Raw genomic sequence first — 128,982 nt, 5'->3', positions numbered from 1 at the left:
ATGCTGCTTGTCCATATGTAATGGCGGTTATTTAAATCATAGATATAATTTCAATACTTACAGCTGTTTTATGCAGATCAATGTGATGTGGTCCCAGTGTGCAGGAAAAGCCGGCATTCCCAGGGTCAGAAAGCAAAGGGACAGAGCACAAAAACAAAAAAGCAACAGAGAATCAATGTCAGGCCATCTGACAAACAACCCATTCTCTCTCCAGCATCAGTTTCCCAAGCTGAGAAGCCCGGGGCAAAATGATTCATGATCTGGGGTACTGTAACAACACAGACACTTGGCCAGTGTTGTACATATTCCACTCCACTTGCTCCTTTAATGTCAGTGGTACCATAAAGCAAGGTCCATTGACAGCTTTTTCTTTTCGCCCATGGCTAGGAGTGGATTTCTGTCTCTCACGCCGGAGCATCTCCTGCCTACTAACTACAGCCCACATGTCTTCTGTGTGACGCTCTGACTTAATATGCTGATTTGCCTACAGGATGTGCAGTTTTAATCTCTGCAGCATTTTACAACTTCGGTTTGTAAATCATTGCACTATGGATTTTGCAAAGACATTACCTTGCAAAGCATCTCCAATCATCTTTTATCAAAGCTGACTGTTTTAAATCAGAAAAGCTGAGAAGAAAATTTGAGGACTGTCATTTTAAAATGACATCTGTCTGTCGCCTTTCCGGTTATGTCTGTCAGCTCTGATAAAGGAAGTGGTGGCAGGTTGATGACTAAATTATAGTATGCTTGTACAAATTTTAAAAAGGTTTTCCTCCGCAGAACACAGTTTGTTGTTTCAGTCTGAGGGGAAACCAGATCCAGTTTTCTGCCTTAGAGGCAGAAGCCAATGAAGTTAAAGTCAAAACATGAACCTTAAGGTACTAGATCCACTGTAATCCAGATTAGATGGCAGCCGTAACCTCCTTATACCTAACCCTGATACATCTTCCTGGTTTGGCTTCCACTGCCTAACCTAGATGCTCCACTCATGGCAGTTTAATCAAATTATTGATCGCACACTAATGCAACCCCCATCACGGGCACACAGACGACACAAAGTGGTTGCTCGCCCCGTTTGAAGAAGCACTTTGTATAGGTCCTCATGTACAAATGTAATGCTTAGCTACTGGGACTGTATTCCGCATTATGTGGGACTATTAAACATGATCTCGTTTAAACAGAATATGAATACAAAGCTCTAACATTACATGTCGTTTCCCCCATAGGTTCAAACAAGTTAGCATTAAGGCGAGCTGTTTAATCCAACATACGACACTTACTTAGCTCGTTAGTCAAATTGCTAGTATTTGTAGACAAATTTTAACACAAAACACCGTCACCCTAAAAGGAGCGTTAACGTGGTTTACTATGTTCGCTTATAATACACATATAAACGTTTACTAGAATACTTTGCTGAAGAGCTAAAGACAGGAAATGACACTCCGGTTAGATCATGCAGCCTGCTATAGCGAGACCCAGGCTAACAACTAGCTAGGAAGCTAGCTAGCATGCTAGCACACCATCCAACTGTAGGCGGACGACTGGGCGTTGGTTGCTCAGACAACTGCAGAAGCTAAACAGCGGCAAAGCCAAATAGTACCACAAGCGAAACAAATCCAACACAAACGATCGCAGTTGGAGTTTATAACAAATGTTCCTGAATAAGTCGTGTCAGTATCCGACCGCAGCAGTCTCACCCATAACGTTGACGCTCCCTGCCGCCTCAAAAACCGATCATTCACAAGCCGACATTCCCCCTTCTCGCCGCTTTTGCTCGAGTTACGCACTTTGAGGCACGCAACGCCTCCCGCGCTCAGCGAACGTACGCTGAAAAACTGACGTAGAACGTACGTGAATCACAAAGGGAGGAACGCTCCAGCCTCGCGATAACTTGTGATTCCTTTCAGTGTCGCTGTGTTCTCGCGATAACTAACCGTTCTGGCAAGATTTTATTTATTTATTTATTTATTTTTTATGTGGAACAATTTTTTTCTTTTTGAAAGCTGAATTAATTACAGTTTCCACTCGGTCCCTTTGCTCCTGTGGTTTAATTAAATAAGAAGTGGGCGTGATTTTTTCCACGTAGCATTAGTTGATTAATTAAATTCCTGTCCATTTCCTCACATTTAATTTAATTATTAATGACAGTTCATTTACAATATGTGTGTGTTTGTGTTTGTGTGTCAAACGACATTTTAGTGTTTAAATACTCGACGACGGAAAGCGAATAGCGTCCGTTGCTTCCATAGCAACCACGACTCTCTAATACCGCTCACTCGGATTGGTTGAACGGGCAGTGAAGCTGAGCATTGTGCTTTCTTATTGGCTAATGTAGGGGCGTCTGCTGTGTCAAGAATAAAAACTAACCTATATAATCGACTGAGGATACTTAATGAAACTAAATTCGTATTTAGCCGTCCAAAACAACTATCTGCTGCCGGTTGGAGGAAGGGTAAGAGACGTTTTGACTTGTCTGTTTGAAAAACTGCCCTGACAAACAAGGTCAGCTCAGTTCAACTGCTTCCTTTAGCCAAACATAAATAAGTAAAGTCAAGCTAGCAGAAGCTAACTATGTTTCTTCTGGATTGTTGAGTGTCTGAGTTACTGTAAGCGAGCTAAAACTGTCACAATGTGCCTGAAATGTCTGAAGCTGAACCACAGGTCACTCATGGAAACAAAAGGGGGAAGCTGAAAATGTCCAACTCAGTTAGAAAAGTGAGACAAGGAGAAAAGTTGCCCCTGAGATCCAGAGGAAACCAGAGCAAGTAAGCTGGGTCATCTCCTCCTCGAGGTTATGTTCCCAAACTTCAAATGTGTTTTCCTGATGTGCCCAAAACAAATCATCTGATAAGACTTTTTTTTCTTCCTTCTTCTTCTAGGGCATCTCATGATCTCAGGAGGCTTCAGTCCCTGCTTGCCAAAAGCAGCCCCAGACAAGAGGTGAACAGCAACAAATGACGCCACTCTGGGGCTATGTGTCTAGACATTTTGATAACAAAGCGGCTCATGTTTCTTCATATCTGTGTACAGTATATGTTGTGGTATGAGACTCTCTGTGTTGCAGGCGGCAGCGGTGAGTCACAGTAAAGCACGTGGATCCAGCGGATCAGGCCTGCATCCTCCAAAAGACACCAACAGACACAGGAGTGAGAGCGACATCACCAGTGAAGTGTCTGAACTGGAAAAATTCAGGTTTCAATCAATTTTCTGTCACTCTTTTTTTTTTCTGAATCATAATCAGGTTTATTGCCAAGTAGGTTGTCACATATGAGGAATTTGCCTTGGTGGTTTGGTGCACAACAATCACCCACATAAAGAAAGAAAAAAGCAAGTGCAGCAAGACAAAACAGATCTATTGAAAATAAAAAAAAATCACAATAAAATGTTATCTGAAACTTAAATTAAGTTCATGTCCATGTCCAAATTTCTCCTATTCATTCACATGTAACAGAATAATTGCACCATGTATCCAAAAGTTCAATATTTACTCCATTACCTCCCATATTTCCTGCACTAACAATCATCTGGGCTTTCTTTGAGTGCATAAAAGTGTGTTTATTTTACTGGGACTCTGTTTTTTTAGGGAATTTTTGGGAAAATGATATCTGAGTTTTGTTACGGATACAAACAATCCATTTTTCACCTATATCTCACTTTAATAGGTATACATTTTAAATGTTTATTTTCTTTCAAGGAAGCCAAAAGTCTCAACTATACACAAATATAAAAATAATATAAACATATATAAAATATCACATCAGGTCAAATCAAATCTATTTATAAAGCACATTCAAAAACAACCAGGGTTGACCAAAGTGCTGTATAATTAAATAACAGATAAAATAGCATGACAAGCAGTATAGATAACATAAAAATAATATCGCATACATGGATAAATAAGAAGCGAAACACGTGTAAAATATAAATAGAGGAGTAAAAAGACAAACATGAGACTTTAACAACACTCTCATTCTTGTTTAAGAAAACAAATAAATTTTAACTTTAGCCTTAAAAGTGTTTGCAGAGGGGAACATGTGATTGAAAATGGTAGATTTTTCCGGAGCTTTAGGGCAGCCGCTGTGAATGCACAATCACCCTTTCCCCTTAGCTACAACTGAGGGCTGTAAAAAAGCTTTAAAAACAAATTATAAACCCTTATAAAACTCAGTCCTAAACTTGACCCCTTAGCCAATGCCGGGATGCTGTCTCTTTTCCTGGTAAGAGTTAGTTTTTTTAGCAGCCACAATCTGCACCAGCTGCAGGCGAGACATGGATGACAGGCTAATTCCCAAATAAAGAGCATTGCAGTAATCCAGCTGAAAGGGGCATCTTCAGGTCATTAAATAAGGGGAACAGTTTGAGTCTTAGTTGGAAGAAGAATCCTTTCACAGCCGTGTTAAATCATTGTCAAATTTTTAAGCTGGCTCGAGGATGACACCAGGTTTCTGGCCTGAATGTGAAGGTTAGGCTCCAGGGTCCCTAAGTGATCTACTATACTCCTGAATAGAGTGAAATTGGCAACATTTTGATTTATATCAAGAACTACGTGATCAGAGAACAGAGACAAACAAGACCAGGACTGATATTGGATGCTTCCCGTTCTTGACAGTTTTTGATAATCTGTGCTATAGACACATTTCTGCTCGATATTTAGCCATTTTCATATTCAGTATGTGACCAGAACATGGTAGTGGAGACAAGTGTGAGTGAGGAGAGTATTGATCTCCTACACCGATGATTCAACCTGTATTATATTGTACAAGTCAAGAGATAAATTAAGGAGTGTCGCACACTCAGTAGTACACAGAAGTTGATGTGTAAGATCAACTGTTTGAAGAATCAAATAAGACCAATTTGCACTTAATTATATATTTGTTAATGTTTCAGCATCACGTACAAAGACCAAAGATGTTTCAGCAGCCACCCGCTGCGTACACTGTTCTCTGACATCCTCACGTCTTTGGTCAAGAACCGACTCTGCAGGTAAAATACAGTATGCTTGAAATACATTCATATTTCTTCTCTTGTCTCACACAAGGCTGACATTACTAACAATATTTACTCCTTGTATAGTGAATGGATTGACCATGCACCACCTGAGAATGTCCATAGAGTTCTGATCTGCCTACGATTATTGATCAGAGATCCCCACCATCAGGTACAACGTGAAAAACCAACTATCATTTGTAACTTTTACTGTATGAATACTTCCACTGTATAAAAGCCTCTTTTAACTGCTTCCTTTTAGAAAATCCTCCATCAACTTCAAGGTGTCAGTTTACTTGCCGGGGTAAATGCTCTTTAAGATTTTCTCACATTCCTAAACAGGCTTTGTTCTGTGATTTATCCACATGTCACCCTCATCGCTGCTCTGTTTCTCTCTCAGTATCTGGAGTCTGTCACTGCCATGTACATATCTTGTGGCGAGCAGGCATTTGCGGTGCAGAAGCTGGTCACAATGACCTGTGAGTAAACTGACGACAATATCATGAAACTGATGATGTGAGCCTTGAGTACGATCTCATCAGCACTGTGTTTGCTGATTGCTCTGCAGACATGTTTCAGAAGCTGTCTGCCGTTGAGAATCAGAGGGTCTGGGTCACAGAGAGCGGCGCTCACAGGGTGAGTGAGAAGTTGCGATAAGGTTATCTGTGATTATGTGGTATTCAAATCATGTCTGAGCTGACCTTTATGCCATAACACTCACTCACTACATTTTAAATGGAGAATATTTTTGGTTTTCTCTGTTTAGTTTTTATATTCTATTTCAACTATTGTTTGATTTACCACTTGTTTTTGCCACTGACAGGCTCAGACTGTTATTCATAGTGTCTGACGTTGTGGAAAGGATCCTGACAGAGATAGACCTTTTTGTTTAAGCAGAAACAGCAGCTTGTTAAAGCCACCAGACTCCATTTGCAGAAACAGTAACATGAGTTGGTGATTACTGAAACAGTGGATAGACGAACCAAGACGGTTTTGCCAAGTTATATTTGTTTTTCTGTCAAGGTTGTGTTGTTTACAATAACAAAATTGCTGTTCTGCAAATGAGTCAGGTGGATTTGGCGTCTTGACTTTCCACCATTACCAATGTTAGTGAAATTACACAAGAAATAAAAAAATGTCATGCACAGATTGCTGTGCATTCATTGAGAACATTCCTGCTCCCAAGAGGATGAACCTTTTCCATGTGGACACATTATGAGCTTTTTTCATTCATGACCACTAATAGGCTGAAATGTGAAATTTATGTACAAGATATCTCATAATCTAACTGATAGATTACAATAAAATCTGTCCCACACATTGGATTCTACTGAGGATACACCTTTCACATATGAACAACCTCTCTTGTAGTGTCATCCACATGAAAAACTTACATTTTAAGCTCTACTGTAGCTGTTATGGTTGCTAGGAAAGCCAGATTGTCAGTTGTGTTGCTGGCATGGTTGATAATAAACCTTGCAGCTTCCAGGGTGCAAGTATTTGCAAACGATTACCCAGTCTTCAAATTTCTGACAATATTAGGTCACACTTTTCATGTAGCATGATGGTCTCTGCGCTCAGTTTATTATTAAAAATTCTTCATTATTTATTGAACTTTGAGGAAAAGATTCTGGTCTCTAATGAAATAAACTATTTATAGACCCTGGTGAAGCTCCTCTCCACCACAGATAGCAGCGTCCTGCTGGGAGCCCTGCTGGCGCTTACCACTTTGGCTGAGAGGTAAGCAAATACTTCATTTAGTGCGTTAAATACATTTAGGATTTCATCCGTTGCAAGATTTTTTTTCTCCTCTGCAGCCCAGAATGCAAGGAGGAGATTGGAGAGCTGCCAATAGTGGAGAACCTGCTCATAATACTGCAGGAATATGACCTCCTTTCAAAGAGGTTAGAAAACACTTCTTTGTTGATGAGTTAGTCACTCTCAGATAACATGTTGTGTCTAAGAGCACCATCATCCATTTAAATAAAAAACTAGACAATGGCATCCCATCTTATCTCATCTCTCATCATGATGTTTTATCTTATATAAGTACACAGACACACTGAGGATGTTAAAAAATGAATTATCAGCAAACACAATAAAAACATGGAAACAAGCAAGGCTGGACTGAACCTGATGTTTCCTTCAGACTGAGTGCGGAGCTGCTGAGGCTCCTGTCCCCGGTGTGGCAGGTGAGGGACCAGGTGAGGGAGCTTGAGGGTCTCCCGGTGCTGCTCAGCCTGCTGTACGGGCAGCACCTGAAGCTGCTGTGGAGCGTTGCCTGGGTGCTGGTCCAGCTCTGTGAGGACCCCGACACCAGGACGGAGATCAGGAGCTGGGGCGGGGTGCAGCAGCTTCTCCGACTGCTCAACAGGTTTGTGAGACAGAGGAAGTAAAGCTTTTTCAATGTTTAGATTAAATCATATAAATTCAGTTGTATTTTTCATGGACTGGACTGGACTTGTTTCAGTGTCTTGAAGACATTTCACCTCCTTTCAGTTCTGAAGAAGCCTCTTGGATGAGAGGTGAAACATCTTCAAGAAACTGTAACAAAAATGTTACAATATTATTTTAAGGCCATATCACTGTAGTCAAAGGTAAAACAGTCTGTTCACTGACTTATGTTTCAACCAAAACCTTTTACTTTTGTTAATGTTACCCACCTGTCCTTTTGTTTCCCTGAATATTCACTGTTTGAAGCTACAGCTGGTCCACATTGAAGTGATTTAAAGAGTCACAAAAAAGAAGGAAGAGCTTGACCCATATAAAAGTCAGCACATCTCTGCATCTGCAGCATCAATTTTGACTATCCCTCTTTTTCAAAATCTGTCTCATATCTCAGTCCTCCAACTTTATGGAAGTAAAACACTAAAATCGCTTAAGTATCTTAAATATTTGCGAAGTGAAAAGATTTATGCTGCCCCATACCGCAAAATTTACTATGATATATCAGCAGGATGTTGATTAGTAGGTGCTGAGCTTTCTGGCTTTTTTCATATTTGAAACAAAAGCTCCCCACTCAACCGAAACACAATCAGATTTAACTCCCAATATTTTAACACCCGAGTAACTAGCATCACAAAACATTCCAGTAATAAAGCTTCATTTTAAGGCCGAAAAGACTGATGGAAAAGTGTTGTTGTTTTTATTTATTAGTTTATTTGTCCGGGACAATGCAAGAAACATTCTAGGTTACAATAACAAGTGAAGATGTGTTGCATGTAGGATTTCTGGCTTTCTACTTTCACAAGATCAAAAGATTACAGTTAATTTGAGCACATAATAAACAATTTAAAAATGTACATTATTTAGTGTGGTGATGTACAAAATAACTCTTACAGTGACAGGCAGTATGTGTCCGACCGCTCGTCCATCGAGACGCTCTCCAGCGCCAACGCAGCCGGCCGTATACAGAGGGAGCACATCAGGGAGGAGCTGAGCCCACAGGAGGAGGTGGACAACACGATGGCCCTGCAGTCAGGTCAGGGACCAAACAAATTATCACACGCTGCATAAAATAATGTGTTTTCCACAGGGTTTCTTGAGAGTTAGAAATCATCCAATAAGGATTTTAATAATGTAAGATGGTGCTAAAGGCCAGTAAAGTTTTATTAGTGTTGTACACTGTACAGTAAATTCCACCCCCAGTAGAGTCTTATCAGTTAGTGAGAATGTAAACAGTTTATTCCTGTCATGAGAATTCAGACCACTGAATGTTCACTTACTGTCTCTATGATTTTGGAGGAAGTTGTGAATGTTCTGTTTGTATAATAAGACACCTCTGTCAAATAAAAAATAAAACATTTTTGTTAAAACTGCAGAGAAACTTTGAATGTAACAGTTTAACGGCATCACTGTTTCCAGTGTTTGTTCTGTCCGGGGTTTGAGGAGTGAGTTGTTAATGTTAACAGCTGTTCATTGGGACGTCTGAGACTACAAGATTGCAATATGAGCTCTCTCCTCTTTAATCTATTTTCCAGTATGCTGTACAGTGCTGACTGAGCTCAGTTTGGATGACACATCTGCTCACCACATTGTGCAGGTAAAGAAAAGTCTTTACTCACCGAGCAGGACAACTTTATATCAAATCGACTTTTTAAAATGCTTTAATTAGATGAATCTTTTCTTAGGAAAATGGGGTCTATATAATCACAAAGTTGATTTTACCAAAAAACTCTGGACCAACATCTTTACAGGTATATGATTTCATATCAGTATTAAATTACATTATAATGTAAATGAAGATGGCGTATCTACCAGAAAGTGACATTATTATTATAAATGTGTTTGTTTATTGGCAGTGCTATGCATTTCGGACCCTCCGGTTTCTCTTTAGCATGGAAAGAAACAGACATCTGTTTAAGAGGTGATGTTACAGCATATATACACACACACTTAAATATTTATTCCAGAAAGAAACATATGTAACTTCAACTTCATGTCATGCATAAACAGTTTCAGTTTGGCTACTGTTGGATCTGTTGTGGAAAATCTCTCTGAATGTTCTCCAGTGCTGTTATGTAATCTTTGATCTGTTTCAGACTCTTTCCCACGGACCTTTTTGAGTTGTTTATTGACGTTGGACATTATGTACGGGACCTCAGGGCCTATGAGGGACTGCAAACCAAAGTTTCACTCTACACTGTAAGAGAACAGCTTCTAAATGGATCCATCTGTTCATTCAGCTGGTTTTGGGCTGCGAAATTAAAATAAATATAAATAAATAAGATAAAATTGTCATGGAGAGTTATTTCCTGTGCAAATGGATGGAGTGTTGTGTTTTTTGTACTGCAGGAAGAAGAACTGGACAGTCTGAGAGAGAGCATCGAGGCTGTGGACCAGAACCGACCTCCCCTTAAAGTCATCAATGGTTACTCCATACTGGACCATCTGGGCACTGGGGCCTTTGGAAGCGTCTTTAAGGTAAAAACGTGACCACGTCTGCAGTCAGAAGCATTGGTTTGGATCAATTTTGCTTCTTTGTGATCTCATGCTTCAGGTGGTTCACATAAAGTGCAAGTGGTTACAACAAATATACTCAATGACAGGTGCGAAAGCAGAGCGGCCAGAACCTCCTGGCTCTGAAGGAGGTGAACCTCCACAACCCGGCATTTGGCAAAGACAAGAAGTCCAGAGACAGTAATGTGGAGAAAATCATCTCAGAGCTCTCGATCATCAAAGAACAGGCACAGAGTTTTAATTTTAATCATTGACAGTCAATTTATAATCTGTCTGATCCAGTGCAGCTGTTTTTTGCGTTGTTTATGTGTTGATTTGTTCTTTCTCTCTAGATGACACATCCAAACGTTGTGAAATATTACAAGACATTTTTGGAAGGTGAGGATAATTATTTACACTGGCCCCTTTAGCCCCTATGGAGAAATACAACACAAATTCAAAGCTGAATCACACTGTTCTTCTCAGGAGACAGGCTGTACATCGTGATGGAGCTGATCGAAGGAGTCCCGCTGGCTGAACATTTCAGCTCTCTGAAGGAGAAGCAGCAGCAGTTCACAGAGGACAGAATCTGGAATATTTTCATACAAGTAACAACTTAATCTTCATTACTTTTATATATTCATTGATGTTAAAACAATTCAAATGAACTCAGCTGGAACATGAAGACGTACTTGAACTCATCAGATGGGAATGTGGACCAAAAAGTGGGAAACCACTGCAGCAGAAGACTGTTTCCCAAAGGATCAGTGTGTTTTGGTCCATTTCTGTGCTCACTGCCAATAACTTAAAATATGAATGTAAATTATTTCCACATTTTGGCTCAGTGAAACATCTTAGTCTCCCAAGTTTAAATTAATTACTAATGTATACTGTATATCCTGTCCCTCAGATGTGTCTGGCGCTGCGGTACCTGCACAAGGAAAAGAGAATAGTCCACCGCGACCTCTCTCCAAACAACATCATGCTGGGTGAAAAGGACAAAGTCACAATCAGTGAGTTGTAGCTCACAGCTTTAGACACACCACATCATCTCCATCCACAATCACCCTCCCAGTCCAGTATTATTATGAAAGTTGAACCTGTGTCTGTCTTTCTCTTGAAGCTGACTTTGGCCTCGCTAAGCAGAAACAGGAGAGCAGCAAGCTGACGTCAGTGGTCGGCACCATCCTTTACTCCTGGTGAGGAGTTTTCATTAGGACTATTTATTTGTTGGAAAGTAGTTCTTTAACTTTAATTGTCATCCACTATATTGGGAGAAAGATATCCTAAAATCCAGGCAATGTTTGTGTGTGTGCACGTTAGTCCAGAGGTGGTGAAGAACGAGCCGTATGGAGAGAAAGCTGATGTCTGGGCTTTGGGCTGCATCCTCTACCAGATGGCCGCTTTACAGCCTCCTTTCTATAGCAGCAACATGCTGTCGCTGGCAAGCAAGGTTACATACAACAGACACCCTCCCACACACACACACATATTTTGGACTAAAAATAGTTTTCTCTCTGCCATCTGTTATTGTTCTTGTGTCTTATTCTGTTCTGGTAGATCGTCGAGGCCGTCTACGAGCCGATTGAAGAAGGAGCTTTCTCAGAGAGAGTCACAGACATGATCGGATGGTGAGACTTTTCTGTAAAATTGATTGATTTTCATTTTATATTGTTGCACCTGCAGAAGATGTTTCTAAAAATTACAGATGTTCTTCTAAAAACTAAACTTTGACTCGTCGAACAGTCTAAAAGTGGAAAAACACCCAGACAATCGTCAAAATTGAGCACAATTTCATCTATAACGTTAAACTCGTCTCCCAAATATATTGTGTATATTATAAGAGCCATTTGAAACTGTTAATCACTTTCTTCAATAACCAAATCGAATTTTAAATACTGCTGAAATGTGTGGCACTTTGCAACCTGCATTATTAACATTGCCAGTCCTGTAACAACTCTCTGAATAAAAGTTAACAAATAACATTTATTAAAAACTGTTTTCAACGGAACAAAAAATGTTAAGGAAAGACGTGACATGTCACTGCAAATTATGTCAATATTTAATTTAAATGTGCACAGAAAAAGTTGACTAATTGCAAACATCGCCAGTTTAAATAAAAGTCCATCAGTGATACATTTCAACCCATTTATAGTATTATTTTGTGTATTTACTGTTAAAGATTAAAAGTAATTTAATATAAAAGTCAGTCACTGCTCTCACATAAAGTATCTCTTCTGTTATGGGACGTCCTGTCAGGTGTTTGAGTCCAGATGCGGACCAGCGGCCCGACATTGTGGCCGTCAGCTCCAGGATCTCGGACATCATGATGAGGCTGATGGACGGCCTCTACACTTCCCACAGTGCACTGGAAAGAAGAGCAGAGAGGGACAGGAAACGAGCGCAGAAGTACTTCCTGGAAAGGCACAAATGCAGGAGGAACTGCTGTCACTCAGACCTGCCTCAGGTTAAAGGGATTTTGAGAATTGAAAGGACGTCCTTGAAGACTATTTAGATATTTGTTGTTGTCCAAAGAGGCAACTAAGAACTATTTTTATAACTTGATATCTTTAGTTCATGTCCTGCAGGGTTTTTAAAATACATTCTGCACTTTTTTTTTTTTTTAGGAAAAATCCTCATTAAATGCTGAAAGTCCGACTCCACGCTCCTCTGCAGCCTCCAGTTCAAACCACAGGGGGCAGAATATCAGTCAAGGTACAAATTTAACAGACAGGGAAAGATCTTAGATCAAAATGATTACATGTTGTAAGTCATTTTAAATGTTATTGTGTTTTTAGATGATGCCTCAGATGTTGACGTTGAACCTTGTGATACCAAAATCGACACCTCGGCCATTACAGGAAAACATTGCGGTTAGTCAGCAAGCTGTTTTTCCAAGATAAATAAGTTTTCCTGTCCACTGTCAACAAGGGGGGGAAGTCAGGGATTTGAACTGGCAGTCTTTCAAAGCCAGAAGTTACTGTTTTTCCCTTATTTTTCATGTTTTAAGGTTTAAAGTCCAGTGCCTGTGTTACACCTGACCAAATTACATCTGGGTAAGTGAAAACTCACATTATCATCAGTATTCCTGTGTAATGTAACACGCAGTTATTTTCAAAGGGAGGCAGATGTTTTCTAGATGCACAAACACCCAGACACAACTTGACAAAATCAATTTGTTCACATCTGACACAATTTATTAGCCTGCATTTTCATTTTGTCTTGTTTCCCAGTGGAGACCACGCTGCTGCAAAGATTAAATCAAGACCAGGTACCGTCTCAACCTGATGGAAATGCTTAACATTCATTGTTGACTCATAAAGAGTATATATAAAATGTATGTGTTTGGTTTTGCTGTCGCCTCAGGTTCAGCAGGGATCTGTGTCTCCCAGAAGAAGGTTCGGCAGATCGATGATCCCATTCAGAGGCTCCTTGTGCAGCTGCACAAGATTATTTACATCACTCAAGTACAGTAATACAACAACTTTTGTTCGATCTTCTCAAAGTTCAGTTTAATGCTGAATACATCTCATCTAATCCAAATGGAGTTATTCTGGTTTTACAATGTTGAATTTAAACTGGTCAATCATATGTAAGGAGGGTTTCAGAGGTACAGCACAGTGATAAATCTTTTTTTCACGTCCAGCTTCCACCAGCACCGCACCACAACATTAAACGACGGGTCGTTGAAAGATTTAAAAAGTCTCTGTTCCACTGTGGGAGCGATTCATACAACCTGAAGGTGGAGCTCAGCAAGGTTTGTACATTCTCAAGTGAAAGTTGAGCTTGTTTTGTTTGACCAACCGTCCAAAAAGCAGCAACTCCTCACAAGTGAGAATCTGGAACAAGGGGACATTTGGCACAAAGTTATTTTTCTTTTGATTTTGATCAATTAATGGGCCAATTGCTTTAGCTCCAAACCATACATCAATTAAGTAACGCGGTCACACATTTGGTCAAACTTTTTAGCATTATCTGATGTAATTAAAATCCATGTTTATATTAGAAGAAAAAAATGGTACTATTGTTTCAGCTAGGGAATAGAATCTTTTTTCTAATCTTTTTCCTTGTTTTAGTTATTCATGAGGAAACAAACTGTACAGTCCCACTTCTGTTATATTATTTTGAGATACTTCGTGAGAGATTTGCAGTTTCTTGTAAGTCAAATGAGAATCTGCTTCATGTTTCGCTGCAGCTCCTCCAGGCTTCTCCAGAGCTGATGGAGTCAGGTTCAACCAGCTCAGACTGGTTTCCACTGGTCCACCACTTCACAGGAGACCACAATGCTGCTGACAGTACAGGTAAGAGATACCATCACCGCAGCTTCACCTTATATGTCAAGTACAAAACACCAAACACAAAATACTGGAGGATTTTTGGCAGTTCTCCTCTTACACAAAATCAAAGAACATTTTTGATGTATTCTTGTGCATTTTCAGCATTTAGTGATATAGATCTAGGTTTTCATCAAGCTGATTTTGGCCTCATATGTTGCAAATTCACCGTTTCATGTTTAGACTTTAACGTCATGAATGTGCGTCTGATTCTCTGCTTCTAACAGGTGATGGGAACCTCAAAGATGGAGTCACCTATCAGCAGATGCAGGTCAGTTTCTCTGAGATCAATTGACTAGTTGATTTATCTGACATTTTTTTATTATTCGTTCTTTACGAGAAAAGTCACACGACGTCACACCGATTCGGTTTCTAGCTGAGAGTTAGATGACAAGATCAATACTGCTCTCAGAAATGAAAGTAGGGTTTTCTTACTCTCAGCAAGAAAGTGAATAATAGAATTTCCAAAAACATCAAATTATTCCTTTCAATCATTTCTTTAATATATACCAACTGTTGAAATTCTCCGGATATGTTTCAGGTAGGTGTCAGCTTTGTTTTTGTCCTGCTGGATCTCGTGTCTCATTTTTAATTTCCGTCTCAAGTCATATTGAACATCTGTCTGATACCAGTGAAGTGATTTCCTGTTCAAATGCTCCTTTTCAGGGGATCATAGAGGAGCTGCTGGAGGAGAGCAGCTACTATGAGGAAACACACAGCAGGTGATCCAGGACAATTCAAATTCAGTCGTTATTCATCATTGAATAGATGTTTTGTTATCGCAGAGATGAGGTTTTCACAGTTTTTATGGTAAAATTATGATGTGTTTTATTTATATGGCAGCTGTCAGTTTATTTGAGTTCTTATATCACTGTTTCTCCTGAATAAAGAGCTAAATTGAAAACAACTTACTGTGGTTATAATCTTCTATGTGTTTTGTGTTCATATTAAGGATCGCAGAGAAAAGAAATGGCCAAGACAACAAGTGACCGTCGTCCATGTTCATCTTCAGAAGCAGCTGGAAAAACAAACTTCTTCCAGTGTGGCGACGTTTGCATCAACCTGAGTTCACAAAAATACTGTATGTACACAAGAAATGTAACTATTTTAATTTAAATCCATCCTTTATACATAATTTATAATTATTTAAAACAACGGAAATGCTACATGAAAACATGCTTGTTTGTCTTTAAGCTATTGACGACTTAGCTGAGTTAATGTTGTCATATGGCTGCTGCAACATGTTTCCAAAGCTGACATCACCACAGTCAGGCTGCAACTAATGATTATTGTCATTACTGATTATTTTCCTAATCAATGGATTAATTGTTCTGTCCATAAAGTACCAGAAAACAGTAAAATATGCTCCTGACCGTCTTGTTCAACCAACAGTCCAAACTCCAAAGATATTAAATGTAATGTCACAAAGGAGGAAATCCATTTTTCTAAGACATTTTAGGACGTCATCTTGGGCTTTAGGAAACTCTGATCCAAATCTTTACCATTTTCTGACATTTTATAGACAAAACAACTGATCAAATAACGAGAAAATAATCGACAATGAAAATAATCGCTAGTTGGAGCTCTAAAATGCTTGTAATGAAGCTGATTTATGTTCATTTCTGTCGGTTTAGACCGTGAGAAACGCAGAAACAACTGACTTAACCTCAACTCTATCAAAGCTTTTTATCCTCTATCTGCTGGGTTCAGCTCGTGTGAAGCGCTCAGTTTTGTTATTTCAGGTTCGACTGAGTTTAGCACTTTAACTTCTCAGGATCAGACTCAGCAGTTTGACTGTTTTAACTCCTCACTGCGGGATGGTGTATCACAGCGTGTGTTTCAAATGGCTGCGGGCCAAATTTCCTCATTCGGTTGACTTTAAGGGCGCTGATAAGAAACCAGACCTTCACCTTGATTCAGCATCTCGTTTGAGTTATTTGACTGCAGCTTTGGTGGACAGTGAAAACTGACCACAGACCATTTCTTAAAATTTGTTCCACTCTCGCTGTACATAGACTATATGTTGACATGCACTTTGAAATTCTGCTTTAATTCTCAATTTAATTAACATCTTAAGTATCCTTTTGTAAGTAAATTCACTGTACATTTTCATTGTGGAGGGCAGCTGAAGGGACGCTTCGTATGCACTTTGATCCAGAAGGGATTAGACAGTATCACCTGTATAAGGAATGTATAAAGATGCAATATTTTACTGAATAAACCATATTTAATGCAGCTGTGATCATTTCTCATGTTTCGTATACATAAAATAAATATATTGTTTTGTTTTTCAGATTCTGGCAAAGTTAATTATTAAATATGTGACAGCCATTAACACAGCACTGTGTTCACCGCTGAACAGATAAAATCAGTGGGTGTTAACTTTGACCATTATCTGTGCTGCAGTGCAATTCCTTACATGAACCGCAGGGGGCAGTATGACCCTGCTTTTTGAGAGAAGACAAGCTGACCTCACACAACCTCTCAGCTCTTCAACATGAAACTGCGTCAGCTCAGAAATAAGACAACCGCACAACTTCAGTGGAAAGACTTTAATAGACCAACAAAAACATATGAAATGTCTATTCCAGGTTGATAATTTTGTAAAATATGTAAAATTGGAAGGTGTTGGCACATTTAGAGTAGGCACATGAGTTCTTACAGTACACCGGCTGCTCGTTTACTTACAGGAGATAACAACATCCTTCTGTTCAAACAGTGAGACATAACGCTGCTGTATGCAAAGCTTTTTGTTTTCTTAAACATTAGAACACATTTCCCTATAATCCTTTTCCTCCTGCTGCAAGTGCAGATACATTTTTAGTACTTTTTTTTCGTTATTAGTATTATTTCTACAGTACAGTGTATTATATTTCGGTAAAATTCATTTACGATAAGACGATATCAAACACTGATGCGTTTTTAAAAAAGTGGCTTATTTTGTTAAATGAAAAATGAAAGTTTTGTAGTTTGTTTTTACAAAACTCACCAAAGAAATGTATTAAAAAACAAAGTTTCTTTTCAGTATAAAAAGAAACTTTAACATTTTGAACATCCAGACCTACCAATAACTGTAAATATGCCATCTGGGTTTAAAACTTTTATAATATGTGTAAAAGAATAAAGTTGGATATTAGCTTCCATACAGTGTATATACTTTTTATATTTGATACTGCAAAACAATCGAGCAGATCTCCAGTGACATGGAGCGGATCGATACCACTCTCACGTCTGTCAGTTCAATATAAAGCTGGACCAAGCAGCCGGTTAGCTTAGCTTTACACAAAGACTGGAAACAGCTGGCTAGCGTGGTTCTGTCCAAAGCTAACAAAATTACAGACCATTGTAATCCCAACATTTTGGGACCCACAGAGCTGCGCACTGGACTTCTAATTACAGTTTGGCCACTATGTCAAATTGGCGTCACAGCCTGGAGCTGCTCATGGAGCGCTTGCTGCAAACACAACAGCAGTGCTGGTGTGAAAAAAAAGGTGGGGAGTGCCGGCTCAGGCCTGTGAGAACTGACCAGTCAGAGCAGACTGGGTCTTAAAGAGACAGGCACTAAAAAAAGCATTCAGATGGGGGGTGAATAGAGGCGCTGCAGCACTTGACAGTATGAGAAAATCAGTTTTTTTAACATTAAAGCATGTTAACATTTTCTAGTAGACATCCAAAATAAAAATATGAACCTGAAAATGAAAATATGGGACCTTTTTAACTGAACACCTCTTGATCCTACACCTGTGTGAACAACTGAGTATTTGTTTTGGGTGTTTATCATCTTCAGTCTTTCTGCTAAGCTAAACCAATCAGCTGCTGGCTCCGGCTTTATATTAACCATTAACCATGTTGAACTACTGATTTAAACTACATCAATATATGTGACACTACACAAATAAGACCATAATTATGTACTTATATGTTGACTTGTTTTCCGTATTTGCTTCCTGTACAAACTCAGCTATTTATGTTTGTGAACTTGTTAATGTAAAGTTAGGAACATTCATCTTTATAAGTAAAAACATTTATATTTCCCTTTTGTACAGATAAATCTGCTTATTTCTCCAAATGTGTTCAGTTAGTCTGCAGCTTTTCTTTTTACACGTGAAAATCAATAACTTGCGCGTACAAACAGACTTTGAGACGTGAAAAAAAAATCACATAGTACATGAAAGAAGTTTTAAAAATCCAGAAGTTTAAGTCGATATGTTTTCTATCTTTACTATGCTAATGCTACAAGCGTTGTTATTTAATGAGGTAAAAATTAATCCATGTGATATCTCATGCAAATATAAATACAGTAGAGACCTGACACAGAAAGGTTGTGGTTATGAGGCAGCTGCCAGGATTAAAACATTACTGCATCATTCTCTTTGTTCCCCTTCGAAGCAGAAATTAGCTCTTTCATCGGTGAGTCTGTACTGACAGTTCTCCAACCACAAACTGAGGTAAGACACTAGAAACCCTCTGTACTGCACCTGTAATATACAGTGTTAGTGATTTCTCTGCGAGGGAAGACGGGAGCCATTGTTCTTTGATCGTCTTCGGAGTCAAAGGAGTTCATGTGCTGTGAGGAGATGGTGTGTGTGTGGGTGTGTGTGTGCCTGTGTTTTGCTTCTCTGTACTCTCCTCCGAGTCTTTCTTCTGGTGCTTCTCCAGGTTCTCCAGATCCTCCAGCATCTCCTCGATCAGAGGGGGCATGCAGCCTGGGATCTCCATCTTCAGGGTCACCACCCTCTCAGCTCCTGTGGACATGGAAAATAGAAAATCGTGTTACATGCTGATTTTTCTTTCAAAATCTTGCTTCAATTGTTTTCCTGTACAAACAGGATTAATTCAAGTTTCCTTCACTTATCAAAAGATTCTGTCAGGACTATTATCAAAATAATATGTGACAAATAAGGAACTTTACAGAGATTGATCTACCAGCAGGACAGTGTTTTCTGACCTTTGGCACTGATGCTACGCAGGTCAGTGATCTTCATGAGGGCCTTGGGGAACATGAGGGGCATGCTGGGCCGCCGCTTGCGGGAGTAAATCTTCAGCGCCTCCAGCAGCGGCTCCTGCAGCACCTCCACCTTTGACGGCTCCTCCAGGTCCTGACGGTCTGTTCAGACAGACAGAAGAGACATCTAATTTCAACATTTCGGACATTAACGTTATCCTTTCCAGAAGTGAGTATTTATTTAATCTATGTGCTTCCAAACAATGAAAATAACATCGACGTTCACTTGCTGGTTTACGTAACACCTGTTCTCAGGTTGTATTTTCACCTCCAGAGACGAGACAGATGGCGCTGAGGAGGCCGCTCTCTGTGTCATCCATCTGCAGCGGCAGCAGCTGGCCAGCAAATGTGAAAACCTGATCTGTCAGAGGTCCAAATCCAGCATTGTGGATCTGAGTGCGGGTCAGTGTAAGCCCATCGGAAAAGGTCATAGTGTCTTGGTCTGGAGTGTAGCGAGCGCAAATCCTCAGGATCTGTATAGAAGGAGAACAGAGCGAGGAAGAGGAGGACACAAGAAATAAATGTGAAGTGGATTCCCATGAAATCATGGCACATACTATTATGATATTGATACTGATATTCAATAATCAATTTACCCTCCTGGCTTGGCTTTATATGTTTTTTACTCATCGTCTGTTATTGGATTAATGTTGGTTACTGTGCATTGTCCCTGATGAATATCATTAATACACAAATACAAATAAAGAAAGCATGCATGGCCCACTGGACTGTTTTTCTTACAGTGTAACATATTCTGGGTTTACAGTGTTGCCAGAGTGACAAACATGCACCAAATGAGGAGGGCTTGGCAAACACAAGTCCCTGAACGCCTCATCAGGGAGAAATGTGTAGAAATGTAACACAGCAGAGCTTTTGATGCTACGTGACACTCCTCCAGTGCTATCAGAGAACGTCAGAGTGAAGGATCAGGCCCTGACGGTGACGATGACAGACACACTTGGCTGTGAATGACAGTGGAGACGGAGGGTGGATGAAGGAGAATAAAACATGCGACACACTCTGCCTGAGGGCGGCTGTCTATCTGCCAGCCAGCATGTCAGTGTGTCGTTGGCATGAGTGTGAGCTGCCAGCATGAGTCAAGATCCACAGAAGGTGTGAAGGAGCAGTGTGTGTGTGTACATAATTCAGGTTATTCAGCTTGAAAAGTCTTGTGTGGGTGCAGGTAACACAAAACTTTTAACAGCTCACAAACTTAGTTTTTTTTTTGCATTTTTTATGAAGCAGAGAGTTGTTTTTGGAAACGCGCAGACGTACCAGAATGTCGAGGCAGGCAGTTTTGAGCAGAGTGATCTGGTCAGCGATGGTCAGGCCGGTGAAACCAGGCACTCGCTTGGCGAACTCCACCACCTTGATGATGCACTTGGTGGCGAGCTCGCTGAACTTGTCCCACAGCCCGAGGTCCAGCTGGATCCTGTGGTCTGAGCTGGAGTTCTGGGTGGATGGAAAAGATGAAGAATATCTGTCAGATGTTTTTTTAAAGAGGTGTCACAGGGAACATAAAGGATTGAGAAAGCTACAAGGTGTTTAAATCCATCAACACATAATTTAACTTTGACACAGGGGACTTTCAGCTGCATTCTTTGATTTTTTTGTCCATTAGGGGGCAGCACAACAAGCTGTAAACACAACACTGACATATTGTCACCTTGAAAAGTTGATATGGTAAACATGTGAGCACAATAGCCTCCTTACTCATACAACAGAGGTGGAGCAACATTAGCATTCATTTGGAGTCGCGTCCCTGGAGCCCTGAAGAATATGAATGTAAATTTAGCTGTAGTTTGTCTCCATCAACTCCTGCATGATATCTGCATAACTGAATCTGTACATCTGCCACTTGACTACATAACAATGATAATGGAGCTTTGGCTTTTTGTCAAGCTCAATTTTAAGCACAGTGGATCAAAATGTACAAATGTATTTGCTAAGTTTTCTTCTGTGCGGTGCCATTTATTCTATGTGTTTATTTGTGTAGTATTATGATAACACATTTGAGGCATTTAATTCGGACAGGTTCAGACGTTTCCTGATACCAATCAAACCACGAAGCATGGAACAACACATGAGTCAGTCTGTTTGTTAGCGTTTCCTGATTGTAATCATACATCAGAACATTGGTCACATTCTGTTGACTTATCAAACCACTACAATGTGACCTGAAGGACATTGACCGTACTTTACAGCAGTTGGACGTGTTTCATCGGGGAAGTCTTTTGTTTATTCTAATTAAGGCATGCGCAGTTGTTCCTATTTGTGACGTACGCGAGCCACAATTTGCATGAAGAACACGATGTACTTCTGTGAGTACTTCCTGTTATGTTTTATCTTCTGCTGGCAGCCACGGTGACTGTATCTACTAAAATATATTCTGTCCTTCAGCTCTTATCCATAAAACGCATGTCTGAATGAAATGAATCACCGGACTGGGAGGACAGCTTTGATCTTCTCCTCTCTACAGATTATTTTTTCTCTTTCGAGGAACATTATTTTAACAGTCAGGTCTCATGTTGTGACTCACTGTGGTGTATTTTCCCAGCTGGCAGAGAGCGGGGAAGGTCTCTCTGTGAGCCCTGCAGATCTTCTCCACTACCAAGCCGAGCTCCGCCGTCAGTTCATACGTCTCCATGATGGTCATCTTCACCGCTTCCTTCTTCCCCTTCCTCCGGGTTCTGTCATTTCTCACAGCTGTGGAAAAGGATGACACAGTTTAGTACACGCTCTAGCAGCCTGGAAGATTTCAATCATGCAGCATTTCCGTAACAATGACCAAAAGTACAAAAGTGTGTGGACAGTATGTGAACAGGGGCTTCCACATACTGTAATTTTGGCCATGTAGTGCAGTTTTGGTTTGATTACTGATAAAGACCAGTCACTCAGACAACTGCCTCCTTTCCAATCCAGTGGAGATAAATGGATTTTCAATAGCGTTACGTCAAGCGTCTAAAATTGACCTCTGAAAACTCAAAAGGCCTTTCAGTGGACTACTTTCCCTGGATGAAAGTAATTTCTATTGAAGACAGCTGGCAGTAAGCTGTGTGGATCATCTGGTTACTCCAGGGAGCACGTGAAGCAGGCTAACACAGCCCAACCAGGTTAGCCTTTCATAATCACTTCAGTAACGGTGTCAACATGTTTCACAGCGGCCTACTGACTGGGCTCAGGCAGCTATGCACATGTCAGAGGAGCCCAGGATTACGCAACACCTCTGTCTCTGCCTTCTTCCTCCTCCTCCTCCTCCTCCTCCTCCTCCTCCTCCTCTCCCTTGATGCCCTACATCCAGTCGTCATTGTGTAAACAATCGGGAGTGAGATCATATTACTCACTAGCCGGAGCGGTCTGCGCGCAGTTACATAGCATCCATCTGTCTGCTACATGTGATGGATTTATGTAATATGTGTGTCTGAGAGTGAAGTAGCAACAATGAGAACATGTGGATGGGTGGATCCTTCACTGCCGCCCTATCGCTGCCCTCGGCTTCCTGCACGTAACACGCACACTATTATCTAGGTCACTGCACTTCTGGGTAACACACACAGTTTGACTTTGTTTCTGTTGTACGGTTGAGGCGCTAGAGCGCTGCTGAAAACTCCTCAATGAGTCACTCCAAAAATAAATATTTAAAGGGGCTCTTAAAAGGAATGTTTTGTAGATAGTTTCAGTTTCATTTCCTGAGGTTGTTCTGCTGCCATGCTGCTAAACCAAATGCTCAAAGCATTTCAAAAATGACATTTAAACAACTAAACAGCAGCACGTCAGAGCTGTAGTATTTAGTAATGTATGTAGTTACTACAGAAATGCAGTAACCGTGAATAGTGCCAACACTTTTCATTAGCAAATGCTGAAAATACTTAAATCTGTCCACAGTAAACAGGATGCTTTGGGAGTCTGGAAATCTTCTTTGTGGGTATTTCCACATGGCAATGTTTAACTGACATCTGAAAGCTGGAGTGGCTGCTGAGTGGAGAATGACAGTATGACCAAAATCCCATATCCTGAAAAAGGTCATTTTATATCCTGATAATGTTATATATCACAAGCACATTTTTTTTACTACAAGGAATAAATAGTTATATAAAGTTACCACAGGGAAAGGCCTTTTTCTTATTATCTCAAGCCAAGAAGACAATGTTATCACCTGTGTCCATCTGTTGGCTGGTTTGTCAGCAGGATTACACAAAAACTACTGAAGAGATTTCCACAAAACTTGGATGGAGGATGGGTCTGAGCCCAGATTAGACCACATTAACTACTGGTGTTGATCCGGATAAAGGGACAAACCCAGGTTTCTTTAACATTGTGAAATAGGGCATTTTTCTACAATTTCTCAGGGTAAAAAACATGGTGAGCTTAAATTATTTTTAAATGTAGAGTGACACAGGGCTATTAAGTTGGATATTGGATTAGGCTTGATTGAATTAAAGGGGACTGTTGGGCCCTGGCGTAGGTATCTGCAGTACTGAGTGCCATTCTAGTTTAATTTTGAATTATATTCTCGACAAGTAAAAGGTCTGATTATCTTTCAGACCTTTTATTTAGGACCACTGTGCAAATTCTCAATTACGCATGTAACAAAACATATAAATGTAAATGTATAAAATATGAAAAGGTGAATAGAAAACATTTCTTCCATCTCCTTCTCAATATTACTGTGTTATGTGTTATGTTCACTCTCCTCTATGTTTGTTTGTGTTGCATTCGTGCAAATTTCCTGCCTGCGTTCATATCGTGTAGAAGAAAGCAAAGCATCGTCCAAACAGCAAATAATACTGTAGTAAAGAGTGACGCTATCTGAAACGATGGACACTCTTTTATCGCCACACGATACATTTTCATATCACACAGCCCTTCTGTGTACAAGACATTCGCCCTATTTCAAGAAGCCCAAATAGTGTTATTTCTGCAGCTTTAAGAATTTAAGCTGTCTATCCCTTAAAGACATTAAACACTTGGGATGATTCCAGAGTCTTCACTCTAAAAGTGGAAGCTAGTTAGCATAGCTTAGCTAAATCTTTTCCAACTAGATGTTGTTTTTCATTACTTTCGAAATTGGCAAAACATGCCTACATGAGGCAAAAAATACATAGAAAATTCTATTTGCTATTTTTGCTATTACACAGCCTTTGTAGAAAGCTGGATTGACTGAAATAGCCGTGTATCTGTTGTTAAATTACCTCCACTATTAGGACATTAAAGCTGTGTGTAAAGATCATTACTATTCAGGTGTGTAAAGTCTAAATCTGCCTTTCTTGCTCTGAGCTTTTATGAATCACTTATGTAACATGTAGCTGGTTCTGCAAAAGGCAAAAGATAAACCTGAGCTGATTGTTCACATTTATGACACAAAACGTCCCGTCACCTCTGACATCTATGACTCACTATCTACCATCTGCCCTGTGCTCGAATGTGTCATAAATAATTCTAATTCACATTTTGTAAGAGAAGAGAAAAAATCCTTTTGTGGAGAGAAATGTGTAATTTTAGGATCTTACAAAACGCTGCTTCAGAGCCAAAATATTTTCAGCGTGAGAGGGATGTTTTATGCAAGGAGTCCTCACGAGGCCTCCTGCTGAATCAGAGTGGATCAGACACTTACACTCCTTGGACATTCCCACAGCGAAGCACCTCTGGAGCCGACAGTACTGACAGCGGTTCCTGGTGATCTTGTTGATGATGCAGTTTCTGTCTCTGTGGCAGGTATACACCATGTTTTTCTGCACGCTGCGGCGGAAGAAGCCCTGCAGAGGCAGCAACAGAGTAAAGACAAGATATTAATAATTTAAGTTACCGGAGTATGAAAATAATCCTGCCTCAAGGATCAATCTGGAAGGTATATGTACACATTGACTTGGAGAGTTCACAGTGATATTATTGTTTCGTCTGTGCAAACACAGCAATCAATAACTGAATAATGTGTGCGCAATAAAACACCCTGTATAAATGTATAAAATATATTTACTTCATTCATTAAGATAAATTCAATGTAAATTAAATGTTGAGAAATTTTACTACAAAAGTGAAAAACTTGACCTGCTGGTGGCGCTAGAGGAGCCCAATACTTTTTCCTCACTCAGGCCAAAACTTTAATGTCACAGTGGGCCATGGGCCAAAAACAGACACCTATTGTGTTGCATAGTTATGATCCACAGTTCCCTTCATTGACAGACTTCCTGTGCAAAGGGTCACTCTGCCTGCTGTGCTCAGATTATAAATAATAATCAATAATTAGGGATTCTATATAATTCAAGGGCATTTTTACCTCACACAAAATAAAACGGTAAATCAAACTGCATGGCAGGACCGAGTTTGGCCCGCAATACCCCATTTTGGGCAACCCTACACTAGAGGAATAATCACCAAAGTGACAGGGTGCGTCTTGTGGGAACCATGATTGTCTGTAGATGATATTGTGTCAGTCCATCAAATACATTATGACTTACTAAGACTTGAAATTAGTCACAGAAAGGAAACTGTAAAAACATAAAAATACAAATCAGACACTGAATGTGTTAATGTTGTCTGGGAGGATGTCACTGTTATGTCGCTGTAATATTGACAGAACACTGTGTTGTTTAACACATGTAGTTTATCAGGACAAAGTTCAGGACCTGTAGTGATGTTGGTGTTTTCCAAGTAAACACCGATCAATAACTGATAAATGTACCAAAACATCCTGTAAAAGTGTGTTTATTTACCTAATTCTTTTAATTTTCTTGTGAGTTTTGGAGTCGATTCAAAGGTTTCATCACAAAAAAGCATGACACACATTTATACAATGACCACTGAGAGAATACCGCTTTGTGGCATCCACTTGGCGCTTAAGTGTTTTTTTGAGTGAGGAGCACGCTGTAAAGCGAACCACAGGCCTGACATTTTACCTTGCAGCCCTCGCAGGCGCTGACGCCGTAATGGTAGCCTGAGGACTTGTCTTGACACACAAAACAGGGCTTGTAAGTGCGAGGAGGGGGCGGCGGGGAGGACGGGCTGGCGAACAGGTCATCTGAGCCGGAGCTGGAGCTGGAGCTCTGGCTTCCAACTGCTGCAAACACACAAGGAGGGAGAAGGGAGAACATAACATACTGTCAGTGATACATCTAAACTAAGCACATGATTTCATGATAGCAGCATGATAGAATGATTGGAAACAGAATATCTTTGGGTTTTGGACTGTAGGTTTGATCAGACAGGAGGAAAATAGTCAAATATTCAACTTTGCTTCATCGTCCAGCAAAGGGTACAGTCAAAATTCCTGATCTCAGTAAACTAAACTAATGGAAAAAAATTGGAGGAGGTCACCGGCGAGCAAAGCCGAGCTAATTGGATTATCACGACACTGCAGCATTGTTGTCTGAGACCACAACAAATCTGGAACTTGCTGCAACCCAAGTGATTCAGATGGGTACCACAGTGGAGCAGTGTCAACTGTAAAACCTCGCCTGACTGCCTGCTCAAGAGACACTGCAGTTTTAAAACAACACACAGGAAAATATTAAGACTACACTGAAAGCTAAGACACTCTCTGACCACTGACAGATGGACACTGTATTTACATGAGTAAAGTGAGTTTGAATTTCTTCAAAAATATATTCCTCCTTTTAGTAGCAAATGCAAGGCAAACAATAAAAAATCATAGATATAACTGATCATAATAAGAATAAATGTTATCAGCTGAGCAATTGTTAATCCAAAGCATGTGAGGTCAAAAGTAGGGCTGATTTTTAGGATTAACTTAATTGTTTATTCAATACAGTGTCAAAACAATTTGGATCTGCATCAAAATGTACTCACTCATAGATACCAGCCCCCTAAATATACCTGCTTTTTTCATGATGCATTATTCCTTGAGAAATTAACAAAAACGTTGAAAAACGCCCAATCTCACGATGTTAAAAACAGTAAAAAAAAAAATCCTGTATCTGTAACTTTATCAGGATCTGCACCAAAAGTTTTACTGGGTCTATTCTGGTCTGAGACACATCCTGCTGACAAACCAACCAACCAACAAAGGGAGAAAAACCCCTTGCAGCTCTAGTCAAAAGCATCAATAAATGGTCCATGGCATCATGGATTACAGCTGCTAGGAGCTGTAAGCGTGGCTTTAGTGTTCCCCCTAAAAAGCAAGCTTTGTGCCCAGAGCACACATGGTGTTGTAGCCTCTATGAAATCAAATATTTATAGTAAGATGTTTTGAGTAAAGGGATGTAAAAAGTTGTTTCAATTGAGATGAAATCTAGCTGTGTGCATCCTCAGGGAGGCAGAGACTCTTCTGAATGCTCAGGCAGTTCAGTTTCATAAAGCTGCTATAGGATTTCAGGATTGGAGCGTACTTTACTCTTCTGGTTGGACTTTCCTGTAAATCTACAACGATCTTATCAGCCTTTATCAGACTCTGAGGGACAAAGAAACGAATTCCTCCCCACCCTAATGCATATATATATATAAGGACACATGCGGTTATGTATCTGAATGTGCCCTTCAGGAACTAGGAAACCAAAACTATGGAGTGAAACCCAAAGAGTCTCAGAAACAGGACAGTGCACGCTCCATCCAGAGAGAGCTGTACTCAGTCTTTTATTTCCATTTACATCACAGACTGGCCCTAATGTATACAGCTGCACCTATTGTAGCACAGCATTACCCTCCATTTTCCCAGTTCAGTGTTGAATCATTTCACTCCATCATTCACAACAGTCCACCCTCCCACTTCAGACCCACTTTTGAGAGGAGAATTGCTCCTGTCTGTGGGGCTCGCTCAGGCCTCCCTGCCGGCTCTCTGATCACCTCCACCGCTCCGACGCCGACAGAAAAACGAAGAAAGACATTTTGAAAAGGGGACAAAACGAGAAAAATTGCTCATCTACATCCCCTTGAACCCGTGGCCTCCGGTTGAACCTGGAATCAGTGGGTCAAACGAGGACGCCCCCCCATCAGCCCGAGCGCTCCCCCAACACAAAACAATGCAGGAGCATGCCACAAGCCCAGCTGACTGATGAGAGGGAGCGAGAGGGGGGGAGAAGGACAGAAAGTGTGTGTGGTGGGGCGGTGTAAGTGATTTGGTCGGGGGAAAGAGGTCCCCCCCAGCCCAATTTAGCTGGTGTTACTTGATGTATGGAACAATGCATTGAGTTGAACTTAAATCAAATTAAAAATGTTAAGGGTTTAAAATATTTTGTAGGGCCGCAACAAACAATTATTTTCTGGATTCATCAATTAGTATAAAATGTTGATCAGTGTCTCCCAAAGTCCAAGACGACAACATCAAATGTCTCGTTTTGTCCACAACCCAAAGATATTCAGTTTACGGTCATAGAGGAGGAAATAAACCAGAAAATATTCACATTTAAGAAGCTGGAATCAGAGAAATTAGACCTTTTTTTGTCCTTAACAATAAAAAAAATACTCAAAAGTGATAAATCGATTATTAAACTATTTCACAATGAATCTCTTACTGGATTAATCATTGTAGTGCTAATATTTACGAGCAGGAAAGATAAGGAAGTAACTTAAAAAGGCATCAGTGGATTACAGGAAGGAGGAACCTGCATGATGTGGTAAATGATGAGTAAAATACTAAAAATGTCAATTTGTGTATAAACTTATTAATAGATGTTACATACTGCTAAATGCTATTCTTGGTCATACTGACATTTAAAAAGAGGAACTGGAATCTTCCTGGTGAATTACCTCATTTCACGTCTAGCTATATACAGCATCCATAAATCATACCTCAGTGTATGTGTTTAAAATGTTCTATCCTTTCTTTTTTTTTTTAAATAATTGCTTGTTGTATATATTTGTAAATAGGTTAGTTCAGGCACTAGGTAGGGACATAGTGAACTAAGATTTTCATTGCACTGATACACTGTTTATCTCTGCATATGACAATAAAACCTTTGTATCCTCGAATCAAAAGTGAAAGCATTTTCTGTTGCAGCCAGAGCAACTTACAATTAATTAACTGCTGACTGTTTTCTCAATGAATAGATGCTTTGTTTATTCTATTAAATGTCAAAAAGTAGTGAAAAGCGCGTCAAAATGACCCACAGCCCAAAGGTACGTCTTTCAAATTGCTTGCTTTGTCTGAGGGACTGTCCAAAAACCCCCCAAACATTTATTTACTGTTATATTATGACCAAAAAAAGCATCAAACACTCAGATTTGAAAGGCAAATTTTTGGCAATTGAGCTTGAAAAATTACTGAAACTGTTTATTGATTTTCAAAACACTGTTGATTCATTTTCTTTCAACCGACCAATCAATTAAATTAACAAATTGTTGCAGTTCCAGGTTATTTCTTAATTTATCTTATGTCAGTTTTTACATGTATATAAAAGTGTTAAAGACTTTCAGTTCAGTTTATTTATACAGATCTTCTTCCCTGGAAGGTTTTGTGTTTTGAAGTCTGAGATGTAAAAGCAGCATCAGTCTGTGGTGCAATGTATCACAGAACGCTTACTTAAATACTGTATTTAAATATAATTTTGAGATACTCTTGCTTCCCTGTATTGCAGAGGGAAATATATTCCTTCTTAAGCCACTGCATTTCTCTGACAGCTGCAGCAAAGTCAGGTTAATATTTTATTTAAAGCTTGTGACATATACATCAAACAATCTCACACTGTCATATACAATAAAATGTTGCGTCTGTACTTTAGTGACCAGCTTGAAATGGAGTATTTTTAGATTTATTGTTGTGGTACTTTTACTACAGTAAAGCATCTGAGGAGCAACAGTCTGACTCTCCTCTGACCTCCTGAGCCGGTGACCGTCCGGTGAACCCGCGGCGACCCCAAACTGACCGACCCTGCCGCCCGTCCCAAACACAGACCACCACGCTGTCATGAACGGCTCTGTGCTCTCATACAGTACCCTGTTTTCATCTGCTCCCCATTTCTGTTAAAGAAAAGCTCCTCCAACAGGAAACTCTTCATGAAAAGCATCACAGTATATAAATCAAGATTGCGTTAAAGTAGAGCGAGTAACACTTTGCTTTAAACCCATCCAACCCATTTGGTATTTATAAGCAGCATGTTAAACATTTAATGAATGGTCATAACACATGTTTGAGTATTCATTAATGACGAGAAGACATACTTTATGATCACAACTGTCATTAATTATGTATTATACACCTCTATATCTGTTTACAACTACATTATACTGTTATAAACTATTTAATGACGGAGTAAAGTCCTCCAGACACGAATAAGACATGATTAAATCTCAAATTCCCAGTAAAAATGAAACCAGCATCATTAATACAAATATCAAATCAACACATCTGAGGTGAGGACAGCGAGACAGTATAGAAGTCCTTATATTTTCATTGTTCTCCGTCAGCCTTCTTTAAAAGTAGACCTAACACCTACCTCCTTAGTCTTAGTTAGATTGTTTTATGGTAATTTTTTAACATTAAATTTAGCTACTTATTTTATTGCATTCATGCTCTAAATTGTCTTTATTTCCTGTATCTATTATAATTTGTTGTCTTCTTGTATATATTTCACAGTTATTTGTAATCTATTTTATCGTTTTATGAATTAATTCTCATTATTTTCATATCTTCTGCGCATTAGTTTCAATTGTTTTACTGGTCACAGTTGCACTGTGTTGTTATCGGCTTGTTTGAGTTGCAGTACCCCGTGTGAAATGTTCAACACAAATCAATCGATTGTTTGACTGATTGATTAAACCAAGCTGTAGAAAAGTCCCAGCAGGAAAGATAACAACAATGCAGTGGATTTATCCCATATTTCTATGTGTATACGTTGTCAATATCCATCTACCTATCAGCGTAATCTAATGTTTTAAAATGTTATTGTGATGTTAGGATTGTTCTTATGTTGTAGCACAACACCTGACATTTAACATACGTTGCAAAAATCATATTGTGATTATTTTGACAGATCAATATGCTTACAAAACGATCCACGATTAGTGGGAATGATTATTTCTGCATCACAATTTTAATTTACACTAAAAATCACTATGTCGGTAAGAAAATGCAGTGTTTTCTTACATCTGGAGAACAACGTTTGTATACCAGGACATCTCTGCAGCGCTGTACGAACTACATTATAAAGCTAAAAGCAAAATAAATTGCAGCTTCTGTGATTTGGATATTGCATTTTGGCCATATTGTGTTTTGATAATCGTGCAGGCCTGACCTACAGTAAGATACATCACTTGAAAACAGTAAATTAGTACAAAAATTGTTGACACATTGATGAGCAAACCTCCCTGATATCATTCTGCAGTATTTGTGAGGGTCTAAGGATGGAGGGTGTCCTGTACAGACTGTCAATTTGGGGCCACATCACTAAAAACTGTCCTGACTTAACATGATTTCTGTCTTGATAATAATCTGATATTTCCCCTGATGGGCTCACAGATTTACCACAACATCACTGACTCATGTTTTTTTATTCCACCTACATTGTGAGCACCGGTGCTGCTGCCAGTCCACCGCCTCCATCAGCTCGGGGAAGAAGGCTGACAGGTCCTGGTCCTGGTCCTGGTCCTGGTCCTGGAGCACGCACGCGGGGCTGGATGTGGTGTAGAAGTCCACGAACTCTTCTGGACCGAACGCTTGAAATTCCAGATAGTCGAACATGATCGCGAAGTCTGTCTGTCGGTTTTTTCCTCTATCTGCAGGTTTATACTCAATGTAAACGGTGTTTTAAGAGTAAAACATGTCTGTAACACGGTCAAAGCAGCGTGTGAGCTCAGGAACAACAACTAGATTTCCAGCAGACGCTCAGAAACTGCATGTCCCCGGCGGACTGTGGTCCTCCGGCAGCGGGTAAACACATCCAGATCCTGAGGCAGTTTAGCATAACAAAGTTTGTCCCGGGACTTCTTCTTCTCCTTCTTCTTCTCCTCCTTATCTCGTCTTTATTGACGAATGTCTCAACTCAACCTGCTTCATACTAGTTATGTCAGAGCGACCGATGGTGTTACCTAATGTATGCGAGTGAACTCCCGGTGAACCTCCTCCTCCGCTACTGACCTTCACATGACCCAGCCGCCGTCTGACATCACCACCAGCAGCGGTGGAAACGAGCACCGAAGTCCCGCACACTCGAGTGAAAGTGTCAATACGAGGAAAGGTGGCGATTAAAAGTTTAACTTTTTAAAAAGTATCGGCAGAGACAGAGAGATATCACATTTTATCTTCTTCTTCTTCCTCCTCGTCTGTTCTGGCGCCTACGTCACCCACAATGCAACGCGGCACCGAACTGTCGACGGTTGGAGATTCCGACGGTTGGTGTGACATGCTAGCATGTAGCTAGAAGTGCTACCGTGCGACAGAAATGAGTCGGTTAAAGATGGTCTGGTAAGCTTATTTATCCACACAAACACATTTATTTCCATTTTCACACTTGTGTTGTAAGTCTCCAATGAAGTTACGCGACCGGACGTTGTAAATTTAGCTTCCCTAGCCGCTAGCTAGTCATCACCAAGCGCTGTTAGCTAACGGGCACAAGCTAGGTTTCCATTTAAATGCAGTTTAACCACATTTTCAGTAAAAGCTGCCAAGAAAAATGCGAATTCATGCACTTTTACATCCATTAATTGTTATTGTAATGCAAATATGAGGAGTTGGCTCATCCAGATTACCAGTGGGTGGTGCTAATTCTCCAGTATATCAGTAGAGACAGTGAAAATGAAATAAAGTAGTTGAGAGGGCGGCAATCAAACCTCAAACTGTGAAAATAAATAAATACATAAAATAGAAAACATTATGCCATTTGTTTCTTAATGCTCCACACAGCAGTGTGCCATGATTTATTCGCTGCATCCGTTTTTATTGCACTTTTAAGCGACACCAACTTTTCAACCTGCCCCAAGCAAAAAAAATATTTTGTGATATTTTGACTTAAAAAAAAACCCCCAAAACACCAAGGTATTTATGCAAAAATAGAAAACAGGTGGATGGAAACCCACCTATTGATGTGTAAAATTGTCTGCTACAGTAGAGAGCTTGGAGAGAAAGTTAGCTTAGCTTAGCAGAAAGACTGGAAGCAGGGGGAAACAACTAGCATGGCTCTTCTTCTTGCAGCCTCCATGCTGTTTCTACATTACGACCTAAAAGCTCTTGAATACACCAAAGTTGGAAGAAAGACTTCCCAACACTGGAAATAGGACCATCCGAGGAGCACGTGAATGCAGGGTGAGTAACTGTATTTCCCAAAATGTCGAACTATTCCTCTGAAGTAAAATTGTAAACAAGCATAATCATTAAGATCTCTAACATATCAAAAGAAAAAGAGTCATTGTTAAATTATTAATCAGGTGGTTGATACATCAATGCTGATTTCTTCAGATCAGGATAAAAGATGCACCTATACAGGTTAAAAAAAAAATCAAAACTACAAATATTTTGTTATTTTTATCATAGTGAAATCAAACTAGGGCATCCAAAGCACACTTTTTTTGTCCTAATTGTTGTGTCTCACCTCATTTTATACTAAAATATTGTCACTGTCTCCTGAGGGAACACAGTGTAGCTTGCAAAATCTTTCCTTTTATGCAGCAAAGGAGCATTATGCACCTTGCTTTAAGCTTGGAGATAATAGCTTTTTAATGAAATATCTAGGTTTTTAGCTCTGGATTTATGGTATGCCATAAAGGGACACTTGTCTGTTTTAAATAAAGGGCATTCTAAGCAAAGCAGATACACTGATGTTCCAGTATTGGCATTTCAGGATTGAAACCATGTGGCCTTTTACAAAATCAATACTTTTTAGACACTGTTTCTCTTCATTCACGTCCACTTCGATTCTGGATCCTTGACTTTAAGTTAGAAATATTTGCAGTTGGGAGGATCCATAATTAAATCTTCTGGAAGATAAAGTAGGTCAGCTGCGAGATGGGTTAGTGTGTGGGGGAAGGAAATCTGTTCCACTTCAAAATAAAGGACCTAATTTACAGCATTCTTCAACTGGAAATGATTGAAAACCACTTTTCTGCCTTAAAACCATAAAACACAAAACAAATACATAGAAAATGATTTTAATGCTCCATGTAAAAATGATCAGTTAAAGAGAGACAGAGTGATTCAGGCGGTTGGTGCCAAACAAGAATGCTGAAGCTGTTTTGTTTGAAAATATAAATACACTTGATCTCCTTCAATGCCACTGCTAACCCCATTGAGGCGTAGAGGCAGCACAGATCCAATGTTAAAAGAGGCTAATTACTCCCAGTATCTCCCACACTCCAGGGAGGCCAGGTCATCCAGAGGACAGGCATGTGAAACATTCCTGCAGCCTGCTGCTGCTGCTGGACCTCCCTCCCAGCTCAGTCTTCCCCTGTCCTCCTTTCTCCTCCTTCATCCATCCTCCCCCGGCTCCAAATCGTCCTCCTCTTCCCTATGTCCCATTTACTATAATCTTTTTTGGCAGGGGGTTGGGATATACTCACTCTTTCGGATTAAACAAGACTAGGAGTCTGCAGCCATGCTACCAAGTCTGCGAGGCTGTACTGAGGCACAGCTGTGATCTGAAATAACACTAATGCCAACATGCTAAAATGACTGTGCCTTCCAAAACCGTCAAATCAGAATCAGAATCAGCTTTATTGGCCAAGTATGTGTATACAAAGAAAGAATTTTAGTCTTGTTAACTTTGCTCTCAGTGTACAGGAAATAGTATAATAAACATTAAATATAAATAAATAAATAAAGTCAAATGTACATCTGATTAACTTTCTCACCTCAGATAAAGTGCAGCACACGGCTGCTTGCCTAAGCTTTTCTACAGGAAGCTTCTGGAATTGTCTCCCATCCAATATTCATCATCCTTAGCTGTAAATAGACTTATCTGTGCTTTGAGCTGAATTGTAACATTAGCCTTACAGTTGGCATGCATGAAAAAACTATTACATGTTATTATTCTTACATTCAGGTGTAATATTTACATGAAAGCTCGTTAATGTTAGCATGTTAGATGTTGAAATAAGTACATTTAACATATCAACATTTAACATGCTTTTAGCATTGACATTAACCTTAAAGTACAGTTGAGGTTGACCGGAGTACCTTTAATAGTTTTATTATGTCACGATGGACCTGTCATGTTGTGCTGGACAAAAGCAAATTTCGACATAGTGATGGCACTAGATGAACAGTCAGAGGATCCCCAAAGTCACTAAGATGTAAAATTTCATAGCAAGTCCCTTTCAAGTTGTTTTACTCTTGACCAGTGAGTGTACCAGATTGACTGCGACTGGTGTTCCCACACCATCATTAATGCATCTTTATATATTATCTCTGACTGTAAGAAACTATCTCGTGTCTCTTCATAAAATGTCATAGCTGTACAATTTTGTTCCAATTTCAAATGATTTTAAAGTGCCTCATAAATACTCAATATAATACTCAACATGATATGATCACAGAAACCATGTCTTAAAATCTTCTCATCATATCTACATTTTGTGCATTTCCCCAGCATTTTGTCCAAATCTGGCATTGCACCAAATGCTTAACTAGGAGCAGAATGACCAACAACTTAACAGATTCTCAGCCTTCCTTTTGCTTTTTTTACAACCAGTTGTAAACTTTTACTCAGAGCCTGGCACCATTGAGGAGTTATTTATTAGTGCAATATATCTCTTTATTTTTACTGTCACACAAGCAGGAAAGGGATGACAGGGACTGGACAGGTTTAAAAGGGCTCTCCGTAAGTCAAACTCCTCTTTGAAGTTGAGTCTCTAAAGGATTGTGCCTGGCCCATTAAACAGCTGAAAAACAACACCATTCTTGCTGAAAGATGTTGCCATGATTTTTTTATTTGGAACATCTGGGGCTAATAAGTTATTTGGGACATGTTGGCTGTATTCTCTGGCCTGCAACAAAACTGTAACCCTGACCTTGTGGGGATTAAGTGGCGTTTATACAAATGACTGCTCCAACTTAACATCAGTGGCATACTACAATGGCACAGTCAAACTGATTCATCTTTAATTAGAATTAATAATATTAAATCTAAAACAAGTTTAACAAAATAAATTAGTAGATTTCAACTTGCAGTTAAGTTATTCACAATATATGCATTCTGTAGACCTAAACATAAAATCCACACCTAGTAAAATCAGGCCGAAAACACACACATTGCTTTCGACCCAAAAAATGTTTAACTTGATAAATGTTGAGTTTACTAAAGTAAAAAAATGTAAAACCCCAATTCAAGACATGTTTTGGATGTCATGCCAATTATTGGAAGTAAACAATCACAAAAAGCCTTGTTAAATGCAATTTTTTTTTTCCATGCCAAATGGTCCAGTTAATTTCAAAGGCTGCCCTCAGATCTGAGTAATGGGACATTTATTTATAACTGTCAGTTGAATGATACCTGCCTTTATTGGCCAATTTTAAATCACTGTATAAAAATGTAAAAGCAGGCTTTAAATCAATAGTTAAAACAGAAATATACAGGTACCTTTAGATACTTTCTCTACCAATAAATGTGAGTCAGTTTGTTATAGTTGAGGACTTTAATTGCACCAATCAGAGTAGCAATGATTCTTTTTCCATTTCAGGATAGGCTGGAGGCAATGTTTGGCTGCTGGCCATTATTACAAAAAATACATTTTGGAACAGAAAAGTAATCCACCCTTGAAATTACATTTACAGATATATTTTGTACTGTTCCTGTGGGGTTTATCGCTTCACAGTAAAGAGATGATAATTCATTCTAGAAGCCTGAAGAATAATAAAGGGAGAAAGGTAAATACATGTGTGACATAAGTGAAGAGGAGATGATTAATAAATTGTATGCAGCACATTGACTTTATTAAGTAGACAATAACAGACAGCAATGAATAATAGCTTAAGTATGTTCTTTTGTCATACTACAGACTACCTGTCATAGAATTTTTTTTTTTTTTTTTTACATATTTAGGACACAAAAAAATACCTGAAATAAACAAATGATAAACCTGATTGCTACTTGACACGATAACTTTGACACCAAAGAATAAGCAATACTACACAATGAGGTGTCCTGAATTTATATAAAACTTCTATTCAGATAAAGCACAGTGAGAGAAAGATACATGTTTTGTTTTAGAGCTTTTTTGATTAAAGAGCAGTTGATCTATTAGATTTGGTTAGAAAAGTCACCTAGATACATTCTGTATTCTGCTTTTGCCGCTTGTAGAAAAACATTGTTTAACAAGGGCATCTTATCCGCCGGCCTCACTGTCTTCCTCCTGTTTTCTGGGTTGAATCCTCCATCTTAGGTTGATGTCGGTCTGTAAAGTCTTGCTCTTTAGCACAGCGACTAGCTGTGAGGGAATAAAAGTAATGTTAGAAGACCACTGTCAAATACTATAGTAACGTTTTAGGAATCTACCTTTATAAAGTAAAAAATGAATGTATTAATGTAGCACCTGACACACTGCACCCGAAACATTAGTAATATCGAGTGTTATTTATAGTAATAGAACACAACTTTACTGGAGGGATAGGAAGGAAAGGATTACTTTTAAACTTCACATCCCCAGATTTTTTATATTTTCACACTTTTTTTAGCCCCATCTGACACTGACTCAAGTGACATCACTTGCGAAAAAGGTTTTTTCACATCTGCGGTAGCCTCCCCAAGACCTGTAGACATACTTTGATGTGTAAGATTGGTGCAGTTCTTCTCCTCTAGAGAGACATAACATTGGACATACCTGTTGTAGGATCTGGGCATTGGTAGTTGGATCTGAAAGGTCACCATTGGTCTGAATCTTCATCCTCACAATGGTCATTTTTATTGTTAGAACTAGACAGTCCAACGTGACAACAAACCAAGGAGAGAAATATTTTAATATTGCCAAACAAACAAAATTGTGTATGTTGATTGTATTTTATTTATTTATTTTACCATGGCAGAAAAATGGACGCTTGGTGCCACAGCCAACGTCATTCCAAAGATGGTTTGAGTACTCAGCCGCACAATACTCGACACCGCGATAGTTATCTAGCGATGAGCTTGCCCAGTTTCTGAAGGAGCTGCTGCTCTTGTCAGACCATCTCCATGATACTCTGTACAAGCCAATCCACACAACAACAGTTGACTTTACTGACATTAAGTCTGCTTGTTCCTGAGCATTCTCGATCATAGCCAGGTCTGTGTAGTGTGTTCTGCAGTAAGACCGAGCATCCTCCCAATTCAGCTTGTTGTCACTTAGAGTATACGTTTTCTGGCCTGCAGGATTTGTAGCTAGAATAGAAAAAATATATATTTATATATGTATAAATACATATTTCACCAAGAATGAGTTTTTCAGACAATCTAACAACAAAGGTCATAAGACCTTGAATTTTGTTACTTGCACAAAGTTATTTTTTTCATTTTCTTTATCCATTCAAGATGGCAGCAGTTGATAATACTTTGAAATAATGCAAATCTTGTCTTACCAGTGTAACAAACAAATCTGTACTCTGTGGGACAGTCGTAGTCATTCCAGTTTCCAATCTTGTCCACCAGCACACAGGTCTGCTTTCCACCTGCATTATTTGGGTGGGGACTAACCCAGTTGTGGTATCCAGTTGTGCTTGTATTACCAGTCGTTGACCATCTCCAGGAGTTGGCATCATTGCCCATAACTCCATTCCAGGATTGGGGGTCATCTCTCAGCCCGATCCACGTTAGTGAGTAGTCTGTATTAGGTCTTTCTAATCTCTTCATGTCATCGGCGCTTACAATAGTTGCCAGGTCTGTGTATTTGTCTCTGCAGTAATGCTGAGCGTCGGCCCAGCTCATTTTCACGTTGACATGGTGGTACTCCCGAAGGAGGAAGTGATAGCAGGAAGTGAGGCCAAATCCTGAAGGTAAACGACAGAGGGCATATTTATGAATGTACATTACTGTGGTGCAAACTCTCTTGTAAATCTTGATATATCATTGTAATTACGTAAAATATTTCACTTTTTAAGCGCTTTTGTCCATACATCTGTCCAGCAGATTCCGTTGAGCCAGCTATATAGTGAAAATACTATATATTCATCAAATGCCATATTAATAAAGTATATTATCAACAAAAGCCAGTTTTAACAGTCAGCTAGATGTCTTTTCTTGGCTGTGATGAGTTTGAAGATTTAAAACATGAGCTAGCAAATAATTTGTGGCGGTTGTAATTACCTACTGTACTCTACTACTTACGGCCATGTATACAAATTACAGAATTTGTATACATTTATCAAAACTCTTGCCATGCTGTGAAGAAAAATAGGACTAAGGCTATGTACCTGAAGACAACCTCACTGATTTTTGGGACTGAAGTATTAAAAAATCTCAAAGGGTCTTATTACCGAAAATATGATGTTAATTTGAAATTGTCCATATGAATGGAAACTGATAAGTGTGGGTTACATGACTGTAATAGTTAGGGACACATTTGTATTCCATTGTGGTCATTTTTACAACACCAGATTCAAGTCAGTGATTCAATTCAGTTGAGAAACAAAAAACAACAACAAAAAAAAAACAACAAAAAAACGGGTGGACAGATGGACAGTAAATAATTAAAGTAAATTAAACCTGTTTAATCCTACCTATTCTATGGTTGTGTCCTCCACCAAAAACAGTATGACATATACATGACTCTTTAAAAAACAACAAAACAAAAAAACATTTATGATGTTTTAGGCTTTATGTATTTTCTTCAAGCAGCCCCTGGTTTCCACTTTTATGATGAAAATCAACTTTTGTTTGTGTTCTGTTCTGCTATTGTCTTGTGGTACTGTGTTGCAGACTTTTTAGATAAATATGCACCTACCGTACCAATCATACTAATGTAGCTGTGACAACACTGAAGGCACACATGATGTTCATTGTAATAGATTAACCTTATGCAAGTCATTTTAAAGTCTCTGCAGGCTGATTTTTTAGATTGTAGTGAAATTACTGGAAAAAAGGGCTGCGTGAACGTCAGAAAACTTAAATAATACTTAAGTCAGCAGTAGTACATGATTTACAATATATGGGCTGAAACACACAACCACCAGAGACAAAATCAAATTTAACTCTTGACTCTTGACTTACCGAAATGGACAAACACCACAAGCACTTTATAATCCATGTGTGAATTTACTGAAAAGCAGAAAACAAATGAGAAATAACAAAACCACATATTAACTGCAATTTCCTGTACACTTCAATATGGCACTCCATACACCCATTGCTCTAACAAATCCACAGTAGAATGCTACAAAATTGATCCTAGTTGACTGTAAGTCAATTGAGCCAAATTGAATTAAAATCAGTCATTTTCTATAAGAATAGCAAAAACGTTTTAAGTAGATGAAAACAAAACAACGAACAAAAGTGCTGCAATCAGAAATAAATGTATATGTTGACTAATAACATAATAGCATAATGACAATTTTTTATTGTTGAGTCAAAAGGTGGATTTTCCCCCAAAAATGTAAAAACAACCAGCCTGTTCAGAGAACGCATTAAAGAGAAAATAAAGGTGTAGCTTCCACACTTATTTCATATTTTGAAATTTGACCTAAAAGGCTGTTTTTCTTTCGACAGTCCAGGAATTTTATCATCGTTCTCAAAGCACAGTTATGTTCAAAATAACTAATTCTTGTAAGGTTGTTGAGAAAATACTCACGTTTACATCAAGATGAAGAATCTTTTAAAATCTCAGCTACAGCTCTTTACAGTATATTCAACTCTTCAATGCCCAAAGTTGCAATTTTCCAAAGCTGGAACCACTCAGCTCTGCAGGTCAGCATCTACTGACAGTCAGTCAGTGCTGTGGATCTTTGGCACGCTTACATTTTAATATACACAAATATGGTTTGTCTCAAGGTCATTTTGGTTCCTATATGATAGTAATCAACCAAACAGTGATGTTTTGAAAATGTTTTGTCACTACTTTAATAATTTGATGTTGGTGGCCTAGATTTTGAAACAGTCTTCTCAACTTTCTGAACACTTGCATACAAACTGCAACACAGAGATAAGCAATAAAAACTCCACAGTGGCTTTGGCTTACAAATGCACATATTAGAGCATAAAATGAGCGGCACAAAATCAAAACTAATTTATTTGCGCATTTCATTATTTTAAAAAAAGAAATCTGACAAAGGTTTTAAAAATAGGCAAATGACGAATCTGACAAGGGACACTTCGCTATTTTCCAATACTGGAAACACACGCATCTGCAGGCAAACTTCTGAAAAACTCATATTTCCATATGAAAATGAGGAATCTGACAAAGGTCACCTCATAGTGTTGTTCATGAATTAGAAAGTAAAATGTTTGGCTTTGCTTTTGAAATGTAATCCATGTTTTCTGTGGTTTGATTGATTAGTTTGATTTGATTTGATTTCAGTGCCTTCACTTAATTTGGACTGTCACTTGTTGAGGTTTCTTATTCAGAATCACAGGCAAAATAAACAAATAGAGCAAGAATGCGGTTTTCAGGAAAGAAGACACTTAATCAGCCACATAATCAATACATATATAAAGCAAATAGACAATAATTCTTTTCAATTTTTAGTTAGTTTCTGTTATACTTGTGCATTGTTACTAACATTGTTACTCAGCAAACAACCAGGCCTCATATGGATTACATTAATTTATGACTATTTTGTTATCCCAGTTAGGTTCTGAAGAGAATCACAATCACTGCCTGTGTTATTGTGAATTATTCCCTCCATACCATGCAATACATACACAAAAAAGCAACTGTGCTGCTGTGACTAGTAAATATATTAGAAATATAAAGTGCATTGAGGATGCTTTGTGAGTTTCTCACTCTGTTTTCTACGAGTAGGGAATCTGAAATGCAGTGCAGGTTGCATATAAGCTTTCAGGTGTGATAGTAAATCAACAGTAGCAGATAGTTGAGATGGTGTGGTAATCCCGATTTTATTGTTTTTATAGCTTTAAAGTGTGGGCAGAAACTGTGCAGTAAATCTTATGTAAACATGTGTTGTGTAATCTGTATTGTTAAGAATGCTGTGATTACATCTGGTATTTTTTATGTGATGCACAGAGACATATGTTTAGGTTGTGGCATGTGCCATTGTGTGTGGCACCAAATTTAGTCAATTTTTTTAATCAAACCAAAGGTTTTATCAGCATGTTTAGAGGTCTCTGACCTACATAATCCATTATCAGTGCTTACTGAGAAGGAGGAGGACATCTGTTTTAGATGAGGGAGCGATACAAAAATACACCAACCACACAAAATGTAACTTTTAGGAAAAAAGGCACCAAAGCTGAAATGTTCTTCTTGAGAATAATCATTATCTATCACTTTTCAGACAGGAACAAATTGTTAACTTATACTATTTCACCATCTTATTTATTTTCCGTAAATATAAAGAAATACTTACAGGTTAAGAATTTAGCTGTTGATTATTGAGATCTTTTTGCAGTAAATCCTCCAAACATAAAGATGTCTGTTCATGCCTTTTGATACTACATAGTGCACAGTATAATATACCTTTGCCTCTATTTTCATATGTAAATCATGACTTTGGTAAAGGTTAACTTTTGTGGTGATCATGTTTACATATTTATACAGCTTCTCACAGCCAACCTCATTTGCTTCAAATATGGATGTATTGACTATCTGACTAGTTGACTAGTTTCATTCATAATGGATTGTATACACGTGTGAAATTTAGGTTCACTTAGAACAAAATTAATGGTACATAATTATTTAAATAAATGTTACCAAATTATTTGGAGTTAGATATAATTTATTAGAAATACAAAAAGGATAACTCTTTACCAAACAGTAACAGAACTCATCACGGACATCTGTGATTTACCACTCAAAGCAGAGTATCCTTATATATCCTTTATGCCCGGAGTGAATTGAAATGAACAAGTTGGTGATGACACTAATAAAGTCAAATCATTTGGTAAGAACCTTTTTTTTTTTATTCACCCAGTATCAGAAACAAGGAATTTTCAGTACAATGAAAAAAGGAAGACAGAAAAACAGAATACATTTAAGTTACTGAAGATAAAAATGTAAAAGTGTTTAAAGTATGATAGAACTCTAACTTCTATGTTTATGATGTTTATAATGTCTTCAAATCCAGGGTTATGTCTGTCTGAACACACAAGACCAAAGCAAGCAGCTAATGTTCACATCTGAGAAGCTGGAACTAATTAAATAATCAGAGGTCTGGAAATTTCTCAATTATAAGATGCATCGCGGTGCGGACGTGGAAGATTCTGCATCGATGCAGAGACGGAGTATAATCGAGAGTCTGCAGCTCATGTTGATCGTTGATTGTCCGGCCTCAGCTGGACAATAAAGTTACGTCGCAGCATTGCTCCCATGCTTTGAATTGTGGGTGGACATTAGGCTCACGTTACTTATGTAGGAGGTATGTTAGAAAGACGCAGAGATCATCTGCGTGTAATTAAAAACTCACCGAGTATTTTTTAAAACAGACATCTCAGGGCACATGTCGGATTTTATGAACTTGCTGGGAAACACGAACTGGACGAGACTTCTGCCTCAAAACAATTATTAATCACGTTAGACATTTTCACCTCTCGTAACATCTGCAGTCATAAATAATAACTTTTACAGCAAACCCAGCTAATCAGCCAAGATCTGAGGAGGTGCTGTCAACTTTGCCGTCCAACTCTGAGAGAGGTGTGTGCAGCATAGTCAGTAGATGCCTTATCTTAAAGCTGCCATATTGTAGATTACAACAAACGTGTAAGGCACTGCAGATGGATAAATGTTTTGTTTTTGTAATGTTTATGTATTGAAAAGATGCAGCTTTTATATCATAGACTGCTGTAGTCTGATTATTGGAAGGACTTTATGGATAAAAGTGGAATTTAAATAATGAAAAAGTATGTATGCCATGTACAGCAATATAGATCATTGAGGATGCCATACACTGAGATGCATCGAGATACATGGAGAATCGTTTTGTATTCAAATCGATGACAGCTGAATCGTAATCGAATTGAATTGTGAGGCCAGTGAAGATTCACACCTCTAGTAATTATACTTTTGCTTGGAAAAAAAGATGAATCAATCAAACCTAATCTATCGTTTCAGCTCTGCATTTGCATACACAAAAAGGCAAATGATCTCATATTATTATGTCACTGTCGCTGCAGCATAATCACATACACAAATAACTCGAGTTACAACATCATGAGTGGATTTGTAGACAAAATATCAAGAATGTAAATTACATTAATATTCCCTGAGTTTTCTCTTTCTCCTGTTTTCTGGGCTGAATCTTCCATTGCAGATTGAAGTCAGTCCACCCCTGACTTGTTAGCACCGCACCAAACTGAGGAGGAATAAATGAGATATACTGATTTAATATCACTGGCCATACTCATCAGTTGTAGACTTGAGTTTCCTATCATTTTTTCGTTCTTAATTCTTCAAAAAAAAAAAAGAACAAGAAAGACAAAGAATTTTACCTGCTGCAGGATTTCAGTGTTAGTAGCTGGATCAGTTAAGTCAGCATCAGTCTGAATCGTCATCTTGACCATTGTCTTCAATCTTAAAACTAAACAGTACAATAAAGATGCTTCATTAAACAAAGTGACACAAATTTGATTGTCAAAACCCTGAAGAATTTCTCTGTGTTGGTGAAAGGTCACCTTGATGGCAGATGAAAGGATACTTGCTCAGACAGTTGCTGTCATCCCATTCATGTCGAATATTCTCAGCCGTACAAAATTGATTCCCACCATAGTTATTTGGGCTGCCACTTCTCCAATATCTAAAAGAGCTTTGTGTCTTGTCGGACCAAGTCCACGGCACTCGGTACAGACCAATCCAAGCTTGAGCATTGCCTGGTTTTGCAGAATACACGTCATTGTTTTCTTCAGTGTTGTCGATCGTCGGCAGGTCTGTGTGATGTTCTCTGCAGTATGCCTGAGCAGAATGCCATGATTTTGAAGTGGAGATGAACACATAGGTTTTCTCATTTTGGTTTATAGCTGAAATGGACAGAAATAAAGCCAATTTAACAGTTAATTAAATGATTCCAGTTGCGTCACAGTTGTCTCTTCTGTGCAATGAGGCTACAGCTACGCTATGATTTCACTATATATCAGTGGAAGATGTATGTAAGAGTTTACTGCTCTGTCATCTTGGCCTTGAAAATGTGATGGGCATCTTTTACTGTTTTTGGACATTTTGTAGATCAATCAACAATTTATACACCGACCAGGCATAACAGTTTATGTATTCATGAAAAAAATTACTAGAATAATCAATGGAAATAATAGTTAGTTTAAACTGTAGTTTGGACTCCAACAAACAAACGCGCCAAAGAGAGTTTAAGTTTAAGCCTGTAAGTAAAATCCATAAACTCAAATCTTTGCTTACCAGTGTAACAAACAAAAGTCCTGAGTGATGGACAGGACGCATCATACCATTTTCCAGTAGTGCCCATAGTTACGCAGTTTTCCTTTCCTGCCCCACTATTTGGGTCGCTTCCACCCCAGTTTTGGTAACCAGTTTTGCTTGTTTTACCAGTTGCTGACCATCTCCAGGAGTTTCTATCATTGCCCATAACTCCCTTCCAGGACTTTGGGTCATCCTTCAGTCCTATCCATGCCCATGAATAGGAAAAATCAGGTTTAAGCGTCCTGATTTCATCCACGCTTTCGAAGGTCGCCAGGTCAGTGTACTTCTCTCTGCAGTAATGCTGAGCATCGCTCCAGGTCATTTCCATGTTAATGTAGTAGTACTTTCGCAGGGGGAACTGAGAGCAGGAGCTGAAGCTCAATCCTGAGGATTGATGATAGAATGTGTATTTAGCATAAGTGTTATTAGTATTATTGAATAGTAGATAACTAACATTCCAGCAAATATTGGTTGGGTGGTGACGTCATGTCACTGGCCAAAAATGGTCCCTGTCTGACATCAAAACTAGGAGTCGACTAATATGGCTTTATCAGGTCCAATACCGATTATTAGAAATCAAGGAGACTGAAAAATGATATTTTGGACCAAGATTCATTTGCAATAAAAATGAATCTCTTAGTATCAAAATTTTAAACAACCAGTGATGGAATAAAGTACAATTTACTTTATCAGGGCAGATAATTGGTCTACTCCTATTAAAAACAAATAGGGAAATATTGGTTTCATTTTTGCCATGAATAAGATGTGTCTTTGTGTCTATATTTTATTTCAGGGTTTAAGATGTACAAAGTAAACTGTTTACTTGAACTTGAACACAATAGCTTTCATGGTGCGTGTGCAGGAAGGACATACAGCAGATGTCCAGGTAATGTCTGCACGCTGGCAAAACTTCCATTTTGGAACAACTTTTGAACACAACGGGACGTCTTGATTGGACGTTCAAACAACGGTCACTTATCATCTCAATGTTTGCTGGGGTTCTGCAACTAACATTTGGTTAAATTTGGTATGGGTCATTTCCTTTCAGACCACATACTTTGCCTGAGAATACATAGTTGGCAATTTAGTACTTGTGTAAATAATGGGATTAATCCCCCTTTTCTTGTTGCTGCTCAAGAAGTTGAGCTTTATTATTATTTGTGACAACTAAATGATACCCTTGACTTACCGGAGAAGAGGAGAATCAGAGTCACGTAACAATCCATCTCTGATCTTACTGCAATCAAGAAGACAATCGGTCAGTATTACATGCATGTAAGGTCACCAAACCTCATGATTGAACAGGTATGATAAAGATGTCCTAAGAAATGTAGCAAAATAAATAGGAGAAATGGGGAAATGTAACACTCTTGAGAAAAGTTCTTAGAAAATGAGTGAATCCACTGCATGCTTTTAGAAGTTGTGCATAGAGGCACGTTAAAACACAACAAATAATTACAAAGATACATTGGTGGTGACTTTGTATTTCTGGGACCATTTTATTAGGTGACCGGTTATCATGATTTTGGTGATTTACAGGTCAAAAATGTCGGAATTAAAACTGGAATAAATTTGATTTGTTTGGTAAAAAGATGAAAAACTTTCACATCCACTTTGATTGTAATCATGCCCCACTCCCCACTGAGATCATTGAAATGTGTTTAAAATAACGTTCATCTCTAAAGCAAAGTTATCCCGGTTAAGCCAATTTTGACCTGCAAATCATCAAAGCAATACTTTTTCTGATCAATAAAAGTTCCCAACAACTTTCTCTCAGTATGAAGTAATGTGAAAAAATATGAGCAACTTCAAAGTAGTTCAATGCGTAGCTCCACCCTCGACTAGCTCTACTACTAATATTGAAAAACAATAATATAAGCAGAAATGAATAAAAATATGAAGGCTTTTGACAGAGGGATTTTCTGATGAAAATGACTTCGAAGTTTCAGATTATAGCTAAGAGATGAAAAAATACGACTTTAAAGAGTGAATTGTATCATTTTACTTATTCTGCATAAATATAAAGACATACTTACAAATTTAAAGTTCAGCTGTTGATTGTTGGGATTTGAACTCTTTTCAGTAAATCCTCCACACATACAGACATCGTTGATGCCTTTGATACGAGGAGCACAGTGTGAAATGCTTTTGATACTATTTTCATATGCAAATCATGACCTTGTTAAAGGTTGTCTCTTGTGGTTCAAAACATGTATACATGTAGCCTTTCAAAGCCTCTTAATACCTTCAAATGTGGATGTATTGACAAGTTGACTAGCTGCACTCAAGACGTATAATGGATTATATACACAGAGTTTAGTTTGCCTAGAATATAAGGTTACCAAATTACCACTCTAACAGGACACAATATTGAATGGTTTCTGAAAACAAATATTTGGGTATCAGGTTGGATCAGACATTCACATTGAAATTTAATTGTAACACACTTGTTAGCAAGCTAAGACAAAAAATTGGTTATTTATGCAGAAACAGAAACTACTTTCCCCGTGTTCTGTAGGAAATGGATCATTGAAGCTGTCTTTTTATTTGTTCTGGATTATGGTGATGTTATCTATAGACATGCCTCGTTTATCACTCCGCCCTCAGATTCATTACTGGTGACTGTTATTCCACTCATCATGGTATCCTATATGAAAAAGTTGGAAGGGCACCTTTAATAGTAAGACGTGACAGCCATTGGTTTCTGTTTCTTTTTAAAGCCTTGAAGGGCAACATGCCACCATATATCAGCTCTTTATTAAACTGGTCACAGGGTCACTATTCAACACGCTCTAGTGATTGCATAATGCTTAAAGTTCCTCGGGTAAACACTAAATTTGGGAAAACTGCTCTCAGTTTCAGTGCTCCGTACACTTGGAACATTTTACGATGTACATTTAAACTTCTACCTATAGGTCAGTTTAAGACTTGGATTTCAAACTACTCAGCATTTGAATGTAACTGTTTTTAACTACGCGCTATCCTGTATGGTTGTCTACCATTTATCTTTTATGCACCTCTGTTTTATTTGTGTTTTGTCATGTTTGTTAGCTTGCAGTTTCTTATCATTGTCAAGCACTTTTTTCCGTTTTATTTGTATTCTGTCATATTGCTTCTTATCTGTTATAATGTTTATGTACCCATTCTGTTTATTAACTCTGTGATTACCACATTTTTGCACCTATTCTGTTTTTTTAATTTGTGTATATGTATATGCATATGTATGTATTTGTGTGTGTGTGTGTGTGTGTGTGTATACACATATATACATATATAATATACATTTATATGTGTATACATACACACACACACACACACACACACACATATATATATATATATATATATATATATATATATATATATATATATATATATTTATATATATATATATATTTATATATTTATATATACAGTGAGGAAAATAAGTATTTGAACACCCTGCTATTTTGCTATTTCTCCCACTTAGAAATCATGGAGGGGTCTGAAATTTTCATCGTAGGTGCATGTCCACTGTGAGAGAGATAAACTAAAAAGAAAAATCCAGAAATCACAATGCATGATTTTTTAACAATTTATTTGTGAGATATAGCTGCAAATAAGTATTTGAACACCTGTGTATCATCTAGAATTCTGACCCTGAAAGACCTGTTAGTCCGCCCATTAGAAGTCCACCTGCACTCCATGTATCATCCTGAATCAGATGCACCTGTTTGAGGTCATTAGCTGCATAAAGACACCTGTCCACCCCATACAATCAGTAAGACTTTAACTTGTAACATGGCGAAGACCAAAGAGCTGTCCAAAGACACCAGAGACAAAATTGTACACCTCCACAAGGCTGGAAAGGGCTACGGAGCAATTGCCAAGCAGCTTGGTGAAAAAAGGTCCACTGTTGGAGCAATCATTAGAAAATGGAAGAAGCTAAACATGACGGTCAATCTCAATCGGAGTGGAGCCCCATGCAAGATATCACCTCGTGGGGTCTCAATGATTCTAAGAAAGGTGAGGAATCAGCCCGGAACTACACGACAGGCGTTGGTCAATGACCTGAAAAGAGCTGGGACCACCGTTTCCAAGGTTACTGTAGGTAATACACTAAGACGTCATGATTTGAAATCATGCATGGCACGAAAGGTTCCCCTGCTTAAACCAGCACATGTCAAGGCCCGTCTTAAGTTTGCATATGACCATTTGGATGATACAGAGGAGTCATGGGAGAAAGTTTTGTGGTCAGATGAGACCAAAATAGAACTTTTTGGTCATAATTCCACTAAGCGTGTTTGGAGGAAGAAGAATGAAGAGTACAATCCGAAGAACACCATCCCTACTGTGAAGCATGGGGGTGGTAGCATCATGCTTTGGGGGTGTTTTTCTGCACATGGGACAGGACGAGTGCACTGCATTAAAGAGAGGATGACTGGGGCCGTGTATTGTGAGATTTTGGGGAACAACCTCCTTCCCTCAGTCAGAGCATTGAAGATGGGTCGTGGCTGGGTCTTCCAACACGACAACGACCCGAAGCACACAGCCAGGAAAACCAAGGAGTGGCTCCGTAAGAAGCATATCAAGGTTCTAGCATGGCCCAGCCAGTCTCCAGACCTGAACCCAATCGAAAATCTTTGGAGGGAGCTCAAACTCCGTGTTTCTCAGCGACAGCCCAGAAACCTGACTGATCTAGAGAAGATCTGTGTGGAGGAGTGGGCCAAGATCCCTCCTGCAGTGTGTGCAAACCTGGTGAAAAACTACAGGAAACGTTTGACCTCTGTAATAGCAAACAAAGGCTACTGTACCAAATATTAACATTCATTTTCTCAGGTGTTCAAATACTTATTTGCAGCTATATCTCACAAATAAATTGTTAAAAAATCATGCATTGTGATTTCTGGATTTTTCTTTTTAGTTTATCTCTCTCACAGTGGACATGCACCTACGATGAAAATTTCAGACCCCTCCATGATTTCTAAGTGGGAGAAACAGCAAAATAGCAGGGTGTTCAAATACTTATTTTCCTCACTGTATATATAAACTCATGTCTGGAGTGAGTTTGAATTTAACAAGCTGGTAATGACAGTAATAAAGTCAAACCAGTTATTAAGAAACTGTTTTCAATCAGTATCATGATTAAGGAATTTGTCAGTACAGTAACCAAAGTAAAACAGAAAAACAGAATAAAATTAGAAACATTTATCGTATTAAGATCTAATGAATGTTTTTTTTTAAAACGTAACAACTTTTCAAATCCGCGGTTATGTCTATCTGGGAACACAAAAAAGCAAGCAGCTAATCTTCACATTTGGGAAGCTGGAATGAGGCAATTATCTTTTTGCTTGGAAAATGACATTGTCCATTAATCACAATTTATTAATCACAATTTATTTTAAGGCTCTGCCTTTTGTGCATAATTATATAGTTACCCATATCAAGCCAATGGGCAGCACACAACAAAAAGCTAAATTATTGCATTGTATTCCATCATTATTCTCTATTTGATGCATCATAATTAAATGCACAAATTACTTGAGTAACAACATCATTATATCCGTGAGTGGATTTGCAGACAAAAATATTAAGAATGTGGATTGCATTAATATTCCCAGAGTTTCTCTTCCTCCTGTTTTCTGGGCTGAATCTTCCATTGCAGATTGAAGTCAGTCCACCCCTGACTTGTTAGCACTGCACCAAGCTGAAGAGGAAGAAAATAAATATACTGATTTAATATCACTGGCCATACTCATCAGTTGTAGACTTGAGTTTCCTATCATTTTTTTCATTCTTAATTCTTCTTCTTTCAAAAAGAAAGACAAAGAATTTTACCTGCTGCAGGATTTCAGTGTTAGTAGCTGGATCAGTTAAGTCAGCATCAGTCTGAATCGTCATCTTGACCATTGTCTTCAATCTTAAAACTAAACAGTACAATAAAGATGCTTCATTAAACAAAGTGACACAAATTTGATTGACAAAACCCTGAAGAATTTCTCTGTGTTGGTAAAAGGTCACCTTGATGGCAGATGAAAGGAAACTTGACCAGACAGTTGTCGTCATCCCATTCATGTCGAATATTCTCAGCCATACAGAATTGATTCCCACCATAGTTATTTGGGCTGCCACTTCTCCAAAATCTAAAAGAGCTTTGGGTGTCGTCAGACCAAGTCCATGGCACTCGGTACAGACCAATCCAAGCTTGAGCATCGCCTGGGTTTGCAGAATACACGTCATTGTTTTCTTCAGTGTTGTCGATCGTCGGCAGGTCTGTGTGATGTTCTCTGCAGTATGCCTGAGCAGAATGCCATGATTTTGAAGTGGAGATGAACACATAGGTTTTCTCAGTTTGGTTTGTAGCTGAAATGGACGAAAACGAAGCCAGTGTCACAATTAATTGTATGATTCCAGTTGCGTCACAGTTGTCTCTTCTGTGCAATAAGGCTACAGCTACGCTATGATTTCACTATATAACAGTGGAAGCTGTGTGTAAGAGTTTACTGCTCTGTCATCTTGGCCTTGTGATGGGCATCTTTTACTGTTTTCTGACATTTTGTAAATCAATCAACAATTTATACACCGATCAGGCATAACATTAAGACCACCTGCCAAATATTGTGAAGGTTCCCCTTGTGCAGCCAAAACAGCTCTGACCTGTCAAGACATGGACTTAAGACCTCTGAGGGTGTCCTGTGGTGTCTTGCACCAGGGCGTTTTATAGTGGATCCTCTGGGTCCTGTATGTTGGGGGGTAGGGCCTCCATGGAGCAGACCTGCTCCAGCACGTCTTACAGATACTCGATCAGATTGGGATCTGGGGAATTTGGAGGCCCGGTCAACACCTTGGGCCCTTTATTGTGTTCCTCGAGCTGTTCCTAAGCAGTGTTTGCGGTGTGTCAGGGCACATTGTCCTGCTGGGGGGCCACTGCCATCAGGTAGTGTTGTTGTGATGAGGGGGTGTACTTGGTCCACAACAGTGTTTGGATGGGTGGTGCGTGTCAGGTGGCCTTCACATGAATGCCAGCACCCAAGGTTTCCCAGCAGAACATCGCATTGTGATGAGATGATCAATGTTACTCACGTCACCTGTCAGTGGTTTTAATGTTGTGGCTGATCGGTGTATATTCATTAAAAAAAATAACTAGATTAATCAATGGAAATAATGGTTCGTTTAAACTCGTTGTTAGACTCCAACAAACAAACCCAGTCTGAAAACGGTCTGAGATGGCGACAAACAAAGACAGTTTAAGTTTAAGCCTGTAAGTAAAATCCATAAACTTAAATCTTTGCTTACCAGTGTAACAAACAAAACTCATGAGTGATTGACAGGACATATCTTGCCATTGTCCACTACCGACCATAGTTACGCAGTTTTCCTTTCCTGCCACACTATTTGGTTCGCTTACAGCCCAGTTTTGGTAACCAGTTTTGCTTGTTTTACCAGTTGCTGACCATCTCCAGGAGTTTGTATTATTGCCCATAACTCCCTTCCAGAACTTTGGGTCATCCTTCAGTCCTATCCATGCCCATGAATAGGAAAAATCAGGTTTAAGCGTCCTGATTTCATCCACACTTTCGAAGGTCGCCAGGTCAGTGTACTTCTCTCTGCAGTAATGCTGAGCTTCGCTCCAGGTCATTTCCGTTTGAATGTAGTAGTACTTTCGCAGGGGGAACTGAGAGCAGGAGCTGAAGCTAAATCCTGAGGATTGATGAAAGAACGCATTTAGTAAACATGAATCATTTGCATCAATTTACTCTATTTAAAACATTGTTATTTTAAAGAAAAGAAAGTGTGTAGATAATACACTAAAAAAGAAATAGCATTAAATCCAAGCGACTCATGCCTGATATAAACAGCAACATCATCACTTAACAAACAACTTGCATCCTACAATCTGCATTTGATTAAACTTGGTATTGTGTCATTTTCATTCAGACCGCATACTTGCAATCAGAATTTACATATGTAGCTTTTTAATACTTTTATTTTAATACTCATCTTAACAATGGGATTATTATTGTTACTACCAAAGAAGTTTAGCTCATCTGAGTTTACTAAAGAAAAGACCCATTCCACGAATAACAGTAGTCTTACGTTGAAACTTTCTGGCATCCAGACAGTGTCGGAGATGTTGGGTCTATTTTCTTTTTCAGATATTCTTTTTTAATTTGTTTTGTAGGAGGGTTTACTTGTGATAGAGTTAAGAAACAGAACCTTGAAACAAACTAAATATCAGTCTTTTGCTGTTTACTGTTGAATCCTGAAGGGTGGTATATTTTGTTGAACTCTGGACTCTATATTTTTGGTGAATATTATTTAAAATTTGCCTTAAAAAAACAACAACAAAAAACTGCAAAAAAACACCAGGAAAAAGTCAAGCTGTTGTTGTAAAATACCCCTATTTTATTAAAGAAAATGCAAATGACAGCTGTCGGGGCATTAAACCAATGATCTGTTAATCTATACGATACAGATGTGATAGTATAACAGTGGCTATCCATGTCTTTCCCTCTTTACGCCTCCATCCGTCCCCCATCTTTACTCCTTCAATGCATCTCTATCCATAAAAGCTATTTCAGAATTATCATTAAAAACATTTTTTATTCACGTAGAAATAATCATTAAATATTTGTCATGCTCATAAATCTTTCTTTTTTTGGTTCTCATTGAAAACTGGTTCAGAAGTTAAGTAGATATTTTTAAGAATTTTTTTTAAATATGGTATTTTTGTCTTCTGCACAAAATAACCGGCAGTTGTTATCATAATATTTTTTTCTTTAATCAGTGCATACATTTCTGCCCTGTTCATTTATTCTTTGTCTTTACCTTCAGGCCTTTATACAGTTTAGGCTGTATGACTCAGCAAGTTTACAATGCTGTGGCGTGGGTGATGTAAACTGAAAACAAAACCCCACATTGTTGAAATTATGTAAATGACAACATTGACCTTACCGAAGATGAGGAGACTCAGAGTCACGTAACAATCCATTTCTGATTTCTGATTGAACAAGAAGGCAATAGGATTTCCCGATCAAGTTTCAGATGCCAACAGTTTTGTTCAATATTAAGGAATGGGGAAAAAAAACAAAAAACATGAGCAAATCAAAAGCAGTTAGTGATTCCCCTGCATTCCTGGTTTATTGTGAAGGTGCAGTGGTTTTCTCAAACATCTTACTTTAAATATAAAAGTATACTTACAAGTTTAAAATCCAGCCATCAAATGTGATTAGAAGAGATCCTCCAACAATAGAGACTTCTGCACATTTGAGGATAAACAGAAGCTATTAATATTAAGTACTTGATACTATTTTCATATGCAAAGTGTGGCTTTTGTAAAAGTCATTAGGGGTTGGTTAGGTAATAAATATCCTGCACCTTGCAGACCATTAGTTTAGCATAACAGATAAAAAGTCCCTTGATGATTATTCTTCTCAACCTCTGTTACAGCTGCACAAACTGATTCTTTGGACAATAAACTGACCTGCTCAAGAACAGAGCAGCACACCAGGAATGTATTTTACCCTAAACCAGTCAATGCTTTATATACCAACAGGAGTATGTTATAGTAAATCATTTGACACATAGGAAGTCAGTACAAACATTAGATTGTATTCATGAGGACTATAGCCACACGAGGGCTACAGACCTGAAACAACAATGTTGCTTGGGCAAGTGGGGGCAGCAGAAACAAGCAGTAAATCCAATAATGACATACTGTATTATCACCTTTAAGTTGATATTGCAAACGGTTGCCTGATTTTAAATCCAGCAGTTATGGACCAACATTAGCATTCATTTGGAGTTGTGCTCTGGCCAGCAAGTCCAATGCTCACTCTACTTTTAATGCAGTTTTACTCTCCATCAACTCCTGAGGGAAATATATAGCTCTTAGCTGCTAAAAGCTCCATTATGTTCACGAGCTAGTTGTTGTTTTCGGTGTTGAAGTAGAGTACAGATGGTTTTTAGAGTTTCGCTGGAAAAAGCAGCTGGGAAATGGTCCTTTTGAGAGCGGTAGACAGGAAGTTAAGGGCCAGACAGACAAACAATGAGCTGAAACTCACTATAAAGCCTCTGTAAAGCTGAGGGGAGCTGCAGATATAGGTGAAAATTCCCTGTTGGTTCATCACTACGAGTAACCCTGATACATTGTGAAAACTAGAATGGCACTCAGTAGAGCGCATACCTCCACCAAGGCCCAGCAGTCCCCTTTGATCCAATCAAGCCTAATCCACTATCAAATGAAACACATTTTTTTGATTTTTATTAGCATCAGCACCAAATTGTACTCACTGATAGACACCAGCCACCTAAATACGCCTGATATTTTTCAACAAGATCCAATGCAAATGTCAAAAACGGCCTAACTTGCAATGTTAAAGACAGTGATAAAACATTTCTGAATCCGGTTCTTTATCAGGATCCACACCAAACATTAACGGGGTCTGTTCTGAGCTGAAACCCACCCTCCATCCAAGTTTCATGGAATTCCTTTCCATAGTTTTTGTGTAATCTTGCTGACAAATCAACCAACCAACAAACAGACAAGGGTGAAAAACAGGCAGGAGAAGAGCAAGCAAATCTCTGATTAGTGATTTCTTATTCAAACCAGTAAAATTAGATGTAAATTGTTTCCAAGTGTCTCTGCTGCTGCTGCATTTGTCTTTGTTTACTACATATGAGGCTCCCTGCTCATGTGATATAAGACGGTCTTTGAATGTAAATGACAAGTGTGAGTGAACTAGGCTGTAACTTGTACTTTTGGCCATTTCCATTCTTAGTCTCGTCACCAACATCACAAAAAACAAATAGCAATTAGTCATTGTAAAATATTAAAGTGTTTAATTCAGGTTTTGTATTTTATGCGTGTAATTTGTGTCCGACTTCAGACTGTAAGTGTTAAATAGCATCAAATGCAAGAGAAGTGAGAAGCAGGGTCATTTTCTCATAAATTTATTTACATTTTCACTTATTTTTTAAACCAGTGGAGCCATCCCCTGCTGAGATTTATTGAAGGTGAGAATATTGAATATTACCAGAGTTATTGAATTTGTTTTAATGGTTTTATTTATTGACTGTTTTATATCATAACCAGTAAATCCCTTTACATGTACAGAACTATGAGAGTGATAACAGTGGAGGATACTTTAAAAAAGAAAGATGACAACAATTATCAGAGAAATTAAATGGAAAATAAATATTTCTGAGTATATATGTAGGTCACTATATCGTTCAACATTAAGTCACACAAGATGTGTCAAACATACTGCCATCTAATTGAAATGTATTCATATATATATATATATATATATATTATTTAACAGAGATATGTACATGCTGTGTTTCTGAGTCCAGTCTTTAACTTATATGGGACAAACATTAACATGTTCTCTGCGTTCCACAGTAACTTGTTGATCTGTACACAGTAAACCGTCTTTGTTTGAACAACGTGGTGGTGCATCTTTCTGGGAGTTGCTCTCACAGGGTCAGCTAGTACCTACACGGAAAAAAGACAAAATCATTTTGGTATTTAGAGAAGATTTATTGTGTGTGTGTGTGTGTGTGTGTGTGTGTGTGTGTGTGTGTGTGTGTGTCATTGTGCTTACCTCTAATCATTTGTCTCCTTTACTGGCAGTTTCGTCCAGGTCAGTTTCACCTCAAACCCTCCCTGATTAGCAAATGCTGCATACAACTAAATAAGGAGAGAAATGTTACAGTCCTCACTATATAGCAAGTTCAAAGTTTAACCACACACACACACACACACACACACACACACACACACACACACACACACTATACCTGCTGCTGCAGATCAGCAATGTTTGCTGGATCTTCCATGTTTGCGGTGGACCTGATCTTCATCCTCACCATTGTTTTCCATGATTTGTTAACTGGACAGGGTCACAAACAGAAAAATTGAATTCATCTATAGGGGAATAATCTTTAGTAAACCCGCAGTATGAGCAGCATGAGGTAACTTGGTACATAAATACCTAAAGAGATAATTCCAGAATTTAAGATGTCAAGACTGCCTTTACTGTTTGACCACTTTTACACTGACATTAGTGTGTATATACAGGTTTTTAAAACATGGGTAAACCTGCTGATAGTCAGCACTTAACAGAGGAGTTAAAAACCTGTGACTACTGCAAGGTTAAATGACTCGGGAGTTAATCCCGTTAATATACATTCATATTGCACACAAAAGCCAGATGTTAAACGGGTATAAGTGTTTTTCGGCCAGCTATAAAGGGTTAGCAGATTGACCACAACTAGTGCCTAGCAACAAAAATGTTTCCAGAATATAAAGCAGTCAGCTTGTAATCTACCTGATTCTACCTCAGCATTCAACTGGATCAAAACATCCTCCATGATGTGTGCAGTAAAACACTTCTGCATATGTCACGCCTGGCAACTAACCTGAGCTTTAATACAAGGTAAATGTGATTCATACTTCCATAGCAGAAAAAAGGGTATGTTGCGTTGCACAGCTCATCAGTCCAGGTTACATTTTGCAGCTCTACAGCTGCACATTTTTCTTCTCCGGTCAGGTCGCTAATTTCATTATGTGTCCAGTTCATGAATGTGAGATCATTTCCGGCTTCTGACCAACGCCACTGTAGAACTCCACTGAGGCCAATCCACACTTCTTCAGCTTGCACCGGCCACTCTGAGATGACATAATCTTTGGTCTGATCAGGGAAAGAGGTCAGGTTTGCATGTAGAGCTTCACAGTAGGCAATGGCATCCGTCCAGTTCAGTTTTGGTGAACCAAACAGGTAAGTTCCATCTCAAAAGAAGTGAAAGAAATAGTTATACATGGGTTTTCAATGTAGCATGAATAAATAAAACCAAACAGCTGTTGCCAGTTTTAACATTCATTCTTTGAGAAAGTTGGTGACAGTCTACTCGAGTAAAATTGTTAGTGAATCACATCAGTATCAGTCAGTTTAGCATTATCCTAAATAAATCTTTTCTTGAATAATTTAATCTTAACGATCTACAAAACTTCACCCAACTTTCCATCAGCATGAGGGTGAATAAACAATGACTACATTTTTAATTTTTCGGGTGAACTTATCCTTTAAGTGGAATCAATCACTGCCTGCCACAAAACTAAACTTTAAAATGGCTCTTCAGAAACCTTTGGCTGTGGTCACAGTGACGGCGTTCATGTTTTACACAGTTTATGATTGTAGCTAATGTTTGCACTGGGCAGCTGTGTCAGTTTAGCTAAATATCAGTATCAGATTGGACTTGGTTCGGATCAGGGCCACATAAATCTTGGAAAAGTTTTTGAATTTAACATCTTCATCTTCAAAGTATGTACAGCTGACAGATAAATCTGGTGAGTATAATTACTTAGAGTAATTGTGATTTACCTACCTTGAATACACAAAGGATTTTTTAAGGCGGAGCAGTTGTGAGCCCTCCAGTTCATATCTTTAGTCAGGCACACACAGATTGCCATGGCATCGACTTTCGGCTCACCAATATCCCAGTTGGTATATGTGACTTCTTCTCTAACCACCCAGGTCAATTTAAAGGCCCTGTAGAGTCCTATCCAGGCCTTGTATTTGTATCTCCCAGCAGCAGTGTTCATCATTGTGGTTAGGTTGTCCTTGCTAACTATTTCGGCCAGGTTAGTGTGATGGTAGATGCAGTAGTCTCGCGCATCAGACCAAGTCATCTTCTTGCTGACAAAGTAGTTGACGTTCGGAGAGGAAGCGGAGGGGACGCAGAAACCTGAAGAGGAAAGTGGATTTGTTGGAATCTAGGATGTTAAGTCCAGTTGAAATTAAAATATATTTTGCTAAGAAATATATATGTATTTATCCTTTGTTTTGACACATGTATTTGTTACGACAAAAATAATAGCACCCCCTACATTCAGATATAATAGTAAAACACTGACCAGGGACATTACTGCACAATGAGTATGTTTTCATTTTTAAGTATATTTAGCTGATAATAGTTACATACTTTTACCTGAGTAACGCTTTGATTACAGGACGTTTATTTGTAGTGGAGTATTTTCATAGTGAGGTATTTATACTTAAGTAAAGGATCTGAATACTTCTTCCACCATTGCCATAAACCCCACAGCTGGAAAATCAGACTTCATGAAGGCCTGTTCCAGTAATCTATCATGGATCAATCATTACATAAATAACATCTCACCTGTAAGCACGAGTATCACAAACACAGTCTTGTCCATGTTGACTTTGATTAACTGTGGATGACAAAAAAGATCCCGACATGAGAGCTGAATAATGCTCACACATTTTAAAGACATTTTCATAAGAGCCACTACTTGCTGAGACTTTTGGACTGTTTTCATACAGGTGAAGACGCATTTGGCACAAAGATACTTCATCGAATTTGTCTGTAAATTTGGTCACTTGGCAATAACGCATCACATTTACTCATCACTGTCGGCTACATGTTAAGTTCATCCATTTATTTTTTAAAGACCCCCCCACCTCCCTTTCTCCGTTTTTATCTAATCTGTTACTGTGAATCGGGTTCAACCTACACACACAAAATCCTTTAGTCAGTTTTGTATCGTGTATTGACAAAATTCTGACAAGCTGCATGAAAAAAACATTTATTTTACTTTACTTTTTCACTTTAAAGAGATATATTCATCTAACTCATTGCAATTATAAAAAAAAGTGGAAAAAAAGAGTTGAATAGCAATGAACGAGTTATAAAAATCAAAATTAAACATTTTTCACTTACAAGAGATTTCTTGAGTCGTCCTCTTCAGTGTTTGACTACTACTGTTGTTGTGTTTGAGGCTGTTTTTATATTATAATGCAAATCAGTACAGTATGAGTTACAGTTGAATGATAAACTTTGAATGAGGCAGATCAGTTGAGAAAACTGTGACACACCCTTGTTGGCAAAAACAACATTTCCCTTTTCTTTGAAGAAAATTTACTAAACACATACTTCAACATTTGAAGGTGACCGATCGTAGATAATACCAGTAGAGCAATTTTAGGTTTGTTTGATATTTATATATGCATATATGAGATATCTTTAGATCTCCAAACCTTAAAGTTATCAACACCATGTGTGACTCAAAGAAGTTCAAGTTAATTACAAATATCCTCGTGTACGAATTCTTATTCTTAGTTGGTAATTGATTTTCCTCATAATCTACCAGCCTTTTTTGAAATTTTATTTTGAAAATCTTATTTTAAGAGCCTAAATGAACCCCGAAATTGACCCAACATGTCTTTATCCCGTTTAAAGAAAATAAATCAACGTTTTTGAAGACTGTACTCCGAATATGATACCAAAGCCAGCAGCCTGGTCTGGCATCAGTGTTAAATCAAACTATATTAATACTTGAATGTTTTAATATAGAGTGGACTTTTTTATTTTAAGATTGATGTCACAAACCATCAGACTGGAGATTCATGTCTGCCTATGCTTTTCTTTTTGTTTACCACATTTACATCATCATCAGACCTGAACAGAAGTTGTCATTATGTGGTCAGATTAGATTTGAATGAGTCATCTAGAAAGTTTTGAAATGCAAATGATGTGATATTTGCAACTTGTCCGAGTCAGAAGCTCAAGAAAAATTGACCTGAAGAAATCACACAAATTAGAAGAAATTAACGGTTCCTGGTGATGCTGTCATACTCATCATGTGTTTTGGAGAAATCTACCCAAAGCACCCTTTAACTCAAAAAATATACATGATCCTTCAGGGAAAAAACAGTTGACATAGAGATCTGCTACGAAAAAGTCAGTTTCCTGTTCTTAAACACACAACGTTTCTCAGAAAGTGTCTTTTTGTGCCATATTCAAGTGTCTCTTAAAACTCATTCATTTTAACTTCTACTACATTAATGGCACCAAACATTTAGTACTTTTCTCTTTGACTGACACATCTCCATTATCATCAGTGGATGTAAATGTGCATTTGAATGCTACGTACAGAGATTTGAATACAAAGACAATCTAGGCATGTTTTGCCTGTGGAGAAGAAAAACACTGATCAAAGTGTGTGCGAGTGTGTGTGTGTGTGTGTGTGTGTGTGTGTGTGTGTGTGTGTTACAGATATTATTCAACATTAAGATGATTGCAATTAATCCTAAGACATCAAACTCTGTCGCCACTCTGTATTATAAACACACGTCTAATTCTACTAAATGCAGAATGAATGAATTATAATTAACAAACTCTAAAACATTTCATACTGCTTTACTTTGTTTATATGTGGCGGACCCTGCCACCTTTCTAGCTTCAAACAGTGTTCTGGGGACCTTATTTTCCTCTGAGAACAGCTTGTTTATTCAGTTATGAAAAAGATAAATATTTATGAGCTTGTATTATTACTTCATTAATATTGTAAATATTCAACTTCTGAGTTTGAATGTCTTTTCCAAAACTACGTAGTGCCCCTTTAAAATAAGGACGTTTTAAGATCTCTACAGTGAGCACAGTCAATAATTGTCAATATTAGCTGTTTTTAGTCCAGATAGGATGATTTGTTGTACAGCTACGGGTGTCCTCGCTTTGGCTGTGAGGACACTCCCTGTAACAGATAAGAGGATTTAGTTGAAACTTGAACCTGATTTAAAATGAATTGCAGGTGAAACAGGTTGTTCGGCTCATGGATCGTTGGACTCTGACCTCATATAAATTTGGGAACAATTTGCATTTGAAGAGCTTCGAAGACAAAGACAAGCTCTTGTTTCAACGTTCAAACTTGGAAACATGGAAAACAAATCTGTGCTTACGTTGAAATACAGAAATAAAATAATTGTGATTATAGTTTTATCAGAGAGATTAAAAGCTTCCTCCGTATGGTATAGCACAGTTTGTTCAACACCTCTGCGTGACAGAATGTAATATTTTAACATCTAAATCTTGCAACTAAGAGCTAGTACATATATATATATATATATATATATATATATATATATATATATATATATATATATATATATATATGTACTAGCTCTTATACATACCATTATATAGCATTGCCTTGTTTGATTTTATTGGTGTTGATAAATTGAGTGTTCTGGAAGGCACCTATAAATGCATTTATAAATCTATTATAATTATTATTATCTTAAAAAATATGGCATGATAATTGTATACAGAAACTCTATTTAAAGGTGCAGTATGTAGTTTTGAGGAAGACATTTTCATCAGAAGAGATCTTCATTGACTATTTGTTTACGCTTAAACAAACTAAACTCTCTTTGTCTTTGTCTTCGTGATTGAATAAACAAACTGACCTTAAAGGACAGCACAGTTGTGGCGGTACTGGCAGTAAAATGCTTACAGGCCAGCCCAACCTACATAGAAATATAAACAAAAAACATGTCAATCTAGAGGGGATGCCCACTGTCAGCTACTTGGACAATAAACCAATAAACAAATGCCTCTTCAGGGTATTATCAAAATGAAATGTGCTCCTACAAGCCCCAGTAAAATAAAATGTCAGAACTTAAGGTGTATGGGGCTTGGGTTTCAAGGGGTTCAAGAATAAACAGTTTCCTCATGGGAATGACGTGGGCAGCCAAGAATACACAATAGGGCTTAAATAGACCAGAGTTTCTGGCTGGCAATTTAAGGGGATGAGGTTCTCAGTGAGTCAGGGACAGATTCAGAATGAGCGTGAGAGCCACCTGGGTGCTACTCCCCACCTCTTTTAAGCCTTCACAAGAAGGGCGTCATCACACCATGATTGGCTGGGAGGGGAAAGCCCCACGCTGCTTCCCCACCCTGCACACAGGTGATCTACATCTCCTGCAATTAGTTCAGAGGGATTTTGAAAATCAGCCTAAAAACAATGGGACTGCTACACAGTTTCATACTGTTTTACTTTGTTTATATTTGGCGGACCCTGCCACCTTTCTAGCTTCAAACAGTGTCCTTAGGACCTTATTTTCCTCTGAGAACAGCTTGTTTATTCAGTTTTGTTTGTATCATTTCCTCATTAATATTGTAAATATTACAATTCAGAGTTAGAATTTCTTCTCGATAACTACATAGTGCCCCTTTAATTCATGTGTGAGTGTATTCAGAAGACATTCATGCGTGATTTATACGTTTTAGGACTTGTATACTCATTTCGGCTACATACCCACCTACATATCAACCTTTTTGTCTTATATGTTATACAGATTCTGAGATGAGATTCTTATGTTCACTAATCTAACTAAATAAAGATATTTAGGTGGAGCTCAGTTAATTTGAAATGTATGCAACTAAATAACTAGGTGACAACTAAACTCATTAATGTTAAGCAAGACAAGCTGGTAACAGAAGGGTATCCATGTTGAAATCAAGAGCCTGTAGGCAAATAGCTCTACCTAGTGGTGGATGACTGTCACTGCTTCTCTGAAGATTCGTCTGTGCTGATCTGTTGGCTTCATTTATTAAAAAATAATTGGATTGGTTCAATAAAAACACAAACTACACAGAGTCGTCTTCACTTGTATTTATTCATACTATTTCATATTTATATTCTATGTTCATCATATATTCATATTTATATATATTTATATAGTTATTTACAAATGGCAGTGTTGCCAGTCAAAGAAAATGATATTTCGACAAAAAGGATAACAAAAACAAGTGTCAATTCAGTGCTATGCTGAAAGCACACAAAGTCTGATTTTAAGAAAAAAAAAGTAGGAAAACAGCAAAAACACTTGTGTGTGTGTGTGTGACTCGGTTGCATGTAGTCTTTACATGATGTCACACCACTTGTGGATTTTGTGTTACATGGTCTTTCCGCTCCAGAACATGTGCAAATGTAGTGTTGCTGAAAACTGCGTCATCGACCCTCCCCAAAAAAAAAACTCCAGGCAGCGTGCAGGCGTGACTTGACATGGACTTGAAACACATTGAAAAAAACCTTAAATAAAAAGAAAACATACAACACTATACACTCTGAATCAAGGAACTGATGCTTCTTGAGGCAAGGGGAGAAGATCCAAGTAATAGTTGTTCGCATTAAATACAGCCATGCATTAGCAGCGATCATCACACATTCTTCGATACATTTTCTGATAGCTTGCCTTTCTCGGACTTATCAGTCAAAAATATTGGACCAAACAAACATGCGGTATGTAAGGTATATACTGTCTCTCACATTCACCCACTCAGAGAATACACTTTGGAATTAAATGGCTTTTGGATCAACTAATTGGTTTCTACTTTTTGTCATTTCATAATGCCAGTTAAGAACTCTTCTTTCTCTCAAAATAGAAAAGTGCCTCCAAAACTAAGAACCTCTGACACACGTGCACTTGCGTGTGTTTGTGTGCAACAAGCGTTAAGCTATCTCCTCTATAAATACAGTACAGTTTTATATTCTTCTCTCTTCCGACCCCACATGGTCTATTTAACAAAAATAGAATAAAAAATAACTTTCAATACATTCTAGAAACAAACACACAAATGGGTTGGTCGTATACAGAGACTGGGGGGCGGGGCAGTAAGAGGCAGGTCCTGGTGGAGGTGGAGGTGTGTGGATTAAGGTGGAGGGCGCAGATGCACCCCCTCAGGAAGCTTTCAAGGGTGAACTTTGAAGGAGAGCAGCTCCTCAGAGTGCATGTTGTTGAGCGAACGCAACTCGGGAAGCTTGAGAAGCAGCTTGGTGAAGGTGGTGGACGACTCCTCGCCGTGGTTCTGAACTACCAGGTTTCTCAGGGCCCGGATCAGTTTGTCCTGCAGGGCCTCAACTGAGTTCAGGTCCTGGATCCCTGAGCGATCTGAGCAAGAAAAAAAAGGGTGACATGGTTAATGCTGGAGGTCAGAACAGGGCTTTATTATTGTTTTAGGGTTATCATCTGAGAGTGAGTTGTCTAGCAAAACTAATGTATATTCTGCTTTAAAACACATTGTGTGTATATACATCGATCTAAATAGAGTTTGTGTTCTTACCAGCTGAAACGAGCACCACAGCTGTGAAGAGGCTCATTTCATCCTGGTCGAGACGCAGTGCTGCCAGCTTCTCGCTGAATTCGCACATGGAGTTGAGCAGCTCGCCGGCGCCCAGCGACCGTAGCGTGTCAAGGCTGTAGCGCTTGCCGCTCAGGAAGGTCACCGTCCGCTCGGCCACGTTGAACAGAGAGGCGAAGCGGACCATAAGCACCTGGGAGTCAAGAGAGGGAAGACGAGAGGGTTTTTAGTTTATGGTTTGAATTGAACTAAGACAACTTGTGGCTCGTTTGTAGATCCAAACTGACAGAAAAGCCTTCTCTCTTACAACTAGTTTTTAAAAGTGATGTTTGTGCAAGTGATATTTCAGCTAAAATGTGTGTCTCAGTCACACCTATACAGAATTTCAGAAGGCTCTTTCATTTCCAATCCAACTGTTATCAGAGCAAATATTAGTCAGCAAACACAGCTGACAGTGTGCTCTGTTTGGGAAAGCAACAGTGGATCTTGTATTGAGTGTATAGGAGTGAGAACTGCCGTGTTTGACTTCAAAGCGAGCACAAAATAACATCAGGTGTTGATGTTGTGCTTGTTTGCCCCCTCACCTCGAAAGTTCCAGCTTTCAGCAGGCCGACTTGGTCGTGCTCGGGGAGGTCACGGAATCCCGGGATCCTCTTGGCGAAGTCGACCACCTCGCGCACGGCGGGGGTGAAGCTCATGGAGAACTCCTCCCAGATCTCCTGGCTTGGCTTGTGGGGGTCCACGTACGGTGAAGTGTTCATCGGACAGACCTGAAAGAAACAGGAAGACAGAAGGTCAATCAGGGAGCGCGAACAAAAGCCTCACTTGACTTTTAGCTCTAGAGTGGTGACATGAATTTCAAGAATGTTGATTACATTACTCACCAAGTGTGCTCTATTGTTCACACAGCTGGTTGGTCCATTGTAACCACTTGAGGCAGTTAGTGTGTTAAATTCATGCTGTCTTTGGCTGTCTTCTGATGGTTCACAGCTAGGGGTGCTGTTGAGCTGCTGCTGAGGCTGCTGCTGCTGCTGGTAAACTCCCCTCTCCTCCCTGTAAGCAGTGTTGGCGACCTGTTGGCTGTGACTGTAAGAACTGTGCTGGTAACCACCAACAACTGCATTGTTGTTCCAGCAGTTCCAGCTCTCCCGTTGCTCCTCCATGCGACCGTTGCTCCCCGTCTCCTGGGCGACTGGCGAGGGCGAGGTCTGGCCCTGTCTCTGGCTGAAGGCGAAGGCATCTTGGTGCTGCCTGCTCACAGAGACGACAGCCTCGTCCTCGCCGCTGTCTGATGCGCAGGAGGAGGCAGAGCTGGAGTTTGTGTCCATGGACACCACAGACTCCGAGTCCTGGGGGCACTGAGGGGAGGAGGGGTTTGAGCACGATGGAGAGTCGGAAGCAGAGGAGGAGGAAGAGGAGGACGATGAGCTGGCATCGCTGGTCATGGTCTCCATGGGCAGTGACGGGCTCTGGTGACCGTGCAACATGCTGTGCAGCTGGCTGTTGTTGCTCATCATGTTGTTCATGGCGTTCTGCATCTCCAGCAGCATCCTCTGCTTTTCCCGCTTTGGGATGCGGCCAAATCGGACAGCTGAGAGTAAAAATGACAGCCATTAGGTCACTTGGAAGTTAACAACACTTAATAGGAGTACTGAAAAAAAAGTGACATCCCTCAGTAAACGGGTCACGTTATCAGAGGATGTTTTTTGCTTTTCGATTCATCTGTATGGTAAACTAGACAAACAGCTGACTGAGACTAAACTAAATAGACTGCTCACCATCTCTGGACATGCCAACAGCCAGACACTTCTTGAACCGACACTGCTGGCAGCGGTTCCTGTTGATCCTCATGATGGTGCAGTTCTCCATCTTAAGACACTTCTTGTACTGGATGTTCTGCTGGATGCTTCTCCTGAAGAAGCCCTGAGGTACCACAAGGAGCATTAGTCATCATGTGAGCGTGTGCAGTCAGCAAGAGGATATAACTCAAGCTAGCAGAGAGGCAACAACTTCATTGGAGAAACTTGTCTCACCTTGCAGCCCTCACAGGCATGGACGCCATAATGGAAGCCAGAGGCCACATCACCGCACACCTTGCACAACAGCACCATGCCGTTGATTTCTGCAGAAACAAAGATCAGCGGTGATTCATGTGCACAAGACAGGATTTAAAAGAAAGTTTCTAAACAGTGTAGTATTCCAGTAATGCCAAGACTTTATTCTTACTGGTAATGCTGCTCTTGGCAGATGTGGAGGAGCGACCAGCCTTCTCCGTGCCGTGGCTTCGGGGGTGGCCATTCTTGGCTGGCGGAGAGATATCCACCACTATGCCCACGGCCCTGCTTGGCAGCGAGGGGCGGGACATCGGTGGCGATGTCGACAGGTAGCCGCTGCTGGGGCTGGTGCTCATACAGGACTCTGGGCTGGAGGCAGAGCCAGAGGAAATATAGGCAATGACACCTCCTGTGGAGAGACGGTGACAGTGCAGAGTTATAGCAGGCAAATTACTTCCAAGACGAGGAGGTGGTATGTAGAAAAATGAGAATGAATCACTCAATTAAGAAAAAATTATATCTCTGGAAATATGTTTTCAAGTAAATCTATTTATGATCAACAAAACGCACAACTACATCAAATGTTTTTTGTTGTTGTTTTTGTTAACTTTACTACACACCAAGCTTGCCAAAGTCAATTGGAGCCATATATGATAACTGTACTAAAAATAGCTGTATGCCTCATAAACTGTAGGCAGTACAAGTAGAGCAGGTGGCCCTGACACGCCTTTGTCTCTGTTTCCTGGTTGGTTTATTCAACACTGTGATTGACCTGCTTTATCACCTCCAGTGCTTGCTGATTGGGTAACATGTTACATAACATGCCTGGGACTCTATGGGAGTGTGCTCTGCTGACCCGACGACTAGACAGGGTCACTGAAGCACTGGAGCAACACAACAGTTGTAGGCGCTGAAGAATGTACAGCTTAAAACACGTACCACCGGTTATGTAATGACATGTTTGGTTAGAAAACAGCCCTGGTGGCTGTTTTGGATCGAGAACTAGACCACCAAGAATTTGCAGCCACAATAAAAAAAAAAAAAAGAGCAACTGTTTGAAAATAATTTAAATCGCAATAATTTAAATGGGGCATCGCAAGTGATGAATGAAATAGTTTTTGGAGGTAGTAAACTCTTTATTATTTAGTAACTTCAAATGCATTCAATACAATAAATTAATAAGGTCACCAAGAACACAACTTAAAGCAGCATTTGCTTTTAGTTGTGTTTTCTAGGTGTCCTTGGGCAAGGCATTAGGTTTTTAAAGTGAGTCATCCGAAGTAGGCCAGTGCAGTTTTTAAATACCAGACGCGCTTAAGTGAATTTCCATCTAAAAATAAAAACGCACTGCGCTTCTTGTGCGTCTTTACTGGAAAAGATCCGTGAAAAGTTTTAAAACGTGTTTTTCTTCGTGAACTGTTAAAAAGCCCCTTGAGTTTGAGGCGCAGCAGCAGCAGCAGCAGCACATGATTACCTAACCACAACCATGACTGTTCTCGTTCGCGACCCGCCCACACGTGGACCTGTCATGGATTTCTGTGAAAGCGAAGCGCGAGGAGGTGAAAAAAAAAAAAAAATCTAGGTCACTCTCTGCTGTCTCTGTCGGGCTCACGTGTATCTTGCAGTCGAGCCTCGCGTCGACGGGTGCTGTGTACAGACGGGATTATGCAATGTGCCGCGTCACGGCCACCCGCTCGTCCAATCAGAGAAGAGCTCCGCTTAAAGCGTGCTCTAGGAGCGGAACGCCCCTCGACCAATCAGAGGAGTGTTCTCGCGCTCGTGTACACACAGCGGCACATGGCTAGTCTACGCTGTCCATGTGAGAGGGACCGGGGAAGATAAACACTGTTGTTGTGTCAAATGTAAAAAAAAAAGGTGGCAACGACGCGGCGGCGCACTGGCACTCCTAACCCCGTTTTTAAAAGCACAGCAACACGTTTATAACACTGTTAAAACACACGACAAGCTATTTAAACATTTTTTTTTCTATATATGTTGTTCTTTTCTGACACAGAAATGAAGATTATGCTGCTGCACGACGGGGAGAAAAGACGAGACCATTCATCTGCGCCCAGCCCTCCTAAAAAAATACTTCCTCATCGTCCGGATCTATTAAATTACAAGCATTATGATGTGTTTACCGAATTCAAGCCACAAATGACAAGTTTTCTAGCATTTTCATAACTATGTCACAGTGAACTGCAGTGAGTTTCCACCAGTCTTACAGCCAGTGAACGCATCTGAAAACATTATGTCGGATGAATGAGACTTGTATGTAGGACACCATCACTGCAGCCACGTCCAAGTCTGTGCTCGGTGCATGCACTTAAAAACACTGTAACCGTGCAGTCCTCGTATTAAATCTAACCAGAAAGTGTCCTCTTACCAGGCTTGGCTGTTCCGATGTCCTCAGGCATCTCGGATCGAGGAAAAAGGACAAAAATCTCCAACAACTAAACTCAACCGTCACGACTTCTGTCTGTCGCCGCCACGAAAACAAACCGGAGACACTAAACTTGAGGATTCAGTGCGACGTTCATGAAGCTCATATCAGGATTCTGACTCAGGAAATAGTAACAACTGCAGCTCAGAGAGAGAAAGAGAGAGACAGAGACGAGCTCGGACGTCTGAATCAGAGGAACTCCTTCCTTGTTGTGTGTGACTGCGGGTTAGTCAAGAGAACTGAATGTTCTCAATAGTGGGCTCGCCCATGTGACCCTTTTTTCTCCGTCGGCCACGCCCCTCCGCCCCGGCCGCTCGAGCCACTTTAACCCAGTGACACACTTTCAGGACACGGGGAGGGGCGGAGCCAAGCGCGTCCTATCGACGTAACAGAGTGAATGGTAACGCGGCAGTCACGTTGCAGAGCACAACGTGAAGGGTGAAGCCCGGGCTGTACAGTACGGTCATGCCGCGTGCATCCATGTCCCGGCTCCTCAACATGAATGATCGAGGCTTCTAGCTCTTGTTTTTCCTGCAGTCACGTTATACTGACACACATCAGCAGGTCCGTACGAACATTTTGTTTACAGGAGCACTTTTGTAGCAGTTTTGCAGAAGGAATTCAAAGTCAAGAGTTGTAATGTATTCAATATGAATGAGGAAATAACACAAACTCATAAATATATGTATATTATTATTATTTTTTTGTATTTTTTTTTTTTTTTTTTTACAACTGAATGAACAAGCTGTTCTCAGAGGAAAATAAGGTCCCAGAGCACTGTTTGAAGCTAGAAAGGTGGCAGGGTCCGCCACATGTAAACAAAGTAACACAGTTGTTTAGGTATAGCCTATATAAAAAAAATCAGCCAGTGAGGATTTCTTCCCCAAAATAACACGCTGCGCCTCTAAATACACGTTGGGTTTGAGTGTAAATAGCAGTATTTTTAACGTACATTTACTTCACATATACAGTTTATGCTCATTTAAGCATGTACTCCACTATTTAGTGAGGAAATGTACTTACACACACCGTACATACAACATATATCTGTTCAAAAACATTAATGTCATAATCATTCGTCGAAAGAAGCAGGCCTTCAGAGTTCAGGGTGAAAAAGAGATGAAACTGGGTTTAAGTGAGTATTTTAGAGATTACACATACCTGGTGTAAAAAGCACTTGAGGTCGCATTTAGTGCTGTTTGCTGCAGTGTGCTGTCATCTGGTCAATATTTGTATTTGTCCAGTTCTCTGGCTTGTGACCAAATACATGCAATCTGACAGTCCATCAGCCTCAGCTGTACTCGTGTTTACTCTTAGTCCTAAAGAGTGGTGGGAAGTAACTAAGTATATTTACTCAAGTACTGTACTTAAGTACAATTACATGATACTTTACTTGAGTGTTTGTATTTTCTGATACTTTGTACTTCTACTCCACTACAACTCAGAGGCAGATATTTGACTTTTAACTCCACTACATTTATTTGACGGCTTTATGTTACTAGTTAGGCTACTCTGCAGGCTTAGTATAATAATACAACTTACAATAAACAAATAAATTAGGATGTAATATTGTAGAATAAGATAAAACTTTTTTGATCCCTGAGAAGAAATTCACAAGCTACCCAGCAGAGAAACTATAAAGTGGCTAAACCACCTTTACCAGCTGCAAAATGCTGTGATGAACACATTAATGCATCAATAATTATAATCCAATTCTGCAGTAGTATGTGTCCCTCTTTCTATACATGTATGTATATATGTATATTAACTGTACATATATGTATGTACATGTATACATTTATGCATACTTTATGTCTGCGTATGTGTGAAGATGCCTATTATTTTAATGTAAGACCAAGGTGAAAATTATTTTGCTACAGAATTTGAATGCAGGACTTTTACTTGTAATGTAGTATTGTAATGTATTGCATTATTGTATTGCTACTTTTACTTATTTGTTCATGATTTGGGTCCCTCTATAAAAAGGTTGTACTTAATACAATGCAGTCCAGTAAACCACCACAGAGACCTTATCAATACACCCTTGTGGAGGTGAATTATCTTGGGCTGCTAATATTGTTTGTTTTTCCTTCAGAACCACTCAGGCTGGATCCATACGTACATTGACTACGTGGCAACGTCTGTGTTAGCTTTTCCAATACATTTAACACGGGTGAGTGTCATCCAAGTTTTCCAGACCTCTTTTACATTTAACCCCATAGCAGCCATCTTGCTTTGACTTTGTGTCGATCAAAATAACTTTGTATCATGTTACTGTATTTGACCTTAGTTTTGTCAATCAGACTGTGGGCTGACATGAGTCTCTATGTGACACCTACGCAGAATAACATCTGTAGAAAAAAACATTCCTATTTGTGAATGCAGTCGTTAGGCTTACTTGAAACGGGTGAGGTGAAAGTGAAATTGCGCTATTTGTCATTTTGACGAGCCCTATGGAAGTCCCCAAACTCCCCCAGTAAACATTTGGTTTGCCGGTCAGAGGTGGTGCAGCTGTCGAGGTGAAAAAATATTAAGATTATTGGTCATCACAATCACACATACCAAGCTCAAACAGCACTTTGCAGTGTGCCTTCATCTGGTCGATACTTTGAATCATCCTGAACTCTGGTTTATGACCTAATTCCTACTAAACTAATGACATTCCTGTCAAGTTCAGTTTAATGCTGAGTGGCAGATGTTAGCATGTGTACAGGCTAATCTAAGATGGTGAACAAGGTAAACCTCATACATGTTTAGCATTAGAATGGATTGTCAATGTGAGCATGTTAGCATGCTGAGGTTAGCATTTAACTCAACGCCCTGCTGTGCTTACACATCATCATACTCCTCTTTCATGAGTGGCACGTTGACCCAAATCACACTTGACTGGATACATTTAAAAATATTTTAATGTTTTACCAAAATTAAAAGGAGATATAAAAACACTCCAAACATATTTTTAACATATATCTAAGATATACAAAGAGATAAGGGACTAACAAGGCAACCAGGATAAGAGCTTAGAAAATGTGTTTTTTTAATTTTGTGTATATGTATGTGTATGTTCCGAAATCTAGTCACTGAAACATAAGTTATAACTCAAGTGTCTAATAAAACATTTACATTTGGACCAAAGTTAGCCCAGTTTTAACCTTAATATTTTTTACTCGTCAATTACCAAAACTCTACTTTGTAGAGGAAACCACAGTGCCACATCAAAACAGGGCTTACGACAGCTATTGTCGTCTAACTCGTCTACTTTTAATAACCAAGGTGGTTTGCACTGTGGTTCTGAAACTTTTTGAGTCATGACCCCCCAGGAAAACCCGGTTGTGGTCAACTACCCCACTCCCAGCACTGGGACTTTTAACTTACAACATCCTGAAAGCACCAAAATGAAAAAGTTTTTTGTGTGTGAATTCATGTGCACAGGCACTTTGAGTCTCATAAACAAACTCAATAAAATCTATCAGTCAGATAGTGCCATTAAAACAGGCAATGTAATGTGAAAACTATTCCCCAGTTTAAAATGTCATTTTATTTTTTTCCTCCACAACCGTCTTGTGTCCCCTGAAAAATGATTCACAACTCCCAACCCCACCGGCTGAGAACCAACAGGTTAGACCACCACGTCCTTGACGTTACCTCATTTTTAATCATGTTTATTAGTTGTATTGCGACATTTATTGTGCTAACTGTTTCATTGTCGTCATTGTTTAATCAAGTTTAAGATTTGGTATTGCTCGTGCACAAAACCAAGCAAAAACGAGCTTCTGGAAAATACTTTCATAATAAGACTATTAAAGGAAATAGGGAGGCAAAAATCCCTTCGTCAGTTCATAAACCGTGTGTACTACACTAACATTCGTACTGTGCGTGGTTTTTTTTCCACATTCAGCTGTCTGGCCAGAGTTCAGGGTACTGTGGAATGGTTCCCTCTTGGCAGAACATAAGGTCCTAAACAGCTTCCAGCCATCTGAGGTATTTTAAGAACAGTGAAATGCCATTTTAGAGTAGAGATATGTCAACTTAGAAACAGGGACTTGTTAAAATCTCTCTCCTGTAGCGTGACAGGTCTCAGTCTGTGTTGTTGTAATCTTTGTAACTGTGTTCTTATGCTGCTCTGTTGCACAAGACTGTCTTGAAAAGTAGACTTTTACCTGGTCAACAAAAAGGAGAATTAAATAGAAAATAATTCTACTGTTCTTTAAAAAGGTATTCTATACTGGATTTTCCATATGGACTCATACAGAAGTAACCCTCTCAATCATCATTTGACCCACTTGTGTCAGTGTCTGCATCAGCAGTGACCCATTTCCTTGTTTTCCTATCTTGCTGTGGGTTGGTGGGTCGCTAACCCAAAGCATCAGTATTTTGACAACCTGGGAATGAAACACAATCAACAATCTATCTCCAAAATTGATCACTGCACCTTTAAATGGTGTTTACATAAAGTATAAAGGTGGGGATATTTGACTTTTTTTTCTATATAAATATGTAGAACAAAGTATAATGTCCAGTATTTGTCAACAAGTACGACTTCTTCCCAGGAAGACATGATATGTTATTACAGCTGTATTTTACTGACGTTTAGAAAATGTTTATATGCTGATTATAAATGCTGTAAAGTGAACAAAAATGATCAAATAAAACCCCATATTGACTCAAAATGACCCTCAACATGATAGTACAAACATATTTATACAAGCGTTCCCAGCATTACCGACAGCGCTTACTGGTAATTGGACCAGTTTGCATGTGGGTTCCACCCTTCAGTTGACAATGTAAAAAGAAAAAGAAAAAGAGGCAGACAAGACTTCCTTTCCATTGTGTTCCTTTATTACCATATTTGCGGAGATAACTTAATCAGGAAGCAAAAAATATACCAGACAATAAAGTACTAAAAATCTGAGATACAAATAACCCCCCAACACAAACCACCCGGAGCCCCCCCACCCCTCCTCCTCCACCTCCTCCTCCTCCTCCTCCTCCTCCTCCTCCCACTGTCGTCCTCTGTGGGTTTATGTGGCGTATCGCTTCGTCCACTGTTTGGCTGTTCGGTCATGTTCCGCTCTGTTAGTCGTGTACTGGGTGGCGATGCTTCCCACCAGAGGGTCGGCTGAATGGAAAAATAGCAAGTTAAGATCAACTGCACATAGAAATGACAAACACAGACAGAGAGAAGACACTGAGGGGCTTATAAACATTTTCTTCACCAGATATTATTTCTGTTTTGTTGAAATCACATCTGGCTGTTCTCATTTTTCTTTATCTACAAACAGGAAATCATTTTCAGTGCAGAGCATAAACAGGTGGAGGTTTTTTTTTGGAAAGTTTATTACTAATTCCCCTACCTCGGCTTACCTGGGTTTAACTGATTGGAATGTTTTTTCCATTTCTTTTACATTGTAGGGTAATAAAGCAGCACTCTGATGTCAGAACAAGTCAACTGTGTCGCCTGCTGCACACAACTAACTTTTGTCTTTGGCCCCATTGGCAGGCAAACTGCAAAAAACTCCCCCTATCTGCTTTCGCTTTATAAAAACAGAATAGGATGTCCAGATGATGCTGGGTTTCCTGTCAAGGTGGCTGCATTTACCAGCATTCACACACATGGGTTTCAGATTCCCGTTATTTAGTAAAACGAGGGAAAATTGCTGTTTAAGGTAAGAATTTGTGATTTTTTTCACATTTCTGAAAATGAACCAAAGTTAGAATTGTGATGTTTTCTGCGACTTTAACTTTTAAGTCAAGACGAGATTCTGGTAGCCAAGTTATTCACAAAGCATATTAGCCCTTAAAAGAGCTTCTAAGGTGAAAAACTGTTATGAGTAGGGAGGAGGCCTTTTAAGAGCCTTAAGAGTTTCTTAAGCAGAGGAGGTGGCAAGACAAAAAGGTAAGAGAAATATTCTCCAGGTGCTAAATGACAGCGAGTTCATGAAACACTGCAGTTGTGCAGATTGGGCAGGGATGTTTGTGGATCCATTAGAGATGTGCTCACATCTCCCACCTAACATATTAAGGCTATAACGCCAGAAATTAAAGTGATCACACCACCAAGATATGCAGCGATAACTAGAGTCTGTTGCAACCCTCCATCAGCCGAGTGATCAGTCCCTCTCTCCTGTCTGCACTGCAACACATACCACCTCTTTTCTCACAAAACCACAGGGAATGAGGCATATACCTGCTGTGCTATATTCTCCCACGCCTGCCTCTCGGTCTGCGCTGACATCCAGACTGAATTTTCGTCTTAAAATGGTTTTACGTTCGTCAAAAAAATCAAACAGACTGAGTAGGCCAACTAAAGTTAACAGCATGGTAAATACATGCAAGCAAATAAATATGAAAACTTCGGTATGTTGAAGAGGCCACTACACAAGTCCACCTGTTTTTCTAGCATTTTGTGGGCTTCATTAGAAATGTGGCACGCCTCCTCACTGAGATAAACGTTTCTGTCCTTCGTCGCTCAGAGTTGCTCCAAGAAGTTTCCTAAATCACTCCTAAGCTAGACTTTTTTAAGCTAAGTTAGGATCTCTGATGCAGAGCCGTCAAAACAAAAAAAGTAATTTAACAGGCTGTGTATTTTAATAAACAACTCTAATGACGGCGTGAAACTGTTATGTTTGCTGTTGCAGTTGGTCGAACACATAAAATCTAACTTAGAACATGCAAAGCCCACATCAGACAGTCAACAACTCATCAGCCTGCTGTTTCCAAACATCTCTGATTGTGTGAAGGTGCTGAAATGACTGAGCTTCATCGACACATTCAGTCTTACCTGGGTTACAGTCTGTGAGCAGGGAGCAGATGGACAGCAGCACCTTTGAGATGGTGAGGGCGGGGCTCCAGTTGTCCTTCAGGATGTCCAGACAGATCACGCCTTGACTGTTGATGTTGCAGTGATAGATCCTCGTACGAAATGTTACCTGCACGCACAAGAACAATTCAAATTAAAATGAGAAATTGTTTTAATAATCTAATATTGTCTATAAATGTGACTGTAGTTCAGTCAGACAGAAACACTCAACTCAGGCCTGCAGCATTAAACCTACATGTGCTGATTTACAAAACACTTCAATGAATGGAGCTGTACGCCCTCTGGTGGTAGAAAAGAGGTACTTCTACATGCCAGGAAATGATCGGCTGCTTCTGCAGCTCGTGAAAAGAAACTGCTGTACTGAACTGCGTGTCTTAGGCACGTGATATTTCCATGTCTCATACAGTTGAGCCTCCAGAGTGAGTCAGACAAAATTACTAACTATCATACAATTTATTCAGCACAATGGCAACTGAAACTGGTCTGTGGTGATCTGGCTCATCTCAAACAAGCCTGCTATCATGAAAAGGAAAATATTACAGAGAACTACCAACTTGTCATTAAGGTATCAGATCACTGACCAACAGTGAAAGCAAGGGATTAAGTTACAGTAAATGTTCTGGTGAAACACTGAAAACTAAATTGTTTTGGAACAAGTGAGCTGTGGGAAATGTCAGATGTTAAGTTGAGACAACATTTCACATGCAGCCTTGATTCTCAGATAAAAGTGGCGTGTACGGTTATTTTTGGAGATCTTAGGCTCACCTTTGTCTCATTCATTTCACAAGGGTGTTTCCTGCTTACGATTACACAGTAAACCAAACTTTCCATTCACCCTCACACACCCAGAAAAACACCACATGTATTCCATCAAGAATATTTAATTGTTAGAGAGCCGAGAAGCACGGTACATATTTATAAGAGTTTGCTAGAGCTAAAAACGCTTCAGGACAAAACCTACAAAAAATATTGTGAAATGGTTCCTTGTTTGTTTGGTTTTACTATCTGTACAGAACAGGTTCTTCATTTTCCTGCTGTTTTATTGTTGCTGACCACATGACCGACAAATTAACCTCTATAAAACTACTCTTGTAAACAGACTGGAAAATACACATTGAATCTAACACTACAGGGGATCCATGGAATACAGACAAAACAGCAATATGCTGAAAATTAATAAAGCTCTGATTCTGAAGGGGAAAAAATCAATTAGTAAGTAAAAGTATAACTGTACTGGTAAGCGACTTCATGTGGCATCTTCTACATGCCTGCAGGAGACATGGAGCATGTATTCAGGAGAGAACAGATACTAAAATCTGTCAGGAGGAATTTTGTGCAACAACTAAGTGATCCAAACAAATCAGGAAAAACAACATTCTACTCTTAAGATCCCACAAAGAATGTATTCTGTGTATAATCTGATAACAGGTTTTCCAGAAAATCCTGTATTGTTGACGTGCCCATACCGGACTCCTCTTGTGTATGTGTTATAGTGTCTTTAGTATACCAGAGCAGGAGGAGCTGTGCCTCCATGCAAAGATAAAAGCTAAAAAAGCCAAATCTGTGGCCCAACAAATACACTCAACTCCTGTCAGAGTAACAGACACCAAAAATAAAACTACAAATTAAAGTATTTACACTTATAAATACTGACGCCTTCATGTCTGCACCAAATTCAGACTTGGTTTATAAGGCTCAGCTACTGGCCGGAAGTGTTGTATAGATGAAGGTACACTGGTGCATGTACACAAGATTAATCAATACTGGATGAAGATTCACTGTTACACTGTCAATGTCATAAAAAGGCACTTTGTGCTCTGTACTAAGGAGACTGTAAAGTGTTGTCTGCTTTTACACAACCATTGAAATACTGGACACAGACTGCTATCATGATTGGATGATGGTTATTTGGTTGTTGTAATAGACTTCGTTATGTATACTATGTTGTATGACTGATTTGAATACTCTAAAACAAAAATTAAGTCAGAAAAAAATACTCATGCCTTCAGTAGAAGCAGTGGGCTCCAGGCTGACTGCCAAGGATTTAGAAAGTTTTAAGGATAAAAGAGTCAACTTATTGATTTTAGTCTTTTCGTTTGATTTAATGAGATATATAGGAAAAAAAAACACCAGACTTGTCCTTTAAATAAAGTTTTCAAAGCTAAAAATAGCAAAAAAAACTCCAGCTGTGACAGCTGAACAAAACTCGCCCACGTCACAGTCACACTACTTTCATATCAGAGTCATACAGTCAGTCAGCTCTCAGTCTGAAGGATTTCTGTGTCATTTGGTTCAGTGTTAGTTAACAGTAACCCAGCAGGCAGCTTCAAGTGTAATAGATCGTTTTGTCTCCTTATAGTTGTAGAACCAGACTAACAGTGCTGACAGTGATGTGGTAGTAAGTATCAGTACCTTGGGGGGTTTGAAGGGGTAGTCGGGTGTGAAGGCGATGTCCAGGAAGAAGACGCCTCCCTCGTACACGGAGCCCGGTGGTCCCAGGATGGTCGACCTCCACTCATAGATGTTGTCTCCTTTTGGGCCAGCACTGCAGGCAGAAAACAAAACTTTAACTCACATCTGCACAACATATAAAAACTGAAGCACTGAGTAATGCAACATCCATAGAGCTGCTGTCTGGTGCCGAGTCCAGAACCTTCAAATCTCTCTCTTTTGTTTTTTGTTTGTTTTACATCCAAAATTTCTGGTCATGTTGTACGACATCATCGCCCTGAAAGATCCATCCTTTTTCATTCTCACCTCCACCAAGTAGGTTTTCACCCTTTGTTGGTTGGTTTGTAAACAACTGAACAGATTGCCACGAAACTTGAGGATGTGTATCAGCCCAGAATAGACCCCATTAGCTTTTAGTTTGGCTCTGGATAAAGGTACGGATCTAGGAAATTCTCAGGGAATAATGCATGTATCTTGATGGAAAAAAAAACAAACTGGTGTATTTAGGCGGCTTGTACTTATGAGCGAGTACAATTTGATGCGGATCCAAATAAAAATCCAGGTATCGCAGATTTAAATGTATTTTATTTAATATTGAATTAGGCTTGAGTGAATTAAAGGGGACTGTTGGACCTTGGCAGGGGTATGCGCTCTACTGAGTGCCATTCTAGTTCAACATCTTTCTACAGTCGTTGGTATGAAAGGTGACATCTCGATTGAGCACAAAGTAACGAGTGAATGCAGATACGTATGATCTTTTTTTGTAACAACTTAAGTAATTTATTATAATAATGTTAGAGCTTAAATATATAAATCTAATTTGCGGAGAGAAAAGTTTGGGGTTGTTTGACCACAGTGAAAATGTTTTTGTACGGCTAAACACCAACAAATATGGATTGAAGCAAATATTTGATTAGATATCAACACAAGAAAAGAAAAACTGCACAGCATTAAAATTTTGATTAAGAATTTGAATGTCAGCGTTCTGAATGAAGCTTTTAACTATTCAGTACAGCCCGACTATTACACCATGACTCATGTTTGAAATTTTAAAGAGTCAATGTTTGTTCTCATCTCTCTTGGTCATTAGTATTTACCAGTTTAGATCACATTCTGTCATCACTAATGCTGAGGAAGAAAAACAAACTCATCTCAACACAGGAAAAAAAAAAAAAGCACACAGCAAACACAGAATAATAAATAGTGAAAGGAAAAAAAAAACACCCACACACTGAGGAAGTGTCAGTATATCGTAGATTATCTACATCAATGAAGAAACCAGCACTGTGTGTATACTACAGTATGAGAGTCACAGTCATTCATGTACTGTGTGTGTAAACTGATGAATTGCTGCACATCTAAAGCTTACTGGCAGCATACTGGAGTATGTGGGCGTCACATTTTCTTTCTTCTGTGAGGAGTTGAACTAAAACGGACCGTAACTGCTGCCTTCCATTGAAGATCTGCTCAACATGTGTCAATAAAGGGAAACTCCACCAAAACAGAACAGATTTCCATTATTTATGAAGCTCACAGGATGAAGGAAAAAGCATCATGGGAAATCTTAGAACTGCATTCCCTTTGATGGATGAAAGCAGATGTGACGTGTGAAAATGTAACACGTCACATTTACTGATCTTTTAATAATTACGATTCTAAAATAAAATGCAGTAACGCTAATACATTTCTGCAGATAGACTTTTGCAGATTAACAATCATAAAAATGTTAGTATAATTTCCCTTTAACTGTGGAGTGATGAAAGTTGCTTTTCCCTCGTGCATCATTCAGAAGATGCTTCAGTTCAAAGCAAATCCCCAGCGATGTGTCTATGCGTCATGATCTGTAATCTGTATTGATTTTCCCTCAAAGCAGCCCAGCCTTTATCCCTCTTACATGCAGAACATGTGGTCTTGAACCCCTTGGGGTCATGAGTACTAGACATAATAGTATTGATCCAAAACTCTTCGGGGGGGGGGGCAGATGTTGCGCTCTGCTGTGCTTTTTGATCAACGTTAACCACGGACGCTTGGCCGACTTTCAGCAGCAGCTACAACATGGGAAATCGATCCAGAGAGGACAGTTTGGGCTAATTAACTGAGTGTTAAAGATATGACGGAGATGAAAACTTCCACTGCATGAAAGGCTTTGACTTCTAAAGTAGTTGATTTTAACGATATGTGCGCATGTCTTCAAACACAAACACACACAGCCTCAAAACATCAATTTATTCTTATCTGCAGTCAATGATAAGCTTTTAAGGGATGCAAGGCTCTGATGCAGAACCAATTAGTTTTGACATCATTTAAGATATTTGTTGTTTCAGCTACATCAGAAACAGTTAGAAAAACTGGCACAAAGGAAACTGTGTGGTGCAGATTTTTAACGCAGCTCGGCAGCAGTCGTGACGGCTCAAATGAAATGTTTTCAAGATGGAGACTTGAAACAGTCAGCTTGAACTTCAAGAGATTTCCAGAGTGGCAGCAGCAGAACTAAATACAATACAACTTTAGATTAAAACTCGACAAACTCTCAGCAGAAGTGTTTTTAATTTAATGCAGCTGAAACCAAACATTCTTTGTTTGCACCTTCTGTCAGCCGATATTATCGGCCAATATTGGCCTATCACAGGTATGGAGGTACCGGCATATATGTTTTATGATATTTGCTCATATGAAAACTTTCCCTCTTTTTTTTTCTTTTTTCAAAAAACAGTGCAGAAAGATGCTTAGGGGAGTTAATCATCACTAAATTTCACAAGTGAAAAGTGTTTGATAACCACATTTTAGGGATTATTGCAAAAAAAAAGAAAAGTGTATTTATCCATATATTCTGTACATATAAGAATGTCTATATATCTAAGCCGATAAGTGGATGTTAGAATTTTCTTCTACTCGCTATCGGTATTGGCCACGAAAAAACAAAATCGGTCAGGTTTTTAACTCAACCAATAAATAAACAGTCTGCACCATAACTTAGCTCGGACTCATTAACGCTCATGACTTCAGCTTCATTAATATTACTGACATGGAGACATGCTCCCTCCTCCTTCAATAACAAGTTAAGCTCAAGAGTCTTTTCACATTTTCAACACTTATTACTAAATACATTATCATATAATACGATGTACTCAATTTAACATGGCTTTTAATCCATCATGTGCAGGGGGCAGGTTGTATTTTAAGCTGTCACACTTGATTGTTGTAATTAGGTAGTCCATTATGAATTAGCCTAAATGGTACAAGCCTGTTGCTGAAATCTGCCCCTACCTCTGTCCTTCAGCGTCACAACTTTCAGCTTCAGTCATCCATCCTTAATCCACCATTTAAGCCGTCCATTTAACCAAGAGCATCATCGCCGTAGTCATGATATAGTCAGAGACGCACATCACTTTCTGAGCGTCACTCAATGCTTCACTGAAAACTCTCAGGATATTAGGAGGAAATTCACTAAGCTTTTGCCGGGGCGTGCTAACAATAGGAGGCATTTTAATGTTTTAATGTTTCCATTTCCTGTCTTGCAAGAACTAGACACAGATTTTGTGGGTGGAAGTTATCAATAAATACGACTTTTATCATTTGTGAGCCAGAAGTTATTTCAAGAGTAATGGGAATGTTGAATGACAGCAGGCAGAAAAATATATATAACATGGTTTTAAGCAACTGCTCTAATAAAAAACGGGTTTCTCTCAGTTCGCAGCAATTTTCCTTTGATTTGCCACAACTTCAACACACTTTTCAAATCTTCTGTGCTATACGGTAAAGTAAAACATGTGGACATGCCACATGCTTCCCTGCAGCAAACTAATGGCTTGATTTAATAAACAGACTGACTTTCAAATGAAGGCTGGTTGCCTGTAGGGTGGCAGGTAATGAGTAAAGACTAGTTATTTTCCAGCCAGACACAGCCTGTTGTTTTATACATGAGGAAAAGTGGCAGCAACAACAACAAAAATTCAAAGTAGAAACAGCCTTTTTTGATGAATGTGACAGAAAACCAAACTGTTTTCTGTCAGTTTGCAGAGAATATCCAGACGGTGTTCGTTTTGGGATGGTCTGTGGCCTGAGGTGGCTCGTTTGATCTGCTGAGCTATGATGGGAGAGATGCCTCAGTTTCTCTTGTCTACTTTCACAGGGAGGTCAGAGGTCAGGCTCAGCTGCTGAACATCAGCCTGGAGCAGGGAGGGCTTTAGTGATTTGCCTCAGGACTCTGCAGGAGGGAGGACGCCTGCTGCGACGGGAGCTTTAACCCAGACCATCCAGTTTTAAGGATTGTCTTTCAAATCACGATGCAGTAATCCCAGCTGCTCAAGGGTCAGTCATACCTCAGGCCTTTGAACTTAGGGCAGCAACTAACTAGTCAGCTTTGTCTTTAAAATGTTGTCACAATTTCCTAGAAACCAAACACAACATATTCAACATAACGTTGCCTGACGAACGGTCCCAAACTTCCGACAATGAAAATCAGGAAATTGTCTCATTTGAGAAGCTGGAACTATCAAACGTCTGCATTTTGGCTTGAAGAATGACTAGAGTGATGACCTGATTATCGAAATAGTTGGGTTTATTTTTCTGTCAATCGTTTCAGCTCTATTTCCTTTGACAATGTTACTTTTGGTTGAAGAGCCATTTATTTTTACACAGAGTTTCTCCTTCTCTTTCGAGTTTCTCTTCTTTTTTTTTTTCCCCCCATGTGTGTCTTAATCAATATCATTCTGAATTAGAAATATTTTTTACAGAGCTGATAACGGACGTGGCTTTGAGGTGAGACATCTCGCGTTTTACTTCAACTGAAAATAACATTTTGTGTTTTGAAAAGTTTTATTAGAAGATAGTTTAGCAACTGTAATGGTGCATTATAATTAACCAGCTCTGAATGGACTAAAAAGGAAAAACAACTGAGTCTTATTAATACCCTTGATACGCACTGACTTATCTAATAATCCATTTTTATTGTGATTTCTTCGTTGCTGTCAAAAACAGATTTCTTTTTAAAATTTTCACAGACCTACAAATGATATTGGTGCACAATCATTTCAACTTATAATTAAGAAATAATGTCTAGTTATAAGACCCTGACTGACAGGCGATTTCAGCCTATCATAGAAATATGATACGTATGACTGACTGTATGTTGTAGACAAGTGACAAGAAATTGCGGTACACAAATGCCAAAGAGATAATTGATGTAATTTGGAAGCACTGTTGTCAAAACATCACTGACAGGTTTATTTTTCTTTTGTTATACATATTGTTCAGTTCTTAAAAGTCCCCTTCAGTCAAAAATTCACTTAACTTGTTGTTATTTCACTCAGATGTTTGACCTTCATTGTGCAGAATGATGCACGCGCAGAGTTTGACACTAGAAGGCTGTTTTCACATTCAGCTGCTGACATCTCAGTTTAACACGTGTCTGAATGAGCAGGACTTTGTGACGTCACAGCTAGTTTGGAGGCCAAAGCGCAGCTCGCACGAGTGTGATGAGGAATGTGAATGGACTTGTCAGTGAAATAGGAGACATCTTGTGTCAAGAAGTTTAACTTTTGAAATGGAAAACATTTGAATATTCATTTGTTTTTCAATAAGACAGAAGGAGTAGATGTAATGTTTTTTAAAAATAAAGTAATTGAACTGATTTGTGGAGTATTTCATGTCCTAAAACATGTCTGCAAGGGATATTTAGTAAGTAGATTTAACAGATTATCAAAGATGTTTGTTGTGTTCACCTCATACATAAAGAAGTAGAATACATGTCAGCCAATATGTCATTATCAGGATTTCTGAGCCTCATACCTGTGTCAGTCGGGCAGTTCTGACCCATTAAAAGGGAATACAGCAGTCTTTATAAACTTGCTAGTATATAAGTACATGTAATGCAAGTAATCCACCAAGCCTGCCTTTCGTTCTCTCTCACAGGGTGGAGATATTCAGAAAGTTTTACATCTGGACAGAGACTTTTGGAAACTATGAGGCAGACCCACGCGTTTTTCAGTGTTTGTGGCATCATTTCCAAAAGTGAACTCGGAGTACATGTTATGAATTTGGAGTATTTGAGTTTGTACAGTGACAGAATGGTCATGAGATATGTATTTTCAGATGTTGTATGGACGAAGAATCTGATTGTAGGTTTTACTACGATTGGTATTAGGAGAGAAATGGTGGGATCGGTACACTCCTTATGAGTACACCAGTGGACAGACCACTAACAGACTTTAGGCAAAGAATGAAACCCACCTGCAGTTTGGCGGAGGGTCCAGTGTGATATCAGCCAGCTCTTTCTGAATCCTGCACACAAACAGGAATCAACATCAGTCACGGATCAGTACAAACATGCCTTTAACCATGAGGAAAATAAGATCATTAAACTCCCGGAGACACAACATCTCAGATCGTTGGTGTATTGTTATGAAATGTGACTTACGATCTTATTTTATCAGTTTGTAAGTAATGGAATTTGTGCTGTTGGTTTCTTGTGTAAACACCCAACAATGATTGTGGAAGTACGCTAAAATAAGGCCAAGTGAGCGAGGGGTAAAAGGAAGCTTTGCACTCCAAACACAGCCTATCTTTTGACTGTGTGCGTTATGGTCTGTTGAAATTACTGTCTGAGGAGAACTTAGCACATGTTCCTCTTTTACAATGGATTTCTTCCTGTACAACTATTAAATGATGGTGCAAGGTGGAAGTAACTGCACTGCTTATTCTTCTAAAAAAAAATTCTGCTATTCAACTTCATTGTAGCTGCACTGGAAGTATCTCAATGTGGTTACTACCAGAAAGAAATCAGATTAAAGTAAAATACTTTAAGAAATACTTTATATATATATCCTGAGTTTTGTCAGAGTATAATAACTGATTCATGACTGTTTGATCTGGGGTTTTATTTGTACCTTTTGGCGCTGGTAGAAAGCAGCTTGGAGGTCTTGCTCATGCTGGCTTTGCTCTCCCGTTTCTTTTTACAAAGCGTGTCCCTCTGTCTGGTTTGGCTGGAGGAAGGCGGCGACGAGGAAGAGCTGGTGCTGGCACGGGAATCCTCATCCGACATACCGGTTTGGATTGGAGAAGAGCCGGGACCTGAGGCAGAGAACAACAAACAGTAAATAAATATGCGACACATACCACAGCTGCAGGAGGTGGGGCAGTTTCAGAATGATTTCCAACCAAAGTAGATGCTAATTTGTCCTCAGCGTGGCCACAATAGCTGATAGGTTTCATAACTCAAAAGCCACTTTCACTATTTATAAGCAGTCATTTGCATGTTTTCATAAGCAGGCTGTCTGCCAAAGTAGCTGGTGGACTGGCAACATTTTTTAATTGGGTGATTAAAGGTGCACTATGTAGTTTTGGGGGAGAAATTTCAGTCAGAAGAGAAAGATCTTCACTGACTGATATTTTTTTATGCCTAAAATTCTCTTTGTTTTAATGACTGAATAAACAAACTGGCCTTAAGGGACAACACAATTTCACACTGTTTTACTTTGTTTATATTTGGCGGACCCACATTATTTTCCTCTGAGAACAGCTTGTTTATTCAGTTATGGAAAAAATCTGTATTTCTGAGTTTGTATTATTACCTCATTAATATTTCTAAATATCAAAATTCAGAGTTTGGATTTATTCTCCAAAACTACATAGTGCATCTTTTTTGAAGCTAGAAAGGTGGCGGGGTCCACCAAATATAAACAAAGTCATATGGTATAACATTGGGTTGTCCATTGCAATCAGTTTACTCAGTCATGAAAGCGAAGAGTTTGTTTATTTAGTTCGTTGAGGCATTAAAAACAAACTAACAAAAAAAAAATCAGCCATCTTCTGGTTAAAATGTCTTCCCAAAAACTACATAGTGCTCCTTTAAACGACCCTGTTATTGAGTTGACACACTCATAAATCTTCTAATTTATTGTGATTAGATGGTTATTACCTCGATAAACAGACTCCACATAAAGTCACAGTTGGTATATTATTGACCTGGACACTACTAGTATATTACTATATAGTTTACCTTGACACCCCTTTTAAAAGGGGCACTATGTAGTTCTGAAGCTAGAAAGGTGGCGGGGTCCGCCAAATGTAAACAAAGTAAAACAGTATAAAATTGAGTTGTCCGTTGCGGTCGGTTTGTTTATTCAGTCACGAAAGCGAAGAGAGTTTGTTTATTTAGTTCATTTAACGAGAGAGAGAGAGAAAAATAAAATCAGCCATCTTCTAAATAAAATGTCTTCCCCAAAACTACATAGTGCTCCTTTAAACGACCCTGTTATTGAGTTGACACACTCGTAAATCGTCTAATTTATTGTGATTGGATGATTATCGCCTTGATAAACAGACTCCACATAAAGTCACTGTTGGTATATTATTGACCTGGACACTACTATTATATTACTATATAGTTTACCTGGACACCCCTTTTAAAGGGGCACTATGTAGTTCTGAAGCTAGAAAGGTGGCGGGGTCCGCCAAATGTAAACAAAGTAAAACAGTATAAAATTGAGTTGTCCGTTGCGGTTGGTTTGTCATGGAAGCGATGAGAGTTTGTTTATTTAGTTCGTTTAACGAGAGAGAGAGAAAAAAATAAAATCAGCCATCTTCTGATTAAAATGTCTTCCCCAAAACTACATAATGCTCCTTTAAACGACCCTGTTATTGAGTTGACACACTCGTAAATCGTCTAATTTATTGTGATTAGATGATTATCGCCTTGATAAACAGACTCCACATAAAGTCACAGTTGGTATATTACTGACCTGGACACTACTAGTATATTACTATATAGTTTACCTTAACACCCCTTTTAAAGGGGCACTATGTAGTTCTGAAGCTAAAAAGGTGGCGGGGTCCGCCAAATGTAAACAAAGTAAAACAGTATAAAATTGTTGGTTTGTTTATTCAGTCACGAAAGCGAAGAGAGTTTGTTTATTTAGTTCGTTTAACGAGAGAGAGAGAAAAAAATAAAATCAGCCATCTTCTGATTAAAATGTCTTCCCCAAAACTACATAGTGCTCCTTTAAACGACCCTGTTATTGAGTTGACACACTCATAAATCGTCTAATTTATTGTGATTGGATGATTATCGCCTTGATAAACAGACTCCACATAAAGTCGCTGTTGGTGTGTTATTGTCCCGGAGCATGACAGCGGTGGTACCGGGCCGAGCTCGCCGCTGTCGGGGACCACGGGTCCGAACAAAGCTGCTTGTTTTTCCGCGCACTGATCGTAGCTAACGCGCCGAGCCGCCGTTAGCTCGGCAGCTAAGTGCACAGTTCACACTCGCACGCGTTCAACTTAACCGTGAACTCGCAGCCAACACTCCGGTGTGTATGTACAGATTAATATCTAATGGTTGCGGGTGTTGAGGCGGCTGAACGCTGCGGTGACCCCCCGCCACGGACGCGGGGCTCCTGAAAACGCCCCCCGTCCTCCCCCAACAACTCCGACTGGCAGCGAGCACTCGGGCCCAGCGACTTCAGGGACGCGGCTACTTCCTGGAGCGGCGCGGGGGGGAAAGCTGCTTGCTAAGCATCCTTTACAAGTGAACCGGGTGACCGTCGCATAAACGCAGACGTCGCTCGTCTCGGCTGTTTACACATGTGTATTATGTGTATTAAAAGCGAGGGTACGCGGATGTGTTTTTTAAAAAAAAAAGGTTCAATGTGAGAGCGAAACATTGAACGCGTCAGACGGCAGCCAGGAACAACTCCGCTCCAGCACGTAGCCGGAGCCTCTTTTCCGTGCGACCGAACTAACCGCGACCGTGTTTGTTTGTTTGCTCGTCTTTTTCGGCGTGTGTACCGACCCACTGACCCCCGGCACCGCCTGGAAACGCACACGGGCGGCGGACCGACTCGTCTGCTTTGACCGCTCGGTGAAATATCGAGCTTAAATCGTGTATTTCGCGCACTGATAAAACTTACCCAGTCTATTGTGTCTGGACCTCCGCCACAGTCTCGGCTGGCTGGTGCCTGTCGCCCTCTGCGGAACGGAAGTAGCCTACCGCGGCTGCAGTGGGCTGTACGGCACCGGTGCTGCTCTGGAAACAGGACAGCCTACATCATCTGGGTTTATGCACATGATCTCACCTTTATACGCTTAATGTGACTGTTTTAATGTGACATTTGACTCAACATCCTGCTCAGAGGATCATTTGACTGTATGTGTTTTTGCAACAGGAGGTCGAACTTGTCAACTTTAAGTTTCAGTATTTCATGTGAGGATTTACTGATGAAATTCATAATAACAACCAAAGTATAGCAAATTAATAGACTTAATTTGTATAGCTTGTATAGCTGCAACAGTTAATCAACCAGTAAATTAATGGCCAGCTGTTTCTACAATCGGTTTGAATCATTTTCTGAGGAAATAAAAGTCAGAATTATCAGATTTCTGCGTCTTAATTGTGAGTATTTTCTGGTTTCTTCACTCGTCTATGACAGTGAACTGAATATCTTTGAGTTGTGGACTAAACAAGATATTCAAGGATGTCATCTCATGCTTCGGGGAACACTGATAGACCAAACAACCATCTGAGCAATCTAGAAGATAATCGACCGGTTAATCTATAATGAAAATAATCTAACCCCTAACAACTATGAAAATAATTGATTTTTCAACATTGAAAGTAATCGTTTGTTACAGTCTTATTTGACAGACAACCGTGAAAACTCTTCCAATATTTGAGGAGATCATTAAAATCTGTCCACAAATGCAATGCCAGATAATTTTCGTAATTTAAAGGAGGAAAGTGTGAAACGTTCAGCTGGTAAAACTACAACAACTTCAGCAGTGACTAAACTGTTGTGTCACTGGCCACAGAAACTGAAAAACCACATAAACTGACCTCATCTAGATGTGCTCATGACTAAGGGGCGGGTGAGTTGACAACATTCATCACATGCACAGCAGATTTTCACATTCACGTTTGCATTTTTGTGTCAAAGGGCATCAATTCTCTGCACTTTCTGCATCCATCATGTGCAATCAACACCTCAAAACCTTCTTATTTGGCCTCCATCTCGTGCAATTACTAATAAATTACAGGTGGAAAGAGCCGCGTAAAGCAGTTAAATGAGCCGTGAAGTACATTATATACTGTTACCTGCTGGCGGATGTGTGAGCATACAAGGTTAATGGGGTAATCTAGGCAAGTTGTGAACACTGCTGTGCCGTGTCAATATTTTGACAGTAACATGTTCTCGTCTTTTCATCCCTTTTAAAGTCTTTATATTTAAAGAAATTAGAAATCTTTCCACCATCGAAGCTGTGCAGTATATTGCAAAAAAGACTGAGTGAAGCTCTGAAACACAAGAAGCATGATTCACAGTGGGATTAAATTACTGGATCTGCGCTGCAATATTATCTTGCACGCACCTCATGGAGTCAGAACAACTCAATATAGATTTAAAAATCCAGCAGACGCTAATTAATTCATCCAAATTTCATTCCTGCAACACATTACCCTAATCCTTCCCTCCTAATCTTTGACGAATATATATCTGCTGTTGTTGTTTCAGCACCCATTAATGCAGGCGTTGAGGCCTCAGCCAGGTTGGCGAGCAGCCTGCTGGCGACTGCCTCGCATAATAATGGCCATCTTATTATTTATGCATCCCACCAGCCAATCAGAACATTCATTAAGATGTAAAGTAGGTTTTTCTGTAACGCTATTTGGATCCAGGATCCAATCTGGAAAACCAAATCTGTTAAAAAACAGAGCGAGTCGAGAGCTGGCTGCATCCTTTCTGCTTAAAAGCTTTTGTTTTATGACTAATTTATAACGGTAAACCGACTCAGTGCCAGAGCATGTTGTGTGTGATGATTTTTTCAGCTTGAACAAGTCGTACAACAAAGACTGTTTTCAGCATGTCCTGTCCTTCTGTTTTGAATACTTTGGATATTATCTACTTCTCTAAAAACCTGATACTCACTCAGGCACTTTACTTTATTCCCTCGTGAAATCCTGAATGGCCTTGATTCTCTGCGGGCTGACGGAGAGCCTCTAAAACGATCAAACTAAAAATCTCCACAACACTGATGTCGACCAAAATGAAAATGATCCTTTATGAGACAAGTGTGACTCACATTTTACTGAATTACACGTAGACTTGAGGTGTTTTCTTTGACTTTCACTCTCATGATGAGTAACTCTGGAGGGTTTGGTGACGCCAAGAAGTCTCTGTGGTTTGAAAAGTGGTAAACATATGTGAGTATTTAAAAAAAAAAAAAAAAATTATAGGTAATAATATCCCTTGTTTCCCAGCTGTTCTACTCAAATAATCTATATAGAACAAGTAAATAGCTGAGATCATTTTAAATAAAGGTATGTCCTTGGACACAGTGATGAGCAGGCAGACAAATGATCAGAGTCTGATATATTAAGAGGTCACCAGGTGATCCAGAAAGAGTTGTGTCACTACGAGGTCGATGATGTTATGTAGAGGAAGGCATTCACGGTCTACAGCCAAACTACCAAGTGCTCCGACTACGATCTCTTTAAATGCACAACACCGGTATCGACTGTAACACACGAGGGACGTTACCTCTGTACAGTGACTCTGGTTTCTATCACACAAGCATGGGAGATTTTTCATGCAGTCAACCGTGGTGAGCAGCCAAGGGGATCCTTCTTTCACAGATGGCTATGACCCAAATACTCACGCTGCCTACAGATTTGCAGGGTGGGTTTTTTTCATGGCTGTGAGAGGTGTAATAACCGAGGCCTTAACCCTCGAACAGACTCCCGTTAGGAGGATGAACAAACTCAATCGAGCTGCACCATCAAACAGAGGATGATGAACATATCAGGTGTGAGCTGTATCCTGAAGGTCACCTCGAATCATAACCCTGTTCTGACAATTAATGACCTCACACACTGATCAGCCACAACATCTCGAGGGTAAAGTGAATAACGCTGATCATCGTGTCAGTGGAGGGGACTTGTTCTCGCACGTCCCACAGATGTTGCCAGCTTTTGCCGTTTTTCCAGAAATCCCACCAAGTTATCTCAAAGACATCGGTTCATCTCTTGGTCAGGTGTTATTTATTTAGAATAGGAGGCTTTGTTTTTGTCTTATGTCTTCATGTTTGTTTGTTTATAAATATTTTAAAAGAGTCAACATTCATGCTGGCGGCTTTGTGAAGCTGTTCTCGGCACTTTCAGTCCTTCATAACAAGAGGAGCACGAGTGTCTGCGCTGAATTTTAATGGCAGTTTATCCAATTTAAAGAAAACACAAATGTCACCCTCATGGAGGAGCTAGAAGAAAAGTCAGTAGGGGTTTTATCCTCTGGGGGGAACATGAATATCTATGAATAGTTTTTGAGTCTTTCAGTCTGAAAGAAAGTGGTTGACCGCACGACTGATAGATTGACATTTCCATCCCTAAAACAAAGAATAAATACCCATTTAAATGCACTTAAACACATCATAGGGGTATTTAAGTATTGTAACAAGAGTCATTGAATTCCTACCCTCTAATTTGTCTTCTTTATCCTGTAAACATGCCCTCAAGATTGGGATCAAACTCAACTAACAAAACACATCCCAGATCTGGACCATCGCCAAAACACAATCACTTCTTCTTTTGCCCAAAGAGTTCCTGAGATATCCCGACAGATGAAAACATCACACCTCTTTGATAGAGGTAATAAAAGCTGTAAGATGTGGCGGGAGTCGTAATGAGCCACGCCCGACTAAAGCAGATTAGATAAGATTTGTTTGAGCTGGTGTTTTCTGACTGTAAACATTTATAATCAGCGGAGACATGAAAGAAATGAACGGATGGTCGGTGAGCAGGTGTAAATACGAGCGGCACGGAGGCTGCAGTCGAACACAAACCGAAACAGAGCCGAGCGTTTTCTCACAAGCCAACCACAGTGTGTTTTATTGGGTGCTTCAGTAATACAAGTGCACAACAAACCACTCTGCAATTGCAGAGGTGGCGGGTAGCCAGTAAATATACAAGTCCTGCCTCTTTCACAGGCAGACCTATACTTTTGTGGTCTGCCTCAAAAGCCTTTGAAAAAATACATACAGTACAAACAAAATCAGAGGAAGTTAAAAAGCATGAAGGATCCATTGACGCAAACCTTCCTGTTCCATGCAGATAACATATTGATGACAAATACAAAAAAAATAAAACGACAGAAAAAACAAGGAAAACAAAGTCAAAGCATTTCTTCTGCATGTTTGTTCCAGGTGCCACTAAGAAAAATGAGAATACATACTGTATAGCTGGAGGACAATGCGTATGATAATTATAATATTCTGTGTTTTTTTTTCTCCAATACAATACTTCCAACATTCAGATATTGGAAAATAAAAATCCCAATCTACTCTTTGTATAAAAAAGAAGCTTTCAAGTCAACAAGGAACAAAGGACATTTTTTTGTCTTGTTTGATTTTTTTTTTTTTTTTTTTACACAGAAAAGGTAGATAAAATGTTGGGGTGGAGGAGGAAGAGGAGGAGTAGGAGGAGGAGGAGGGTGATAGGAGGGCAGGTATACCGTTGCACTTAGTGAGTGTGCTTTGACAGACTATGGGTGAGAGCGAGAGGTAGAGAGAGGTACAGTGAAGGGCGAGGGAGGTAAAGGAGGGGACGTTTCCAGGCGGGGAGTCTATGTGGCGTATCTCTTCGTCCATTGTTTGGCTATTCTGTCATGCTCTGTTCTGTTGGTCAGGTACTGTGTGGCGATGCTTCCCACCAGAGGGTCGGCTGAAAGGAGCAAAGACAGAGAGAGAGAGAGAGAGAGTGTGTTAATCATCAAGTATAATTACTGTGTGTCTACTGTAAACAGAGACTCGTGAAGAGTTTGCAACAGTCCTCCAAAAGATTTTTATCTTCTCAGGCTCAGATTATGTAAACGACTGTGTGAGGGGAGGATGTGTCACAATAATGATCGAATTTCTATTGGATCTATTGGATCTATTGGATCTTTTGGATCTTTTGCTATATGCTGAGAAGCAGCGTTTTGTTTATGTGTCTAATTATTCTGCCAACACAATTATGCTCCTCTAAATGATTGTAGTGCATGTCAGATACTTGGAAAAATTAAATTAAAAGAACGATCCCTCTTTTTAATTGTTGTCTGTGAGTTTCTGTAAAGCCTGATAGTTCTCATTATAAAAACTGTTGTAACAGTAATTAGACTTGATCCATGTCTCAAACTGTGACTTTAGAAAACTTGGCCTTGCGTTTGATGTTTGTTTAAAATGTTCAACCCAATTTATATTTGGTATTTAACATGCAATCTGTATCTGGATTCTTTTTTTTAATGTTTTGTTCTGTGTAGATGTAGGAAGGTCTTAAAGCTTGGGGTCCTTGAGAAGGGTCTATGCAATCCCCAGCAATTATACATATTGATTAATTATAAATTCAAGCACTTTCAAGGGTCAATGTCTGTTTATGTCCATTTCTTTAACGGCCTTGATGGACCCATGGGAACCCTGTACAAAGCATTAACATGCAATCTGTATCTGGATATTCTACCTGGATGAGGACAGAATGCACGTTAATGATCTCAATGTCTCATCTGTACAACGTGACCAATTTCTTACAAAAAGAAAAAAATCTGCTCAGCGAGTTCAAAGGTCACCTAACTGTCTCGTCTCCGCTCTTCCTGCTCGCTAATTCAAGCCGAGCAAAAACTACAAGCAGTAGCCGTAGCTAGCGAGTCTTCTCTCGCAAAAGAGATTTAAAAATGAGCGATGTCGTCCATGGCACTGCTTCTCTTGACATTGGACATTAAAAATTCTGACTTCCCCATTTAACTTAATTGTGCATTAAGATCTGATCACAAAATGTGGTCACGATTGAGTAAATAAGTACATCTGCAGTTCATAGTTTTGGAGTATTTCCCCTTAATTCTGCTCTGAAATCATCTAAGAATTATCACATGCAAATTCAAGCAACTGAGGTTAAAATTAAGTATTTATAGTTCAGTATATTAAAAAAATGGCCAAAATGACTGATTTTCTACATTTTTTCCATTCACATTAACTACGATTGATACAAATGGAATTTAATTCCAGATTATTAAAACCATTCACCAGATTCACGGCGGCTGATCAACCGTAGCTCAAACTGTTAAAGACTTCTCTCTGGGGGGGGGAAGATGCAGCATTCGCTTTCTAATGGCTTTGGTAGACGTGACTTCTCCATCTCAACTTCAGCTGTATCAATAACCATCAATCATTTTAAAAGCAGAGACAACCCCTCCAGTAGCAGCACAGTCTGTGTGGAGACTGAGGGAGAGGAGTTGTGGAAAGACTTAAATTGACTATAAAACCACCATATTGCAAGTTAATGCCCTGTACTTGGCTGGCTTCCATTATGCTCACATTTATCACGCTGAACTTAAAATTGCTACTTGTAAGGCAGCACAAAACGGCCATCTTACATCTTGACCCAATTATTCCTTCTCCAGGTCATGAATTCTCTTGCTTTTTCCACTCATTTTTCAGCACTGCGCTCATTCCCCTCACACCTGTTCACACTTTCGACCACTTTATCACATCCCTATTAACATTTTCTAAGCATTATGCAAGATAATATTAGTTTTTCTTTAAACAGTCATTGTGGATCTCCTCTCTGAGCGGCTCAGTTGCTATTTCCTGCTGTGAAAATTTGGTTTTATTATTTACAACTTCGGGCCACCGACTGTGCCAAAGATCTGTCAGTGTTGGACGGCCTTGGGAAACAATGAGGGGTTGAATTGGTCATGGCTTACTTAATAGTCTGGAAACATAATTTTGACAGCCTGTCAGCTTGAAATTTGGCCTCGAGTAAAAATAAACATTAGGTTCAAATAAGAGAAAAGAAACGGCAATTTGATGTGTTTAACAGAACAACTGCTCTCAGTTAAAGAGAGCTCTTCAAGCTGCTCCAGCACCGAGACACCTCGCACACAAGTCTCATAATAAATAAATACCATGAAGGTGTGGATCTTACCTGGGTTACAGTCTGTGAGCAGGGAGCAGATGGACAGCAGCACCTTGGAGATGGTGAGGGCGGGGCTCCAGTTGTCCTTCAGGATGTCCAGACAGATCACGCCCTGACTGTTGATGTTGCAGTGATAGATCCTCGTACGAAATGTTACCTGCACGCACAAAACAGAAACAGAATGATCCCGTCTGCCAAATACAGGAAAACGGGACTTTAAAACATTCACACTGGTGGAGCGAAGACGTGTCAACTACATGAAGTCACTGTGTGAAAATAAAATCCAGATGAAAAGATGTTAATTTGAAAATTACTGTCGGCAATTCAGTACTTTACTGGAAATGTTACCGAAGAAGGAGAAAACTGTTCTGTGCTGTGAATTACTTACACATATTTTTGCCCAGAAATACTTCCCGCACACAATTTCGGTCTCTAAAGTACTTTAGCAAAGAGTGTCTGAAAAACTCTTGAGACCCAGTGACGCTTTCTAAGTGTCCGACTGCATTTGAGTTAGTTGGATGTGCAAATATCTTCTTTGAGATCCCAGAAATACTTACAATAAAATAAGAGGATGTGGCTATTTTAACACACAGCTCTCACATCAGTTGAATTAATTAGGAATTATTTGAATTATTTTGACATTTTGGAAAATAAGTTTACCAGCTTTCCTACCAAAAGTTGTCTCAGCTGATTGATACCACTTTCATATCTTTTGTTAAATACAAAGCTCAAGTCAGCAGGCGATTAGCGCAGCTTTAAGACTGAGAGGAGGGGAAAAGTTAAAAAAAATGCCTACGAGCACCTCTACAGCTCAGAAATGAATTATTAGTTGATTAGTGAGCTTCCTGGTGTCTTGTCGTCATTGTGAAGTTGCCACACAACAAATCCACAGAAAGAAAACCCACCATAAAACTACAGATTGTCAGTTTTTGTACCGACATAATGTGTAATATCACTGAGCTTTAGAGGTGCTGGTAGGCAGACATTTTATCTTTTGAGGGAGCCCAGCTTGCTGTTTCTCTCTGCTTACAGTCATTATGCTAAACTAAACTAAGCTGAGCATCTTCTGAGAGTAATATTGACATTCTCATCTAACTTTCCCATGAAAGGGAATAATTGTTTTGTTTCCCTACGTTTCAAACCCGCTTTTTCCTTTGAGACCGACACAAAACAAAGTCACTTTGACAAGCTGCTGTTGGACATCAAAGGCAACACGACCCTCGATGTCACGGTTTACTCAAAATGACCACGAAATTACTTGAACTTTAGCAAGCGTGACCCTGAAGCCGCCGACCTTTTAAGTCAAGAACGAGGCCTGTGATCGTCGACCAAAACTAAATGCTCCACATTTGTTTTATTTGCCTTTAATAACAAACCATTGTTTCTTTGTTTCAGCATTATAATGAAATGCCATTAAAACAGTCAGCTTCCTTTTCTCTGATGCATCTTCTCCAGCAAACTGACACACACAGCTGCAGCAGCTCACTACAACCCGTCACCACATTAAACAACTGGTGATCCTTTGTGCTGAACTGCCTCAGTAGATTTTAACATCATTTGTTTTGTGCAATCATGATTTAGAGCTGAAACAATAAATCCATTTGTTGAACAACAAATATCAGCTGCAACAGATTTGATAAATGATTCAAAACATCTGAATATGTCGACTCGCCTTGTTTGTACCCTGACGGCAGACATTCATGAAGAGAAAGAGAAGAACAGCAGCAGAGATTCATCCAATTATCCTTTGAAACTTTGTCAGGAACACCACCATCATCTTTCCCCATAATGTCCATCTAATATGATCTTTTAAAATTGGATTGTGTAGCAGTTACTGTGCAGTTACACTTGTGGTAATTTGCTCATCTTATTCAGAGGAACTCGCAATAACAGAAAAATGATTGAGAGCGGACTGGGATCATGATTCAGGAGAGGAATCTGACGTCAGCCTCCACAGTCGCTCTGTTCACAACCGATCAAAAGTTTAAAAAGTGTCTTCAGTTTAATATTCATAGATATCTTTTTGTGCACTTTATACGGGTGTTTGTTTTGCAGATGGCGTTTCCTCAGAGCTGCGACTGGACATGAATTAATCATCATAACGCTCTGGTAGCTGAGTGTGTTTAATCCACCTGACAAGAAAGAGTATACAAGTCTTTATTTTCCAGATTATTTCCATGTGCATCATCTGCTTTTTACAGCATGCTTGAGTTTTTTCAGAGTCTGTTGTGATATGACGTGCTGAGAGCTGCACTGTGTTTTCTCTCTCATTGACCCGTTATTAATTTAGCATTTTTAACACTGCTCGACACTTCAGGCCAATCAGATTGCCGGTGGTCCCGGCGGCCAATCTGTGCCTGATAATGATAATGAATGACCACTTTAAGCAACCGATATTAATTAAGTTCAACAGTCGGAGTCACCGCTCTACAGATGCAGCATGAATGCAGAAAACCTGCAGATAAAGGAAGAGATAAAAGGGAAACAAGTGATCGGTAATGACCTCGCAGCAGATGAAGTAAAAAAAAATCGACGGCATAATTTGTGACGAGGGAGGAGTTTAAAACCCTGGAGGGAAGATAATTTGTTGTGGAGTCTGTGAGGTGGAGAAGCTTGTTAAAACTGGGAGTAATAACAGGTGAGACATGGAGGACATTTAAAAGCTGCTGTGGGTCTTTTCACCTCCTTTCTCTCTTTTATTCACATTAACACTGATGTATCAGCATCAGTACCGGCATAATGGCCCTGCCTGATTGCTCCACCGAGGCCCATTTAACACCATTTGTCACTGCTGCTGGATGAGCATGTCGCCACAAATACACAGTATATCAAGAAGGACAGTATTTCACTGCAGTCAGTGAACCAGATACAGTTTGGATTTTTTTTGGTGGCTTGAAAACAGCATTTCACTTCATCTGGTCAGAGATTAACACCTCCTCGAGCAAATCTCATGATACTTTACTGAATGAGACAGACCAACAGAGGGCAGCATGGTGTCAAATCAAAGCACAACAACAAACAATAACAGCTTTCATGTCGGTCTTGTTTGAATACTGTACTGCAGCACCCGCGTGTAAATGAATTCCTTTAACATGTGGAGTGATGTTCCTTTGTTTTATGCTCATTTCAAAACACCTTAAACAAGCAGACAACCGACCTACCACTGTTTATGTGGTCTGTCTCGGCTTGGATGTGAGCTTGACATCTGTTTGGAGCAGCGAGGCAAACAGTGGTGTCAAGTGTCAGGACCAATCACCAACATCTGGCCCTCCTGACCCTGACCCTCCAGAGGAAATCTCTAATGAGCCTTGGCATTCCCAAAAATCACACAGGGCAGGACGTTATAAATAACCGGCCCTGGTGCAGACACTGCTCCTCTCCTGGCCCGAGTTCAGACACAGAAACTCATCCACCTGGCGAACTTGTCAGCTCTTGTTGCTCTTCTGTTTTAGAGATTTTTTAAAGCGAGTCGGGTTCTGGATCCAAAATTCCCAAGCCTGAGGTCTGATTGAATTCAGCAACTGAGCTCCACTGGAGCGTTTCTATAGTGAGGGAGTGTATAGCAGCTACAGGCCGAAGGGTTTGGTGTGTGATTGCAGGGGGGTTTGGCTGCAGATCACAGTGTGTCGGAGGGGTAGGAGGTATCGGTGGGGGCGGAAACACTCGAGTCCCTCTGGCAACAGAGAGCTGGGCCGGAGCCTGTGGATTTGTTTGAGTCTGCTGTCAAACACAGAGCTGGTGGTTACACAGCACAAAGGACGAGAAAGAGGGAAAAGAGGGCGAGTGAGTACGGGGAGGGGTGTGCATAACACAGAGGAGAGAAAATGAAGGCCAAGTGAAAGGGTAATGGGGTGCACGGCAAACTAAAGGGAGATTGGCCCTGACGGGTCTGCGTGTTCAATGATGACATCCCCTCAACAACCTGAAAGTGCTCTGCAGACAGCAGCGCATAAAACAAGAGGAGCGGCTCTTCAGCAGCTGAGCAGCCCGCAGGTCAGGATCAGGCACCGCACAGATTTTTAGCATAAAATCACGACGATTCTTCATAAAACAAAAGTGCAGGAAAGTGCAAACCAGGCTGTAAAGAAGCCACGTCAACAGCTGCAGTACTGACTCTGAGCCATTACCATGACACCAGTGTGATATAATGTGCAGCACTAGCTTACTGCCATAATTCTCTTGAACTGGTGCTTCATTTTTATCACATTATGCTGTCATCAACATGCATAAAAAAGTCCACTACTGCCTACATCAGTCCAACAATCCATTAATTTTCTATACCTGCTCATCCTGTACAGCGAGGACTCCCACTCCCTGGGCTGTGGAACATTTGCTACCAGGCTGTGATGTAACTATAATTTAGCAAAAGGGCTGAATAATAAATACGTGACGTCTTTGGATACTTTTCACTATTTTGTGGGAAATTTCCCTGAACTTTGCGCAATCTGTCTGTACAGCATTTTCCTCATCACTTCCTGATTTTCTCTAAAGTAGGCCATCAGTATGCGAGGTAACCAGTCAGTCATCACCATCCTGCAGGACTCAGCAGTGCATGAAATCTGTATGAGGACAACTACCAAAGTCCTTTTAGGCAAGGCTCGCCATTCAGCAGCCATCTTGGCAACGCCCCTGGGCTAACAGGACCAGGAGCTTAATGAACAGGGACAGAGCCAGAACTTCACTTTCACTGCATGTTTAAAACGTTTGGTGACTTTGTACCAAAATAAGATTTAAAACCACTTTTTCCCCTCATTGGTTATACTTCTACTATGCACGTGCACTGTTTCACGACACCAACTTCAATCTAGAGTCCCTTGACGTGACTCCATCAGCTCATCACTTGAACAGATGCGAGTTAATCGCAAGTGTGCGCTCGCATAGGTGCAACAACACGATTGATTGATACGTTTCCCGGTTCTGCTGTGATAAGTAGACGATTGGCTTTTGGAGGGAAGGGGTGGGATATGACGATATTTTGATTATTCAAAGATCTGCTGTTTGTATGTACTGTAGCATAAGCAGCACAGGCTTACACTGACCTTGTGTGGAAAACACTGTGCTACATGTTTTACAGGGGCTTGATAATAATAACATGATTCAACCAAAGGCCTGTAATAACATGATACCTGGTGGTATACCAAAGGCTTATTTTTGCTTTGGGAGGACAATTATGAGAGGCAATCACATGATTTGTGAACAGGAACCTGTAAACAAACTAATGGAAACACCTCTGTTATAACTAAGGGCAGGGCCATATAATAACATTGTGATATTTTTAAGCTATATGACTTGACACTAAATATATACCTCAATATTTTAAAATCTCCTTATAAGCACTTCAGACAAGTATTAGAGCGAGTAGAAAAGTCTGACACATTCAGATAAACTCACTGTACACTACCTGCCCAGCACCTGGCAGACAAAGATAGTGACACAGTAGAGTGATTAGCAGCTAAGTGAATGTTGAAATAATTCCTCAGGTGTCCAGAAACATGACTCCAATGCTCTGTATCTGGTCATACGTAACTGCTAATTATTCTGCACCAAAAAAACATCAAATATATAGTGGCTGTTGCTAGAAGAAAATGTGTGGTCAAACACTTTGTGTATCACCACCAATCTTTTAACTTTTCCACAGCATGAAATGACCCAGACATATTCTCCACACTTTCCCAGACCCTCTGCAGGAAGCTGATATTTGGTCAGCTACTCAAACATCCAAATAATTTAACAGTTATGTCTGCAGGCTGCTGACCTTGGGGGGTTTGAAGGGGTAGTCTGGCGTGAAGGCGATGTCCAGGAAGAAGACGCCTCCCTCGTACACGGAGCCCGGGGGTCCCAGGATGGTCGACCTCCACTCGTAGATGTTGTCTCCTTTGGGGCCAGCGCTAGAAAATTGAAACAAAAGACGTGTTAATATGTTAATCAGCACGGCGCACTGGAATCGACAGCCTGGTGTTCAAACTGCCAGCGGGCTGACAGAGATTTGGGGGAGAGAGCAGCTCAGGCGGTAAATGCTCGCTCCTGACAAGTTAATGATGGAGATTTGGGGAATGCCGAAGCCGTGGAGGTTTGAGAGTTTTTAGTTCAAGGCTATTTTGGTAGGATTTAGATTATCTTTCAAAATTTTGATTAGGAGATTACCTGCTGTTGGGAGCTGGGGCACAAACCGGTGAACCAGTTTAAGCATCAAACCGAGTGTTCAGTAAAACCAAGGAGAGAAAGAAAGTCTAAGAAAGGAGATACTCTACAAACAGGCATTCATATGCTTACAAGAGTAAAATGATTTCATATTCCAGCCAGTTTTTCTCCTTCATGAGATGAGTATTTATGCTGAGTGGAGGCTGAAGGTCACATCTGCTGTATAGGCCCAGTAATTAATGCCATTTCCATATTAAGGGCTCCCTCCCCCACTGTTGTTTGTGGTAAGACCCTGAGCTGGCACAAAGCCAGGAAGAGACCGGGACAATGTCCAGATCACAAAGCCAGGGACAATGAACAATCCCTCCGATTTCGTGTAATTACCAGGGATGGTGTTCAACGCCAACCCTTAGCTGCCGGCAGATGTGCTCACAAATGTGTGTGTGTGCGTACCGCCCCGACACACAGGGTTCGCTTTCACCCAAGGCTGTTGTATTACTATATTACTGTTCACTCAATAATCGCAGACAGAGATTTCCTCAGCGCGTCTGTGTAATAACCTCAAACAGAAAACTGTTAAAAGCAGCATCTGGCTCGAAGCGTGCCCTTGAAAATAGATCATTCTCCATAAACAGAAATTAGACAGTAGACACTTCCTTCCTCCTTCAGTGTCAACACATGCAAATTTCCACTAATCTACTTTGCCACTCTTTCACTCTGCCCCTCTCTTAAGCCTTCTTTAATTAGCTAATTATGATTACTTCTTCTCTGGGGAATTACTTCAAAATACACTTTCGATAAGGGCTTCGCCAATCTGGACTTTGTTGTTTCAGGCACAAAGAGGATCTTTGAATTTATTGTAAGAGCTAATATAAAATAACAAAAGCAAAGAATGTATAGACACCCCGCTGGTCATTTGTCTGTGTAAACATAATACTTAAACTAGCTGCAGTAATTGATAACTTCCACCACGGACACAGAGGGTGCTCGCAGTAAAAAGGGACACATCTGTCAACAAGGTGTTGATGTTCACATTAAACAAGTTAACGAGGTTTATTCATGGAGTATTAACAATATTAGTTTCATTTGTTTTGGCAGGCTCGGGCGATGCTGTATGACCGAACGGCTCCAAATAACCTGAAATTGCAGGTTTTGTTTCTCTTCCAGACAAACTGTGTTGCGTTTCAGTCAGACAGAGAGAGCAACGTCTGAACCAACTACAGGAAATGACTTCAAAATACAGGGATTTATAGGCACACAGAGACAGATGTTGACATGTGATAGCCAGCAGTTACTTGTGCTTGGAAAGCCTGTCATAACAATATAAAGTGAGGGCAAACCGCAGTACGAACTGGCGGTCATATACAGCTGTTCCTACATTGTTCTGTTGTGGTATTTAACAGACGTTAAATTAGAGCAGAGGAATTCAATACTTCCATCATGCCCTGCCTGCGAATGGATGTGTTTTAAAATGTCAGGTTTGCAAAACTCGGTTCAATAAATGACCTACTTAAAGAGCTCCTCTCGGCTGAGGAAGTTCAGATTCTGATTATCACCGTTTGATTAATCTGTCCAATTGATTCTTCAGTATTTATTGTCCCTCTGCAGATGAACGCAGACTTAGATCCCAACTAGGAGTAGACCAGGTCAATAATTGGGGCTGATATTTAGCATTTTTCTGATTATCAGTATCAGTGGTTTTTGGGTCTGATTGCTGATAAAATAAATAAATTAAAAATACTCCACTTCAGCTCTGATTCTCTGTCTGTAGTCACCCACAACACTATCTGATTGGTTAAATGTCACACAGAAAATGGAAATACTCAAATATCTTAAGTACCTCAACATTGTACCTAAGTACAGTACTTGAGTAAACTGTAGTTAATTACATATCATCAATAGTTATTCTAAATTTTTGAGACCAAGATTTTTATTTTTACTGTGAAAGTTAAATCGTTCTAAATATTGGTTATCAGTCTTCTTGACTAGTAATTATTGGTATCGGTTATTGGCCCTGAAAAAAACATATCGCTCCATCCCGAACCACAATTAGTTGACCAACTGACTTCAGACATGCATGAAATAAACCCACAACCCATTAAATTATATGCAACCAGTCTGGTGGGAATGAAAACACTGAGGGCACCTCCCCAAAAATACAGCCCCTATCATTTTCGGTCAAAATACCCAGAAAGAGAAGGCAGCTGACAAGTGATTTTCATTCTTCACAAAATTACTTCCAGCACTTGTTGTACCTACAAATGAGTGCAACACTATGAATGCCTTAAAGGAAAGATCGTCTAAAAGCTTGTGCCCTTTATCTCTATATTTACACGAGTGTTGTCTTTCTCTCTGACATCTCCATCTTTCATTGTGCCTGTCCCGAACAACTAAGCACATTGATCTCAATCACACACTCGCCTTTACTTATGACTCTGTGTGACTTTCGATACAAGTCCTGTTTATCTTGTAATTATGTCGTTTGAAGCCGACTGATTTATTAATACAAACATCTTTTCAAATGTTCTGATGACTGAATTTGTTGTGAGCATTCTCCCGCCCCAACACTACCCTCTACATTCCCTGCTGTTGACAGAACCACATAAGCTTATTTCCTCGGCTCCCAGCAATCTTTTCTCAGTGAACTTACATTTCTATGCTACACACACCTCAGGGTTAACACTCCCATTACTGCTCGCTATTCAGAAGCTTCCCTGACACCAGGGTGAAAGAGACAGCCGACTATTCCATTTCCAAACATCTCCAGCAGAAGCAGATGCTCACTTCCTTCGAGGCTGATGAGTTTGTAGCAGTGATAATAACTCTGACATGATGGAAAGATAGAGATGAGCGGGCATGGCAGAGGGCCTCGCTCAGCACAGAGATTGCTGAAGGGGATCTGACAACCACACAAGGGCTGTGGATAACAGGCTAAGTCAATAGCTGAATGTGCATGCCACCGCTGGCTGTTGCTTGGAGACCTCCTCCCCCCACCGGCTCGGGCGTTCCTGTGGTGCTTTGTTGCAGCTGGTTGAGGGCCAGCTCTTTCAGGATCTGATAGTCTCTCCACTTCGCTGTTAGTTCGGGAGAGGTGAGCAGTGTGACAATCACAAGAACCTCGAGATAAATCACGTCTATCTGCAGATTTGTAGCAGCAGTGAGTGTTTCCATGAGATGCACGAGGCTTTAATTAACACACGGTTAATGTCAGGAGTTAAATGGATAATGATTCCTTGGCCCTGGTTAATAGCCATGCAGAATATTATGCTCAGCTGACATATTCATCTCACGGTAATTAATGGGTAATCAAGTCATTATCAGAATTTGAATTTCTGCAAATGCAACTTAAAATCGACACTCATTTCTTCATACGTCAGGTGTCTGTCGAGTTTGAATGAACAGTAACGAGTTAACAAGTCTTAGTTATGTAAGGACACAGACACACCGAACTGACTTCAAAGAACAAAGGCCGACTGTTGTGTGGCCTCGCGTCGCCTGTGTCTCAAACAAAAAGCTGCATTTGAACACATCGCGAAGAATACAGCTTGGATGGTCCGTGTCTGCCTGACAGAAAATAACTCTCCGTACCACAAGGTGGCGGTAGTCTGTATTCGCCATTCAAAAAGGGAAACCGGAAGACTCCTTACTGCGAATATACAAACGATAGTTGAGATAGCAGCGTTTGCCGTTTATAATCACACCACTCTCACAAATATAGCCACTTCTAATCAGGAATATATCTGATAAAGAGCTGCAAAAAGCACTGGTAAGAGCTGAAGGCGGATCAATGACAAACGGTGCTAAATGGGTGAAATTATGGATATTACAGCAACAGACTCATTTTGGCCGACAAACTACTGACGAGAGCCGACTGGTGCCGACAGTGCGGGACACACCGCAAAAACTAGAGCCACAGATGCTCACCAACGGCCTGAATACTGGTCATGTGTCAGGGTCCTAAAAGACAACAACAACCCCAGCCACAGTCTGTTCACCCTGCTGTCGTCTGGCAAAAGATACAGAAGTATCCGCTGTCATACCACCAGACTACAGAGAAAATTCTCTTCCTCAGCAATCCACCATGAATAGTTTATTTTTGTGAATTGATTATTTGTTAAGTAGCCTGTATAGTTTTTGTTTTGTGTGCATAGCTCGGGGAACTGAAACAGAAATCTTCTTCTTCTTCTTTAGAAACCAACAGTGACACAACACCGAGCCCTGAAACTGAAACGGAGTGATAGTAAGGTAGGTATTACGACTCACTTCTGTCTTTTATTCTCTCTTCCTTTCAAGCAGACAGGTCTGACGTTCACTGGTGCAACAGTGCTGCTTATGGGCTTTGTTGTTGGCTGCACTAATAATAACCTCTGTGTAAGTAAGACTACATCTGCAGTGCACGGTCAGCCAAATGCCTTTATTCAGTGAGTATTTGGGTCATTTGTTTCCAGGGTCTGGGATACATTAGGGTGCGGGTGTCCGTGAGAATCTTGCCACTGCCCTGTCCTCTGAGATTACACTCATGTAAGAACCCACTCTGACAGATGGGCTGCTTCCTCCGCAGCCGAGCACCAAAATAGTGTAAAACCACAGATTCACACTGCTCTCTTTCTTTGAGATTTGTCCTTTTTCCCCCCACAGTTCATCTTTTTGTGAGTATTTTCAACAGAACAATTCAGATTCTTCACTTAAATGTCAACAGCAGCCAGTATCGTCAGCATGATTCAGTCATAGCGTTTGTGGTGCCTGTGAGAGAGAGAGAGAGAGTAATTGCATCCCACACTGACCTTGTTCAGTGCTTCACCTCAACAAAGACTCATCAGTGCACACAAGGCTGAGAAAGATTGGACACTTTGAAAACCAGAGACTTCACATAGACGGTTCTCAAAGTCGGAGGATTAAGAAACAGTTTCTTCATAGAATATAAAAAAGGAACACTTTACCCACAGACCTACTTCGTCATTTTTATCTTTCATTCTCAGTTCCTGAAAACGATCCAAGCTGTGGCCTGTAATCACACACGGCAGTAATAATTTCCATATATATTGAATGACCTTTCCTACCCCTGATCGAGTACAGTAAGTGAGACTTGGGTGTCTTTTGCCAATTTAATCATCCGCATTGCCTTACTCATAGACAGGGCGATCTGCAGATAGATGCCAATGCCAGAAGATAACCTTTATCTAGCGCCATGAGAGCTCGGCTAATCTCTGCAAAAATCACTAACCTGCCTTGTCACCCAGAGCCAATTCCCACAGACATCAGGGCTCAGGTTAAGTTGATGAAAGAGATGTAGTCATGAGATAGGCCTGTGCCACTCACAGGTGAAATCATGAGGCAAGGTAAAGTCAGATCACGGTTACAGGAGGGAAAAAAGACTTCTTCATGAGGAAATCGTTAAGAAGTCTCTTGCACCCTCATAGTGGTCAAAAAACCCACAAACACCCACTAGCATCTGGCTTTTGTCTTCAGTGGGAATGGTTACAATAGCCATTTTTTCAGTCCAATAGGAGTCCAATAATCCTGCAGTAGTTTTGGTTATTCATGAGCTCCAATCGCAGGTAATGGAAACATGACACCCAGGCAGACACGGCAATTTCTGCCACTTTTCTAACGGCATGCTTTGATACTCGCTGAGGACATTAGAGGTGATGGTTGGCTGATTCGGTTTGAATGCACAAAATATTCTGATACATCTTGATGCATCTCCATGCATGACATCCTCTATTATCTATATTACTGCACACAGACTAGTTTTTCATAATTTAATACAAGCAGTAAGATCAATCTAAATTCTCTTTTTATAAAGAAAGTCCTGTAAAGAAATCAGACAACAGTCTACAATATTAAAAGCTACATCTTTTCAATACCAGGACCTTTGAGGTACCTAAAATCTACAAAAATATTTAGTAAGGGCACTTACTAAATGTGACAAACATCACAAGCATGACTGCTGCACACACTTCTCTCAGTTGAACAGTGAAGTTGGCGGCACCTCCTCAATCTGAGCCAGGCTCCCTATGTTCTTTATGGTTGCAGACATTAGCTTCACGTGAAAACGGCTAACATGGTTTGTACCAGTGAGGCAGATTTTACACACAGCATGCGTCTCGTGCCAGTTGAGCAACGTTAAGACGTAACTTTACAACTTGAATGTCCAGCAGAGGCCTGAAAATCAACACTCAACAACATAGGCTGCAAACTCATTCATTCATCCATCCATCCATGTTAGAATCGAGAAATTTCCACTCCTCTAATTGGTGCATGAATACTTTTCTGTTCAAGCAGCGCTCCAACATCGGTCAGTCTGCATGTAGTTTAAAAAAGGGTCATGGCCTGCATGCTGCTTTCTACTGTTCCCTATTTTCCGCATTCAACTGTGACATGCCAGAAAATAAACAGGAGGTCGAGTTGTCTACAGGCTTTGGAAGATGAGTCATTTGCCTATTTGTAGTGACTTTACTCATGTTTAAAAAACTTGCACATACGTGTTCATTCTTGTGGTAAATGGTAAGAGATATCCAAACAGATTTAATTTCAATTTCGCTGACATTGCAGAGCATATCACAATAACAGACCAGAATAAATGCTGGTTCTTAAATCTAAGACAAAACTACAAGCAACTACTATTAAAGAATACAAGAGTCAAAACCACAGATGCAGGGAAACCGCAGCAACAGTCTTGAGTGCCTGAAATGACTGTGTGTGGTGGCGATAGAGTCCATCAGAAACTGTTAGACAAACAATACACAGCCGCCTGTTGACTGTCAAAGAAACCGCTCCAATAAATACACCGAGGTTTCAAAGAATCACAGCTTTGCCTCTCTGGTTATCTGCTATGGCGGAGCCAGACTGTATGAACTGGAAAGAGTCGATCCACAGTTGGCTTCTTTTTCCATGATTCAAGAATATGATGAGGACGTTCATTGTTTAGTTATATAAAACTAATAACCTTGTAACTCACAGGCATGTGAAAGGTTTCTGCAGTGTTGTGTAATCTGTGAAATGTGTGGCTTTTTAAGGCAACCACAAAGCAAAAAATACTGTGAAGTGATGTTCTTACACATCTTTTCTAAGAAAACTGTCATTCACACCCTTTCGAAGAAATGTTTTTCCCATGTTTTGCAGCTGATTCAGATATTGATTTCACAAACGTGAATGTTTGAGAGAATCGTGACAAATCTCCACAGACTGCTGTAACAGATGGACCAAGCTGAAAGCAGTGTACGTAGTCAGATTTAGGTGAAAATAGGACTGTTTGGAACATACTGAGCATATGGATGGACACTGGCGAAGTGCTGCAGGAGCGGTATGAAGAGTGTCGATTAATTTTTTTTGACCACCGTAAAAACTGGTTCCTATAGGAATCCATTGTAACCTGCCTGAATGCAAGCCGACCACAGCTGGTGTTCTCTGTGACAGGAGAAACTACACTCTTTACAGCCACCCAACAAGACGAAAATGACTGTTTGAAACTCAAAAGATTACATTTAAAAAGATCAGATAATTGTAAAATACCTACAACATGAGAACATGAAAGGTCAGAAAACAAATCATAGCACAATCATGATCAAACACGTTACTGTGCATGGTGAAAACACTAAACGCAGCAGAAAGGCAGTGTGTTTCTAAAGCAGCCTGTCACACAGCGAGCTGTTTACAGCAGCAGGTAAATAGCTGTCTGAGCCAAGACCTGCACCGAGGGGCTGATAAATAAAACAGGAAAGTAAACCAGTAATTGAATGTGAATCAGTATGTTTTGGAGCTTGTGAATACCGCCATGCACAAATAAAGCCATTATCTGCATTATTCGCCATTCCAGTTCACTCCCCGCGGGCTTTTTTTTTTTCCTAATGGCACCGTCATTTCAGTTAAGATCTCCTTTTCTATCGGTGTGGCTGCTGCGGTTATCAGAAGAGGAACTTTAATGAAGCAATCTTCTTTCCTCCCGACCGTGAAAGAGCCCCAAGACCAATTACTGTGCGGCTCAACGGCCGAGGTGACACCTCCTTCCTCTGTTCTCTTGTCTTTATTGTCTCAAATGACATGGTTTGTTTTTTTTAATCAAGCCTTTTATTGTTCATCTGCACAATGAATACTGCAATTACTGACCGGACGGTTTATCCAGCTACAGGGGAAATGGTTGAGTAGGTGGTTGCATGCTTTCCAAGTTGAAGGGAATAACACAATTTTATTCCCACAGGAGGGCAACCCTGCATGCTGGGATGAATCAATCTAAACAGCTGTGAGTATTGAACTGAGGAAGTATACTTCGAAAGACAGGTTTGAAGAACTGGCCTTTCCCTCAGGAAGTTTGTCCTCGCTGGGGTTTAAAGTCCTGTTAAGAAAGCTGTAAATAGAGCAGAGGATCTGTTCATTATCCCCAGCTTTCCTTTTTTAATTTAGCAAGATGCTTCTGAGGTAAAACAGAGGTTTTGGTGCGGTAAGCATTTTTCCTTCTCTGCATCTGAGCTGCTACATGCACCCGGCATCTGATGCAGTGCAAATGTTTGCCTCTGGCTAAAAATGAATAATGCAGGGTATATATCATTACCATAATACACAGGCTTTGCATAAAGGAAACTGCACAACATCATGAGTCATAAAAATATCACTTAACCAAGAAAGTGCTGCTGTGCACCACGGTGATGGATGACACACAACAAACAGTAAAAAAAAAAAAAAGAAGAAGAAAAAAAGCTTCAGTTTTATTAATGAGGAGCTCGTCATGACCCTAAAACTAAAGTAAGCAGAAAATAGAAATTTGAAGAACACATAGTCTGACATAATAATCACAATTGATGCAGACAAGTAGCTTTATCTTAGTAATATGTGTAAGAACATAAAAGTTGTGTGTCTGTGCGTCATGGACGGGTAATTATAAACATTTGCTTTGCCTGAATAAAACAAGTTAGAGTTTGTGCTGACATGCAAATCGGTTTGCAGGCCAGGGATTCGCAGGAACGCTGCTTCAGGAAAGGAAACTGCCTAAAAAACACATTTGCCTCCAAGACAAAACTGCAGCCTCTTGCAATTTATATGAACTAAATTAGTCAAGAGTACGACGTTAATATTTTTAATTTCACAACCCTGCACCAAAAGTCTACACAGACATAATTAGAGGCAGCCTCTTCAGTCTCTCTGCTGCCTCCACTAAAGCACTCTGGGCAGCCATTTGGCCCGGTGGCAGAGAGAATGGACTTATTACCAAAAGGTCAGTGATCAGGACAAGCTGAGCTGCCAGATCTGCTGTGGAGTCTCATACTCCCCTGACACCATATTTGCCCCCAGGTCTGCAGGTAGAAAATGTGACAGGATTTTGAAGCTTCAGGTTCGACAAATCAGCACTGAGAAAAGGGCATTCCACTGGGATGTTATTCATTTCACCGTATTCAACAGAATGTTATGAGTGTTAACATTTCAGACCGCAAATATGTCATTACGACTCTTAAATCTTGGCAGAAGCTATGTTTTGTGACTTCAAGGAAAATCTATTAGGTTTAGAGATCCCAGGCACAGGGCTAATGGGATCTCAGAGCAATTGTTTACTTCAGAGTTTGCTTGCCAAAAGATTCTTCTGTTTGCTTTATTGTCGGCCTAAGATTACCATTCAGTCATTCTCAACGACCTAAACTGCTTCTGTGAAACTGGCGGTGTAATGGCAACACTCCACGGCGAAATGTCCACACGGCTTCATGCTCGGCTTCCCCACAAACCCATTAATAACATTCTGGACAAATGTTTGCCAGAAAACTACCTCACAAATGAGGACATTGAGAATTCAATGACACACATGAATCAAGGCAGGCCGTGTTCGCTGTCAAACAAGTGCCGCAGTGGAAAACATTAAGGATAAATTAGAGTCAGGCCGGAGTCAGAGGGAGAGCATATGTTACTGTTGTTCTATAGGAGCAAATGTATTTCTCTTCCACTTTGAAACTTTGTGTCAGAGGAAAAATGATGAGGGCAGATTGATTTTGTTGGGAAGAAAATTATTTTCAGCAGATGTTTCATAGGTGCAAAAGGAGGGTGTTGGCCATAACAACTCGGTAGCAGAACCCAGTCTGGCACTGTGCATCTGCATGCTAACACGCATCTGCTTCTGTACCAGCCTCAACACATCTTTATTTATCTTTAGATAAGACTGGTTTTACAGATAGCATTTCTCTCCCCATCTTCTGATCCTTCTTGAGGACACTTTTATTTATCCAAGATATAATACAATGCCTGTAAACGATAGCAAATAAACAGTTTAAAGTACTAAGATTTAATGTCTTTTCCATTGCTGCAAAGAAAAGGCCTTTCTACAGATGTGGTACTCTTTTCTCCCCACTCCATTTTCAACCAACCCATCTTTTAATCCGTATAAAGCATAGTGGTATAGTCGGATACGTTTTTTAAGGGCCATTTGTGTGATAGCTTTAGTTACTAGTTACTTTGCAGGCTCAGATTATATTACTCTTGATAGCCTATTACGTGTGACGTGTAACTAAGCAGATTGTTTTGTGACATTGAGTGAGAAAACAGACAGACAGGGAAATGCTGCATCATAGCCAAAGTAGTGCATTTTTAAAAGAAACATTTTTATACAAACCTCCCCAAGAGTCCCTGACCTGCCCTGTGCAGTTATGCAAATATGCAAAAATCTCCAAGAAGACCCACTTTTATGTATTCTGTTTGGAGAACAAAGTGATTCTGTAGCGTTGCCTTCAGGTTCTTAGATTTTGCAGTCAATGGACGAGACTTTCACTTAAAGGTCAGGAACATGCCAGCTTCAGACACAGATGGATGCCTATGATTCATCAATATTTATAAAGGCGGAGGTTATGGAACGAGACATCGATTAGAGTTGATTCATCTGAGGCTAAATGTAACTGTCAATAAAAAGTGTTCACTTGTTTTATTCTCTTCAAATTGACATCACTTTGCATAGATGATACTCGTGATAATTTATTGAAGTTGCCATGCACAATACAGTGATCAACTCCAACACCCGGGAGGTATTCCTGCAGCTCACCCCCCCTTGCCTCCGGTTTGCATCCCCCCGCCCCCTCATGAATATTGATAACCCTCCCTGCTGTGCTTAATGGTAACGCTGTGAAAAATGATGCTGGGTGTGTCGCTCACACATAATCCCCCGGGGGCATGGCACAAAACTAATATGCAGCTTTCACAGACATGAAGATGATCCCATCAGCGAGCAGAGAATTAGAGGTCAGAACCTACAATAAAGAGAAGCTCATTTCTTGGTGGGACTTGATGCTGATGGAGATACATATTCATGTCAAGGCTCTACGCCAGCGAGCAAGTGATGCAGTGACCAGCTGTGTGTGTTTTCTGAAAAGACCGTTGTATGATGTCATCAGGGAGTGACAGAGTTGTTTTTGGGCATCATGGGGGCATTACATCACACCAGGAAAATTCAGGGACCAAAGACAGCTATTTGTTCCAACGTCCAGCCATAAATTACAGCTGCTCTGAAAGAGGGATGACATTTAAGGCAGTCAGCTGATGCTCTAATGAAGAGATGAACCACACGCTAACAATACCAAAACCCCTCCCACAAACAATAATTGTCCCATCAAAGCTACAGTGTAAAAAGGGCTGTAGTAAATATAAAGAGTTTGGAGGGTTGTTTCCATATTTTTTAGTCCTCCCTCACCGATAATAGAGAGCAGAATTGTAAGTAAGGCCCCAGGAAGAACGCTATACTTTGAAGCCAATTTGACACAGTGGTCAAACCGTGTAATTACAACATTACGTTTTCCTTACATTGTGGATGACATTTTTTGAGCATTACAATCCCTACAAAGTGACTCGTTAATCGGAATTTGATCAATTCTGTCTATTTGATTCGATTACATTTGGACAGTCGAGAAGAGCCGTCATTCAAGTTAGCTGAGGGCTAAACGGGAAGTTAGCCTCTGGCGACAGAAGTCTCTAGTGCACACAATACGGAAACAATGTGGAAGGTTGAACCTTTCTGACACTGTATCCAAATCTCTCTTCTACATTAGGGGTTTGTTGGCTCTAACTTACCCTGCGAACATCAGCATGTCAGCTAACTAGGTTACTACATTAATATTTAGGATATCTTACATTTTTACTTGATATATAATACAAGGACTCGCTAGTTCTGCATTGCAATACAAGAGCAATGACCTCTATTAAGTACGAGACCAAGTGACCCTGGAGACATAAAAAAGTCATTCATGGACGGTGTTTTCAACCAGCTCATGGAGCTAGTGTTGGCTTAATTAACTAGCTAGCTACATCTGGTAATATCTACCAGTGACAGGTTTGTAAAGTGCAATACACTACAGGAGCTATTCCATGATTTAAGTTATCTACTTCCACCTCAGCTACTGGTTTCCCAGAATGACTTGTCACAACCTGAAAGAAGAGGAGGATGAACCTGTTCCTCAAAATGCACCACAGGCTGCGGCTGCATTGCATTAAATCTATTTGAGCTGCCTCAGGATCAGAAATCGGTATCTCTGCCTGTTCTGTGATGGATTATTCTGCTGAGAGTACAATAGCAGCTTTAAAAAAAAATCATTCTTTGAATCTGGATAGATTGACATCAAAACCTTTCACTGCTACACTACTATTATACTCCAGGCAGCAGAACATTGCTCTGCTATCACTCCATTGTAGCTGCAATGAAAGTATCTGTTTGACCGCCTGTGATAAAAAAGATAAACACATCAAACAGCACAGTGGTCCAGAACTGCAAGGTACATCACCAGTAGTTATTTTAACAATGTCAAAGTGTGTTTGTTTGGATTTCTGCTGGAAATGTTGGCGTCAGTGGATCAACATTACAAGGAAGGAACAGTAACAGTCACAGGCAATAACAAATTCAGCAAAAACAACTCCTGTGATACAGCAGCGATGCAGATGCACAGACAGTGATAGGCAGGGAAAAATAAACTGAGACGCAGAGAGTATTTTTATGACATATCGACTGTGGGAGAGCTGGAATGTGAGATAAAGAAGCAGCTTTGCTACCAATCATCTACAGACAGGTGTCACATCTTAACCACTTCTAGATCAAACTTTCTGATTCAACTGCAACTGTTCTCAATATCTGTTATCAGTCATTTAATAGGAGTGTCACGATTATGATTCTAAATCGAAAATTGATTGAATTTAATGATTGAAATTGATAGCTGGCAGACAGGCATCATTTCTGATGTATTTGTGCCCTTCTCTGATTGTCGGCTAATACATTTTGAATGTTGATTAATCATTAATCATTAACATCCCAATTTAAGACTGTTGCTGGGACGTCACTTTGGGCTCTTGTGACGGGCTGATGTTTTACCATTTTCTGACATTTTATAGACTAAAAATGTAATAAAGAAAATAATCTGCGTAATAATCGACAGTAATTGTTAACTGCGGCAGTCAGTGTAAAGCTTTTCCACAAAGGATGAATGAGAAAAAAATAAAGGGGCAGGCATATGAGCACACAGGAGAATTTTGTAGGTATTACACTACAGTTTTGGTTCAGAAATGTCAGCTCAGAAAAAAGAGAGACTTGTTTATCAAACTTGAAACACCTTCTGTGAGTCAACAATCTGAGTCACCATATTTGCTATCTACAGAGCGGCACAACACTTTTATATGACAACAGTATTATTCTGAATCTTTATGGCATTGGAAATGCAGTAACACCAATCAGCCTGTCATGTTTCTCTCATAGCGGATCTAATCAGAGTTTTATTGCCAGTAAGATTATTGCAATGTTTGTGCAACTCGCAGGCAGCAAAACACTATTCCTTTCAGATGTGGCTTCATTTGCAACAATAGATGTAAAAGCACAGGCTGCCTGTACAATATACTTGAAGTGTATGACAGTGAGAATAATTGCCATGTCAAATCCTCTTGGGCTTCAGCATGTTCCTGTTCGTTTGATGCATGACAAGTGCCAAGGTGACAAGAAGAGCTGTCACAATGCCGAGAGTGAGATGAAGCTCGGAGACGAATTTAAATACTTGTTTGCGTTTTCCAAGTAGTGACATTGCACTAAAACGTATCACAATCTTGTTCACAGTGTAAGGAAATAGATTTTTAAACAACTTAAGCGTTCATATTACAGACTCTTCAGAGTCGCAGGAAGCCGGGAAACATTAGAAAGTGTGTGATTTATCAACGCAGACAGGGTTATTGTATCAACAGATCGTGATATGAAACGCAGCTGAGGGTTAACACAGTAACCTCAGATGAATTCTAGAAGGCGTGGGAGTTTTATTAGACTTATCAAATGGGCACCTCCTGCCACAGATGTTTCACTAGATTAGATCCTCCACACTTCCAGGGCGTTAAAATGGCAAATTCCGGTTCTCAGCTCTGATCCATATTAGAGACACGAAGCAGAGCTCTCCATTTTGCAGAGAGAAACGCAGCATGAGGCCTTCCACATCCCTGAAGGCGATACTGAAGAGATTGTAGGTGAAACAAAGGAGACTGCAGATTTTAACTACACGATGAGGACGGCAAATTCTCTCCGACCGGGACAAAGTGGTGAGGGAGTCTGAGAGGCTCCTCAGCCAAGAAACAGATGAGATGACATACATCAACTGGCCTCCAGCGCTGCGTTTGTTGAATGTGCCCAAGTGAATCTCTTTAACACAACTCTCTGTCTGCCTCCTGAAGGGGGCCAACAGTCTGTGACTCCATTTGTCGCGGGCGGGGGTGCGGGGGGTAGGGGTTGGTGAAAATGAATAACCTTTCAGGCTAACCTGGCCGTGAGCGAGGAGCGTGTGGCATACAAATGACGACTCTGGCTGCGCCCTGCGCGCTTGTTCATGCGCGGATGTAAATGATCGTTTGCATGAGAAATTTGATGTTTGATGCATCTGAACCCTCTCCTCGTCATTGTTAGCAGAGGGCTAATCTATTTGGGTGCATCACAGAAAAGACATTATTAGATTTTGGTATCACTTGGAGTGTACAGAAAGGGAACACACACACGCAGAAAAGGATTATCTTGAAGAAGCTTAATTGTTTCCCAGGCAACTACTTCCCCGCTAAGACGGTGACTGTGAAATTTCCGCTAGCGATTATTTTACTTTCAAATGACTTACTCGTGTCCTCAAGCTAAATCCTTCATGTGAGCCAACCTAGTTTTTTTGGGGGGGGAGGTGGGAGGGGGGGTTGAAATAGATTAGAGTCCTCGAGGAAAACAACATCTCTTTTAGCCTCCAGTGCAATAACAAAACTGGGCTGTGAGCTGGAATGAAAAGGTTAGCCCAATGTTTATCGTTAATGATGGCGGGGTTCTGATGAGACCCAGCAGGGGTGATTAATTCATGCAATAAACAAGCCCGTCTAGGGTGTAGTAATTCCAAATCGCCAGATGAGTCATACAAAGCCGTTTTCCTTAATCATTTTAAGCAGATGCCTTTATACGAATATGGTCAATCTGAAATGATCAGGAAACATCAGCTTCTCCCACAAGTGTCCTAAATCTCAAGCGGACCGGCCTCCATTTTCCTTTCTTAATTTGCAGTGGAGCGCTGATTCAGAGAGTAATTATTGTGCTGTAATAAACAGAGCCGTAATCAGTGTCACTTTGTGTTATTTAAGTTAATAAAAGCTGGCTCCCGCGATACATCCCAAAGGCACGTCTTTTGTCATGTCAAGAGAGACTGATGCACATGTGGTCTGCCACTCGCTCGCGACCATATCTCTTCCTCAAAGGGCTGAGTGCCGCGGCAGTAGCACACAATAACCATTGTCTGTGGTAAATCCCCAGCAGAGCGAGGGGGGGAACCACATGAGAATCGAAACAGGTTTTAAAGTCACACTGCTGCTTGTTTTCCACCATTTCATTGAAACCATAATACTGTGATCAAAAAGGCTGCGTTTTCAACAGAGGTTGCGGCGTGCATTATGCGGCAACAACAGCGCCAGAGCGGGCTCCAGTCACTCTAATTCACCTGAGATTAGCATCTCAAACAAAAAACACAAACAACAGCATTATGGGAGCGGAGACAAAAGGGAGAGCACCGCAGCGTGGCCTTTCCTTTTTAAACAGACAAGAAGCCTTGAAAGCAGCACGTTTCTGCCGTCTACGCTCATTACAGCCCGAGCATCTGTACATACCGGCTCATGATTCATTAGAGAAATGCTTTGACAAGAGAACATTCATCTTACCTGCAGTTTGGAGGTGGGTCTAGTGTTATTTCTGCGAGCTCTTTCTGAATCCTGGAAGACAAAGATTTTAGTGTTAAAATCAAAGCTGGGAGGGAAAAATCTCCAGAGTAGGAAAAGACAATTTCTGCAGCACATGAAGTCAGTTTTGAGCTCAAGATGAGGTAAATTTAGCTTTTAACTCCACCTTCCACCATGTGGACCTACAGCTGTTAACAACACAGTGTTCAACACTGACACAGCTGCTGAGAACATCACATTTATTCCTGGTTGTTAATGGTGTCATGACTTCATTTGCTATCCATATGACGAACATAAATTAAGAAAATTAAAAAAGGCAAAACTCTTATTCCAAGCTTCTTAAATGTGAATGTTGTTTAGTTTGTTTACTCCTCTATAACAGCAAACTGAATATCTTTGGGTGGTGGAAAAAACAAGACATTTGTGGATGTAATCTTGGGCTTTGATCAACATTTGTCACCATTTCACAACTAATCAATTCTTCGATAAAATAATCTACAGATTAATGAACAATAAAGGTAATTGTTAATTGCAGCCTTTGCTTAAATATCCAATTCAAGCACCTATGTTAGAGATGCACGATATAGATACTGGGAAATTTTATTATCGGCTACTAAGCTGTATTGGTAGAATTTTTTGGCAATAAATACAAACGATCATACGAAGCCAGATTCCTTTCATGGACTTGAGTAGCTCAGCATGCACACACACTGATAAGGTAGGCGGTTGTATGCACCTTTAAAGTTGGTTTGTGATCCACCAATACACAAAGAAGAAAAGCAGAAAGGGTTCATAGGAGGGAAAATCTATGAGTGTAAACACAACAAATCGTTTTACAGCTACAGAATATAAAATCCTCCATCTTTGCTCATTATATCTGAGCCTCTCTTACACTCAGGAGTGCAGAAACTACAGGCTGTGGACTTCTTTTTAAACACAAAATGGGAAATAATCTGCCAGGAGAAGCAGGTAATTATCAGTTTGTGGTGTTAAAAAAATCCATATCACGCATCCCTAGTTTATGTTTTGTTATCCGTCTCATCGTAGTCATTCGTCTGCGCTGCACAGACTAAATTAAAAGGAACATCAAGCATGAGGATGAACACGACTGCTTTGAGCCCTTCAGATAACCGTGCAAAATGATGATTCAGACTGTGAAGGGCAACCGAGTGCAAATGCTGCAGCTAAACTCACGTTAATATAAACACAGTACTTCAGACAACAGTGCAGCCTCTCCACATTACAGCCCCCTTGTTGTGCTCCAGACCCTCAAAGAGTTTTTAAGTGAGGCGCAGACACACAAAAGGGAGACGATCATAACATCAGTCACTGTTATAAAAAGACTCAGCGGCCTCAGCCAACCCTTCGCTCATGCGGTTGCATAATTCTGTCATCGCCTGTCTTTTTTTGGGAATAAGTGCTAAGACTGGTGGAGGTAAGTGTTGGTGGTGGTGTTGGCGGTGGAGGAGAGAAGAGGGTGCTTTGGAGCACGAGGCCGATCTACTCAGACAAACAGGCTGGAATGGGAATATCTCTTTCAAATGACAGCAATGACACTGGAGTGCCGAGCTGTGTGAGTAACCACCTTTCTGCGGGTTCAGCGCCTCACTGAATAGCGTGGATGTTTGAAATGACAATGCCTGTGGGACTGCAGTCTTTTTATATAACTTCACACCCCTGGGGGCACAAGGGGAGAGGCCTTTAGTTCGACAAACAACCCCTGTGTAAATGTCTCTCCAGAGCCACACTCTGGCTTTCCTCGTCTCTTCTTACCTCTTGGCACTAGTTGAAAGTTTAGCAGCAGTTTTACTCGAGATCTTGGTCTCCTTCTTTTTAGGCTGTGCTTGCTCTCGCTCCTGCTCAGGTGGTACCGTTTCCCTTTGTTCGATATCCGAGCTTCCCCCGCTGGTGCTGGGGCTGTCGTCCGGTCTCTGCACTTCGCTGGACATCGTGGGCCCTGGTGAAATAACACGGACGGCGAGTGGTGTGAGCGTGGCAGGGCAAAGCTTCCCCACTCTGGGGGCCAATAAAGACGATATAACGTTAAACTGCTCTGCTCTGCTAAATGGGTAGATTTGGGGGGGGGGGGGGGGGGGGAGCCACAGTAAGATGAGTTTAATTTAATCAAGGTACAGCTGGACGTGGATGAGGAGGGGTGTGCAGAGCGAGAGCTGGTGAAAAGACATTTGTCAAAGCCTTACAGTGCTGTGTTACAGATGTACAGGGCCCTTGTTAAAAATAATATAAATAAGTCATTCACCTAATGATCTACAAGGGGGTCACACATTACAGGCTAACTGTTTATATGTAAAGCTTTACTGGCCTACATTCATAAAGCAGCCCTCTGTCTCCTTTCCTCAAACCAATACTTGATAAGTGTACGCTTTTGGGTCAAAGATGTGACCTAATAGATGGATAATAGCTCCTGCGGGCTGATTAAATCAGAAAGTCACACGCATCTCATCAAGAGGCGGAATACGAGGCGAACATCGGGGAGGACGGGCATTGTTTTAACCTTAATTCAAGCCCCATTTTACAGACGACAAAGACACGGTTAAAATACGTACATGTACTTTAAATGCAGAATATAAAAAAGTGCGGACGTGCGGAAGCTGTCTGATAGACCGGGGAGTTAATCGAGGCGATGAGGGGACAGCTCGCCTTTCCCGGGGGGGCGTTTCACGGTGATGATGGGGGGCATCGACGGCTAACATGTACCCGGTTCAACGGCCGTTGGAGAGGACAGGGTCGATGCGGAGACATTATATCCCCCAAAAAATACCAAGAGACAAGTTAAAATGTCTGTGTGTTATCAGGCGGCACTTAGCGGCTCGGTAGGTCAACATTTTGTGGGGATGAAGAGCACAATAGGGGGGGAAAAGCGACCGTAAACATGACGGGGAGCTAGCTAGCGTTAGGCCGGGGGGGGGGGGGGGAGGAGGCGGAAAGTAGGGTGCGTTAGGTTCCCGCTGAGGGGTATTTTAAAGAAGGAGAGAAAAACAACAACACAAGAACAAGCAGAACAGGCCTCGGTGGGGTTTTTTTAAACTCAATGAATGTACGCATAGAAGAAGGCGTTTCTGTCGGACTCGCTCCGAAACAGCCGACGGCGAACGGCGGCGGGGCTGATGGAGGACGGTCAACGGCAGGGCCAGGCGGCGCGGCGGGAGGCGGCGCGGCGGGAGGCGGCGGGAGGGGGGAGAAATGTGCGGATCCTCGCCGTTTCTGGAGTGTCCACATTGTGCGTTGAAGAGCAGTGACCCTGCCTCGGCACAAAGGGAGGCTCGTCCCACACATCCACCACCTCCCCCCCTCCTCCTCCTCCTCCACCTCCTCTTTCCCTCCTCCTCCTCCTCCTCCTGCTTCTTCTTCTTCTTCTTCTTCTTCTTCTTCACTGGAAAACGACACTTTTCACGGGACATTTACTCACTTTTCGCGCATCTACGAGCGGCGGCTGAGGGCGTGCGTCGACATTACCTGGCGGCTGGCCGTCGATGCTGCAATTCCGCGTCGTAATCCCAAAGGTACCGAAAAAAAGTATATCCTCTCACGGCCGTCTGCTCGCTCCCGTGTCCTAGCTCTTTAACTGGAGGTAGCGGCGGCGGAGCAGCGATCACAGGCAGCCCCGGACCGCCTCCATGCGCGCCCCCGAGCTGCGCGCACCGCTCGTGCACGTGGGCTGCATAGCCTGCCGCGGAGGCCATGCTGTATAGACTAATGAATTAATTAAAATCCTGAACAATGAAGAGGACGGAGCTGCGGCTGATACGTGTACATTGACATCGTGTGTAAGATGTCTTTATCGCTCTCTTCTGTGTGTGTGTGTGTGTGTGTGTGTGTGTGTGCAGGGCTGCAGCTAGAAAGAATAGGGGCCCACGTGCAGGAAATGTTGGCCCCCCCCCCCTGCATTTTCCCCTCCTCCCTGTTAAGGTAAGGAACCAGATGCTTCCTTACACAGAAACATCAGCATGAGAAGTCCTCCTTTGGCTGAGTCCAATGCCTGGCTCTGCTCGGTTTGTCTCGGCGCGGCAGGGATTTGCATTTCCACCACAGCTGGGCCACCTGCTTGAAGGCGTGTCTAAAAACCATGCCGTTTTTCCACCGGCACTTTTGGCCGCGCCGAGTGAAACCGAGCCGTGCTGATTTCCTTTTTACCCGCTCCGGAGTAGGGCCAAGCCGGGCCCATCCCGCCTCCAAGCGGGTCGCGGCGACAAGTCACGACTGTGTCTGTGAAGGAAGCCTGAGAGATAGACGTTTCTAAAAGTCAGTGTGTTCAGCTCTCAGTACTTTTGCAGCTTCTAACTGAATCTCTTTAGTTTCTCTCATCCTGTTTGTACTTTGAAACATCTGTTGTGTTTTACTGTTTCATCGTGTTCACTTTCAGCTGTTTCAGGAGTTGTGTTTAGTGACTGCTGGTGAAAACACAATGTGTAATGCTGCTTCATAATAAAAGCTTTTAAATGACTTTGACCCAAAAATGACGCGCTTGTCCCGATCCCTGCAGTACTATCGAAGAATCACCGCTTACAAAGTGTCTCCGCTAATTCAGTTACAAACACATTTCATTTCCTATAACTTCTTCACAATAAAAGCCCGTTATTTAGTCATTTAAAAGCCTTTTTTTTTTTGGCCTTTATTGACAGGACAGCTTGAGAGAGGCCGCTGCAGTGAAGACAAAGCCTCTATACATGGGTTGCACGCTCTACCAACTGAGCTACTGGGGCGCCCTAAAAGCTTTTATTATGATACAGCATTACAGGAAACGTTTTCACCAGCAGTCACTAAACATGACTCCCGAAACAGCTGAAAGCGAACACGGTTCACATACTGTGATGTGTTCACTGTCATCATGTCAAGACAGCAAGACTATATGAGCTGTTGATAGGCCTAAAGACCATAATATTAACATGCATTTTGATTAACTCTACAGCCAATACCTCTACGTATTTCTGTGTCAGGATATGGTTGAGCAATTTCAGAAAGTAATTATTTTACACATTATTACTTTTTGGTTTTTCATTGGAATAATGGGAAAGATGCAATGTGAATCAGTCCAGTAATGTCTGCACTCGAAGCGGAAGGCCTTTGTGGATGGGATGAAATGTTGGTTTGGACAGACATCAGCATTCACAGACTTCCCATAAAGTCACCAAGTCTGTGAGAGTGGTGAAGTCCGGACATTTTAATGGAGCCAAACTGTTTGCAAAAGGGCAGCCACTTCCATAAAATTCTTGGCAGGTAATTTGATGAACTATCACCGTCACAAATGCTGGCTTTTCTCAATGTCGTCACACCTAAACCACACACTTAGCTGCCTATAGTTCCCCACAGGACACTGATTCATCCTAACCACTGTGGTTTAACACAAGCGCATATCTTAATGCCTGGCAAGATTGATTCTTGTGTGATTTCGTGATCTTGCATGGTCTTTTGATCTTAAAACACATAGAGTCCCTGAAGCACAGGACTTTCTCCGATATTTTGGCAAATTATTAACGCAATCGCAGCCAAGCCCCCAGAAAAAGCTCTGAAGCCGATTAGACATAGTGGCCAAACTGTGTAATTACAGCGCCGCATGATACAAACTGATACATTTTGAAAGTAGCAGCTTTAAAATGGTGGATACATTTTTTTCACTCGTTTCACTAGCAGCCACAAGATTAAATAATTTTTTCCCCTTTTAAGTCAGCGGGCGGCTAAACCGGAAGTTAGCTGCTCGGACGGTGGCGGGGTTCTCTAGTGTGCGCGCTCTATGGACCACACAGTGAGAAAGCTGTGCAGAAGTTCTGAGTAATTTTATAACCAGGAAGAACCAGAACTTTCTTGGCTTCATGCACCACCTAGCAGGTTTCATAGGAATTAATGGGGCTCCACCTCTGAGGCTGTATCCAGGTTTCCCTTAATGATCCCAGCCCTTTAGCTGCACAGAATTGGATGATACTGCCAATCCAACATGGAGGAAAGCCTGGTCTTTGTTGTATCTGGACATCCCTGTCTTAAGGACCCACCAGCAGACAGATATCATGACCAAAATCTTATCGAAACTTATTTTGCTCAGCTTGGTTCTTGTGATTTTAATGAAATGGTCCAGTGATGATGAGTCTCAAGTGTGTTTGTGGCCATGAGGAGCCACAGATAATGTTACATTATCATCACATTCAAAGTGCAAGCATTAACATCACAGTGTTGTTCTGCTCATGCATAGAGGCTTGAAATTCATCATCAAACCTCTTTGTTCGACAGCCCAGCTCATTAACATTGTGTAACCATGGTTTAATTTACCCTATCAGCTGTTACTTAAAATGTAAGATAGCCAATCAGAATGAGGTATTGCCATGACAGCAGTTGTGAGTGATGTCACCGACTGAAATCTGCACCCAGGGGCTCAGTTCAAATGTCCCTTGTTACGCACTCACAGACTTTGACGCACGCTCCCACTGAGTCTGGCCCAGGGCTGTTTGAGTGCTCTGGTTAACGTTTTGAGCTCTTTACGCACTCTTTCCATTAAGTCTACAGACTTTGCTCAGGGGAATAACCCACAATGCATTGCATTGTGACGCTAAAACAGCGATGACAGTGTAATTCTGCCCCGTAAAAAAGGAGCTGGCAAGAAGACTTTTTCCTGGTACGTATAAACACACGTCACTCAGCTTATGATGGCATGGTGGTGACTCTGAATGATGTCTGTTTCCTTCAGCAGTGCTGTTTTGCTCATAAACAGGGAATAAAAACATTAATTACGGTACATATAGTGTGAAATTTCAGCCTCACAATCTACTGTTCATAAAAATGCATCTGTTCAGGTTACATGATTTCACAAAGTGTCCCATTCCTGTCCTCCTCCCTCCTGCACTCGGGCACTGCTGCGCCCACATCATGTAGGATAGTTGGTATGGATGGAAAAGATGTGAAATTCAAGTCACTGGACAACTCAAGGTGGTTGTAAAATTGCAGCGTTTGAGGGCCAGAGGTGCTGTGCATTGACAAGAGAACACTACATCCATTACATTTGGTTTGAACGACGGACCTTGGCTGATGTGAGGTGTTCATGTTTGTGGTTTTCAGACACATCTGTGTTATTAAGTAGTACCAACTGGGTGAAATCGGAAACTGGTAATTACAGTAACTTCATGTCATGAACACTGCAATACAATGATGACACAGGTGAAATCAATTATAGTCTGTGGGGGGTTTAGTTCTTAGGGCCCAGAGGGGGGCATTGGTATGTGCACAGAGCCCTAAATGTGCTTTCAGGCTGAACATGAGGTGAAAATCTGAAATGCATTGAGCGTGCATGCAGACAAACAATAACAGATTAGTTTTACATGGTGCAAATTTGAGTAAAGACTTCGTGATTTTATATAAACACAGAAGGTTTGGAGGAAAACAACTGGATCTTAAGTCAAAATTGTGTTAGCTCAACTGTCAGTCACATTATTCAACGAAGAAGACCACGATGCTGCTCAGAACAGCTTTAGCTGGTGGATTGTGTACTCAGATTACTTGGTTAAATGATGTAATGATTGTGACTAAAATAGTATGAAAGCAGGTTAGGGAATTAAGTCCTGTTTTATGACACATCAAGGACCATGTCGGAAACAAGTGTTCTCACTTTTACATGTTGTCGCCAGGATTAATCGTCTTGAGATATGTCCATAAAAATCAATCAAATTGAAATCACTCACTCACTCACTCACTCACTCACTCACTCACTCACTCACTCACTCACTCACTCACTCAATCAATGGTCAATCTGGTTGCAAGAATAAAATCTTGGCATTGCATGTTTCTGCAAACCACAGTTTGCATGTTGTGCGTTTCATAGGTATCATAACATTTCTATAATACGTGTCACATCACAGTCACATATGAGCTAATGAGGAGGACAGGGGTTATTGTGGTTTCGACATTTTTAAACGCTAAACCGCTGGATATTTTTAACGATACAATACATTTTCCAGTTGTGTCAGTGGCAACAAAACCAGATATTTTGGGCGATACAACCATGACAATTTGCAGCTGTGTTTGTGGCGACAGAACCAGGTGCCCAAAACATGATCTTTTTCCAAACCCAAACCAAGTAGTTTTTGTGCCTAGATCTAACCAGACCATAACCACAGTGTTGACAGAACATAAAATTGAAAAATGGACATGAAGAAACTTACAGTTTTAACATATCCGTGGTTTATTGGAAACACCGTTGCCAACATTTCTTCTGACGCTTTGATTGTTTGAAGTCGGAGTCTGTCCTGTCCATGCACACACATACACATGTAGTTGTTAGCTAAAGGAAATGTGGACAGATTGGTATGAAAAAGTGTGTTAAATGTGAGCGAGGGCTGCACCAAAGCTGCTTGCATGAATGGGCACATTGTGCATGCTGAAAATTACTGTGACAACCGCACAGCAGAGTCACATACAAGGTTTGCAGCAACTCGAATTTGCAAATGACAGTACCAGTGTTGCCTCAAAAAGAAGAACTGAAACTCCACTGAGGTGTTTTTTTTTAAATTTGGCACGAGAAGCCCCAAAACAACAAGGCCTTCCAGGAGGCATCGTTCACATTTAACTTTACAGCTCAGACCAGTCTGTACAAATGTTAATGATACACTATGAAGTCTGGCAGGGGATGACATTTATCTTGTTGACGGAGCGATATGTGATATTTTCACTGCACTCTGTTACTCCATGTCATCCATCAATAACTGCAGCATTAAAACAAAAATAATTGTTTTGATGTTACAAATAGGAAAAGGACCCACGGCTGCACACCAGGCAGAACAATAGTATCGACCAACAAGAAGCCGGGGAGCTGAACGTCCACAAACCAAGAAAGAGCTCTGTGATTTTCTTACTGGAGTGGAAAAGTCAATGCATGAATTAAATTCTTTGTTCAACGATTCTCTCAGTTCAAACAGCTCCGTGCTGCCACAGCACTTTCATGGAATATTTAAAGTGTAATCTTACTCGCTGTGAAACTGTGCAAACGCTCCCATCCATTCAGCCAAGCAGCACCCACAAAGCTCTGAAACATGTATCCTATCTTCAACACCATATTTCCCATCTTTGACAAGGCAGATCGTGTTGCAGTGGTTTCAGGTCAAATGGTTGAGTAAAAACAGAGACCAGGAATGAATCCAGTTTGCAGTCATTACTCTTGCCATTAGCTGACTTTTAACAGGACTGAACCAGCTGTCAGCAAAAATCTGTGTGTCATCAAATCTCAGCACAAACACACCTCCACACACCAATTACCTAGACACATCTCTTATTTAAAACAACCCGCCTTCATAGTGGTAACTGCCTGTTAAAGCCACATATGGCCACATATAAATCTGCATCGGGGCTGTAACTGTGTTTTACTCAACTCAGGACAAAACCTCCACCAGGTTTTATTCCATTTTAATTATAAATTATGTAATAAACTTGCCTTTCTCTACACAGGAGGTGCTGTATTTTTTGTGAAGACTGTTTTGTAGATTCTAATCAATCCCATTTTGAACCCAGGTAATACGTATAAATTCAAAATACATGTCAGACCTATTGAAAAGGTGGTCTGTGGGCTGAATGCGGGCCTTTAACGAGCTGATTCGGGGAGTAATACTGCATATATGAAAAAAGTAGTATGAAGCCTTTTGTGGCTCGACATTTAATCTGATACATTTCCTCCAGTGATGTCACTCAGTAGCCACGTTGCATTGTGGGTAATGTAGGTCCACTGGTCTAACATTGAAATCCCGTATAACACTGTTGGACTCATTTTGGAAAGATAAAAAACAAATAATCAAAATCAATACAGCAAAAACCAGAGATACATATGTTTCTATTCCACACTTTCTTCTTCCTTTTCAAAACCTGGTGCCTACATTACCCACAATGCAATTTAGCAATATTTTGGCACTTTGTTAGTGGATGGTTGTGATCTTAGTAGGAAAAAGTCACTTGAAGCAGGATTTTTAACTGAAACCACAATCTTTGGTTTATTTACAAGAACATTGCACATCAATAAACATTATCATGAATGTGTAAATGAGCTACCGGACCCTAAAACAGACTTCTGTTTAAACCAGAATGACAATAAACACTTCCACATTTGCTCCACTTCTGTGTATCTACCGTCTTCATTTATTTATCTGATCTACTAACCTGTATTTGTTCTCTAACGCTGTTTACTTGTAGTGTTATTTATCTGCGATTGCTCAGTTCTGCTGCTGAAATGACCCAGATTCCCCACAGGGGTCGTGAACATTTCATCTGATCTAACGCACAACATTTGTTTCAGCTTACATTCCCGCTGACCTGATTTACATGTAATTGTTTCATGTCACATGTGAGAAGTCCTCAGTGGAGGGTCTGCAAGCGGTGCCTTTACCGGCACTTGATAGCCCTCATT

The 128,982-nt window shown here is 40.2% G+C and overlaps 5 protein-coding genes across 5 annotated transcripts; 1 reads left to right on the top strand and 4 right to left on the bottom strand.

Annotated features, from left to right (window-relative positions):
• Positions 1-2,640: 2,640 nt before the first annotated feature.
• nek10 (NIMA-related kinase 10) lies at positions 2,641-15,419 on the top strand. Its single transcript, XM_073484683.1, has 35 exons — positions 2,641-2,765; positions 2,880-2,940; positions 3,065-3,192; positions 4,888-4,983; positions 5,074-5,158; positions 5,249-5,290; positions 5,387-5,465; positions 5,555-5,622; positions 6,647-6,726; positions 6,804-6,890; positions 7,136-7,360; positions 8,328-8,467; positions 8,967-9,028; positions 9,117-9,182; positions 9,288-9,352; positions 9,528-9,630; positions 9,781-9,909; positions 10,035-10,172; positions 10,278-10,323; positions 10,411-10,532; positions 10,835-10,937; positions 11,048-11,123; positions 11,248-11,377; positions 11,485-11,555; positions 12,184-12,391; positions 12,552-12,639; positions 12,723-12,797; positions 12,935-12,980; positions 13,158-13,195; positions 13,291-13,391; positions 13,571-13,681; positions 14,120-14,225; positions 14,486-14,529; positions 14,925-14,980; positions 15,211-15,419. Exons 1-35 carry the CDS (start codon positions 2,641-2,643, stop codon positions 15,245-15,247), a joined length of 3,237 nt encoding a protein of 1,078 aa, XP_073340784.1. The 3' UTR covers positions 15,248-15,419.
• Positions 15,420-16,795: 1,376 nt separating this feature from the next.
• On the bottom strand, positions 16,796-32,093 carry LOC141012411 (retinoic acid receptor beta-like). The gene is made up of 8 exons (XM_073485887.1): positions 31,717-32,093; positions 26,160-26,320; positions 24,878-25,019; positions 21,803-21,969; positions 20,539-20,715; positions 19,532-19,736; positions 19,207-19,365; positions 16,796-19,003 (listed from the first exon to the last, which is right to left on the bottom strand). Exons 1-8 carry the CDS (start codon positions 31,892-31,894, stop codon positions 18,819-18,821), a joined length of 1,374 nt encoding a protein of 457 aa, XP_073341988.1. The 5' UTR covers positions 31,895-32,093; the 3' UTR covers positions 16,796-18,818.
• A 31,994-nt stretch (positions 32,094-64,087) lies between these two features.
• nr1d2a (nuclear receptor subfamily 1, group D, member 2a) lies at positions 64,088-70,319 on the bottom strand. The gene is made up of 8 exons (XM_073485082.1): positions 70,012-70,319; positions 67,798-68,034; positions 67,605-67,693; positions 67,350-67,494; positions 66,456-67,162; positions 66,156-66,341; positions 65,554-65,764; positions 64,088-65,381 (listed from the first exon to the last, which is right to left on the bottom strand). Exons 1-8 carry the CDS (start codon positions 70,040-70,042, stop codon positions 65,182-65,184), a joined length of 1,806 nt encoding a protein of 601 aa, XP_073341183.1. The 5' UTR covers positions 70,043-70,319; the 3' UTR covers positions 64,088-65,181.
• Positions 70,320-75,056: 4,737 nt separating this feature from the next.
• LOC141011862 (ubiquitin-conjugating enzyme E2 E1) lies at positions 75,057-89,350 on the bottom strand. Its single transcript, XM_073485188.1, has 6 exons — positions 89,248-89,350; positions 86,227-86,410; positions 85,571-85,621; positions 79,301-79,433; positions 76,850-76,997; positions 75,057-75,187 (listed from the first exon to the last, which is right to left on the bottom strand). The coding sequence occupies exons 2-6, from the start codon at positions 86,379-86,381 to the stop codon at positions 75,090-75,092; spliced, it is 585 nt and encodes a 194-aa protein (XP_073341289.1). The 5' UTR covers positions 86,382-86,410; positions 89,248-89,350; the 3' UTR covers positions 75,057-75,089.
• A 3,833-nt stretch (positions 89,351-93,183) lies between these two features.
• Positions 93,184-122,177, bottom strand: LOC141011861 (ubiquitin-conjugating enzyme E2 E2). Its single transcript, XM_073485187.1, has 6 exons — positions 122,067-122,177; positions 120,363-120,546; positions 118,572-118,622; positions 102,025-102,157; positions 96,279-96,426; positions 93,184-94,043 (listed from the first exon to the last, which is right to left on the bottom strand). Exons 2-6 carry the CDS (start codon positions 120,536-120,538, stop codon positions 93,946-93,948), a joined length of 606 nt encoding a protein of 201 aa, XP_073341288.1. The 5' UTR covers positions 120,539-120,546; positions 122,067-122,177; the 3' UTR covers positions 93,184-93,945.
• Between the last annotated feature and the right edge of the window lie 6,805 nt (positions 122,178-128,982).

Source organism: Pagrus major, chromosome 17, assembly GCF_040436345.1.
Source record: "Pagrus major chromosome 17, Pma_NU_1.0".
Lineage (NCBI taxonomy): Eukaryota > Metazoa > Chordata > Actinopteri > Spariformes > Sparidae > Pagrus > Pagrus major.
This window is presented reverse-complemented; position numbering and strand designations above follow the sequence as displayed.

What these genes read in the sequence shown, in the direction of transcription:
- nek10 (XM_073484683.1), top strand. Translation starts at nt 2,641, where the DNA reads ATGTCTGAAGCTGAACCACAGGTCACTCATGGAAACAAAAGGGGGAAG. An exon ending in CTGCTCACCACATTGTGCAG is followed by an intron (nt 9,029 to 9,116) that starts GTAAAGAAAAGT and finishes ATCTTTTCTTAG; the next exon opens with GAAAATGGGGTCTATATAAT. An exon ending in GGCACCATCCTTTACTCCTG is followed by an intron (nt 11,124 to 11,247) that starts GTGAGGAGTTTT and finishes TGTGCACGTTAG; the next exon opens with TCCAGAGGTGGTGAAGAACG.
- LOC141012411 (XM_073485887.1), bottom strand. Translation starts at nt 31,894, where the DNA reads ATGTTCGACTATCTGGAATTTCAAGCGTTCGGTCCAGAAGAGTTCGTG. An exon ending in CATCTGTCTCGTCTCTGGAG is followed by an intron (nt 19,366 to 19,531) that starts GTGAAAATACAA and finishes CTGTCTGAACAG; the next exon opens with ACCGTCAGGACCTGGAGGAG. An exon ending in GCGTAGCATCAGTGCCAAAG is followed by an intron (nt 19,004 to 19,206) that starts GTCAGAAAACAC and finishes CCATGTCCACAG; the next exon opens with GAGCTGAGAGGGTGGTGACC.
- nr1d2a (XM_073485082.1), bottom strand. Translation starts at nt 70,042, where the DNA reads ATGCCTGAGGACATCGGAACAGCCAAGCCTG. An exon ending in CATCGGAACAGCCAAGCCTG is followed by an intron (nt 68,035 to 70,011) that starts GTAAGAGGACAC and finishes GTCTCTCCACAG; the next exon opens with GAGGTGTCATTGCCTATATT. An exon ending in TGTGGTGCTCGTTTCAGCTG is followed by an intron (nt 65,382 to 65,553) that starts GTAAGAACACAA and finishes TTTCTTGCTCAG; the next exon opens with ATCGCTCAGGGATCCAGGAC.
- LOC141011862 (XM_073485188.1), bottom strand. Translation starts at nt 86,381, where the DNA reads ATGTCGGATGAGGATTCCCGTGCCAGCACCAGCTCTTCCTCGTCGCCG. An exon ending in GACCCTCCGCCAAACTGCAG is followed by an intron (nt 79,434 to 85,570) that starts GTGGGTTTCATT and finishes TTCTGCCTGCAG; the next exon opens with TGCTGGCCCAAAAGGAGACA. An exon ending in ACCCCTTCAAACCCCCCAAG is followed by an intron (nt 76,998 to 79,300) that starts GTACTGATACTT and finishes TTGTGCGTGCAG; the next exon opens with GTAACATTTCGTACGAGGAT.
- LOC141011861 (XM_073485187.1), bottom strand. Translation starts at nt 120,538, where the DNA reads ATGTCCAGCGAAGTGCAGAGACCGGACGACAGCCCCAGCACCAGCGGG. An exon ending in CTTTCAACTAGTGCCAAGAG is followed by an intron (nt 118,623 to 120,362) that starts GTAAGAAGAGAC and finishes TTTGTCTTCCAG; the next exon opens with GATTCAGAAAGAGCTCGCAG. An exon ending in GCTCACAGACTGTAACCCAG is followed by an intron (nt 94,044 to 96,278) that starts GTAAGATCCACA and finishes TGCTCCTTTCAG; the next exon opens with CCGACCCTCTGGTGGGAAGC.